The 123,905-nt window shown below is 43.3% G+C and overlaps 3 protein-coding genes across 5 annotated transcripts; all 3 read right to left on the bottom strand.

Annotated features, from left to right (window-relative positions):
• Positions 1 to 7,262: 7,262 nt before the first annotated feature.
• On the bottom strand, positions 7,263 to 40,476 carry LOC130861878 (solute carrier family 5 member 4-like). Its single transcript, XM_057751153.1, has 15 exons — positions 40,342 to 40,476; positions 39,663 to 39,734; positions 35,970 to 36,074; positions 34,354 to 34,413; positions 29,902 to 30,006; positions 28,745 to 28,850; positions 27,488 to 27,568; positions 23,935 to 24,155; positions 21,903 to 22,038; positions 20,320 to 20,427; positions 17,262 to 17,412; positions 16,162 to 16,330; positions 13,671 to 13,886; positions 10,755 to 10,857; positions 7,263 to 8,233 (listed from the first exon to the last, which is right to left on the bottom strand). Exons 1-15 carry the CDS (start codon positions 40,474 to 40,476, stop codon positions 8,019 to 8,021), a joined length of 1,983 nt encoding a protein of 660 aa, XP_057607136.1. The 3' UTR covers positions 7,263 to 8,018.
• A 25,155-nt stretch (positions 40,477 to 65,631) lies between these two features.
• Positions 65,632 to 79,652, bottom strand: LOC130862051 (zinc finger protein 280B-like). 3 transcript variants are annotated; one of them, XM_057751427.1, is made up of 3 exons: positions 79,628 to 79,652; positions 71,250 to 71,314; positions 65,632 to 67,507 (listed from the first exon to the last, which is right to left on the bottom strand). In XM_057751427.1, the coding sequence occupies exon 3, from the start codon at positions 67,438 to 67,440 to the stop codon at positions 65,860 to 65,862; it is 1,581 nt and encodes a 526-aa protein (XP_057607410.1). In that variant the 5' UTR covers positions 67,441 to 67,507; positions 71,250 to 71,314; positions 79,628 to 79,652; the 3' UTR covers positions 65,632 to 65,859. The 3 variants fall into 3 exon arrangements, with proteins under 3 accessions (XP_057607410.1, XP_057607408.1, XP_057607409.1); XM_057751425.1 differs by lacking the exon at positions 79,628 to 79,652 and adding an exon at positions 72,296 to 72,414; XM_057751426.1 differs by lacking the exon at positions 79,628 to 79,652 and adding an exon at positions 72,309 to 72,414.
• A 3,662-nt stretch (positions 79,653 to 83,314) lies between these two features.
• On the bottom strand, positions 83,315 to 121,367 carry LOC130862334 (sodium/glucose cotransporter 1-like). The gene is made up of 14 exons (XM_057751899.1): positions 121,239 to 121,367; positions 117,372 to 117,476; positions 116,854 to 116,913; positions 114,675 to 114,779; positions 113,148 to 113,253; positions 111,776 to 111,856; positions 104,497 to 104,717; positions 102,321 to 102,456; positions 100,042 to 100,149; positions 98,506 to 98,656; positions 93,532 to 93,700; positions 88,887 to 89,102; positions 86,453 to 86,555; positions 83,315 to 83,640 (listed from the first exon to the last, which is right to left on the bottom strand). The coding sequence occupies exons 1-14, from the start codon at positions 121,365 to 121,367 to the stop codon at positions 83,315 to 83,317; spliced, it is 2,016 nt and encodes a 671-aa protein (XP_057607882.1).
• Between the last annotated feature and the right edge of the window lie 2,538 nt (positions 121,368 to 123,905).

The raw sequence follows: 123,905 nt of genomic DNA, 5'->3' as shown, positions 1-123,905 counted from the left end.
AACTAGAGTCTTCTCTAGGGCCCAAGATCTATCAAGTCCCAGGTTATCAGTCACATTAAAGATGCCATTTATGAATTCCATCTTATGGAATAAGCCTTAGATTCAATCATAAAGTGATTGGTTACTTTAATAATATATAAGCCACTATGGCATCAGTGGGAATATCTTGCCAGGTTCGTTGTAGCCTGCAGAGTTCACAGCTGGGTGAGACTGAGGATAGCATTTCTTCCCCAGCTGCATGCATGCCACCTTCCAACTCCACGAACACTAGCCAAGATGGATGAAGTTTCCAGGTGAGTAGCAGTTTGCTCACTTCTTCTCTAACTCAAGGATATGGCATCTTCAGCAATAGAATATTACCATAAAGCTCTCATTCAAACTACCACAGATGCTGAACACTTTTAACTATGTTTCTTAGCCATTTTTATTTTAAACTTTTGAGAACTATTTTGATCTGTAACTCATTCTAAAAATTGGGTTGCTTATTTTCTCGACTCCTTGTTTTTTTTTTTAAATTCTTTATATATTCTGGATATTAGTCCTATATCAGCTGGGCCGCTGTCAAAGCTTCCCTCCCACTCTGCGGGCTTGCTCGCTCTTCTACTGAATGTTTTCTTTTCTACGCGGTTTTTTAGCTAGATGAGGTCCCATCTATCGATTGACCTGCATTCCCAGCTCGAGTCCTATTCAGAGAGTCCTTTCCTACAGCTGTAATTTGTAGTCTAATGCCGTATTTTCTTCTAGCGGTTTTAGCATTTCAGGTTTACAGTGACATATCTGGTACATTTGCAGTTGATCTTTGTGCAGGGTGATGGATACCGGTCTAACTTCACTTCTATGCATGGACATTGCTTTTTCCAGCACCATTAGTCGAAGATGTCTTTTCTCCAAGGAGTGGTTTTGGTGTTGCTGAGAAATGGTTCAGGTGTTTCTAGTTATGCACATTGAAGACTGGCTCTCACACTTTGTTCCACTGGTCTACATGCCTGTCTTTGGGCCAGTACCAGGCTGTTGATATTGCTATATCTCTGTGTAAGAAACCCTAAAACCTAGTGCAGTCCCTCCAGAATTGCTCTTCTTGCTCAGGATTGCTTTGGCTTTCTGTGGGTCTCTTGTGATTCGGTATAAATTTTAGGATGTCTTCTTCTCTATTTCTCTGAAGAATGTAGTGGGTATTTTGTTTGGATTTGCATTGAATCTGCATCTTGGTTTTGCTATGATGGTCATTTTCACAAGTTTAATTCTATCATCTGTGAGTATGATGGGGCGGTCTTTACATCTTGTGGAGCCTTCCTTAATCTCTTCAGCGATTAAAAGTTTTCATTGTAGAGGTTTTTCACCTCCTTGGTTAGGTTTATTCCTAAATATGATTTCTTCGAGGCTTTAATGAAAGTGGATGTTTCCATTATCTCTTTCTTGGCATGTTTCTTATTTGTATCCAGAAATGCTACAGATTTTTGTGAGTTGACTTTATTGAAAGTATTGCCCATTTCTGGGAGTTTTCTAGTGGAATTTTTGGGATGTCTTTTGTAACATCTGCATAGAAATGATTTGACGTCGTTTACTATTTATATAGCCTCCTCCTCCTCCTCTCTAGCTAGTACTTCTAGCACTGTATTTTTAAAAAGGGAGGATTCTGGTTTTCATCAGATTGTTTCAAGTTTTTCTCCATTTAGGATGATGTGCTGTAGCTTTTATTAGTTTTTTTTTTTTTAAAGATTTATTTTTTATTATTTATACAACTTTCTGCCTATACCCACACACCAGAGGAGGGCGCCAGATCTCTTTACAGATGGTTTGGAGCCACCATGTGGTTGCTGGGAATTGAACTCAGGACCTCTGGAAGAACAGACAGTGTTCTTAACCACTGAGCCATCTCTCCAGCCCGCTTTTATTAGGTTTTTAAACTTCTTTGGGGATTTCCACATCATGCACCCCAATTCAGTTCACCTCCCGGCTCCCCTATATCCTGCCGTCCCTGTTGCTCCCCCCATGAAAGAGAACAAAACAAAGCAAGCAAACAAACAAAAGCAAGAACAACAACCAAAAATGACTCTCTAATAAGCCAAAGCAGAACAAAAACTACAGCATGAACACAAAAATCTCTGCTTCTCCTTCTTTTCTAAATCCCCACCACCTCTTCATCTATCCTGGTGGCACTGGAGGCTTCAGTGTGTCATATAGTATACCCCTTTGACCCATCAGTCCTTGCTCTGGCTCAAGGCCACCAGTCACTTCATGTGTTCCAGTAGGAACATTTGGAGTCCTGGCCTCCAGCTGCTCTTCCCTGCTAGGAATCTTTCCTTTCCTTCTGATTTGAGTTACTGAAAGCTGTGTCAAAGTTGTTTACCAGCTCTGCTTCATGAGCACGTGTTGCCTTGGCCTTGAGGATCAGAGGATAAGGTTTTCACCTGTTGGCCCACCTGACTGTTGGGTCTATAAGCCTCCGTGGTGCTATTGAATAAGGGGTTTCTTACTAGTGACTAGAGGTCCATGTCTCTGTCTCTCTGTCTGTGTGTCTTTGTGTGTTTCAGTCTCCAGCCCCTTGCCCGAAGGTCAGAACTGTATGGTAGGGCATAGAGCGCAGACAGGCTCTGTGCGCTGCACTCCAGCAGGACCTAGATGAGATAGATGCTAGAGTGGGTCAACCCAAGGCCCAGTTGTGGGCATGGGTGTTAGCCAGGTAGGTCAGATGGAGCCACTGGGGCCACCTGCCGCAGGTGGGGTGGTGGAATCAGCTGCCCTACATGCATGCCCTCAGGGTAGGTTCATGTCACCTGTGGTGAGGGGTGGGGTCCTCCCTCCTGAGTGCAGGTTCCAGTTCTCTGTAGTGGCTCAAGAAGGGGAAGGCCAGGTTTGTCAGAGCAATGAAGGGCAGGACTGGGATTTTACCTCACATGATTCCTAAGGCCTCCTGAGATGACACTGGGCACAGACACCAACACGGACCCCAGCGGCCACTAGACCATGGACCTAAACATGGCCTTAGGCAACAGCGTAGGCCTGGGTGACAGCCTGGCTCTGGGTGGAAGGAACAGCCACCCAGATGGGAACAGTTTCAGCAGTCATGTGGTCACAGGATGCCACCAAGGCCTCAGGTTGTGGCTCCAACCCTGGGCCTCTGTGTGATCATTAGTGACAATGCAGGACCTGGGCCTCAGGTCAGACCCCAGTTACATTAGGACCATGAACCCCAACATGGTCCTTAGCAGCAATTGGGTCTGGACATCACCATTTCCCCCAGCATGTATAGCTTTTATTATGTTGAGGTTTTATTCCCTCTAGTCCTTGTCTCTCTAGAAGTGGTATCACGAAGTCATGTGGAATTGGGTCAAAAGCCTTTTTGCTAACGGAGATGATAGTGAGTGAGAACACACCATGTTCGTCTTCTGGGTCTGAGTTACCTCGCTCGGGATTTTTTTCCTAGTTCCATCCATTTGCATTCAAATTTCAAGATATCAATTTTTTTTAACCACTAAGTAGTACTCCATTCTGTAAATCCGCCACATTTTCTTTATCCGTTTTTCAGTTGAGGGATATGTAAGTTGTTTCCAGGTTCTGGCTATTACAAATAATGCTGCTATGAACATAGTCGAACAAATGTCCTTGTTAGTATGATTGAACATCCTTTGGGTATATGCCCAAGAGTGGTATTGCTGAGTCCTGAGATAAGTTAATTCCCAATTTTCTGAAAAACTTTAATTTCTTTCTTGATTTTTTTTCCTTGACCCAGGGGTGGCTCAATTAAGCACTGTTCAATTTCCATGACTTTGTAGGCTTTCTGTGAGTAATGTTGTTAAATTCTAACTTTAAACCGTGATGATCAGATAAAATACAGGGGGTTACTCCAATTTTTTGTTATCTATTGAGGTTTGTTTTCTTACCAAATATGTGGCCAGTTTTAGAGAAGGTTCCACGAGGTGCTGAGAAGAAGGTTTATTCTTTTGTGTTTGGGTGTAATGTTCTGTAGATGTCTGTTAATTCCATTTGAGTCAGGGCACCTGTTAGTTCTCTTATTTCTCTGTTAAGTTTCTGTCTGGTTGACCTGTCCACTGGGAAGAGTGGAGTATTGAAGTCTCCTACAATTAACGTGGGGTTTGATGGTTTGATGTGTGATTTAAGATTTAGTAATTTTAGTAATTTTTTTTTTTTGGTTTTTTTTTTTTGGTTTTTCGAGACAGGGTTTCTCTGTGGCTTTGGAGCCTGTCCTGGAACTAGCTCTGTAGACCAGGCTGGTCTCGAAAGTAATTTTCTTTTACATATGTGGGTGCTCTTGTATTTGGGGCAAAGATGTTCAGGATTGAGACTACGTCTTGATGGATTGTTCCTGTGATGAGTATAAAGTGTCCTTCTCCAGCTCTTCTGATTGATTTTAGTTTGAAATCTATTTTGTTAGTTATTAGGATAGCTACACTCACTTGTTTCTTAGATTCAGTTGATTGGAAAATCTTTTCCCATCCTTTTACTCTAAGGTAATATCTGTCTTTGAGGTTGAGGTGTGTTTCTTGTATTCAGCAGAAGGATGGATCCTACTTTTATATCCATTCTCTTTGCCTGTGTCTTCTTATAGGTGAATTGAGACCATTGATAGTCAGAGATATTAATGACCAGTAATTGTTAGCTCCTGTTCTTTTTTGGTGGTAGTGTTTGTGTGTTTTCCTTCTTTGAGGTTTAATGGTGTGAGGTTATCTGTTGCCTGTGTTTTGTGGGTACAGTTAGCTTCCTTGGGTTGGAATTTTTCCTTCTAGTAAATTCTATAGAGCTGGATTTGTGAATAGGTATTGTTTAAATCTGGTTTTATCATGGAATACAATGATTGAAAGTTTTGCGGGATATAGTAATCTGGGCTTGCATCCATGGTCTCTTAGTATCTGCAGCACATCTGTCTGAGACCTACTGGCTTTCATGGTTTCCATTGAGAAATCGAGTGTAATTCTGGTAGGTCTACCTTTATATGCTACTTGAATTTTTTCCTTTGCAATTCTTAATATTCTCTATTTATTCTGTATGTTTTGCATTTTGATTATTATATGGCTAGCACACTTTTCTCTTTTTGGTCCAGTCTATCTGGTGTTCTGTAAGCTTTTCATACCTTCATAGAGTTATCCTTCTTTAGGTTGTAAAAGTTTTCTTCTATGATTTTGTTGAATATATTTTCTGTGCCTTTGAACTGGGGTTCTCCTTCTTCTTTCCCTATTATCCTTAGGTTTTGTCTTTTCAAAGTGTCCCAGATTTCGTGAATGCTTTGTGTTAAGAATTCGTTGGATTTAATCTTTTCTTTGACCAATGAATCTACTTCCTCTATAGTATCTTCAATACCTGAAATTCTTTGTTGGAGTTGAAGAAAGATAGTTATAATTATAAAAGATAGATTAAATATAAAACTTTAGACTCACAAATATAGAATAGATGATAGAGTATTTTCCTTAGTTTGTCAAATGTAAATAGACTAAATATTAAAACTATAATTCTTGCTTGATAACTGTTTGGTTATATGTAATTTTACTATATTAAAGTTAAAATCTTTCTTTTATTTAGACAGAAAAGGGGAGGTGATGTGGGATTTCCCTCTGTATGCTGTTAATACCATTGGTTAATAAAGAATCTGTTTGGGGCCTATTGCAGTGCAGAATAGAACAAGGCAGGAATTCCAAGCAGATAGAGGAGGAAAGAGTAGGCAGAGTCAAGGAGAAGCCATGTAGCTGCTGCAGGAGATAGATGCTGGATGCTGGACAGAACCTTACTGGTAGGCTACAATCATGTGGCAATACACAGATTAATAGAAATGGGTTAATTTAAGATATAAGAGCTAGCCAATAAGAAGCATGAGCTAATAGGCCAAGAAGTGTTGTAATAATACAGGGATTATTTCAGGTTTGGGTGGCCGGAAAACAAATGAGCAGCCTCTGCCAACACAAAGGGGGATACAAGTCTCCTACCTGAGTCCCAGCTTAGTGTGTCAGCTATAGGTCCTGTGCAGAGAAAGGATCTATGAAGTCACAAAAGAATGGACATGGTAGAAGAAAAGGCTGAAAAGGGCCAGAGGAAGAGCTAGTGGAACCCTGAGTCAGCACTCTAGTAATGTGCTTAAGAAAAAAACTTCAGCCGGGCAGTGGTGGTGCACGCCTTTAATCCCAGCACTCGGGAGGCAGAGGCAGGTGGATCTACAAGAGCTAGTTCCGGGACAGGCACCAAATCTACAGAGAAACCCTGTCTCGAAAAACCAAAAAAAAAAGAAAAAAAGAAAAAAAAGAAAAAAAAAACCTTCACAGTTAACTTAGTTTGTCATTGGTCTAAAAAAAAAAATACAGTATGAGTGTGTGTGCAAGCGTTTTTATTTTCGCATCAATTGTAATTGATAGTTTTTCTAGGTATTATAATCTGAGCTGGCATCTGTAGTCACTTAGAGCATGTAGAACACACACACATATGTATATATACACATATATATGCATATACATGTGTAGAAATATATATAATGCATTTAAAAGCAATTCTTTCTTAATGGTTTCACATTGCTAAGAAGATTTCAGCCAGGAGAAAATTACAGGCATAAAAGGATGAAAAATAAATATTCTCTTTCTCTCTCTTGAAGAAAAATATCAAGTCCTAATTTCATATTTCACAGACTTTCTTTACAAGAGCACAATATAAATAATTCAGTCTCTGTGTCTTTGTTAGAATAAAATACTAGAACATAGGTAATTAAGGATGACCATAATGCTCGTATAAAAGTACCAATGTGGAACACTGGAAACAATTATTTATGAACAAGCACTGCCCAGTATCAGATTGCGTGAATATATTTGAGCCACATAATCTCCCTAGGAAAGGGGTGTGTGTGTGATGTGTTTGTGTGTGTGTGTGTGAGAAAGAGAGAGGTTAGAGATTTCTATTAAAGACAAAATCAAGAGATTTAGTTTATTATTATAAAATTCTTTTTTAGTTTATTATTCAAATTCTTTTTCTCAGGGGTGGTATATACACAAAGCAAATGTACAAATGTATAACAAATATTTGTAAGTACAGATATAATGCATAAGGAAGCTCACTCCTCAGAAACAGTTGTTGAGGAGAAATTGTCTTGACTCAAGTGTACAGGAGGAAGCATACTTGTTTATGCAGTCACATGACACTAATTCATTTACATCATACATAATATCCAATGACTACTGTTTTAGTTGCTATTTTATTACTGTGTAGAGACACCTGGTTCAAGGCAACTCTTATACAAGCAGACATTTAACTGGGGGCTTGCTTACAGTTTTAGAGGGTTAGTCCATGATATCATGATAAAAAGCACACAGGCACACAATGAAACAGTAGCTGAGAGTTTTACATCCTGATAAGCAGGCAGCAGGCAGAGACTAAGACATGGGCCTGGCATAAACTTTTGAAACCTCAAAGCCCACCCTCAGTAATGCATTTTCCCCAACAAGGCCACACCTCCTAATCCTTCTAAACCTTCTCAAATAGTTCCACTCCCTGGTGGCTAAGCACCCACATCTATGAGCCTATGAAGGCCATTCTCATTCAACCCACCACAAATATTGACTGTCCAAGATTTTATAAGTTGTAAACTTTTGAAATAGGGAGATATGATCAAAGGGAATAAACTTTTAGATACAAAAAGAATTCTTGTATGTGATCAGCATAAAAATAGTCTAGTATGACTGAAATGTACTAGATGAGCAGTTCTTAAGTATTGTTACCAAATATATATGCATGACCAAATAGAGTGATGGATATGTTAATTAGTCTGATCATGGCAATCTTTTCAAAGCGTGTGCACAATTCAAATCACTGTGTATATCTTAAATATATACAATTTTCATTTCCAGTTATATCTAAATAGAGAGGGGGAGAAGAATTTTTACCCAATTGACACAATGGCTTGCTAAAAACAAGATATTTGTATAGTAACTTAATTACTTAACATTTTCAATTGGTCAACTAACTGTGACAGAGCAACATTTATAAAAGGAAATTTAACAATTATTCTTTGCTTCATTCAGAGTTCAGGCAAAATAGGCATGCACAAAGACGGTCACAGTCAGGAGGACGATGGCATTGACATTCACTACATTTCTCCACAAGGGCTTCTCAGAGGTGTCAGTAAACTTTTTCCTCAGGGCTTCTTCCTCCTCTTTGCTCAGCTTGGGCCCTGTATTCTGCAAACCACAGAATAAGCTACATGCCCTCTTGAGACATCCACGGGGTTGCTCAGGATCATCTAGAACAGGAAAAGCTCCAGTAAATCACCAACTAAGACAGGAAATAGAAATCACTGTTGGTGCTGTACAAATGACTGAGCTATGTCACAACCACTTACTAGTGTCATGGAAATCTATGGAAAAATACGGTTAAATCTGACTATATAAAACAGAAAATCCTGCATGGTGAGAATCTAATAAACAAAGTAAAAAGAAATGACAATTAGAGTTGTAGTGGCCTTGACATGTCACAATATTTTTTTTGATATTTCAGTATTATAACATGTTTATTTAAGAGAGAAATTGTGAACGTTTTTAGTTATTGTACATTGGATTCTTTTTAAAAAATATTTTATATCAAAATAGAATTGCATCGCTTTCCTTTCTCCTTCTCCTCCCTCCAGTCGCAACTAGGCTCCCTAGAGCCCTTCCTGTGCCCTCCTATTCTCAAGTTGATAGCTAATTGGACTTAAGGCCCATTAACAAGAAGGAAACCATGGCTGATACTGTGAACCTTTCAGTGATAGTGGTGTCATTAGAACTTGGAGAAGAATTTACTACCACCACTTCGTTAGAGCAACATAATTCCTTACGATATTCTAAATCTTATCTTTATAGCCACAGATGAGTGTAGCTGCCACCCTTCATCAAAGTTCTTTTTTGTAACAGATGTAGACCACCTCAGAAATCCACAACTCAATACAGAAATCAACAGATCATAAAGACCTCAGCCCCAGTGGGTACATCTACATCACAGCACCTGTGCCTCAGGGAGCATCCCGAAGGAGGCAGGAAGGACCGTGAGAGCCAGAGTACCAGGAGATCTTCTAAACAGTATCTCCTAGAAATGGCTGCACAAACAAGACTAGAAAAATGACCATAACAGTGAACATGTGAACATGGGAGGGGGGACATTCTGAGGACTCCCAACCCCTTGACAAAGGACTACAGACAACTATTGATTGCTAGGAGGAAAATTAGCTTTTCCCGGGATGACCCGCTAAGGAGTTATCTAAGACAAAGTGGTCAGTCCTGAAACCATATTATACACAAACAGCTAAAACAGATTGAGCAGATTTACGAATACACATACATATATCTATATATGTGTAACAGTAATAATATCAATGAGCTTTGTAAAAAAAAAAAAACAGGTAAAAGGACTATCAACAACCTCATGGAGACATACTAAAGACGTGAAGAAGCCATGAAAAGAATGTTGACAGGTGGTCCATAAAATCACTCAGCCATCAGAAGACGACACACAAGCGCTGGCCCTGGTCCCCACAGGCCCGGCAGCGGGTGCCACGACAGTGAACATACATAAAGGAGAGGTGGAAAGGCAGAGTGTGATGGAGAGAGGGGAGGAAAAGAGAGCGGAGTGGTTCGTGCACTGTGGAGAGAGGTGGAGCTGGAGAAGAGATGGCAGTGAGGAACAGGCCCATACGAGGAGCCTGCACTACCACCTGCAGCCATGTTGATGTCCTGGGTCCACGCTGCTGCTGGGTGTCATAGTGATCTGTGTGGTTCATGCTGCCACCAGAGGCCATGTCTGAGTCCATAGTATATATAGCAATATAATGTAAAAGAAAATTTAACTCCCAATTATGGGAATTTGGAGAATACAGCAAAGTTATACAGGCACTCGCCCTTCGATCCAACAGTCAAGCTTCTTCAAATCTTCAAATGGTATAGTGGGTCACACACAAAAAGTTCTGTGCAATGCCTCTTCATAGTAGAATCAGAAAAATTTGAGACATGCTTCTAAACAGAAATCTATGAAAATTATAATAAAAGTGAGGTAAAACAGAAATAAATAAATGGCAATGACACAGATACGAAGCAAACTGATGAGATGCAGTGGAAGTAGGGTGGAGGGCGGTGAAAATCATGAGCTTCGTTACTAAAGGAGGCTGAAATTAGGAAGCTGACAATCAATTCCCGGCCCACATCCAACCTAAGTTCAGACTACATCAAGTGAAGGGGGTCTAAATACTACAAATGGAAGGATAACCATAAAAGGTCATGGAGAACAATAATGAGGAAGAGAAAGAAACCTGAAAGCTAGTTCACTGATAAAAAAGAAAAAATAGACTACATTAGCCTTAGTTAGGACTTATGGAGGAATCTGCCTGCCTGGAATAAAAGATGTATTGTGAGGAATAGTGAGGAATAAGGGTGGAAAGGAGGCTGTGTCAGACACTCAGGCTTGATCAGTCAAGACCAACTTTTGAGCACAATACTTAGAGACAGGGCCGTCTGCAACTAATTATTGGTTAGCAGCTGGCACTCAGCTTCATGAATAGAAGGTAGATGATGGGTAGATGGGCTGGAGATGAAGATATGGGTCTCACATTTAATGATCAGTAGCACTGGATATTGAGGGCACGTTTTAAAATTTTTTACATATTTTACATATATACATTTAAATCTCAGAAGCTGAATTTAGAGAGATTAAAAACAAACATGACCCATAAAAACCCACACGGCCAAACCATACCCAGTGTTCTTACACTAAAACAAGCGTAAGCCTGAGATTACCTTCTTCAAGAGCACTACCAGCTTCTTCGTGACTTTCCTCCTTTGCATCTAAGTCAATACGCTCTTCCGTGTTGTTCCAAAGGCTCCAGCACAGGCGGTACAGCTGACCAGAGGCAACACACACGTTCATTAATGTTGGGAAGAGATTACAATGATTCAATGATACCTTGTTTAATGTACGGTTTAAAACCCTAGCTGCTCCAGGGCATTACAGGTTAAAAAGGAAAGGAGAAAGAGTTATTTCTGTTTTTAATTCTAGTATTTGTCTACAATTCCAAGTAGTTTTCTTAGACTCCCACCTCTGAATTTGGGGTGTCAGGAAAGGCATGGACTTAGCCGCGCAGGACCTCCCCTGCCTCCATTGTCCTCGCCTGTATTTCTAGTGCTACCTCATGGTTCCTTTCATTTGCTCTAATGGTTGCTTTTATTCTTTAAAATATCCTATTGGTCAGGTATAGCGGTTCGTGCCTTTAATTCCAGCAACTGGAAGGCAGAGGCAAGTGGATTCCTGTGAGTTTGCGATCAGCACACTCTGCATATTGAGTTCTAGGATAGCCAGGGCTATTAGAGAAACCCTGTCTCAAAAATACAAAAATAAATACTCTATTTGCTTCCTTTTCTGGGTTCATCCTACTGAGATAGCATCTGTGAGCTGTTCTTGATCTCCACCTCTCCACGTGCCTTTCCGGACCCGCATGCAAATTTCTACCAGCTGCTATTCTAGAAGTAAATCTGTTTTTATTTTGATTGCTATCCTTTCAGATTTTCAAGCTTGATCTGTTTGTTTATTAATACCAGCACTAGGGAAAGAGAGACAGGAAGATTATGTGAATTCAAGACTAGCCTAATCTTCACAGCACGTTCCAAGCTAGTGAGGGCTAAAAAGTGAAACACTCCATCAAATTTAATTTCTTTAAACTTAAAGGAAGTAACACATATAATATCATTTCTGGCCACAGATGCAAGTAACAGGATTAGACATAGTGAAAAAATACTAATTTTGGGTCGTTCTGATGAAATTGTTTTGAATACCAATACATTTTTCAATTTATAATGACAATGTTGTCAAACCTATACAAATTGGTCCATGATTTTCTTCAACCAGTTTGTGAGAATTTAGCTTTCTTGTTTGTTCTGGATATATATATATATACACACACACACTGGATGCTTTTATGTTATCTGTAAGATTCCCATACCATATAATATAAACACTTAAAATATCGTTTCTCATATTAATCCACTAGGTTTTGTTAACCTCCCTTCTTCAGAGCCCTTGAACTCTAGCCCTAACTCGCGCTGGCTCATTCTAGGCTTCCCCCGCTGCCTGGACTGGTGCCTCACTGCTGTTCTACTGGGTGAGTTTGCAGCAGTGCTTGTGCCTATCAGCCTGCTTCAGAAGTTGAAAGTTCACAGGATATTTGAACCAAATGATGATCTGATTCACCCTTGAGATGAGCTCTTTAAAAATTAGTACTAAGTTATAATTATTCCTACTGTCATATGTCTTCATATTTACATATTCCTTGGGCAAATAGTGCTTCCTTTTCCTTGTGTGCTTTTGTTCAATTCCCACTACCAAATGAAAAGTATTTAGTAATGGATTCTGGTAATATGTCATTAATAAAGCTTTTGTTGTTGTTGTCTTTAACTGCCGCATGTTTCAAGTTCCCAAACTAGACATCTTGAACTGGCTACTCCTCAAGCATATATGCAAATGGGTGCTACATTAAAGATTATGAATGATAAACACAAAATACATAGCTGTATTGTTACATGCTAGCAATAAACTGAAACAATGTGACTCAATAATTAACATATGTATTTTTTTTTTTTTTTGGATTTTTCGAGACAGGGTTTCTCCGTAGCTTTTGGTTCCTGTCCTGGCACTAGCTCTTGTAGACCAAGCAGGCCTTGAACTCACAGAGATCCGCCTGCCTCTGCCTCCCGAGTGCTGGGATTAAAGGCGTGCGCCACCACCGCCCGGCTTAGCATATGTATTTTTAAAAGACTGGTGTTCCCTGTTCTAAAGGTAAGTCTATTTTATTTTTAAAATGATATCATAGGGTAGTATAATATTTAATATTCTGATTGTTTTTTTCCAGATTCAACCACTTTAAGAACATTTAAATATAAAGTAGTACTTTCTCATTGTATATTTATTCCCTAACTAATATAAATCTATTTTTATAATTTTTATAATTTTATAATAATTTACCTATTTTTCCTTAGAAAGTTTTGCAAAGAAACTAATTCTTGCAAACAAACATTTGCAAACAAACTCATTTTTGTGCATACATTTCTACTTAAATTACTAAAGGTGGAATAATTAACTCATAGGTACAAAAATGTTTTTAAATGGCAGATACAAGTACCCTCCTAGAAATCGTAAAATTCACATATTCACCAATAACTATAGATTTTAGAAATTAGAGATTTTTCCACTTTCTTACCAGCACAGAACATTTTTTGGTCAATCTGAATGACAGAAATGAATATCACACTTTCCCTGTTTTTGTCCCTGTTGCTGTGTGCATTTTATCTCCGTTCTCATTGGGGATGAGATCTGCTTTGTCCCTATGTTGGCCTGGCTCAGGTGTCTCTTCCGTTCTCAGGTGTTTTGTGGGCTCTTAGGCAGTACCAAGTGCTGTCACCCTGGTATCCTGAAGCAGTGGTGTCGAGTTATCACCCCCACCCCAGCTCCATTAGGAAGATTTTGAATTCCCAGTTCATTCCCTAATCTCATGTCTCCATTCCCTGGTGTTTCGCATGTGCTAGGTGCAAAGCTCTTGTTTATTGGATTCGAGCCCCAGTGTTACAGTGATTCCATTGACTAAGCCTGTAGAGTAGCCAGCAGTGTTAGGAAGGGAAGAAATGTCATTTTTAAATGATCATGGGTTATCTTTCATTACTCACGTGAACATCGGGAATTGGTTTCGTTAGGAAGGAGATTGCCAGGATGACTAGTATGGTAATAAAAAACACAATGATGCCAAAATACATATAGTGCACTCCACAGATAATCTCTGGACATTTACTGGGAGCCAAGCAACTCCCTGTTCCATATGCAAACTCTGCGATCATACGAATAAGGCCTATCACAAATCCAACCATTAGGCCCCAGAATGCACCCTGAAAAAAAAAAGAATAAAATCAATGCTTAGAAAACATGATATCCTTGAAGTAAGCACAGTTACCATTCTACCTGTTCCATCAAGTAAAAGTAAGTGGCAAACCATGAGGAGAGATCTTCAAAGCAAAGGAAGTTGCAGATACATCTTTACTAGTGGGGTGGTTTTGTTCTTGTTTCTCAGGTATCTGAGCACTTTAAAAAATATTTGTTTATGTATGTGTGTGTGCCTGCTTATTTGTATGTGCACCACAAGTATGAAGTACCTGCAGAGGCCAGAAGAGGGTGCTAGATATCCTCAACTGTGGAATTGCAACCAGTGGAGAGTTCCCAAGTATGGGTACTGGAAACCAACCTAGGTCCTGTTCAGGAGCAGCAAGTGTTCTTAACCTCTGAGCCATCTCTCCAGCTTGCCCCTGTGCATTTCTTTCCCTTATATTCTATTCACTATTGACAAGTAATATTTGTATAAACTTAGAGCTACAAATAGCTCATATTATGATTCACATATTACAGAATGATTTCAATTACTTAATTTTCATATCTGCGGCATCACATGTTAATTTTTTTTAACTCCAAATCTCTGCTGTCTACTCTAACCAAAGCTGAGGTCTTCTTCACTTTTGTTTTTCAGTCTATACATTAAAGTACTGAATAAGCAGATCTATGACTTATATAACTTTCAGGGCTGGTAATAAGCCAAAACTTTTCTTTTCTCCCAGAGATCAACAGTGTTGGAAACACTTACTCTAAGAAACTAGTATGGCATGGGGAATAGGAATATGAGCTTTAGATGACAGAAAACCTCATCTGAATTCCAGTACCATACTTATTAAGTAAAATATAGCAGGCAAAACAGATATCAAATTTTCCATAAAATTTTTTAAATATTAAGCAGCATAGTACTAAGTCTGTTTTGCCTTTTGGTCCTGTCCCATCCAACATGGCGGAAGTACGTTTACTGATAGTTCTGTGAGTCATGCTCAGTGACCCAGTACTAGGGACATAGTGGGTCTATGTTGCCATTAAGCAATTTGTAACATGCTGCTCATAGACCCCATTTAACTGCAGAACCTCTTGAAAGAGACAGAGCTGTTTGTGCCATTGGCACCAGCATGAACCAGAAAGATTTTTTTAATGAAGTCATGCAGTTTTTTTGCTACTAACATTGATTCAGGAAGCCTTCTCTTAGAGAAGCCACACCTCTGCTCACTGCCAGCAAACCAGGCCTATCTGAAAAAAATGTGGCTACCAATAAGCTGTGCTTAACTCTATTTTTTTGTATCAAGAATTCCTTCCCAAGCTCTCTCAGTTTTTATGTGGATGTGGTTGCCTCACGTTGGGTGCCATTTGTAGGCAGAGACTGCTCATTCATTTCCTGGTGGCCCAGACCCAAATAATAACACAGAAACTATGTTAATTATAACACTATTTGTCCAATAACTCAGGCATATTTAGCTAGCTCTTACATCTTGAATTAACCCATTTCTATTAATCTGTATATTGTCACAAGGCTGTGGCTTACCAGAAAGGTTCCTAGTCCTTCTCCTTTGGAAGCTACATGGTATCTCCTTGACTCTGCCTACTCTCTCTTATTTCTGCTCAGATTTCCTGCCTGGCTTTACTCTGCTAAGCCATTGGCCAAAACAGCTTTATTCATCGACCTATAAAAGCAACATATATACAGAAAGACATCCCACATCACCTATAAGAAACAATCATTTATAGAATTCATTTAACATATTTGAGTTTCTAGTAGTATGGTAAATTTTTTTAAACATTTTGCTTGTCTTCTATTTCCACACTTTTAGCACTTAAATAAGGTAGGTACAACTTTTGATTTTGTATTACAGATTTTCATGATTTACTTGAAGTCAATACACTAAAACTGTAAAGCCATAACCAGACCCTGGAAGTCTCTCTAAAATGTGTTTTTGCCAGCATTTTGCCATGACTGAACATAATTTATGAGAAATTTAAAGAATTTTTATATGAATGGGCAGTATATGGTTACATACTTTTGTGAGGAATAGAAATTATGGTTTACCACAACTGAAATTGAAATGAGCCTTAAGTGACAGACATAAGTTGGACAGAATGTATTAGTTTTGAGATAGAATGTCACTGTGTCCCCCACTTCTAAATTCAAGATGCCTTCCTGACACAAGCTTCCGACTAAGACTCTAGAACTATAGATGTGCATTACTAGACCTAAATAAAAGAAATCTTCCTATCCCAGAAGTTATTTTTGCCTCATTTGTGAAAAATTTTCCTTACCTGTTCATTGACTCTTTTACACAATATGGCAAGCATGAAGACAGCACCTACTGGAGGCCCAATGTAGCTAGAAAATGATGACATATAGTGAAATAGCTGTCCATTTTGTGATGCCTGTACCAATGGGACCCACAGGATGCTGATGACAATTAGAACAATGGCAAAGAGCCTGTTTGAAAAAGACAGTGATTTAAAGATTAAACAAAAGCATTATGTCTACCTCCATTGTTCCTGAGTTATTCTTCTGCTCTTTCATTGGTTTTCCAAGCAAATTCAAGCTGCTTGACCTTGCATGAACCCACACCATGCCCAATGATTAATAGAAATGGGTTAAATTAAAATGTGAGAATTATCCAATAAGAAACTAGAGCTAATGGGACAAGCAGTGATTTAATTAATACAGTTTTTATGTGGTTATTTTGGGGCTAAGCTAGCTGGGCAGCCAGGATGAACAAGCGGCCCTCCTTGCAACAATATCATAGCCTGCTCATTGATTATTGTATAGAAGATGTAAGATAGAAGATTGATGCAGTCAGAGATCCAAAGTAGCTAGAACTTGATCCTAGATATTGGAACAATTATAAACAGTGATAAATAATATTCTGACTAAAAAAAAGCTCAATTCCAGATGGATTAGTATAAGAATTCTACCAAACTTTCAAAGACTATTATGACAAATACTTCTTAAATTATTAAATAAAATAGAAACAGAAAGAATGCTTCCAAACTCCTTGTATGGGCCGGGATTACTCTAATACCAAAACACAATAAATATCAAAACCCACAAACAAAAATTGCTGATAAGCACAAGTGGAATGCACAGAAACTGCTAAAGGAAACACAGTTAGCTATCAGAATTACAGTGTAAAGTATATTCCATTAAACATGGTTGGAATTTTATGAAGATATGGTGTAAGAACAACAAAGGAATAAGTAAGTATGGCTAAAATTTTTGTGTCTGTAAAGAGAAAGGTTGAATTGAACATTCCCTGATGATTCTTCTCCATTGTAGAGCTACAATACAGAGATGCAGGGTCTGTAGTTCCTGTCTATATCCACCCTCCTCAGAGGAGTCCTAGACTGAGACCAGGTTCCCTCACCGTCCGGCTATCAGGAGCTCTCTCTCAGATGCCTTCTTCCTCATCTTGGTGTAGAGGTCCATGGTGAAGAGGGTGCTGGCGCTGTTGAAGATGGAGGTCAGAGAGCTCATGAGAGAGGCCAACATAACAGACAGCATCAGGCCTCGAAGTCCTAGGGTTAGGAGGGGTGAAGACTGGTTAGACAAGATGTCATGGCTTATGAGTGATTTGCTACATCAAAGAGCCATGGAAAGACAAAACTGTCACTCACAGAGTTATTATGTAATTATAATTATAAGTGATTATACACCATCAGTTAATTTTTAAAGGTTCTTGGAGATTTAATCACTTAAAGCACACAAAAGGTTTAGAAAGTTATTTGCAACACAGTAAAGGTTCAACAATGTATTGGATACAATGATTATTCTTGTAAAGTTAAAATATCATTACATAATATTTATAACAAGGTTTAATCAAATTAACCATACTTGAATATAGAAAAACAATGTAGTAGTAAAATTCTTGACTTTAAATCTGAGAATTTATTTTTTAAAACACAAAGCTATCATGTAGCTAGTTAGTTTCTATGCTGTGGGAAAATGCTCTTGTACCCTGTAAAGATTTGTCACTTGTACTGGTTTAATAAAACACTGATGAGCCAGTTTTCAGGCAGGAAGTTTAGGTGGGATGACCAGACTAGGAGAATTCTAGGAAAAGGAAAAGCTCAGTCTACAGTCCAGATGCAGAGGAGGCAAGATGGGAGTACTGCATTGTGAAAAGTACCAAGCCATCTGGCTAAACATAGGTAAGAATTACAGGCTAAGTTGTAAGAGCTAGTTAATAATAATCCTGAGCTAATCAGCTAAACAGTTTATAATTAATATAAACCTTTGTGTGTTTCTTTGGGACTGAACAATTGCAGGACCAGATGGGGCAGAATCTTCCGCCAGGCAAATGACTCTTTTGTGGATTTATGCTTCAAAGTTGGGTGTCATTTGTAGATGGAGACTGTGCTTTTGTTTCCCAGCCACTCAGATCCACATAACCTCATAGAAACTATATTAATTACAAGACTGCTTGGCCAATGATTCAGGCATATTTCTAGCTAGCTCTTACATCTTAAATTAGCCCATTTCTATTAGTCTATGTATTGTTATATAGCCATGGTGTAACCTCATTTTCTACATGTCTTGTTTCCTCTGTGGCTGAATAGCATATGCTTGACTGTGCCTACTTTTTTATATACCTCTGTTCAAATTTCCTGCTTGGATTTACTCTGCTAAGCCATTGGCCAAAATGGGTTTCTATGCAGTTGGAGATACAAGTCTAGAATACCTATCTGAAGAGAAAGCACTGTGCAAATGAGAGACACATATTCTGCAGGGAGGTCATTGCAGATGATGAAGTTGATGGTGTATGCCTAGTGACACTATCTGGAGAGGAGCAGTTCTTGGGTCATGGGACTGGATGGAGTTGTCATCCTGACGTTTGTGTCTTCCCAGAGAGGGACTCGAGCATGCACCGTGAAATGGGTAGACTTTGTGGGTTGAGTGAGGTTGGTGGTGGGGGTATAAGATGAATGCCTAGAGATGGGGGAGTAAGGGACCTAAGCAGGAGTGGATAAGTCTAGCAACATATATTTGGCCTCCATAACTGGTGCGGGAGAATTGTCTGTATTCTGTCGATCATGTTTTAAATAAATGCTGATTGGCCAGGCAGGAAGTATAGGAGGGAAAACCAGACAGGAAGTAGAGGTGGAGCAAAGAGAACAGGAGTATTCTGGGAAACAGGAAGCTCCCTCTGCCAGTCCAGCCCAGACCACCGAAGAAGCAACATATGACATGCCCCTGCTGTGAAAGGTACCGAGCCATGTGGCTAGCTAGCATAGATAGGAACAATGGGTTAATACAAGCTACAAGAGCTAATAAGAAGCCTGAGCTAATGGGCCAATCAGTTTATAAGTAATGTAGATGCTCTGTGATTTTCTTTGGGGCTTGCTGGCTGTGGGGTACCAGGCAGGACAGAGACCCCAACAAGCTGGCCCTCATGTTACACATACCAGACAGCAGCATGACAGAGTGGGCAAAGAAAGTCAGGCTCTGGGTATGTTCTCCTTAGACAGGTCACAAGATTATTGCTTTTTCCTCTGGTAATCTGAGAATGATCCAGTGTATAAATTATGCACCTGAATGTTTACTTAAAGGTCATGAGCTAAAAACTACTTTGGAAGAGCAGAAATAACATGGTATCCTCTTTCTTTGGAGGAGAAACTCTTAGCTTGCTGAAGGCTTTGAAAACTGAGTGCTATTAAGTGATTTTGCTGACAAACCTTTATGGGCAAAATTGATGGTTTTGAACCATTGTGAGAGCTTCACACTTCAGTCCCTGTCATCCATTAGTAATGGCTCCAGTCCTCCCAGTACAGGGCAGGATGGCATGCACACTACTTTGAGTTTGTAGACTATATTCTCTTTATCCCAAATATGCTTGTGTGTAACAGGGAGAAGAATCAGCACAAAAATGTTAGACAAGATCCCAGACCATCCAGTTGCTCTGCATTATTCTCTGTTATACCCCCCACAGCAAGGATCACTTCTAGAAATTCCACTAATCTGAACCTCATGCAGCCTATTATATATACTGCAAAAATTATAATGAGTGCCAAGGTGTGGGGCAGTTGTGCATACTTTACTGATCCGAAGCTGTGCCTGAACTAGTATGCACTTAGCTATGAAGCATGCAGATTGAGAGGTATTGTTACAAAGACATCAAGGTAAGGCTAACTTCTAGTCTCCTGAGTTTGCACATTGGCAGCATTGCAACCTTTTCTTTGGCTAGCAAATCATTTAATGCTAACCAAGCTGGAAGTCAGTCTCCACCCTAAGCTGTATCCTCTAACAGATGTTAGCTCCTCTCTGAAATCTCCAGGCCCAGCCAATGTGACTGGTAGACTGTGACTGATTCTCAAGAGACATCTGATGACTAGGACTGAATCAATGGAGGTTTACCAAGGATTCTCCCCCAATCCTTCCTCATGACCCATGTTTCCCTCTAAGACATGGTATGGATGTTGACTAACCATCAGGCATCAGTTCCAGCACCAGCATAGGGTAGGCATAATTGGTGCAGCCAACTTCAGTGCCGCACTGTTTCATGCACTCAGAAGGTACAACGCAGGCCACCTTATCTGAGGAGAAACACAGTTCGGTAAGCAGGACTCAACTCAGTACAGTCTGCAAACGGGACAGAGGTAAGAGGCAAGATCATAGATAAGAGAAGCTATAATCACCTAAAAATTGGATATTAAACTTTGAATTTGACACCATGGGTCTCATTACTCCTTGCTCAGCACAGAACTTCCCATAGTGTCTCACACTGGTAGCTTCCCTGGCACTGACCTGTGGGGCAGGGATGTGATCTAGCATTAGGACAGACAAGGGAGATGATCCTAAGCTCAGATAAGAGGCAGAAGACTCAATTTTCTCAGAAGCAGTGAATTCCAAATATAAACAGCACCTCCTCCCCTCAGGAAGCTATTACCCATCAGGCTTATCCAGTTCTAAGCACCTATAGTACTACTCATGAGAATCAACTGGGTGACAATTCAGTAGGTCATAATGGCATTTGCCACTTTGAGGTGTGCACAATACCTTGATGAATTTTTTACTTGGGGCATATTATAATGGTTGTTTAAAAACTGATAAAGAACCACCTAAACCAATAATACTTTAACACATTGACTTTTCAAATATTATTTTTGTTCACTTGTAATTCTTGTTCACCAAGAAACTGTATTCATGTGTGCAGTATATCCATTTCATGTTGTATGAACACAGATGTATGAGTATATGTGTCTATGTGTACTAGACATTAGTACTTAGAAATTAGTTTTTACCAAACAACATGATTCCAAACATTGAAAAGGAATTTAATTTGGTGGTTGCCTCAGAGGGACCAAGGTGTGAGTGTGCTCCTCTGAGACCTTCTTGGCTAAAGACATTGCCACATACAACCACAACAGCTTAGCTAACTCATCCTAGCTCAGTTCCACCTCATCACCCAGTGCACTTCTTCACTATCTTACATTAAATCCACTCATGTGAACAGGATTCACAGTGGGGTAGTTTGAATGAAAATGGTCCCCATAGGCTCACAGAGAGTGGTACTAATGGGAGGTGTGGCCTTTGGAGGAAGTGTGTCACTGGGGTGGGGTTTGGGGTTTTAGAAGCCCAAGCCAGGCCCAGTGTCACTCTCTCTTCCTACTGCCTGCCAATCTGGATATAGCACTTTCAGCTACCCCTCCAGCACCATATCAGCCTGGATGCTGCCATGCTTCCCACTATGACAGCAATGGACTGATAGACCTCTAAATCTGTAAACCAGCCCCCATTAAATGTTTTACTTTATAAGAGTTGCTGTGGTTATGGTGTCTCTTCATAGCAATAAAACCCTAACTAAGACACAGTGCTTCAAATGTCTACAAAGAGACCGGTAGAATGTATGTGATACAGAAGAGGGTCTAAGTTGCCAGTGTTCCTCCTCTGACCCTTCTTTCAGAAGCACCTCCCTCCATCTCTCATTCTAACCCATCAAAGTTGCTCTTATCCTGAAAACCACAGACATCAAGTGTAGGAGAAGAGGATGCATGCATCCACGGCTTGCCTGTGTACAGAATCCGGCTGATCATCCCTGGCATCACCATGAGGAACATGGGCAGCAGCTTCAGGTAGCCACAGAGGATGCAGGCAGCCTTCACATGAGACATGTTCTTGCCACATAAGCAGCGCTGCACAATGACCTGCCAGGGAAACACAACATACTAGTGCAACAATCCAATAATGACTTCAAAGAGGCTGAGAATATATTTTCAAGTTTAATTTTATAATGAGAAATCATATTGTTGGCAGTGGAGAGATGAACAGGGGTTAGAAGAGTTGACATCCTTGTCATCATCCTGATTTTCTTTTTAAAGATTTGTTTTTTAATTATATTTACAGTGTTCTGCCTGCATGTGTGCCTACAAGCCAGAAGAGGGCACTAGATATATACATATATGTGTGTATACATATACATATGTATAAATTGACAAAAGTAACATAATAAATACATTCAGCACAATAGCAGGATACAAAATTAACAATGAAAATCTGTAGCCTTTCTATATATAAATGATAAATATACCAAGAAGGAAATAAATGAAACAATATCATTCAAAATTATTTTTAAAAAATTTTGGAATAAATCTAATGAAGTAAAAAGGCTTTCCAATGAAATTGTTAAGACACTAAAAAAATAAAATTGAAAATTATATCAGATGTTGGAAAAACATCCTGTGCTCATGGATTGATAAGATTAATGTTGTGAAAAATGTCCATCTTATATGTCCAATGAAATTCTTATTCAAATTACAAAATAATTCTTCATGGAAATTAAAAAAAAACTCTTAAACTTAATATGAGAATAGAACAAAAACAAAAACAACCCTGAAAAAGAAAACACTGCTAAAAGGTTTTGTTTTGATTTCAAGCTATTCCAGTGCTATAGTAATGAAAACAGCATGGTATTGACATGAAGACAAGGTCATTGACCAATGGGAGAGAATTGAGAGCCCACTTAGAGACCCACACTCACACACCCATGTGATTTTTTTTTTACAAAGAAGCCAACAATATACATTGGAGGGAAGACAGCGTCTTTAACAAAGTGGATAGTTCCATGCAGAAGAACAAAAGTAGCTTTTTAATCTCCCACCCTGCACGAACCTCACTTCAAATGGACCAGAGATTTCAATATGAAATTTGCTATTCTGAACCCAATAGAGAGGGAAGTAAAGAATATGCTTGAGCTTTTGGCACATAAAAGACTTTCTGAACAGGATCCTGATAGTGCAGGCATAAGACTCATATTTAATTTAAAGGAACCTCATGAAACTGATAAGTTCTGTATAGCAAAGGACATCATAGCTAGAGTAAAGGGACAACTACAAAACTGGAAAAATCTCTACTAGCTATACATCTGACAGAAAACTGGTATCTAGACTATATAAAGAACTTGAACAACTTTAAACAGCATGTGTGTGTGTGTGTGTGTGTGTGTGTGTATATATATATATATATATATATATATATATATATATATATAGAGAGAGAGAGAGAGAGAGAGAGAGAGAGAGAGCATATAAATGTGTATGTGAGAGAGAGGGAGGTGTTGGGACAACAGGAGATGGGGCTGTGTGGTAACTAAAAAAGGAAAGTTGAATTCTCAACCAAAAGAAAAGTCCTGAAAATAAAGTCTCAAGAGAGAGAGAGATAATAAGCATTTGAATCATTTCCAACTTCCAGGAAAGTTAATGGCAAAATTCTGATTTCAGTGTGTCACTATGTATTTGGAGAGTATCTATTTCTTCAGAAATGACAACAGTTCTGATGTGTCACAGAAGATACTAAATACAATGATTTAGGAATAGAAATAAATACTAAGACATCTAAGTGAGAGAGCTAAATGCATTCCTCTCTCAGGGGAGGGGGACATAATGTAGGGAAGAGGGACCAAAACATCTATTTTTTAGAAGACAAGACATATAGAAATGTCTGACACTTTAAATACTCTTTATGTGTACAAAATAGAAGCTAGATGCTTTTACATGAGACAAAAATAAACAAACACAGTTACACACGCAAACATACATGCTCACCTGGTCTGCACACCAGTACCATATAGCTAAAATGCTCATTCCAAATATCAGGCCCGGCCATGGAATGTCTCCAGTGATAGGATCTCGGAAGATGTGGAAGGAGTCTGGCTGAGGAGTGTAGCACTCGGGGCTGATGGTCAGGTTGTCCCCCTCGACTACAGAGGGGATGGCGTTCATGTACTTCTCTGTGAAGCTCTCATAGCCTCCGACTTCATCAAATGCTAAAAAGGCATCAGATAAAATGAGAATTTCAAACAGCTCACGTTCATTGCAGAGAAGTTCTTGGGTTCTGCCTGTTAGCATAGTCATGTCTTCAGTACTTTCCCCAACAATCCATGAACGCCTTTATTGTTTCTTCTTTAGGATTGCCCATGGTAGAATATTGATGTTCACAGCATACTCAAATCAAATAATTTTTTAACACTGTTTCTTTTTACTTAGTGAATTCATTTTACTATAATGAATTCACAAGCAAAAATAAATCTGACAGCTCAATTAAGGTAGCATTAGAAGCATTTGCCCTTCAGTGGGCATGGATCATTGGGGAAAGTATAACAAATTCAGCAGCATCAGTTGAGATTCTTCATCCCATGTTGTATCAGGATTTTTTTTTCTTGGTATCTTACAGGTCCTTTATGTATGTAGTATGGCTTCTACTTTTCTATTTTTATGGAATTCATGTGTGTGTATGTATGGATGGATGAATGTGTGTCTCTGTATCTATATGTGTGTGTGTATGGATGGATGAATGTGTGTCTCTGTATCTATACGTGTGTGTGTGTATGGATGGATGAATGTGTGTCTCTGTATCTATACGTGTGTGTGTATGGATGGATGAATGTGTGTCTCTATATCTATACATGTGTGTGTGTATGTGTGGATGAATGTGTGTCTATGTATCTATACATGTGTGTGTGTATGTGTGGATGAATGTGTGTCTATGTATCTATACATGTGTGTGTGTGTGTGTGGATGTGTGGATGAATGTGTGTCTGTATCTATACGTGTGTGTGTGTGTGTGTGTGGATGTGTGGATGAATGTGTGTCTCTGTATCTATACGTGTGTGTGTGTGTATGGATGGATGAATGTGTGTCTCTGTATCTATACATGTGTGTGTGTGTGTGTGTGTGGATAAATGTGTGTCTCTGTATCTATACGTATTTCTTTTGCTCTTTTTCTTCTGTTTGTTTTTTTCTTTTCTCGTTTGTTTGTTTTTGTATCATTATATTACTATTCCTTAGATTCCTTTTTGTTTTCTAACAGGAGGCAGGAAGAGAACGGATCTGGATAGGAGGGGAAGTGTAGAGTAGCTGAGAGAAGTAGGGGAAAGGGCAACTGTAATCAGAATATAGTATATGAAAAAAGCATCTATTTTCAATAAGAGAAAAAGGAGGATTAACTCCAGGAATCAGGTATAGGTTAGAGACTTCATTAACAATTTTGAGGCAACACAGTGTGTCCTCATTTCATTTCTATTACTCTTATTAACACACACACACACACACACACACACACACAAAGCCAGCAGGGATTTGGCCCACTGCCTGTTATAGTCCATCCTCCTAAGGAAGGCAAAGAGGCAGGGTCCTGAGACGGTTGATTACAGCCCATCCACAGGCACAAGCAGAGAGAATAATGACCCGAGACTCATGCTCAGGAAGTTTTCTTCATTGTTATTCAGTTCAGGGAACAGTCATGAAAATGGTTGCACCCACACTCAGGGTGAGTTTTTACATCTCAATTAACAATAAAACAACCCCATACAGAAATGTCTACAGGCCAACCTGATGTAGACAATCCATTAATTGAGGAGCTCTTCTGGGTGATTCTAAATTTTGGCATATTGGCATTTAAAACACACATACATACAGGTTACAGTATATAGACTGAGCAGGTTATATTTAGGAATATGTATGTATATGAAAAAAGAGGCCATGAATTTGAAAGAGACCCAAAGGGTAATAGGAAGCTTGAGAAGAGGGAAGGGAAAGAAGAAATGCTGTGATCACATTATAGTCTCAAGAAAAATCCAACCATCAAAAAAAAAAAAAAGTCAAAGTTCCACGCATTTTCCTAATACAGGGAACCTATAGTAAAGAACAAATACTTATATGCTAATGGCTTCCCTGGAGAATTGGTCTTGCTATAGGAGAAAGGTTTTCAGAAAGCAAACTGGAGAGTTCAACATGGTGGGTATGATGTTTTTGATACTTGTGAACTTGACAAAATCTAGAATTGCCTATGGGACATCTGTCTAGGCATTGATACAATGATGGGAATTTTTTTCTGGGTATTTCACCAACAGAGAATTAGCATATTGAATCTTTTAAAAGCATAAAAGCTCCCTGATCTTGAGAGGTTCAAGAAGGTGACAATTGTGATCTTGAGGCCAGCCTAGTGAGCTTCAGGCACCTCGATCTATATAGTTAGACCATGCTTAAAAAATAAGCTCAAAAACTTCAACATTGAGAGGACAAATAATCCAGCGTGGTGGTATAAATGGGCAATGGGAGTGACCCGTTTTCAAATGAAGAATAACTGACCATTAAAAATATGACAAAATGGTTAAACATCTTAAGCCATCAGTTAAATCCAAGCCAAACTACATCAGGAATCCCTCCCACCTCTTTTAGAGTGGTTATCATTAAAAAACAAATAATAATAAATGCTGGCAACGTTTTGGGACAAGTTATAATTTTCACTATTGATATGAATGCAAATTAGTCCAGCTACTACAGAAATGAGTGAGGATGCTCTCTCCAAGGTTAAAAACAGAATGAACCACCACCTGATACAGCTATAGCACTTCTGGATAAATGCCCTTAAAAATTAATAAATATGTGTATACCATTTTATCATGGCACTATTCACAATTCTATCTAGTAGCCTAGGTGCCTGTTGCAGAACTCTGTTCCCTGGCATGACATAACTCTGTTCCCTGGCATGACATAACCATTCACATCTCGAAACACCCTATACTAACAAGGTAGATCCCACGAACATTCTCTAGTGGAGGGCAAGGGGGTTCACAGGGTAGCACACTACATGTATAAGGCACCTCTCATCCCTGAGAAAATAAACAGTTTGTGGTTGCTGGGTGAAGGGATGCATTTTCTTCAGTGGTGTAACTACTAGTAATTTGCTCATGTTACTGTAGGTAATTCCTGCCTATGTTCCTATAGGTAACCCAACTAAACTCATTGGTTCATTAAGTTAGACTTGGACGGAAACACTTTAGGAGGTTGTTACTCAGTTCCCTACTGGGTTTAATAGATACTTGTTCACATTTATGCAGGAAAAGTTTATATTACAGTGACTATCAACAGGTGAGTGGGCCTGGCACTACCAGGACTGAAGAGATTTTCTTTGTCTACCCACATTCTCTATCCACTGGAGCTGAAGGAATCACCACCTTACTCTTAACATCCCTAATAAAGGAACTATGTGATATGGAAATATGACCTAGTAAAACTGGGAGGCAATACTACAAAGCAAACAGACAAAAGCATCTCCCACAATTTACCAACACAGGGTAAAATACACTGTACTTACCAAACCCCATGAGAATTAAAGAGCCAACCAGCATGATAAAAGCCTGGATAGTGTCTGTGTAAATCACGGAGGCCAAGCCCCCTGTGGAGACAAAATCATAAACCGAGACATTTTATCCATGCATTCATATTTCTTTATCTTCAACTCTGGGCTCTCCTCTATCTCAAACACGGAAGTGAGTCAACACAGCTCCCATGTGAGCCACAAGCTTGCCTTGACATCAGTTCCTCCTAAGTGCGTATTAATGTACTTGGTTCATTTCCTCTTTCTCTTGTCTTACTGTGATTCAAAGTTCTTTGAGTTAGGGCTGAGTTCCATCTTGGTAAGTTTTTGAATATTACATAAGGGGAAAATGAGATTTTATACCCTGAAAGGTTATCGTAATTATCTATTCAATTATCCCAGTTGAGGTGGGTAGAGCCTGTCTCAAGTGTACTCACTTGAGAAATAATGACTGGCTTGAGCTTTGTAATAATGTTGTATGCAAAAAAAAAATCTTCTTTAAATTCTAGACTCTTTGGAATTTCCATCCAAAGGTGTAGATGAAGAAACAAGGATGATCTGGGAAATCAGAGGTCAGGGCCCATCGCTCATGAATCTGAAACTGTATTCATTGCAAAACAGTCACCTCCGATTATTTTGATTGTTCCCACTTTTTAATCCTTTCAAGTAAGCTAGTACAAAGTATGCCAGCTGGTTTGAAATGTATGAAATGGGTTTAATATAGTATGCATGAGACATTAGACCAACATCTAAGGGTCATGAGGATCATGAAAGTCTGTTTGGATTATTGCCACATACTTTCCACAGTCAGCTGATCCTTGCAGTTCCTCTATTTCTGTTGTGAAAACTGTGGCTCAATTATGTGATACGACTTTTTTTTTTTTTTTTGGAATTTTAGTCTCACATTGTGTTTGCCAATCTTGTGTTGGAACTGCTCCTTCATTTAAGCCTTCTTCTATATATATATCATAAGAATAATTTTAAATAGTGATTTAGGTGCCAAACACACAGCTGAGTGAGATCATAACTTCCCCAATCCATCTTTTCTCGACCAGTCCCCTTGAATCTAATGATGAGCATTCTGATGTGTTAACCAGTTGTGGTTCTGGTCCTAAGCTCTACTCCCATGGCAGCCCCAGAATGGTACCCTTGGTTTGGCTAGGTGCCAGAAGTCTAGTACCAAGGTTACTAATCACAGATTGGGGAAGGAAAAGAGAACACAATATGAATGAGTAACATAAACTGCAGACTCACCAGCAACTGTGTAAACAGCAGTGATAATCAAGAGGATGAAGATCGCCAGGTAAAGGTTCAATCCCAAAGCTATTTGAATGAATATGGCTCCTGAAAATATGCTTGACTGAAATATCAACAGTGCGGATAAGAAAGAAACATTATTTCACAAATTTGCTTTTTGTACTGCAACATTTACCTGTCCTGTTTCTAATAGACTTGTGTTAAACTGTTGAGACACCACTTTCCTAAAACAATATCCCTATAAACCATCAAACAATTTTCTCTCTCTCTTCTCTACACTGATAGTAGGTACTCAAAAGACAAGAAATTAAAGTGGATTGTTGATGTGGGATTCCCCTCTGTATGCTGTGAACACCATTGGTTAATGAAGAAATTGTCTTGGGCCTGCACAAATTAAAAGAAAGAAAAGGCAACACCAGGAACAGAACATGTGTGAACTCTGTGACACCATGAAAGACCAACCCTATGATAGTGGGTAAGCAAGAAGGAGAACCCCAGGTCAAAGACACAGAAGAAAAACTTCCTAAATCTAAAGAAAGAGACACATATCAAGGTCCAAAATTTGTACAGAATGCCAAACAGATGGGAGGAGTAAAAGGAACCCCTCCCCATGTTATATAATTGTCAAAAGACTAAATACACAGAACAAAGGAAGGATACTGAGAGCAGCAAGATAGAAAGATGAAGTCAAATATATAGACAGGCCCATTAAAAAAATAACTGGAAAGCTGTTGTACCCTGCCTAGCTTCTCTGGTGACAGAGTTGGTCTCCAGGCTTATGAAGGACAGAAGATGTGTCCTCTATTGCTGAATAACTATTAACAAGAAGCTTTGTCATATATATATATATATATATATATATATATATATATATATATGAATGAATGATATATATGTCCAATGTTCATATCTTTAATGAGAGCAGATTTATATTCTGAGGGCTCATAGGATTTTATGGTCTACACCTCTATGGATACATGGACACAGCATGTCTGAAACTCTCCTTTATCTCACTGATGCTTTGTAGAAAGACCTCAAGGAGGTCAAGTTAACTCCAGGCTGTTGAGCAAGCACACACTCCGCTTGTGACCTTATCACTCCAATCCTATCAAGCAGTGTCTGACAGCTAATATGACAGGGGGTGCTGAACTCACGGAGATTTGGATGGCCACCAAGATGAAGAGGGAGAGGACCGAGAGGCTGATCTGAAGTCTCTGCCCACCAAACCGCTTCCTGAGGTATTCTGGCATGGTCATCACCTGCAGAGAGAGACGTCAACAGAAAGTCACCTCGAACATATGTCTGCTAAGCACCTAAGGACGGTTAAGAGCTATGTATGGTGTCTTGGGAATAATCAAGTGGGGAAGGGTAGTTGAACCAAGAAGCAATCTGATGTAACTATTTTAATTTTAGACAAAATAGCCTCAAATTGAGACTAATCAGAGGAGATAGGGAAGGACACTCTGCACCAAACATTTATGCACCAAGCACAAGGACACAGAGTTTCATAAAAGAAATACTACTACATCAACAATCATAATTGACCCTAATGCAGTGATAGTGGGTAACATCAATTCCCCACTCTTACAAAGAGGCAATTGTCCAGGTAAAAACTAAACAGATAGCTCAAGCACTAAGCTCAACAATTAGTAAATGCGACCGCATGAAACAGAAAAGCTTCTGTATTGCAAAGCCACTGTCATTCAGACAAAGCCACCGCCTACAGGATGGGAAAGACCTTTACCAACCCCGTATCTGAAAGAGAGTTAGTATCTAAAATAAATAAAGAATTTTTAAAACTGAATATCAAGAAAACAAACAACCCAATTTAAAAATTGTGTACAGATATAAGCAGAGTGTTCTCAAAAGATAAAACACAAATGGCTAAGAAACACTTAAAGAAATGTTCAATGCCCAAAATCATCAAGAAAATGTAAATTAAAACTATAGCTACTATGGAAATCATTGTGGTGGCTCCTCAGGAATCTGGGAATAGATCTATCTCAAAATCCAGCTATTCCACTCTTGGGCAAGTACCCCAAGGATTCTACAGCCTACCACAGAGATCCTTGCCCATGTCCATTCATTCTCTATACATAATAGCTAGAATTCGGAAATAGCCCAAGTGTCCATCAGCTGTTGAATGGATAATAGAAATTCATTACATTTACACAATGGAATATTATTGAGCTGTTAAGAAAAAATAAATTTGCAACCTACTGATTGGGAGAAGATCTTCACCAACCCCACAACAGACAAAGGTCTGATCTCCAAAATATATAAAGAACTCAAGAAACTAGGCTTTAAAATGCTAATTAACCCAATTAAAAAATGGGGTACTGAACTGAACAGAGAATTCTCAACAGAAGAAGTTCAAATGGCCAAAAGACACTTAAGGTCATGCTCAACCTCCTTAGCAATCAGGGAAATGCAAATCAAAACAACTTTTTTTTTTTTTTTTTTTTTTGGTTTTTTGAGACAGGGTTTCTCTGTGGTTTTGGAGTCTGTCCTGGAACTAGCTCTTGTAGACCAGGCTGGTCTCGAACTCACAGAGATCCGCCTGTCTCTGCCTCCCAAGTGCTGGGATTAAAGGCGTGCGCCACCACCGCCCGGCTCAAAACAACTTTGAGATACCATCTTACACCTGTCAGAATGGCTAAAATCAAAAACACCAATGATAGCCTTTGCTGGAGAGGTTGTGGAGAAAGGGGTACACTCATCCGTTGCTGGTGGGAATGCAAACTTGTGCAACCACTTTGGAAAGCAGTGCGACGGTTTCTCAGGAAATTCGGGATCAACCTACCCCAGGATCCAGCAATACCACTCCTGGGAATATACCCAAGAGATGCTCTATCATACTACAAAAGCATCCGTTCAACTATGTTCATAGCAGCATTATTTGTAATAGCCAGAACCTGGAAACAACCTAGATGCCCTTCAATGGAAGAATGGATGAAGAAAGTGTGGAATATGTACGCATTAGAGTACTACCCAGCGGTAAAAAACAATGACATCTTGAATTTTGCGTGCAAATGGACGGAAATAGAAAACACTATCCTGAGTGTGGTAACCAGACCCAAAAAGATGAATATGGTATGTACTCATTCATTCGTGGATTCTAGCCATAAATAAAGGACTTTGAGCCTATAATTCATGATCCTAGAGAAGCTAAATAGTAAGGTGAACCCAAAGAAACATGTAGTTTTCCTCCTGGATATTGAAAGTAGACAAGATTGCCAGGCAAAAATTGAGAGCTTGGGGGTAGGGGTTGGGTGAGGGTAAGGGGAGAGGGGGAGAGAGAAGTGAGAAGGTAAGGATGGGGAGAGCTTGGGGGAATAGGACAGTTGAGATGGAGGAAGAGTGGATATGGGAGCAGGAAAGTATATATCTTAATTAAGGGAGCCATTTTAGGGTTGGCAAAAGACTGGACTCTAGAGGGGTTCCCAGGTGTCCAAGGAGATGTCCCTAGCTTGTTCCTTGAGCAGCTGAGGAGAGGGCGCCTGAACTGGCCCTATCCTATAGCCACACTGATGAATATCTTGCATATCACCATAGAACCTTCATCTGGAGATGGATGGAGATAGAGAGAGAGAGACCCACATTGGAGCACTGGACTGAACTCCCAAGGTCCAAATGAGGAGCAGAAGGAGAGAGAACATGAGCAAGGAAGTCAAGACCACGAGGGATGGGTCCACCCACTGAGACGGTGGGGCCGATCTAATGGGGACTCACCAAGGCCAGCTGGACTGGGACTGATGGAGCATGTGATCAAACAGGACTCTTGAATGTGGCTGACAAGAAGGGCTGACTGAGAAGCCAAGGACAATGGCACTGGGTTTTGATCCTACTGCATGTACTGGCTTTGTGGGAGCCTAGCCTCTTTGGATGCGCACCTTCCTAGACCTGGATGGAGGGGGGAGGACCTTGTACTTCCCACAGGGCAGGGAACCATGACTCCTCTTTGGACTGGAGAGGGAGGGGAAGAGGGGATAGGGAGAAGGGAGAGGGAAATGGGAGGAGGTGAAAATTTGTAATAATAATATAAAATTTTTTTAAAAAAGAATTTGTATTTGGACTTTTGAGCTGCTTCTAAATTGACCTCAGGTTTTGGAACCACTGCCCTAGCCTGAGTGTGTTTTACTGTGAGAAAAGCATGCTCTTTGAGAACCAGGGACGGAATTCTATGACTTGAATAATTTGTCTCTCTAAGGTTTCATGAGGTTCAGATTTGGTGCCCCACGTGACGGTGTTGGGCTTGGGCTGTCTGTACAAGGTAGGGCTCAGTGGGAAGACAGTCGGAGCGGGAGGTCCCCCAGCGGAGACGGATTCTGAATGGTGCTCATCAAGCACTTGCTTGGCTCCTTCTCCAGCAACCATTTCCTTTCCATTTCTTCACCATATTTTGATGCAGCAGCAGCCAAGGTGTTTCAGGTACCATGTGGTTTGATTACCCTGGCTGTGAGCTAAATAAAGTTGTTTTCTCTACAAAGTATTGACTTCTACCCTTTTGATAGATACATGGAATTAACTGAAACATAGATACATGGAATTAACTGAAACATAGATACATGGAATTAACTAAAACATAGGTGCATGGAATTAACTAAAACATAGATAAATGGAATTAATTAAAACATAGATACAGGGAATTAACTAAAACATACTTCAAAGGCACCTATTCCCATTCCCAAGAGGAATCATTGCTTTCCCGTTAACCCATTAACATCCCGCGGTAATCTCAGCTCGACTACTGGACGTTTCACACTTTACACCACCCTCAATTCTCATTTGCCATTAAGCCAATTGTCTCTGTCCCAGGAAGATCTCTCCTTCCAACAAAACTGTGATTTATTTTGCAGTGTCCTTGTTAAATTGCCACCCAGAGGTCACCTAATCAAGTTCATTCTCCTCTCAGATGACTGAATAGAACACAAATCTAATCATGAACTCTGAGGATCTAAAAGCCCATGCTGCTCCCTTCCCAGAGGGTGAGAGGACGCCTGTCTTTCACAATTTAACCCCTCCCCACACACATGCAACCCCACTTCTGTCTACTACCATACTTCCTGAACATGGGTGAGAGGACGCCTGTCTTTCACAATTGAACACACACAGATACGCAAGCCCGCGCGCGCATGCGTGCACTCTACCTCTGTCTCCTACCACATTTCCTGCATATACTCTCTATTTTTTAACTGACTTTCAAATAATGCAAGATCTTTCATGATGTTTAGTGTTTGTATAGCTTTCTCTATCACTCTGGGGTCTGACTTTTCCTGCCTATAAAGGTGATGCCCCTCAGGATAATGCCAGGTCATTTCTGATTCCTTCTGATGAGCCTCCCTTGGTTCTAGACTCAAGTTCCTGCACCAAGGAAAGATGGCCACAGTGGTTATTACACAGGGCCTTACAGATTCCTCACCAGTCTGAGCCACATTCTGCACTGAGCCCTTACAGGAAGGGAATGGGATTTGTGTCACCTGTATATTTTTAGCAGCAGACCAGGAGAAGGTTGGGTATTAAGTTTCACTCCTGAGATGTTAGTGAAGCAAAGCATACTGGATATAACTTCTGGCAGGCTCGTTTGAGGATGTGTAGATACTCACCCCAGCCTTGATGTAGATAGGGACAAACACCCACCCGAGAACTAGCACCATAAGCAGGGCCTGTAAGAAAGCGAGGAGAGAGTATTAAGTTAAAGAGGCATTGCTTGTGAGACCTAGACCATTGGGTAGAAAACCAGAAAAAGACTTTTTTTATATCTTGTTCCACTGAAACCATTAAGGTCTTTGGACAGCTATCTCTTCCTTCCTTACTCTGTGTTCATGACTCAGAGGCCAACACCTTCTGAGACATAGACCTTGACCCAAGACTTGAGGTAAGAGATGACCAGACGACATGGCAGAGTGGGGCATAGTTGGGTCACTAGAAAAGCATAAAGTCTTTATCACAAAGTATTGTCCTTGAATGGCAGGCAGTGAGTATTATATTCTTGAATGGCTGAAGCAATCAGAAGGATAAAGAAAATCTGGAGCTATTTGAGATTCTTGGTGCTAATCTTACTTTCCAAGACAAAATAACAGCAGAGACACAGTAATTAATACATGGTGTTTGCAGGTTCTTGATAGTAAAATTGTTGCTTTAACAACCATGTGAGGCAACTACTTTATGCAGTAATACTTATAGAGGGAGAAACTTCACCTCATCTCGTAGAGATTAGGCAAGCACAGTTGATGTGGGATTCCCCTCTTTGTGCTGTGAATATGTTTTCTTGCCACTGGTTAATAAAGAAACTGCTTTGTATATGGCAGGGCAGAATAGAGCAAGGTGGGAAATCCAAGCAGAGACAGAGGAGGAAAGAAGACAGAGTCAGGCAGACACCATGCAGCCACCCAAGAAGCAAGAGGTAATAAACCACGAGCCTCATGGGAAAATATAAAATAATAGAAATGGATTAATTTAAGGCATAAGAGCTAGTTAGGTATACGCCTGAATCATTGGCCAAACAGTGTTGTAATTAATATAGCTTTGTGTGATTATTCGGGTCTGGGCAGCCGAGAAACTAAAGTGTAGTCTCCATCTACATACAGTGTCACAGGTTAATTGAGGCCAGCTGAGTTATCTGCAGTCCATGAGCCACACCGAAGAGGGCCATCTGAACGTGACTACAGAGACAAAGTCCACAGCACTATCAGAATCACACTCTGGCCAAAGAGCGTATCTGGAGGCTGGGTGTAGACTAGAGGCCCTCATGCTACTAATGTAAAATTAGGACACAAATATAACAAGGGAAGAACAAAGGTATTTATGATGATTTGCAGTCAGTCCTAAGTCCGTTCAGGGATGAGCTGTCTAAACTTTGTCCATAATCGGATTTTCTTCTATACTGGTGTCATCCCCTCACCAGTATGCATACTACAAAACACTGGGGGGAAGATAAGCTCAAGTTCCTGCAGCACGTGCCAAGTTCTGCCCCTCATCTATGTGGCACGTCCTCCCAAAGCCACCCCTCAGTATGCTGTGCAGATTCTCTCCCGATGTTTTCTACACTCCCGAGTTCATTTGGAAGTTCCTCATGAGGCAGAACCATTGCTTTTGTATTTTATATAGTAGATTCCTAAATACAGGGTCCAGGAAGGGGAAAGAAAATTAGGAGTGCATTTGATCGATGGGGAAGTGAAAGTGGATGTTAGCTCATAGAAGAGCCTTCGACTCTCCTTACGTTCCATTCCACCGCTGCAATAGCAATCCCTGAAGCTGCTCCCGTTCCAGCCAGGCCCACAAAATGGTTGCTGCCAATGTTGCTGGCAAAGAGAGAGGCACCCATCTGCAATGCAAGAGAACAGAGTGTGGCTGAAGCTAAAAGAGCCAAAGTAGAGCTATTGATACAGACAGAGGATGCTGTGTTTCAATCACTTCTTAGAACAGGATTCCCAAACCAAATGCAGTTCATGATCTAAAAGTGTGTGTGTGTGTGTGTGTGTGTGTGTGTGTGTGTGTGTGTGTGATTTGGGGGGAGTCTTTCTGTTCTACTGAACAGAAGACATAATATATGAGGCAGAAGGAAACCAGATGTTTACATAGGATACATCACTGAATTTCAATGGAAAATACCCTCCAATGATTTCCTTTAAACATTGCCTTGCAGGGACTAGAGAGATGATTCCATGGATAAAGCACATTTGGTGAAAGGTTAAGGACCCTACTTAAGATCCCAGAACCCAGCAAATCCAGGAAGTTGTGGCTGCCACCTTAGTCTCAGAACTCAGGGGTAGAAATTGAGACTTTCTGGGTCAAGCTGGGTTTAGTTAGAACCGGTTCAGGGAGATATCTTGTCTAAACCAACAAAGCAGAGAGTGGTCCAGAAAGAACCCAATGTCAACTGCAGGCCCCTACATGAGGATACACCCGTATAAATGCAGAACTTCATACACACATGTACCCACACATATGCAGTCACGCTTCCACACACATCCCGAACACCGCACACATACACAGGGTAAAACTATCACCTTGTGTGTTGGGTCTGGTGGCATATACATGAAAACCAAGTGGGTGGGAGGCTGAAGTAAGAGGATCGCAAGTTCAAAGCTAGCCTCCACTGTACAGAAGACCCTCCTTCACAAAATAAAAATAAAACAAAAAGCAGGTGACTCTGCCAGGTACAGCAGTGCATGCCTCTGGGTCAGTACTTGACTGGGGGGGGGGCAGGAGCACTGAGTCTGAGACCAGCTTAGAAATTAGTTTCAGAGACCCTATCTCAAATCAAAAAAAAAAAAAGAAGAAGAATAAGCAAAACATCTCTTTTAAAAAAGAAGAGCCAGGCAGTGGTGGTGCATGCCTTTAATTCTTGCACTCAGGAGGCAGAGAAAGATGGATCTCTGAGCTCAAGTCCAGCCTGGTCTACAGAGTGAGTTCCAGGACAGCCAGGGTTTTACTAGAGAGACACTGTCTCAAAAAAAGAAAAAAGATGCCGGGCGGTGGTGGCGCACACCTTTAATCCCAGCACTCGGGAGGCAGAGGCAGGTGGATCTCTGTGAGTTCAAGACCAGCCTGGTCTATAAGAGCTAGTTCCAGGACAGGCTCCAAAACTACAGAGAAACCCTGTCTCGAAAAAAAAAAACCAAAAAAAAAAAAAGAGGATGAGAAAGAAGAAATTCTACCACCCAATCTCTAAGGCACTTTTTCTACTTGAGAAGTCCTAAAGACTTCATTGGTCCATTGACTGCTAATTGTCATAGGGTCTGAATTTCTTTTCACACAAGTTTAAATAATTTACTTCATTTTGTTTTAGTTTTGTTAGATTGTGTCTATCTAGAATTTATCTTTTCTTCTAGATGTCCCTGATGTGGGATTTCCCTCTGTATGCTGTGGTTACCATTAATGAATAAAGAAACTGTTTTGGACCTATAACACAGCAGAATTTAGCTAGGCCAAGAAAACTAAGCTGAATGCTGGGAAAAAGGAGGGTGGAGTCAGAGAGAAGCCATGGAGCCACCAGAGACAGATGCTGAGAACTTTACCTGGTAAGACACAGCCATGTGGCAATATACAGGTTAATAGAAATGGGTTAAATTAATATGTAAGAATTAGCCAATAAGAAGCTAGAGCTAATGGACCAAGCAGTGATTTAATTAATACAGTTTCTGTGTGATTATTTCAGGGCTAAGCAGCCAGGGCTAACTAGCGGTCTCCTCCTACATTTCCCAGCATGTGGGAGTCTTATGAATCCCTTGAATTGTCTAAGTGTTTGTGATAAGACTGGCTTTGACTCTTTATCTGTGATCTGTTTTGGTGAAAGCCTCATGGGCTGCTGTTTGGGTAAAATGTTCTGTAGACAGCTATTAGGTTCACTGAATTATTGTATTGTTTGACTGTAGAGTTTCCAAGTTTTCCCCTATGGCCTGCCTCTTGGTGAGGAGGCATTCTTGCATGGCGCAGAACAAGCCTAAGCCCTCATCAACACAACAGATTGAGGAATGTGATTTAAGGATTTTGAATGGCTAAATTGTTTTAAACCCTCAAGAGTGATGGTATTGGGGGGAAAGGGAAAGTAAAGGTTTCTTTGCCATAAACGGATCTGTTGGAAGACAACCAAGCTCCCTTGCTTAACACAGCACCTTCCATGCTGTGGTGCCAGGATTGGGTTGTTGGAGATTACACTGCCCGTGAACCCTAACATGTTTACAGTTTTGCCTCCCAGATGAGCTTATTGAGTGCTGCCTCAGAGGTACTTTGATGTTTCTGCCAATATACTTCTAAATAAGCCTCTTTGACCCACTGCCAGCCCTCGTAAGAGTTTTAGGACTTAAATCAGTCTTAAGGACCTCATACTCCAGAATGAGGGAATCCCCACCCAGCCTCCCAGCCTGGGACGCTCTTGTCAGTTGCCTTCCTTTCTGTGGCGTTGCCTGCAGGTCTTAAGCTGCAAATGCTAAGAGCGGTCTTGTGAGAGGCCATGGATGAACACCAAACTTTATTCTGCAAAATTGGTGTTTGAGACCTTGAAGTGCTGTGTCTATTCCCACTCTTTCAGCCGTCTCCACATCCCTCTTTCTATTCAGCTGCCTGGATGAAATGGAGATACGCTGCCGCTTTGGGGCTAGCTAATGCTGACAGGTTTGGGGAAGGCAGTGTCTAACAGCCTGTCAAAAATGAAAGTCTGTTTTGTACTTGCAGCAAGCCAGGTCTTTCTCAATCCCCGTCTCCTCTCATCCTATGTAAACAAGTAAACAGATTTTGATAGAGTCCCAGTCCTGGGGACCTGCTACATACAGAATCCAGCTCTAACACTTTCTAAGGTCAGAGAGGAAGATACAGCCTCTTGCAATGGAAATCTAGCCAAAATAGTTACACATTAAAAAGCAGGAAGGTCAAAGCCACAGAGAAACCCTGTCTTGAAAAACCAAAAAAAAAAAGAAAAAAAAGAAAAAAAAAAAAAGCAGGAAGGTAAGAGTCAAAAGGGATGGCCATGAACACCATCACAGGGGCACAGCATACTATCAGAGACTGTATACAACATAAGGGCTCACCAGAAAAATGTGGCAGGTCAGGAATGATAGGGGACTTATCTGGACATGGAAAGAGAAGCAGAGTGAACGAATTCAGACACAGGACTGAATTAGCACAGGACTGGGAACAAAGGAAGAGGGTGTAGAGCTAGTAAGAAGCCAAGGCAGAAGGTTCTTGGTAATACTCCTGAAGGAAAAACACGGGGAGAGCTCAACGGGGCCTCCTAGAGGCAAGGCTGAGCCTCTCAGGTGATGGCACTCCAGTTTCTCTATTATAGGCCACAACCATGATGTCAAGGATTTCAGAAAGATGCCACCAGCACATCTTTAACTATTAATATTCCCAATGGGAACACAGAGAGTGAATGAATGAATTTATCTCCAGAAACCTCCGGCCCACTTACCGGCCACCAAGCCACATCTCGGCCAGCCAGGAAGAAGCCTCCAACAGTGCCTCTGTTGCTTTTCACCATGGCCTGAGTAGGAGGGAAGAAAAGAGAGGATAAACAGCAGCAGGTACAGCGCAGAGCTCCATTTACACTGGCCAGGGTGCTAGCAGGAGTGAACTGTCAGCATTGTTGCACGGACCATGTCTCAATGGAATTCACGGGCCAGGAGGATTTTAAGAAAGCATTCTCTCTGCAGAGCAGCCACTGACTGTCAGTTGTGAACACAGCCTGAGGGGCTGTGCTGTGTTGGGTGAATATCTGCATCATAGACTTCAGTACTGAAAACAAATGAAGAGAACACTAATGGTTCCAATGGTCTCCTCACCAAGTCAGAAATTCAGACAATAAGAGGAAATAAAGAAGGTGAGATAGTATGTTTTCCCCCTTTCTCCAGGTAGTGGAGATAAATCAGAGTAAGTCTGCTGTTCTCAGTCCTCCCTCTATTCAAATAATCGTGTTGCCTTAAAAATGAGCCCACCCAGCACTACCACATGCCAGAAAATGATTCAGATCCAACAACGACGTCCGTAACAATCTATTGTCGCCTCCGTTTATCACGACACACGTCTTCCATTCCAGGACACTGTGCCCCGAGCCCGGTGCCCACCCAGAAGCCTGCATGGTTCCCACATACCCACAGCCCAACAGCTAGCACGACTATGAAGTAGATGACAATGACGGAGATGTCAGCTGCATTCTGAATGCGCTGAGACATCGCAGGAGGCTCCTGGGTCTGAGTCGCAGCAGCAGGACTTAATGTACTAGCCATGGCTTCAGGTGGTTCTGTCCCCTTCCCAGGGAAGACGTTTATGTTTATGTAGGCGCTGGATTAATGATCAATCCTCAGACAAACGGAGCAAGATATCAGAGCTGATCTTGAACACATGGACCTTAAACCTCTCCTGTGTGCCCCTGTTTGGGGACCTTGGCCCTTCAGCAGTCAATGTCCTTGGTAGTGTGTAAGAGTAAGTGATAAAAGTGAGAAATGGGTTACACATCAGAAGTGATGAGCCGAGTGTTCATCGATGAAAAAGACAGCACATTCAAGACTGGACAGGTTCAGCTGCAGACAAGGGAAAGAGCAAGGCAGGGAGCCAAACAGGGAAGATGTAAGGAAAGACAGAGCAGGACAGAAGGACTGAGAAAAGTTTCCTTTTAAAACACAAAAATTCTCTATGGTGAAAAACGTCATCTCTTGAAAATAAGATTAATTTCCCAGGCGGTGGTGGCGTACATCTTTAATCCCAGCACTCGGAGGCAGAGGCAGGCGGATCTCTGTGAATTCAAGGCCAGCCTGGTTTACAAGAGCTAGTTCCAGGACAAGCTCCAAAACTACAGAGAAACCTTGTCTCAAACAAAACAAAACAAAACAAAATAAATAAGGTTAATTCTTTATTTCAAGGTTTCCAAAGCCTTTATTTCTCTGGGGCTTATAATTTGAATGAAGTTGATGTCACAGTTCAAGACTGTGGTGTTGTGGGATTCTGATCAAAGAGATGGGACTCCAGGGCTTCTTTAGGAAAGAGCTTTTATTTATGCTACCACACTGGGCAGAGTCCCGGATCAAAAGAACCAAATGACAAGTACAGTATAATAAGGCTTTTAAAGTGTGATTTTGCTACTTCATCTCCCACACCTGATAACTTATAATTTTATTGGCTATTTTAAAATCTCAAGGTATGATTCTGTAGATGGCCGGGATGTGGAGGAAGAGGGGGCTACTTGAGCCATGTAGCAAGGTCTCCTATATGCATTTTGGCAGATACTAGGCCACATGGTAGCTGTGTTTTTCTTCTTTCAAGGTTTCTGGAAAGGAAAATGACCTTCATAGGCTCATAGGGAGCAGCAACTTTAGGAGGTGTGGCCTTATTGGAGTAGGTATGGCTTTCTTAGAGGAAGTGTGTCACTAGGGGGTGGGCTTTGAGGTCTCAGAAGCTCAAGCCCAGGCTCAGTGTTCACAATCACACTGCAGATCAAGATACAGAACCCTCAGCTCCTTCTTTGGCACCATGTCTGCCTCCATGCCACCATGCTTCCCACCATATGATAACGGACTAAACTTCTGAAGCTGCAAGCCTGCACCCAATTAAATGTTTTCCTATGTAAGAGTTGCTGTGGTCATAATGTCTCCTCATAGCAATAAAACTAAAGCTAAGACAGAAGTTGGTACCAGGGGCTGGGGTTTTGTTGTGATAGGCCTCACCATGCTTCTCTTTGGAGGAATGTGGAGGATGGGACTTTGGATTAGAAAAACAGTTGAATACTTTAAGTGGGGCTAAATGGACCGTACTAGTAGGAACATGGAAGACAGATGCACTGTGGGTGTTTTGAACTGTGGGGACCTGTCTCAAATGGTTTCAGAGGAGAGTTGTTGGGAGTTGTGAAGCCCCAGATCCTGAATTTCTTGTAAACAACTTGTAATGCTTGCAGCTGCTCTGAGCACGAGACCCTCAGGAGTTCCTGATGGCAGGGGAGTGGTTTCTGGTGCGTTTGACTGGGACGTGGATATCAGTTAAGGATCCCTATGTAAGCTGCCCCTGAACACAATAAAGGGGGCATTCTTGTTTCAAGGATGACCCGTGTCTCTGTCTGAGTGTCTTTGTGTGTTCCAATCTCCAGCCCCTTGCCCGGTTCACGATCTGTATGGCAGCGCATAGAGCCCAGATGGGCACGGTGTGCTACAAAGAATGTTAGCATGTCGCTTAGAGATATTTCTTGTGATATTTTGGCCAAGAATGTGACTGTTTTCTGCCCTTTTCAGAAAAGTCTGCCTTAGGCTAAATTGAAGATTGTTAGATTAGCTGGGTTGGCAGAGGAAATCTCAAAACAGCCTAGTGTAGACTCTGCCGTTTGGTTATTAGCGTTCACTCTTATTCAGATCTATAAAGAAATGGAGCAAGCTGAGCAAGGAAAAAGAGAAAATGTACAATTGAGGGAAAAAGAGGAACCAGGCAGTGGAATAGAATTAAATCCTGTGCTCAAGGGGATAAACAGATTAAAGAAAAGCCTGGTGTTAAATGGAGTAGAAGGAGTAGCGTCCTCAGGACAACACTCCACCCAGCCAAGTTTCCAGCTTGTGAAAAAAAATTAAAGAACACTTTAGGTCCAGAAGTGGTGGTACAGGTCTTTAATCCCAGCACTCAGTAGATAGAGGCAAAAAGATTTCTGAGTTCCAAGCCAGACTGAGCAAGTTCCAGGACAGCCAAGTTTAGGCAGTAAAAGAAACCATCAGAACCAGAAAGTTGAAGATATAATTGAACAAGGAGGCCATTTTCAAGCCCCAGGAAGCAGCAGAACTTGGCAGCTTCGGTCACATGGTTCTGGCTTTAGAGTCAGGATAGAAGAAAGGAGTTATGGAATCTCCCTTCTCAACTAAGTAAGGAAAGCCGCTAAGGCCAGGATGTGTCAGGGATGTCCCTGCATGAAGGCCTAGAGAGGCCATTGTGTGAAACTGTGAAGCTGAAGCTTGGATTGGCTTGGAAACTCTAAGATGCTGGAAATGCCAGAGCCGTGAGATATCTCCCAAGGAAAATTGCCAACAGGAAGTGGAACCAGCCCAAGAGAAGGAAGTGCATTGCTGTTAACAAAAATGAAAAAAGAAATATGAAAAGTTCTTTGACGTCTGACATGGAGATACAGAGTTTGAAGTTTCCCCAGCTGGTTTTCTGTCTTGCTTTGGTCCAGTATTTTCTCACTATCCTCCCTTTCCTCCCTTTTGGAATGGAATAAAATATTTGTAAACCAAATCTGAGAACATATCAAAAGATCATTTACCATGATCAAGTAGACTCTAGCCCAGAAATACAGGAATAGTTCAACAATAAACAAACAGATAAATAAAAAATAAGTTTGGTTTTTTTTTTTTTTTTTTTTTTTTTTTTTTTTTTTTTTTTGGTTTTTCGAGACAGGGTTTCTCTGTGGTTTTGGAGCCTGTCCTGGAACTAGCTCTTGTAGACCAGGCTGGTCTCGAACTCACAGAGATCCGCCTGCCTCTGCCTCCCGAGTGCTGGGATTAAAGGCGTGCACCACCACCGCCCAGCAAAAAAAAAAATAAGTTTTTTAAAAACAAGCCGGGCGGTGGTGGCGCACGCCTTTAATCCCAGCACCTGGGAGGCAGAGGCAGGCGGATCTCTGTGAGTTCGAGACCAGCCTGGTCTACAAGAGCTAGTTCCAGGACAGGCTCCAAAACCACAGAGAAACCCTGTCTCGAAAAAAAAACCAAAAAAAAAAAAAAATAAATAAATAAAAATAAAAACAAACAAACTACACTTTATTAAGATGGAAAACCTAAAAGAAATGGAAAAATTTCTAGTTTCAGCCAAACCACCAAAACTAAACCAAGAAGTCAGCAGCCTAAACAGACCCTAACAAATGAGGAGACTGAAATAGTAAGAAAAGACCTTCCGGAAAACAACAAACAAAACCCACGGATTCACAGCACAGTTCTACCAGATTACAATTCCAGATGTACTATAGAGGGAAAAAAATACTTATTTACATTTTCAGAAAGATATAATTAAATGCCATGGGTATTTAGGGTAAAAACATGTCCCTCTACCATCTTTGAAAATTAAAATATATATTACAGAGACATAGTAATAAAAACAATAAGATACTGGCACAAAGACAGACATGTAGGCCAATGGAACAAAACTGAAGAGTCAAAAATGAACACCTGTAACTTCATCCATCTAATATTTGACAAAGATGCCAGAAACATAAGATGGAGAAAATAAAAATATCTTCAACAGATAGTGCTGTGAAAACAGGAAGCCCATGTGTAGAAGTGAAATTAGGCCCATATCTATCACCTTGCACACCATATGGATCAAAGACCTAAATGTGAAACACTGGAACTGTAAGAAGAAAACATAGACCATACCCTACGTGATATAGGTACAGAAAGGGCTTTCTGACTAGGACTCCATTTGCCCATTAAGGCCAACAGTTGACAAGTGAGGCCTCAGAAAATCAAAAAGCTTCTGCCCAGATAAAGAAACAACTAACTGGGTGAAGAGGAAGCCCACAGAATGGGACAGAATCTTTGCCAGGTATATATCTGACAGAGGACTAATATACAGGATATATAAAGAACTTAAAAAAAACCACAAGGAATCAAAAAAAAAAAAGCAATCCATTTTTCATTCTAGATCCTTTCAGAAAACGGATGTAGAACCTGAACAGAGTTCTCAAAAGAAGAAAAATATGGGCACGAAACATCTCAAAGAATGTCCATTGCCCCTAGTAGTTAAGGAAATGCAATTCAAAACAACTTTAAGGTTTCATCTTTCCTCAATTAAAATGGCAAAAATCAACAAGGCAAGCCGCAACAGATGCTGGAGGGAACCCTCATTCACTGTTGATGGGATTGAAAACTGGTGCAGCCACTATGGGTATCTGTGTGGAGAACCCTCAAAACGCTAAAAATGAATCTGCCGTGTGATTCAGATAGGCCATTCCTTAGCACAGGCCAAAGGACTCAACATCCTCCTCCACAGGTGCTTGCTCAGACGTGTTCATTGCTGCTCTATTCATAATGGCTGGGAACTGGAAACACCCTCGATGCCCTTCAACCAGCGGATGGGAAGCAAACACGTGGTACACGTGCACTGTGTAATGCTATCCAGCTGTAAAGAAAAATAAAATCAGGAACCTTGCAGGCACATGGATGGAACCAGAAAAGACCATATTGAGGGAGGTAACGCAGGTTCCCCAAAACAGACACCACATATTCTCTCACCGTGACTTGAGGCACTGTATTAAAGGGTCGAAAGGGTCGCAGCATTAGGGAGATTGAGAACCACTGCTCTAAGGGAATTCTCATTTAATCATCGGCAATTTCTCAGCAGAAACCAAAACGACCAGAAAATTACATGAAGACACATTCCAGGTCCCAAACTGGTGGGGAGGTGGGGGTGGAGGGTGAGGGTGAGGGGTGGGGGGTGAGGGGTGGGAGTGGGGGGTGGGGGAGTACTCTACAGTAAAGGTCTTCTTTATGAGTGAGAAATGCTTTCCAAATAAACAAAAACTGAAGAACTTAACCACTGACAGCCTAGACTTCAGAGAAATGCCTAAAAAGACAAAGAAATGTGGCATTTAGAAGTAAAAGGATAATAAATACCATCATAAAAACACAAAAGTATAAAACATGCCTGAATTTTTATTTTGAGAGAGATGGGAGGAAGAACATGAAGTTAGTGGGTAAGGAGGTGGGAAGGGTCAGGGAGAAGTTGGGAGAGGAGGAAGACATGATCAAAATATATTGTATTTTAAAAAGGTAAAATGGCATAAATCTTTAAAGACCCAATAGTTGAGTAGGTTCACCAAACAGAGAGAGAAAGGGAACCAAGGAGAAGTTACCAACAGGGAGTCAACAAACCGTGAGAAGGAGCAATAGAGGGAAGAGGGATGGAACGGTACTAGAAACAAAATAAAATAAATTTGCAGAAAATAAAGAACACTGGGACTGGAATATGCCCATACCTATCAGTAACGATCCTGAAAGATTTCCGAAGCCAGCTGGTTGATGGGACACTGTCTCCATGTGTTAGCATGCGTGAGAAGCGGTCAGTTACTGAAGTGTAGGCTCTATTCCGAACAGGCAAAGAGAGGGGATCTTCAGAAATCATGAGAAAGGTGAAAAGGGGGCTGAAAAACAGAGAAAATGGAAAGAGCAAGCAGGCAATAAAAAATGAAAAAGCAGTTCATGGCTTCAGTTCTTGCCCTGCTGAAATCCTCAGAGTAAGCTCCCCAGTCACCCTGGCGAAGAAAGAGTGACCGTCCCAGCGTCAGTAAAAGCTCACGGTCCCCGCCAAGTCTTTCAGTTACACATTTGGTGTAACAGAGCAGCGCTGGAGATGAAATCAACTTCTTTACTCTCCATATTTCAAAAAGGCTGGTTTGCTATCACTACTCTGGGATCGTCACAAATTCAAGGAGCCTAGGGGCACAGTCTTTATTTATAGGTGACCACACACAGTAACTGTGGAGGTGGAGACGAGTGGAGACTTAGAAGCACGGGTGGCGGGAGGTGCAGGCTGCAGAGAGCTTGGCTTATGCCTGTCCTGACGTCTGAAATGAGCGATCAGCTGTAATCCCCTGGAGCCTGGTAGCCTCTGCTCCACCACCGTTAGACCGCTCAGGCTGAGGGGCTTCAATGACTCAGGGTCTGTCACCGGTGTAATTGAGAACTGACACAGCCCTTACCTCCTCGGCCTCCTTCCGTCCGCGGGGTTTCTGCTAGGTGGGATCTGAAAGCCTCAGGCTGGTTCTTCATGGAGATCGATAGTCTCTTTTCCTCACTCCTCGGCACCCTCAGAGCATACACCCTGTGGCTTGGACGTCAGTCACCCCGTGGTATTCAAAGTGATGGAAGAGCCGGGCGGTGGTGGCGCACGCCTTTAATCCCAGCACTCGGGAGGCAGAGGCAGGCGGATCTCTGTGAGTTCGAGACCAGCCTGGTCTACAAGAGCTAGTTCCAGGACAGGCTCCAAAACCACAGAGAAACCCTGTCTCGAAAAACCAAAAAAAAAAAAAAAAAAAAAAAAAAAAAAAAAAAAAAAAAAAAAAAAAAAAAGTGATGGAAGAGCATCAGGGCTCACGGGCTGCAATGCCAGAAGCAGCCAGCAGAGGCTGCTGCTACATAAACAATAAGTTGGTGGGTGGGGGAGGGGATGAACCTTGACCGGTCTAGGCTCAGAACTGGTCTCTGGTAGAAGAGACAAGAAACTTTTACGACAATCAACTGTTCTCTACATGTCTATTTCGTGACACTGAGTTTAACCAGGGTTGTCTGATTTGATCATGGATTTGGAGCTATCCCCTGGGGCCCAGTGGGCTCAGAATACTACCCAACAGGGCAGCTTGAGAGTTCTTCGACCCAGAACCTATCAATGGCCAACAGTTCCGCAGTCATGGGTAAGGCTCTACAAGCTCCCCTACTTCCGTGAATGTTGACAAGTCCTATCACGTTGTAAGCCTAGTACAGGAAACTGCTTGTTGTAGTTCATGACCGTGGCAATTCTAAGAATCTAGAGAGAGCAAAATCTTTTTAAACTTATCTGAGGCCGGGCGGTGGTGGCGCACGCCTTTAATCCCAGCACCTGGGAGGCAGAGGCAGGCGGATCTCTCTGAGTTCGAGACCAGCCTGGTCTACAAGAGCTAGTTCCAGGACAGGCTCCAAAACCATAGAGAAACCCTGTCTCGAAAAACCAAAAAAAAAAAAAAAAAAACTTATCTAGGAATTTTGTATATGAGACCTATTTTCGTCCAGCCCTCCTTTTCTCCATCCCAACTCACCCAGCATCTGCGCCCCCCTCCTGGATTCATAACCTCTTCTTCAATTAAAGTATAAAAACGCAGTTGGAATCTATATTCTATAGTAACAACACATCAGTAATATGTTTTCCTCTAGGACCTAGGACCTCTCCAGCCATGAGTTCATGGCTAGGTTTATAGTACTAGGCATGAGTTCCTGATACATGAATGGGCATTAGGCCCAAATAAACAATTATGGATTATACCCAAGATGAAAGTTCCATTAATGTATTGTTGAAGGAAGGATATTGCATTGATCCATCCATGGTTCTTGGGCTTTTATGTGTGTGTACGTGCATGTGTGCCCATGTGCACACACGCACATTGTTATTTTGCCTGCATGTATGCCTGAGTATGCCCCACTCTCCAGGACCTTACCAGTGGGCTAGAACAGAGGGGCCCCTCCACAACTCCCTAGCTTTTCTGGCCAGCCAGCTGGGAATTCTACAGGGGAAGGTTAGTGTGCTACACTATATTTTTAGGCGGTTAGTAAAGGTTTATTTTCAGTAAAATTATGAATAGGGCACAGATTGTTTAAATCAGTGTCTGCCTTTTTCCTCCCAGCAGGCAATCTAGCGGAAGCTTTTGATCAGATAGCATGTACACCAGATGCTGCAGTTTACACAGGCCTAGGTCTGGAGCTAGATTTATCGCTCTGAGCGAAGAAGAGACCCACACCTCTAAATTATCAGTTCCGGGCTGTGCTGTTATCAGCTGTTCGATCGTGGGTGTTGTGGGTCTTTCTCTGGGTTGCAGGTAATTATCTCTTCTGCTGTCTTGAGAGTCCAGAACTAAAATCACCAGTAAACTGAGGTGAAAGTGAGCATAAGGAGTTAAGAATCTTTTAAGGGAGGTAAAACCAGAGCAGCAGCTTGGCAGGAAGTAATTCTGTGTCCTTGGAGATCTGTGAGTATCTTAGGTGGAATGCTCTACGCCTGGACCCTAAGCACTGGCCAAATGTGTGCTGGGTAAAGATAATTGCAGGAAGGCCGATCTCTGCGTTTACCTCGGAGCGAGGAACAAAGGCCTGGCAGTGGGAAACTGTTCTGAACTAGGGAATTAATTTCAGTTATACAGGGCGCCAGCCTCGACAAAAATACCTTTCTCCAGAGTGGAGGGGTGGGAATTTAGAAGTATAGTAAAGAATATAAAGACGCGAATGAAAATAATAAAACACAGAAACATATAGGGTAGTATCGGGAGAGAATTCCAGTGAGTACTGAAAATTTGCCCACGTTTAATTTCCAACTGCTTAATACACCCCTGACCCCAAAAGGTAGGAGTAAACCAAAAGGCTGCATTAACAGACAAACTGTAAGTCACAGCCGTACATTCATCGCTCACGCCCTAGACTCCTGCCTTAGACCAAACACTCTATAGGCAAACCACTCCTTGGGTGGAATCCCAAGCTATTTCCATAAAGGGAACTGGAACTTAGTTGGAGCCTTAGACTTTTGTTTGAGGTGGGAACAAACGAATTCCCTATTCCAGGAACACAAGGTCTGGCAACTAGTCACACCTGTTGACAATAACCTTGAGAAAGCAGAATTCTCTGATTAACTTCTAAGGTAGGAGCACAATAACCTTGAAGGAACTAGAAATAAGTCCCAACTCTCTGACCTTGGCCTTTTTGGGCCTCCACAATAGATTTACATAGATTCACAGAATTCATTTTTATCCAAAAGTTTATGCCCTTTGATCAACATCTCTTTCAAAAGTTTATAATTTATGAAAGCTTGGACTTCATTGGATATTAAGTGAAGCCCCAATGAATTTATATCACATGTCTATAAAACAAATTTGCCTTCTTCTAAGCACATGTTCCAGGACAATTTCTCCTTATCAGTTGTTTCTGTGGGATAAACTTCCTTACATAGCCATATTTACAAATATTTGTAATACATTTGTACATTTGCCTTGTGTATATTCTACCCCCTGAAAAGGGAATATAAATGTGATAACAATGAATGAATTAAAAAGCTTGACATTTTCTTTAATGGTAATCTGTACCCTCATATTCATATATTCATTCTCTCCTCTCTCTGTCCTCTTGAAAGACTTGGATAAATCCAGACCCCTCTAGCAGAAAAAATAGAGCAAAAAATCTAAGCAGGAGAGAAGAATCAAAAATCTAGATTGATAGGTTCAGTGACTCTGTTTCAAAAACTAGCTGAAGATAAAGTTAGATTATAATCTTGAGAAACAGGGAGTTACCCCCTTGTGATTATCACTGGTATTTTCAGAATTTTTCAATGATCACTGGTATTTTTGGAATTTTCCAATGATGCCCTCTTTACCCCCTTTGGATGGTTTCTTCCCTTAAATACTCCTTCTCCCAGCTACTCGGGGTTGAACTCTCTACCCCTGTGTGGGAAATGAGTTTTGGCCCCAGTGCACTTGTTCCTGTCCTGTCAATAAACCTCGTGTGATTGCAGCAAGGACAGTCCCTCCTGAGTTCCTGAGGGGTCGTGTTATCCCAAGACTTGAGTGAGAGTCTCTCTGCTCTGGAGGTCTTTCACCCTCAATCCCAGAGAGGTTATGTGGCTCATTTATATTCACACAATCTATTAGTGGGCAGGGTTTGGACATCAATCCACACTTTTCCAGTTCCACATAGTTGCCTTCAGACAAAAACCTCATGGCTCATCCTTAGTGTGGATTTCAATATTTAACTCTAACAGAAGCAAATGGATTGGGGTACTATATTATAATATGTTTAGAAAGAGAGAGAGAGAGAGAGAGAGAGAGAGAGAGAGAGAGAGAGAGAGAAAAGACAGTCTGTCATGAGCCACCTTTTGGGGGTAACTTTTGCTGTGATCCTAGCCATGTTGGGTTGGTATGTGTCAGGGTAGAGGCATGAGGATTAGAAATGTTAGGTAGGAGGAACAGAGACACAGGACAGTACCAGGAGGGCAACTGGTGCTGAATTTTCTGAGTTCTGAGTTTCTGCATTTACTTTTCATACACTTTTATACCCCAGTACCAAAAGAGGGTACTATTCCCTCTGGCAATAGACTGCTTTAACATGACACAAAGGACAACCAGAACAGCTGTTTGCTTTAATACTTTGAGACATCAAGCCATTAATTCCAGAGTAAAGCATATGTTGTTTGGAGCAGTGAACACACCCTAGACCAAGTATCCTGCAGGCAGCCACTCCCTAAGTCAGTCCTCCTATTTCAATAAAAGGAGAGGAAGTATGCTTGAATTCTCTGACCTTTGGTCAGGGTGGAATGGATCCTTATCTATGGGCCATCTTAATGTCCAAAACACCAAGTAGCCACACCCTACTTGTTTTGTAGCCATGCCTGTTTTCAACAGCATTAAAAGAGCAAAGATAAGTTCAAACTCTCTGACCTTCAGACAAAGTGGAATTGTAATGGATTAAGTAAAAATGCTGTGGATCCCCGAGATCCACATGGCTGCAGCAGCAGAAATGCTGCAGGTCCCCAAGCAAACAGCAGCAGTGGGCAGTGGGTTCCTGAAAGCAGCCAGTCCCAGGCAGGGAAGGCACGGTCTCCTGAGCGGCTGCAGCAGGCCACATGTCCCAGGCAGGGAGCCATGTGGTAGATGAGAGACCTCGATGGGGCAGCCAGTCCCACTTGGAGAGACAAACAGATGGGCATGCCATGAGACCATGCTGCCGCAGGTCTCAGAAGGCAGCTGGTCCCAGGCAGGGAGGCACACAGTAAGCGAGAGACAGATAGGCACACCATGTAGAGTGAGGTTGGATATTTATTTAGTGGGTTATGGAAGGGAAGGGGAGAAAGGAGAAGAGCAGAGAGGCAGAGAGGGAGAGAAAGAGAAACAAAGGGGGGAAGGGGAGAAGTGGGGAGAGACAGAAGCTGCCTCTTTGAAAGGGAGATGGAAACGAGAGAAGGGACTCAGGCTGGAAGCTGAAGATCAGCTTGCCTCAGCTGACAGGGGAGGGAATGGGCATGGCTTGTCTCTCAAAGGGACAGGACAGATCATTACAGGAATAGGCTTGCATTTTGGGGTCTCCACACAGTCTGTACCATTATCATGTACTGTACTAGGACTAAATGACTTTTTCTTTTTGTTTTCGTTTTTGTTTTGAGACAGGGTTTCTCTGTAGCTTTGGAGCCTGTCCTGGAACTAGCTCTTGTAAACCAGGCTGGCCTTGAACTCACAGAGATCCACCTGCCTCTGCCTCCCAAGTGCTGGGATTAAAGGCATGTGCCACCACCGCCTGGCTAAATGACTTTTTCAAAAGACCATAGATGCTTGAAACACACATAGGAGGCACTCTCCCTTCCACCCCTACTGCCAACACTATACCTACCAGCCTATCTCCAAACCCTAGCTCCTATACTGGACTTGTCTATTAAGTCCAACTTCCCCTCTCTCATGAGGGATGTCCAAGAAAATATAAATATGTAGCTGAGCAAAACCAAAAAGGCAATCCAAGATTTGAAATCTGAATTCAGTAAAAAAAAATTACAGAGAACTCAAGTAGAAATGAAGGTCCAATTAAAACTCAATAACCTAACTAGAAAACTCAAGGGAAACTTTAGAAATATAAAATGTCAAGTAGAAAGAAGAATATCAGAACATGAAGATAAAGTAAAGGAATTAGACAACATAAACAATGACTATGAAAAAAAAAGATTAAGCACCGGAAAGAAACATGCAGGAACTGTGGGACACCATGAGAAGATCAATTCTTCAAATTATAAACACAGATGAAAGTGAAGAGTCCCAGGTCAATGGCATAATGGCATAGATTAGACCTTCAACAAGATTGTGCTGGTTGGTTTTATTATTGTTGTTTTGTCAACTTGACACAAGTTAAGAGTTATCTGGGAAGAGGAACCTCACATGAGAAAGTCCTTCCATCAGATTGACTGTAAACGAGTCCAAAGTATATTTTCTTGATTAATGATAGATAATGGCAGGTCCAACATATGGCAGGGAGTGGTGTCACTCCTGGACAGGTAGTCCTGCATTGTATTAGGAAGTAGGATTACCAAACCATGAGGAATATTCCCGTACCCATCATTCCTCTGTAGTCTGACCTCCTTCGGTGATAGAGTGTGACCTGAGAGTTGTAAGATAAAATAAACCCTTTCCTACCCAAGTTGCTTTTAGTCTGGATTTTTTTTATCACCACAATAGAAATGCTAATTAAGACAAAGTTCATAGAAGAAAATTTTCCCCAAACTAATGAAAAATATACTCATATAGATAGAAGAATCACACAGAATAGCAAATACCGAAGAGCAGAAGAGAAACTCCACATCATATCAAAGTTAAAACACTAAATATACAGAACAAAGGTGGTACTGAAAACTGCAACAACAACAAAATACAACTCATAGATAATGGAAACCCACTATATATAAATAACAACTGAAACTTTGAAAGCCAGAACAACTTTGGGCAATGCACTACAAGTTCTATAAGACCATGGGTGCCAACCTAGACTACCATGGCTAGCAAAACTATCTGCCATAGTTAAAAGAGGAAGAAAATTTTTTCCATGATGCAAATATGCTAAAAGAATTCATATCAAGCAGACTGACCTTAAACAGGGCACAGAAATCAATGCTCTAGAGTAGAGAGAAATGAACTCAGCCAAGAGACTGTAGGAAGAAAATAAATGAAGAAAGAAAATTAATGAAACAGTATACAAGGAAGAACACAATGAGCAAAAGGCAAACAACAACAAAATGACTGCAATCAACACTCACCTTTTAATAACACTAAATATTAATGCCCTCTATTTTCCAAACAAAAGACAAAGGCTAGTGATGTGGGAGTGATTTCTTTCTAATCTGTTGCTTTCGTTGGTTAATTAATAAAGAAACTGCCTTGGCCCATTTGATAGGCCAACCCTTAGGTAGGCGGAGTAAACAGAACAGAATGCTGGGAGAAAGAAGCCGAGTCTGTCAGTCGCCATGATTCTCCCACCTGACACAGACGCAGGTTAAGATCTTCCCTGGTAAGCCACCAGCTCTAATATTCGTGGTGCTACACAGAATATTAGAAACGGGTTAGATCAATATGTAAGAGCTAGCCAATAAGAGGTTAAAACTAATGGGCCAAGCAGTGTTTAAAAGAATACAGTTTCCATGTAATTATTTCGGGACATAAGCTAGCCAGGCGGCCAGGAGCTGGGGCGGCAGGGAAGCGGCCCACAGCTCCTCACTACAGGGTAGCTGAATGGATTAAGAAACAAAATTCATGTTATGCTATTATAGGGGGTTGCTTGTTTGTTTCCTGGTCGCCCAGCAGCTCAGACCCGAAAAAAATCACACAGAAACCATGTTATTTGTAATACTGTTTGACCAATAGCTTAAGCATATATCTAGCTCACTCTTACATCTTAATTTAACCCTTTTCTATTCATCTGTATATTGCCACAAGGCTGTGGCTTACCAGGTAAAGTTCCAGCGTCTGTATCTGGTGGGGCTACATGGCTTCTCTCTGACTCCGCCTTCTTTCCCCCAGCATTCAGTTTGGTTTTCCCTGCCTACCTATATTCTGCCCTGCACAGGCCTAAGACAGTTTCTTTATTAACCAATGGTATTCACAGCATACAGAGGAGCAATCCCACATCACCTCCCCTTTTCTGTTAAAATAAAAAGGAAGGTTTTAACTTTAACATAGTAAAATTACATATAACAAAACATGTATCAAGCAATAATTACAGTTACAATATTTATATCTACTTATATTTATATCTATTCTTCAACTCTACCAAAGACTCCAGAAGGACATAATATTACATAAGTAAACAGGAAATACATTATAAGTAACTTCCAAAACTCTAGAATTGACAGAGACATCTCGCTGCCTGGACAGTCACCCAAAGTTCTTCTGTAACATTGAAGTATCCATCTTCAGCCTATAGGCCCATAGTATCCAGCAGACTTTTCCATAAAGCAGGAAATTTTAAAGACAATTCTACCTATATTGGCAGTTTTGTCAGTCACTTTCTTCTATGTTCTGCAGAATGTCTAGCAGACTCTTTTGTGTAGCAAGAACCCTGAAAGACCATATCACCTTTAGACAAGTTCAGCAGTCATTTCTCTGTGAGGCCTGAAAGTCCAGTTCATACAGCATAGCATCAAGCAGTCCAGGCAAGAACAGTTTCTTACCCAAATGGCTAACCAACATCATAAGGAGCCTCTTCAGTGCCCATCATCCTCTTAAAGATATTAGTGCTGCCAGGAGCAGATGTGTCTCACTGTCATGAAAAGTCCTAAGTTGTTAAACATTTTAAATGCCATATTCCAAAGGCCTTTGGAAGGTTTGAAGAATATTTATCTAACTGAAATACATCTCTATATAGCTAGAAAACCTAACTAACATGACTACAAGCTTGACTACTATAGATGATTATCTATTAACCTATATTTCTTAATTATACATTACATTACATTTCTTTTTTTTTTTCTTTCTTTTTTTTTTTTTTTTTTTTTTTTTTGATTTTCGAGACAGGGTTTCTCCATAGCTTTTTGGTTCCTGTCTTGGAACTAGCTCTTGTAGACCAGGCTGGCCTCGAACTCACAGAGATCCGCCTGCCTCTGCCTCCCGAGTGCTGGGATTAAAGGCATGCGCCACCACTGCCCGGCTATACAGTACATTTCTAAATGAGTGGCACAAACATAATACTTTAATCAAGAGCAAAAATATACATATAACAAAATTGGTCTTAAATTTTTCAATAAACCAAGATCCACATCAATGCAAAGCATCCATCTCTATAGCATATCCTCCTTTAAATGCAAACAAACATTTATAAAAAATATTTGGGAATATGGGCACAGTTCTCTCCAAACTGGTTCCTGCTTTTTGTTGAGTGAAGTATTTTTCGGGTGTTCATGGTGTCCTTTCAGGGGGTCTTGGTCTACAAAACATATTTGTCTGGAATTAATCCACAGGTTCTCATCCTCTGTGGAAACAAAAGGAGAACCTCTTTTATAAAGCAACAAATCCTTAGACACAAATTTTGAAGTCAAGATACCTTTAGAGTATGGTTTAGTTTAGCAGTCTCTACAGTGAAATATCTCTCTGTATTTAGTGCATTCACAGTCAAAAAATTCAAAGAAAACACAATAACATACATAATCCAGACTCTGTGCATATTCCATCTTTACATGGCTTATTTTTCTTACTCTATTACTTTTTCTACAAGTTTAACATTTATTTTGTCATCTTTACTCCCTTAATCTGTGACTGTCTGTACTCTGTCTCTTAAAGATTTTATTTAACACTCTATACTCTTTTTCTTCTCTTTCCTAAGCCTACGTACATTTTTAAATACACTGTGTCTCATTTAGAGGTCTTTTATGTCTGAATCTGTCCTTATTGTGTATCTGTAATCCTTTTCTGACCAGGATGACTTCTTAAAATGCTAAGCACTTCTTAAAAACCTAAGCAGCAGCATTGCTAGGGCAAATATGGCCCTGCTTGCTTGCTCCGCCCAGTCCAACATGATGGAAGTCCATTCACTGCCTCTGAGACTGCCAGGTGGAGCCGTCCTCACCACCTCAACTCTGATAACCAGTTGGTCCATGCTGCTATCAAATAACTTGCAACATGCTGCCCAAAAACCCCATTTAAATGTTCAACCTCCTAAAAGAGCCAGAGTTTGTGCTGGCAGCACAGCTCAGGAAGCTGCCATTTCAAAACTGCATGGCTTTTTTTTCTGCTACCGCTGAATCAGGAAAACCTCTCTTAAAGGAGCTGCAGCATGCTGCCAGCAAGCAAAGCCCCTTTGAGGAAAATAATGTGGCTAAAGTTTGTCTTTTAGGGTCTAGAAATCCTTTTTAAGCTCTCTCAGATTTTACTTGGATTTAGCTAGCACACATTAGAGCATCAATTTGTTGTAGGAGGATGCTTGTTTGTTTCCTGGCCACCCAGCAGCTCAGACCCGAAAAAAAAATCACACAGAAACCATATTATTTGTAATACTGTTTGGCCAATAGCTTAATCATATATCTAGCTCACTCTTTTTTTTTAAGATTTATTTCTTTATTATGTATACAGTATTCTTCCTGCAGGCCTCATTACAGATGGTTGTGAGCCACCATGCGGTTGCTGGAAATTGAACTCAGGACCTTTGGAAGAGCAGGCAATGCTCTTAACTGCTGAGCCATCTCTCCAGCCCTAGTTCACTCTTACATCTTAATTTAACCCATTTCTATTCATCTGTATATTGCCACAAGGCTGTGGCTTACCAGGTAAAGTTCCAGTGTCTGTTTCTGGGTAGGGCTAAATGGTTTCTCTCTGACTCCGCCTTCTTTCCCCCAGCATTCAGTTTAGTTTTCCCCGCCTACCTATGTTCTGCCCTGTGCAGGCCTAAGACAGTTTCTTTATTAACCAATGGTATTCACAGCATACAGAGGGTAATCCCACATTATTGTGCCTTTAATCTCAACACTCAGAAGGCAGAGAAACAGGCAGATCTCTGAGTTCGTGGCCATCCTGGTCTACAGAGTAAGTTCCAGAACAGCCAGGACTACACAGAGAAACCACTGCCTCAGGAGAAAAAAAGAACTTAAAAAAAGAAAAAAGAAAAAGAAGCAAAATCCATCTTTCTGTTTTCTTTTTTTTTTTTTTTTTTTTTTTTTTTTTTTTTTTTTTTTTTTGGTTTTTTTCGAGACAGGGTTTCTCTGTGGTTTTGGAGCCTGTCCTGGAACTATTTATTGTAGACCAGGCTGGTCTCGAACTCACAGAGATCTGCCTGCCTTTGCCTCCCGAGTGCTGGGATTAAAGGCATGCACCACCACCACCCATCTTTCTGTTTTCTACAAAAAAAAAAAAAAAAAAAAAAATCTTTTCTGTTTATGTTTCCTGTTTTCTTTTCTTTCTTTCTTTTTTTTTTTTTAAACTAGGCTTTAAAGATAGGTAATAGGCGTCACAGGTAGCCATTTGTCCCTTCTTCCAGTGATAAGGGAAACCAGTCCTTTTGGTAGAGGGGGCCAGATTTACAAGTTCCTTAGGAATGCTGGCTTTTATCTAACCTCCCTAAATCCTATAGTCCTGGTGGAGCCCATTTCTAGATATTTGGACTCCTTATTAGAATGTGAGAAAATGGTGTTTCCTTTGGACTGGACAATAAATATTGTGTTTTTGCAGCTATTATAGGTAAAACTTGCTTTATTAATAATTTCTATTTCAGATAATTTGCTGTTGGTGTGTAGTACCCTCTCCCCGCATAGGTCTGCATTTAATGTGTCCCAGAAATTTTTTTGGATCTTGCGTTTTCATTGTCATTTAGTTCCAGGAAGTTCAAATTTTCTTTTTTGATTTCTTTGACCCATTTACCATCCAATAACAAATTGTTCAATTACCATGATTTTGTGTACTTGCTAGATATTGATTTTAAGTTTTATTGCATTGCACTCAGAACATGTAGTTATTTGCTATGATTTGTTTTGTGTGCTAGGATATGATCTGTGTCACAGTAGGCTACTGCAGGGAATCGTGGAGTAGGCCTGGTCTAGTTGCCTTGAGATGCATGACTCAGAGGTTTCTCAGGTTAGAATCCATGGTTCCTGACTCACTGTGTGTTTCTCAGTTCCCAAGAAACAAATGTTCTCCCTCAGGCATTGGAATGTTCATGTGGCTTTGTGTTTCTTTAGAAGCCAAGGAAGCTTGGAAGCTTGACACGACAATTGTTTTTAGACATTAATCTTCTGTAACCCATACATCTTGCAAATGTCACTGTGTTGATCCTGGCAATTGCCACTCTGTTCCTGCATTCTGTTTCGGGTGGATAGGGGTATAAAAAGACTGATTGCTCTCAATAAAATTGACACATCCTCAGTCTTGTTGTGGCCCTCCAACCTGAGCCTGGTTTAATTCCTCAAGGATCTATCAGGCAACCTTGGCTTGGTATAGGCTTCATACTCCAAGAACTGCAGAGTAAAATGTATATTCTTTGGTATTTGGGTGGAATATTCTGTGGATATCTGTTTGGTAGGATCTGACACATTTGATGTATGAGAACATTCATTTCTAACGTTTCTTTGTTTCTGTCCAGATGTTTTGTCCATTGGAGAAAGCAGAGTATTGAAATCACGTATTGTTAATGGGTTGCTGTTATTTTGTGTCTTAAGTACAGTAGCACACTTCTGGTGAAACTGAGTGCACCATGCCTTAGTACATACATAGTTAGGGTTTATGTCATCTTGGTTAATTACTCTCTTGATTAGAGTGAATTTACTTGTCTATCTCTTTTGATTAGTTTTAGTTAGAAGTCTTTTGTCAGATGTTAGCATAGCAAGATCTGCTTACCTTCTTTTTTGGAATACTTTTTTTTTATGTTTTTACTCATGGTGTGTTATTCTTTTTGAAAGATCTGGTGGGTGGGGGGGAGATGGTCCCATGAGGGGCTGCGGTGGGTCACCCCAGGTCTCGGGGGGGTAGTAGCAGGTCACCTGAGGCCTCGGTGGGTCCCAGAGGTCTTGGCATGTCAGTGGGTGGGAGACCATGGTGGGTGAGAAAGAGAGTTTGGGTATAAAGTTTATTTAGTGGATTATGGAAGGGAAAGGAAAATGGGGGAAAGGGAGAAGGGGGAAGAAGAGAAAAGAGGAAAAGGAAGAGAGAGAGAGAGAGGGAGGGAGGGAGGGAGGGAGGGAGGGAGGAAGGGAGAGAGAGAGAGAGGGAGAGAGAGAGAATAGGCTAAAGGAGGCGGGAGATCTGCTTGTATCGGCAGAAGGGGGAGTGAGTGGGGCGGGGCTTATCTCTTAAAGGGATAGGGTACTCAGGTCATCAGGCCAGCAGATCATAACAACCAAGTTTAAAGCCAAGTTTTTAAGAAAAAGAAAACAGAAAATAGAAACAGAAAAGATACAATTCTTGTAGAAAACAAAAAGATGGATTTTGCTTCTTTTTCTTTTCTTTTTTTTTTCTTTTTTTTTTTTTTTCTTTTTCGAGACAGGGTTTCTCTGTGGCTTTGGAGCCTGTCCTGGAATTACCTCTTGTAGACCAGGCTGGTCTCGAACTCACAGAGATCCGCCTGCCTCTGCCTCCCAAGTGCTGGGATTAAAGGTGTGCACCACCACCGCCCGGCCTCTTTTTTCTTTTTTTTTAATTCTTTTTTTCTCCTGAGGCTGTGGTTTCTCTGTGTAGTCCGGGCTGTTCTGGAACTCACTTTGTAGACCAGATGCATCTGGCTGGTTTCTATCTATCTACAATGAAGCCTCCCCTCCCCCTCAACCGCACAACAGAGCAGTCATGCTGTCAGTTTCATAGACAAAACAGCCCACAACAAAAATTACAAAGCACTGATAAAAGAAATTAAGAAAACGCACATACACACATACACTGGAGGGGAAAAAAATACTGAACTTTTGGTTCTACCCAAAGCAATCTCTATCAAAATACCAATGACATCCTTCTAAGAACGGAGTGGGGGAAGTGGGGATAATCCTAAAATCAGGAGGTGTCGGTGCATAACTTTAATTCCAGCATTCCAGAAGCAGAGCCAGGCAACCTCTGAGTTCAATGTCTGCCAGGGATACACAGAGAAACCCTGTTTCAAAAACAAAACAAAACAAAATACTAAAATGAGTATGATACTTACAAAACAAAAAACAGCCAAGAGTCAGCCCTATCTTGAATAAAATGAACAAAAGCTAAGGACATTGTCCTAATTCCAATCCGTACTACAAAGCTTGCAGTAATCAAAATGGCAGACATATAGACCAATAGAGAACCTAAAATTAAACTGACCCACAGGGCAGAGGATTTCAGCCTTCCCACACTGGCATTCAAAGCTCTGGTAAATCACCTTGGACCATAGTGTTTATGTGTGTGGAAAATTTGTCTGCTCTGGTTTGGTTTCAGAGTTTCATAGACCCCAGTTTTTGCACTGCATTCATTAAGGTTGAAGGACGTCTACAATTAATTTAGTTTTATCATAGGAAAAAAGTTTATATAGTCCATATAATACTCTGGAAGTGATATTTCTTTTTTTTTTTTTTTTTTTTTTTTGGATTTTTCGAGACAGGGTTTCTCTGTAGCTTTTGGTTCCTGTCCTGGAACTAGCACTTGTAGACCAGGCTGGCCTCGAACTCACAGAGATCCACCTGCCTCTGCCTCCCAAGTGCTGGGATTAAAGGCATGCGCCACCACCGCCCGACTGGAAGTGATATTTCTATAGACATTCCAATATAACCACACAGTCACAACACGGCCTTAGAAACAAAGAATAACTCAACCTTGATAAGATTATAAATTACAGTCCTGTGTAGGAGAGTAGCTCAGTGAAGCACTTACCATTGTATTAACACACAGTGCCTCGTATTAAAAATGAAGCACTTAGCCTCTAAAAGCTCAAATCTTTTGAGTTAACATGTGGTTTTAACAGTGTTAAAAGTGAAAGAACCCAGCCAGAAGCCTAACAGGCTGCTTGGTCTTCTCTCGGAGATCAGGCCTCCATTTCAGTTTCCTGAGCCTTCTGAAAGAGCCACGAACAAAGGACAATCCCCAACACTCCCACAAGGAAGAAGAGGCCTGGCACATGCAGTACCAGATGAGGTCTGAGCCACAGTCAGCAACTCAAGGACAAGGCCTGGGACTTGTCCAAGCCTGCTCAGAAATGGAAAACCATAGATCTGACCAGCCCGACCAGCCCTGGCCAATTAGAGCGCAATATATGATTGCCACCTGCGTGAGCCAATTCCAAACAAAATGACCTCACTGCCTTAGGACCTCCCTTCTAGGCTTAAAAGACAGGCTCCTCTCAGGTCAGCCCCAGCGAGCTCGAATAAAGGCTCTCGCTGATTGCAAACGCAGACGGGTAGTGGTCTTTTGTGGGACTTCTCCAGGATCCTAACATTAAGAATTAAAAACTTTTAAAAGTTGTGCATCAAAATACTTGGGATTCTGGCAAAGCTATAAATGGAGATAAGCAAAATCTTACATTCTCGTCAGAACAGGGTCCGGGAATGGAGTCGCGTGAGAATTGAGTGCTTGTGAGAACAGACCAGACAGGAAGAGGCCTGTGGCCTGTTCAAAACCGAATTGTTCTTCAGATCCTCCATGCTCCTCCCGGCAGTAGCAGCTTGAGCTTCTCGTGTTTGCTCCCTGCTGCTACTCAACTGAATGGTTAACCCATCCTTCCTATGCCTCTACGGAAAAACATGCTTATGCCACAGCCACAGACAGCCTGTCCTTGTGACTGTACACTCTACTCGTCATGTTCTTAATCCTCAGAGGATCGATTGTCTGGGGCCCTGAATAAAGTTGGCTACCGCTTGAGACTTGAATCCACTTCGTTTATCGGCTCCATCCTAGTTCTAGAGGGTGACAAATCCTGACTTCACTGAAACAGAGACTAAAGCTTTGGAGACGGACAGAAAAAGCATGATCCCCAAAGTAAGCAACTAAATACGACAAAAAGCAAACTACCTGGGGACTATGCAATAAAATCCAATCATGATCTTTAAAGATTCTAAAATAGAAACTGAACTTCTTTAAGCAATGTACTCATGAACCCTAGACATCAAGTCTCATTAAAACCAAGAACAACAAGTCAGTAAGATGGCTCAGTAGGTAAAAGCCTACTGGTCTGAGTCCAATTCTGGACCCCAGAGTAGAAGGAGAACAGATCCCAAAAAGTTGTCCTCTGAACTCATACGTGTGTAATGACATACACGCTCATAGCCCTACACACAAATCATAAGCACAACAATAATAAAAATCCTTAAATTCAGTAAGCCTATTAACTCTACTGAACATGTCATTTCGAAGTTCTAACCATTGAGATAATAAAATAAACCCAGCTGAGGAAGATACAAAAGTTAAGCGAAAATACACAGTGTTCAAAGCTAAAAAGAAAGACAATAAAGCAAAAGGTTTTCACAAAAATGCTTTATTTCTCTAGTTGCTATTTCTTATAAATAACTTTGGCAACATTAACAAAATAATAACTTTTATTTGAAAAAGAAGCAACAGACTTCACAGAGTAACAAAATAGTAATCTTGACAGCTATTTAAGACGTGTGTAAACAAAACAAAGTGACATTGCTTTAAAAGTGGATGAGCTCTCCGTGTAGAACGGAAAGCCCCAACACTCGGCTCACTATGCTTCTTTCTCTGTGTTATAGGCACGGAAATGGACTTACGCCAGCTCACTTCGAAGACAGAACCAAAGCTCTTGCTAATGGTTTATTCCTGAAGTTCTGTGACTAGGAAACTTAGCTAGATTGCAGAGGGAAGAGAGGTGCAGCGAGAGGGAAGTTGCCTTCAACGAGCCTCGACGAGCTCAATAAACCACACGTGAGGTAGCAAGCCATGCAGGCCTCGGGGAGAGCACTGAGGAAGCCTGTGCAATCTTTGCATCGGGAAGAAATGGGAATCTGAGGAACAAGGCCAATACAATAGGTCAGAATAGTGCAGCAGCAGGGAGACTGGGAAGGGGCAGCAGATGGGAGCCAGGCCGGAGCCCTGGGGCCTCCTTTAGCAGTAAACAACAATCCACACTCCTTAGGAGCGCGCTGAAATGAAACAGCAAACGACAGCCAAGGTGCCGGCGACACTAAGCACTCGCCAAAGACAGGTCTGAGGTGGTTCTTCTTTTCTACCGCAGACAGCACACAAGTCTGCAGATTCATTCAAGCACAGTAGGACAAACAACCCTTTCCACATCTAAAGGAAAGGGACAGGGAAAAGTTAGTGTGCCTGGGCCCAGAAAAACTTATTCAAAGGGCCTATCAAAATAGTCAAGATCAGACCACAATCAATCCACGGGTCAAGCATGAGCAAATATGACACCAAAAGATACGAGCAACCACTCATCTCCCTCAGTCTTAACAGGGATGCCGGGCCTGGTGATGGCCTCTTCTCAGGTTTCCATGAAATCTAAGGAAACTTCACTAGACTGAGGAGGGAAAAGGAACTAGGGGCATCTAAGGTACCCATCCCCACTGCCCCTTTCTTCTTTTTGGCTCTAAGGGGCAGGGTCTTGCTGTGTAGTTAGTTTGTCCAGGAACTTGCTGAACAGCCCAGGCTGACCCTTCTGCCCCAGGCTCCCAAGAACAGGTGCCGCCAGTGTGTGCTACCACACCCAGCAAGGTACTTCTAAAGAAAAAGGGGAGCCTCGGGAGGGTTTTCCAGACCCACGTGCATAACCAACGTGCACCCAGACTCCTTGGCTGACGAAAAGCAGCAGCTGGGCACCTGGGCTAGACATGGAGGAACAGCAGGCAGCTCCGGACCAGGCTTGAGGAGGCAACCCTGATAACGTCTACAGAAACGGCTGACACTACTGAAGCTGCAGGGGACCAGTCCTCGGAGGGTGCCCTACTTGTTCCTCCTCATGACCAGCTGAGTGTATGATACATTAGATGGGAGAAAGCAAGTCTTCCTTTAGGACATATCTTGCACACCCAAGTGCTTCAAGTAAGACCCAAGCAATATTAGCGTGATCAACTGGGAAATTATACATACAACAAGGGGATGCACGTCATCATAATCACTCAAATATGAGGCAAGACACAAACTGGGACTAGGGATCTAGTTGAGTGGCAGAGCCCTTGCCTGGGTACACATAAGGCCCTGGGTTTAATCCCTAGCACCAAGTGGGGGTAAAAAAGCACCACATCACCACACTCACGCTTCACATGGTCAATAACCATAAACTACACATACACTGAACGTAGTGAAAAGGCTCCACCGACGGCGTGAATCCCGGTCGCCCTGGGTTATTTCTTTGTGCTACGTCCAGTATCACTGGGCAAGTCCCTACTACAGTTGAGAACTAAACTTTACTTCAGGCCAGGTCACAAACTGGACAGATGCCATTTTTCTGAACCTTTTAAATTAAAACTAAGGTTCAATACACTTCAAACAACAAAGGCCAAGGCTTCTTTCCCCGGGAAAAAGACAATGCACTTTACTGCTCTGGTCAGCTCATTCTTCAAACGCAGCTAACCAGACAGGAGAAGAGAGGGCATGAATCTCACTACCCTCAAGTATCAAGCGACAGGAAGTCCATGGACACTGGTTCCCATTCTTGCTATTTCAGGTGGCACTAAGGATACACAGCTGTGTTTTTAATGTTCGTAGGGGCCTTTTACAAAACGTGGGCATTTCACAATAGCCTGGCCTCCTTGGATCTTCTCTTCGGTAAAGACATTCAGGCAGTACTCTATCTTTGGCTCCAAGACTGGAATGAACATATGCCCATCCACTTACCCATGCTAAACCTCTCCCTCCTGCAGCAAGCATTAACTACCTATATATAGATCTTCAAGGAGAGGTGGGGCCGTGTGAGCCCCACAAACTCCAAACTTTTAGGTAGAAGAGCTCTCAAGATTAGGAGTTACATAAAAATACTAACGAATAGGTTTAGCTTCTGTTTCCCATTCACGAGGATACAGGCATAAGCACCTTCCTTGTGTTGAGCCACACAATCTTAAAGCAGATGTATTTTAAATACCACTCACTGGCCGGGCGGTGGTGGCGCACGCCTTTAATCCCAGCACTCGGGAGGCAGAGGCAGGCGGATCTCTGTGAGTTCGAGACCAGCCTGGTCTACAAGAGCTAGTTCCAGGACAGGCTCCAAAACCACAGAGAAACCCTGTCTCGAAAAACCAAAAAAAAAAAAAAACCACTCACTGTTCATTCAGTAAATACTGTAGGTCAGAGAATGGGGTGATAGAGAACTTGCTTATTATTTGGGAGGCCCTGGATCCAGTCCCAGCACTAAAACAGAACAAAATAAACCCTCACAAAATAAAAACAAACCAACAAAAACCCTGCATTATCACAATTTTTTAAGAAAAAAAGTTCACTTATGAATAACAAATGTATAGCTTGGACTCTCATCTCTAGGAAGGGTTTGGGTTGACTTAGATCAGTGGGGCCTTTTTGAAGGTCTACCTTGAGATCTGGGGGAAGATGGTTCCCAGTCAGTTGTGCTCACAGTGATTGATGCTACTTTCCCAGACTTCCCAGATTCTGACTGCACAGGCTCCGTGGACACCTTAATGACAACCTTGGTATCAGGAGGCAGCCCTTCTAGCTGCTGAGGCTTCTTAAACGTTTGGTGACACCACGTCTTATGCTCCATTTTCTCCTTGAAGGTTAAAAACTGCAGCCGACACTTGGAACACTGGTGACCGCTTCTTTCCCAGTGGCCCCTGTAGTGACTCATGTATGGCGTGGCAGTTTTGAAGATCTTAAGACAAAACGGACACAGTAGGTTCTTAGTGTTGACATGGCACTTCCTAAAATGTGTCTCCACGTCGGCAAAGGCGGACGACCTGTAGTTACAGATCTGGCACACATAGGGCATCTCCCCGGGCTTATGATTGTCCTTCATGTGCTGTAACAGAACGTGGTCTGTCTCAAACGACAGGTCACAGATTCTGCAGACCGTAGTGGGGTCGGGGGCGGTGTGCACACGGTCAACGTGACACTCCAGCTGGAAGGGGGAGGGGAACTGGCGGTGGCAGTGCTGGCAGGTGGTGTGAGTCTCCCAGCCGTCGTTCCCTTGCCTCTCGAGTTCCAAGTGATGTTTGGCATGATTCATAAACTTGACGTTTTTTAGCGCTTTCAAGCACTCGGGGCATTTGAAGGTCGTGTGAGTCTTCTGCTCTGGCTGCCCATCTCCTCTATGCTGTCCATAATAAAAGTCACTAAGTAACAAGGTCAAACTTCCCTTCCTGGGATCCAAGGTCTCTAGACCGACTAGACTTGAAAAGCCCACTCCTGCCGGTCCTTTCTCCTGGTGAGGGTGTACGTTAGAGGGACTGATGCGGAGGACTGGAAGGGGGGCTCCGTTCACAACGTGGTTAAGAGATCTGGGAACATCTCTGGAGCATGGACTCGGCTGGGGACTCAGGGTATGGAAAGTACCCGAAGGAGACAATGCTGATGAATGGTCTTCTTCAATTTCAATAATTTCAGGCCTCTGCGGATTTATGACATTGACTGCAGAAGAATGGCACTTCGATACATAAGGACTCTCATTTAAATCTCCTGCTGAAGGTGCTGCCCTTACTGGACGAGGCTTCGAGCTGGAGGTTATAACCAAAGGGGAGCCCTCTGAGGAGCTTTCAGGCACGATCTGTGGTGAATTACTTCTACAGTCAGGTTCAGACAAAGGGTCAATAATAATAGGACTATCTGTTGACCTTGACTCAGTGGGAGACTCCGGCAAGACGATCACTGCATCCGAGCTGGGGGCTGCAGGACCTGCGCGCTGCTGTCTTGGAGGAGCAGCTGTTGTTAGGCAGTTTCGTTTTCTTTTCAACCGTGAACCTGGGGTGACCCTGTTCAAAATGTTCGAATTAGCAGGTTTTGAACTTGAACTCGCTCCAACGAAGATCAATTCGGGGTCGTCACGCCCATGCTCAACCCCTACAAAGATCAGCTCATCCTCGTCGTGGGCTTGACTGGGCTCCTCGCTGCACAGCACGTATGGCTGCTCCATTTCTAACGTTTCGGTTCCTGACAGGCGTGGGCACAAGTGTCAGTGCCTCCTCTATCCACACTGCCACCTGAGAACAAACACATCACACATCAGGAAGCACAGAAGGGCTTATCTTCATGAGAGGTAGTTATAAACGCTAAGGATGCTCATTCGGTGCCATTACCATTCTGCCCTCCCCAGCCAGTCACACTAGAGGACTTTCTAGGACTTCACGCAATCCTACTGTACCCTTAAGGCCCCTGCAACACATTCATTAACAGTGAACTGGAGCTACGCCAGTCCCTCCAGTCAATCATGAACACTGAGTATCTCAAGGACTAACCGGCTCACTCCTACCGGCCTTGAAATGAACCACGCTCAGACAAGAGCAAAAGCAGAACACACTCCTATGCCACGAAAAGGCTCTGGAGACTCAACTCAGGCTGTCACACTTGGCACCAGTGTGCACTGCACCTGCTGAGCCATCTCACCAGGCCCAGCATAACCTTGTCTATAAAAATTAAACTAGCGTCTAATATATATCTCACATGACACTTTTGAGTATTAGTATCTAACTTGTAACATATCATTTGTTCCTATAAACACCTTGGAAGCTCTGTTAAGCATAATAATGAAAACATCTGCCCTTTTCCTCATTACTCTACATGTTTTATTTTCCCAATGCTGGTAACACACATGCAAAGCACTAGAAAACAGTGACTGTATGAAATTCAGTCTGGTGTGTGGTACACAGCATGGTTCACAACTAAAATTTAGGATCAAGGAAATACACACACACACAAACACACACGTTTCCTGCCATAACAATATGGACTGAACCTCTGAACTGTAAGCCATCCCCAATTAAATGTTTCCTTTATAAGAGTTGCCATGGTTATATTGTCTCTTTACAGCCATAGAAATCCTGACTAAGAAAACAAACAAAAATCTAAACCAGAATGACCACATTCTTTCAGGTAGAACAAATATCAGAAGGTAAATTAAGAAGTAATATGTCTATCAGGCTTCTGTAGCCCCCCAAAATTTATTTTATTGAGGGTTTTCACAAAGCCATTTTACACGATTCCTGAATTTTAGTTTAGATGATTTGAGTCTATTACAGAAGAGGTCCTAATGACTCCACCAGAAAAATCTTCAGAACTAATAATCACTTTTAGCTAAGGGGCAGGATAAAAGATTAAGATTTAAAAAAAAAAATCAATATGCTTCCTATAATATCAATGACAAACACACTAAGAAAGAAACCAAGAAAACAACTGCACTCAAAATCACCTCCAAATGAACCAAGAACCTTGGAATAAACCTAATCAAGATGTGCATGAACTCTAGAGACCTCAACAATGGACATTTTAAAACACTGAAGAAAGAAACTGAGGAAGACATTAGAAAATAGATGGACCACTCATGATCAGGGATCAGAAAAGTCAGTGTCATGAAAATGCCCATCCTACCAAAAGCCATCTACAGATTCAATGCAATCCCCATCAAAATCCCCTGAAATTCTTCAAAGACACAAAAAAAAATCTTTAGTATCCTAAGACCCAGAGAGACAAAGTAACCCTGAGCAAAAACAACATCCCTTCAGCCACTTAGTATTTGACAAAAATGCCAAATATAAACTGAAGAGAAGAAATCAACTTTAACAAACAGTGCTTGGGAAATTGGAAGTCCATATGCAAAGAATGAAATTAGATCCATATCTAAACCCTGTACACAAACTAACTCCAGTGGACTTCAAATGGACAAAGCTCTAAATGTCAAACACTGAAAGTACTAGAAAAGAAAACCAGGCAGTCTCCTACAGGACCTAGTGTAGGAAAGGGCGCTTTGAACAGGACTTCATCTGTCCAGAATAAGGTCGGGAACTGACAAGTGGGAAAACTAAAAGGCTTTTGCACAATCAAGCGAAGAGGAAGCCCACACAATGGGGAAGAACCTTTGCCAGCTCTACATCTGACGGAGGATTCCCTTAGAAAATATATAGAACTCAAAAAGCATGAAGTTAAAAAAAATGAACCATTCAAAAAATGAGCTTGGAGCCGGGCGGTGGTGGCGCACGCCTTTAATCCCAGCACTCGGGAGGCAGAGGCAGGCAGATCTCTGTGAGTTTGAGACCAGCCTGGTCTACAAGAGCTAGTTCCAGGACAGGCTCCAAAACCACAGAGAAACCCTGTCTCGAAAAACCAAAACAAAAAAACAAAAACAAAAAAACAAAAAATGAGCTTGAGCTTGGGACCTGAACGGAGACGTCTCAACCAAATAAAAACAAAAGTTCACTGTCTCTAGCTATTAAGAAAATGCAAACAGAGGCTGGAGAGATGGCTCAGAGGTTGAGAGCACTGACTGCTCTTCCAGAGGTCCTGAGTTCAATTCCCAGCAATCACATGGTGGCTCACAGCCATCTGTAATGAGATCTGGTGCCCTCTTCTGGCCTGCAGGGACACATGGAAGGAACGTTGTTTACATAATAAATAAATAAATCTAAAAAAAAAAAGAAAATGCAAACAAAAACAAGGGTTGAACTTCATTTTATTGCAGTCAGATTAGTGAGGATCAACAAGCAGCCAACAACTTTTGGAGAGCATGCAGGGAAAGGGAAACCCTCATTCAGGGTTGGTGGGACTGGATACTAACTGAGCCACTATGGAGATCAGTGTGAAGAACTCTCCAAATGCTAAGAAGATAGCTTTGGTTCCAGACAGACTGCTCTTGGGCACATGCCCAAAGGACAGTCTACTTCACAGACACTTGCTCAGTCACGTCCTTCAGCTGATAAGTGGATAATGAAAATATCACAGATAGATAAACCCCAGAGAAAATAAAAAAAAAACAAAAAACCCCAAAACCAAAAAAAAAAAAAGAAAAGAAAAAGAAATATTGCAGAAAAAAAGGTTAAAAGTGAGCACTTCACTTCCTGCTATTATTTCTTTTTTGTTTTGTTTTGTTTTTCGAGACACGGTTTCTCTGTGGCTTTGGAGCCTGTCCTGAAACTAGCTCTTGTAGACCAGGCTGGTCTCCAACTCAGAGAGATCCGCCTGCCTCTGCCTCCCGAGTGCTGGGATTAAAGGCGTGCGCCACCATCGTCTGGCTGCTATTATTTCTTGATGTATCAAACTGACCCTAAGGTAATATTGGTGCCTTAGAATTTCTGGAGTTGGAAGAATAAAAAATCCAGAAGTCAGGCTTGTGCATACCTATAACCAGAGTCCTCAGGAGGGGAAGGCTAAATAAAATCAGAAGTTCAAGGCAATTCTCAGCTACATCTCTTCCTCAGTGGAGACTAATCCAACTTAACATTTTAGTCATTGGCTGAATCTTGAGTTACCTGTATCAATTCACTTTTGCCTCCCACTATGATAAAAAGAAGTCAGCTTCCTGGAACATCCATGGTGTTTACTTTCTTGTTCAGGGAAGCAACTGAGAAAGTTCCAGAATTACTTACATCAATCCTTGCCCTGAATTTATCATACCCATTCAGATTCCTTCCGGAAATTCTAAAGGACGGTTTATTTTGTTTGTTTTGCTTGTTTTTTGTTCTCTCTCTCTCTCTCTCTCTCTCTCTCTCTCTCTCTCTGTTTTTTGTTTTTGAAACAGAGTCTCACTGTGTAGTGCTAGCTGTCCTGGAACTCACTCTGTAGACCAGGCTGGCCTTGAACTCGTAGAGATCTGCTTGCCTGTCTCCCAAGTGCTGGGACTAAAGGCGAGTGCTGGGACTAAAGGTGTGCCCCACCATCACCGGGGGTAATGTTTTACTTTATCAAAGGAGCGAACAAGAGACAGAAAACGACGTAAAAAAGGCCTTCTCTTACCCCAGATACACAGTGTAACTTTTAGTAACTTCAGCGGGTCCAAGAGGCGAAAGTCAGTCACATGCCTGAAAAAACAAACATGACAGAAAAAACAAAACAAAACTCGCTAAGATCCAGTTACATTTTATATGTTACAAAGATTTTACTCTCCTTTGCTACCTACCAGGTACTTATTTACCGTTTCGTTTTGTTTGCTGTGGTACAAAAGAAGTCTGATCCTACTTACCAAGGACTTTGTGTGAGGCCAGCACAAGCGCTTTGTGGAGTACTGGGAATCAAGTCCGGGGCTTTTGTCCACCCTATGCAAGCACCGGACCAGCTAAGCTACCCACCCCCACTCCTGTCATTTGGATGGTTAGTACAAGCTGCTTACAGGCTACCGTCCAATATGCCACACCTCCGTAAACAAAACAGTTCACTTGCGCCCTGCTCAAATCAAAATTAGCTATCTAGGAGGACCTATTAGGAGCCCCGAGAGCCGCCCTGGAGTTCAAGGAAGCACGTAGTCAAGGGAATACGCAAACAAGATGGTGCTGTATGGGAAAGAGACAAATAAATGGATTTTAAAATGCTTTAAAAGCCTCAAAGGGCCTGTGGATCTCCAAACTGGGAGTGGGGCTCAGTTTATAAAACTAGCTTACAGTTTGTTTACTGACTTAGCTACCTAGTTTTTTGAAGCGGTCTCACTATGTGGTCCTTCCACCGCCTCCCTTAGAGTGGCCGGGATTTCAGGGAGGCGCCACCGCGCCCTGTAACAGGTTTCCTGCCTTCAGGATTTAACCTCAGCGATGGGGAAGGCATTTATGGGGAGCAGGCCCAGTCCTAGGATGGGGAGAGGGGAGAGATCGTAGGAGAGGGGACGCGGGGAGTCACGCGGGTTCCAGGGCCTGCCTGGCGGGATTCCCGGGGGGCCGGCCTACCCGCGCGCGCTTCCTTCCCCGGGGCACGCAGAAGGCCCTCCACCCAGCGTCCCAGCCCGGGATCTCGTGGCCCGCCCCTCCCGGTCGCCTCGGCGGAGGTCAGGAGGACCACACCCCTGCCATTACCTCCGCCGATTACCTGAGCCTCCCGGATCGCCTTGGCCCGCAAGGCGTTGCTCGGGAAGCCCCGCAGCACGACCTGCCGAGTCCGCCGCACAAGCGGCAGAGCCCAGGCCGCCACACACTGGCCCACGGCGACCTGTGATTGGCTGCCAAGGGTGGACGCGAGGTCAAGTCGCTGGGCTCCAGGCGTGGCGCCGATCTGATTGGTCGCAAGGCCCCTGGGGAGCGTTATCCCACTCTGGCACCCCTAGTGGCTGCAGCGGGCGTAGGGGCCAAACTGAGACGGACAAGGCAGTGATGAGACACTCTTGGCCCTGCGAGATTTGAAAGTCAAACCCAGCTCTTTCATTCCAGCACTTAGGGGGCTGAGGCAGGAGGATTGCGAATTAGACGTGGCTACATAGTGAGATCCTGCCTCAAAAAAGAGAGAGGTGGGGGTGAATAGATACGAAACAAAGAAAAAAAAATAACTGCGCTAGCCAGGGCCCGGGGCCAGAGACGCCTCCCAGTCCATTAGGAAATAGTTTGCCACCTGTAATACAGCTTTAATAATCCTCAACTGTGTATCTTTTGCAGAAACACATTCGCTGGCTCTCGCTCTTAATTGATGACCAAGCTACCGAGCTTGAAACCCATCCCCTTAAAGCTGCCTCTGGGGCTAATCCAGCTAAGCCTGCCACTGTTTTAATCCAACTGGAAGCAAACTCAGAACAGATGTCCCCTTTTCAAAACTGGGGAGAAAAAAATCAAAAGACGAATATCTTTTGGTAGCATGCAAAATTTATATGAAAATTCAAATTTCAGTATTCATAAGAAACACAACACGGTCATTTTTTTCCTGTTGCCTGTGCTTGTTTTCTTACTACAACAGAAAAATTTATTAGTTACCAGATTTTCTCTCTCTCTCTCTCTCTCTCTCTCTCTCTCTCTCTCTCTCTCTCTCTCTCTCTCTCTTTTTGATTTTTCGAGACAGGGTTTCTCTGTGGTTTTGAGCCTGTCCTGGAACTAGCTCTTGTAGACCAGCTGGCCTTGAACTCACAGAGATCCGCCTGCCTCTGCCTCCCAAGTGCTGGGATTAAAGGCGTGCGCCACCACCGCCCGGCTCTTTCTTTTTTCATATTATTTTTATTGATTATTTGGAAATTTCACATCACGAACCCCCGAATACAGTCACTTCCCAGTCCTCCCAGGTCTGACCCCCCCATACACATACCCTTGTGACGCCCCCACCAAAAAAAAGAAGAAAAAAATAAGACCAATTTGTGTTGCCCACATACTATGGGAGCATAGCCAAACTCCCAGGGATCAGCCTTATAAGGGAAAGGGAGTCCTTCTCCTTCTGCACCCTCCCCTCAAGCCATCAACCATGGAGGGCGATACTTCAGCACCCTTATCACAGTTTTTAAGAGTTCTCTTTAATAGCTTTTGTAGTAGGGAGGCTGTTTGTTCCTTCCATTCCAGCTGTTCAGTCCCAAAATAATCACACAGAAACTGTATTATTTAAAACACTACTTGGCCAATTACATAAGTAGCTAGTTCTTACATCTAGAATTAACCCATCTCCATTATTTTATATTTTACCACAAGGCTCGTGGTCTACCACAATGCTCTGACGGTGTCTGTCCCCTGGAGGCTCACTCTGCCCTTCTTCCTCCCAGCATTCAGCTTAGTTTTCCCTGCCTAGCTAAATTCTGCCCTGCTATAGGTCCAAAGCAGTTTCTTTATTCATTAATGGTAATCACAGCACACAGAGGGACTCCCACATCGAGCTTTGGCTAAGCTGTTACTCTGTGGGGGAGAGGTTGGCACAGAAGCTGTGTTTGTCCCTCTTTCTCAACTGTGAGTCTGCAGTCATGGATACCATGGCAAAAGTAGCTTCCTTGCCCTATAGAGTCACCTGGAGCATGGATCATGGACTTACACATGGTTTCTGGCCACAGCACAGACAACGGGCATCCACATGGATGAACAAACTTATGGGCTTTTATTTTTTACTTATTTATTTTTTTTCGGAACCAGGTTTCTCTGTAGCTTTGGAGTCTGTCCTGGAACTAGCTCTTGTAGACCAGGCTGGCCTGGAACTCACAGAGATCCGTCTGCCCCTGCCTCCTGAGTGCTGGGATTAAAGGTGTGCACCACCACCACGCCAGGCTTAAAAAACTTTTTACTATCTGGCCCTTTAAAAGTTCAGGCCAGTGAGATGGCTCCCTAGGTAACAAAGCACTTGCTGCTTAGACCTCACAACCTGAACTCTGTCCCTAGATTTTACAGAGGAAGTAGAAAATCAGCTCTCAGAAGTAATCCTCTGTCAGGTATTGTGCTACATGCCTTTAACTCTATGCCTCGGGAGGCTACAGCAGACATCTGGGTTCAAGGGCAGCCTGGTCTACAGAGAGTTCCAGGTCAGCCAAGGCTACACAGTGACATACCATCTCAAAAAAATTTTTTTTTGTTTTAATAAGAGAGAAAAAATAGTGGCGTTCATGAACACACACACACTCACACACACTCATAGTCACATGCATATACATGCACATATCAAATGTCTACCACCATAAGGAGAATATTTTTTCCAAAAGGCAAAGTTTGCCCATTCTCAGTTTATTGGCAGCTCTTGATGTGCCAATGTGTATATGGTATGATTGTATTATGTGTTTGTATGTGTGCGCACATACGCATATATGTGAAGACCAGAGGTCAATGTCTTTCTAAGTCATTCTATACCGTTTTTGTCTATTTTTTCTTTTTTTGTTTGTCTTTCGAGACAGATCTCGATGTAGCTCTGACTGTCCTGGAACTCACTCTGTAGACCAGGCTGGCCTCAAACTCACAGAGATCCTCCTGCCTCTGCCTCCCCACTGATGGAATTAAAGGTGTGCACAACTATGCTCTGTTAAAGAGAATCCAAACGCTATGTAATTTTATATAAGATACTTAAGTTTGGATTCTGATGTACTCAAGGGACACCTGCAACCAACTCCCTGTGGTTCCAGCAAAGAGAACTGCATGTGACTTTTGTAAAATATATTTGTGAAACCTCTACTGTAGCAGGTTTTAGACTGTGCTTTAGAATTATCTGGTGTACTTTAGAATTACCCTGGATTTTAGAGACACCAGTAGCCAGTTCACTCCATCTTTCCAGATTCTAAATGACCACATATATAAAGGATTAGTGGTTTAGGTGACAGTCCCACTTCCTCTGACAGGAGAAAATCTTTCTCTTTTCCATTTCCAGGCTCTTTTCACAGCGCATGGCCCAGGGTATACCATCTTCCAGGGGCACTACACAGTGGGACAATTTGAAAGAGTACTGAGACCAGGAGTGTACCTTGAATAGCTGAACAATGACCGTTATTATTTTTGGCATCCATCTTAGAGGAATCCAAAAGGATGAGCAGCATTCCTGTAAGAAAACTCTGTGTGCCGGGCGGTGGTGGCGCACGCCTTTAATCCCAGCACTCGGGAGGCAGAGGCAGGCAGATCTCTGTGAGTTCGAGACCAGCCTGGTCTACAAGAGCTAGTTCCAGAACAGGCTCCAAAACCACAGAGAAACCCTGTCTCGGAAAAACCAAAAAAAAAAAAAAAAAAAAAAAAAAAAAGAAAAAAAAAAGAAAAAGAAAAAGAAAAGAAAAACAAAACAAAACAAAAAAAAAAAGAAAACTCTGTGCTCATGGACCCTCGCGATTCTCGGCATTTTCACTCAGAACAAATAGAATCACGCAAGAAGTGGAGGCTGAACTTTGTCTCATTAGTCAGCCTCAGCTCTGCCCCCAGGAGATGTTAGAAATGCCTGGAGGTTTGATTATCTCGTCGCTTTTCCGTCCTGGCCACTAGTGGGTAGAGACAAGAGATTCTGTAGAACACCCTAAGGGGCACAGGATAGTTCCTTCCCACAAGAAATCACCCTGCTGAAATTGTCAATAGTGCCTCGGTTGGGACAGGGTAGGCAAAATGGTCCTACACTTCATCTACACAGTGACCATGGTAGACTACTTCTGTGTAGAAGTTAGCATATCTGATCAAAACGTTTAGACAATTATATGATGAACTTTGACGGGATCCAGGTGGTGCAGATGTGTATTGACTGCCATCTACTTCCTGGTCCTGACTCGGCATCACGTTATCATAAACGGGAGAAAAGTCTGAATATATTGCATTGTGACTTATGATTTATGTTTCCTAACCAAGAAAATGATTCAGCTCTATTAATTTAGAGAGAGAAGTCCAAACAAGGGGTGGTCCATCTTCTAGAAGTTGAAGATCAAGGCTCCTAAGATTAATTAAAATTACAACTGAGTGAGTGTTGGCCAGAGCTAAGAGTGGTGTTGGGCAGGGGAGGTCTGGGCATTTGGAATGAAATTTAGTGGGTTATGCAACTCAAGATGAATTATTTTGTTGGGGATAATCCAAAGACTTTTGCCAAAATGGACTTGAGCAATTACAAGTGAAATCTTAAACCTGGGAGCTGAAGCAGGAGCATTCCTTGAGTTTAGTTAGGAGTGTGAGGCTAGCCTGGGCAGAATAGCAAAGTTGTCTTCAACCGGCCCTGAAGGAACCAGTCTGTAATCCCATCTAATCGGGAGGGTAAGGTTAGAGGATTAAAAATTCAGGCCTGCTGGGGCTAAGAATTAAATGACAGCCTGGGCAATTTGGTCAAGATCGATGCACAATTTTAAACAGACAAACAAAAAAGAATTTTTTAAGAGCTGGGGATACAGCTCTGATGTCGGATGTCCTTCTGTATATGTATTGCTTTTATTGGTTGATGAATAAAGCTGTTTTGACCAATGGTTTAGCAGAGTAAAGCCAGCTGGGAAATCCAAACAGAGATAGAGAGAGAGAGAGTAGACAGAGTCAAGGAGATGCCACGTAGCTACTGAAAGAGTAACATGCTGCACCGGTAAGCCACAGCCTTGTGACAATACACAGATTAATAGAAATGGGTTAATTTAATAGTTAGAGCTAGAAGCCTAAGACATTGACCAAACAATTGTAACTGATAATAAGGCTTAGAGTAGTTTTTCATAAGTGGCTTTGGGAACAGGCAGGTGGAGAAAAACCAGTTCGGGGGACCAGCTGAATGGGGAGTCCTTCCAGCTACACAGCTCTCAGAGGTAGAATACTTGCCCAACATGCGTGAGGTTGCCCTAGGTTCTAATCACCAGAGCTAACCCGAACAGCAACAAAACAACCTGCCTCAGGAAAGTGTGGGGAGGAAGGGGTAAGTTCAAGAAGACATCTGGTAGAATAACCAGGCAATTCAGTCTTCTCTGTCTCTCTCTGTCTCTGTCTCTCTCTGAGGGTAAAAGATATTTCTTGCCAAAGAACTGAAACTCAGAAAGTAAATTAACCTGAGATAATCAAAAGCACAAATGTGGGCTGAGGAGCGGTCAGGTGATAGTGTTAAATCTGTTCATCTTAAAGCAGGCAGTGGGCTGAGGAGCGGTCAGGTGATAGTGTTAAATCTGTTCATCTTAAAGCAGGCAGTGGGCTGAGGAGCGGTCAGGTGATAGTGTTAAATCTGTTCATCTTAAAGCAGGCAGTGGGCTGAGGAGCGGTCAGGTGATAGTGTTAAATCTGTTCATCTTAAAGCAGGCAGTTTTGATAGGCTCAGAGCTAGTAGACAGAGGTTACTGTCCTATCTAGACCTCTGCTGCTGTTCAGTCCCAAAAAGACACACAGAGGCTTATATTAATTATAATGTTTGGCCTGTTAGCTCTTACAACTTAAATTAATTCATAATTCTTATCTTATGTTTAGCCACATGGCTTGGTACCTTTTCTCAGTGAGGTGTTCTCATCTTGTTCCTTTTGCATCTGGCTGGTGACTAACTCTCTGCCTTTCCTCTTCCCAGAATTCTAGTCTGTTTGCCCCACCTATACTTCCTGCCTGGCCACTGGCCAATCTGCATTTAATTAAACCAATATGAGTGACAAATCTTTACAGTACACAAGAGCATTCTCCCACAGCACCAGAAACCAGGTATTTTGAAATTAAACTGATGGAGGAAGCATTAGAGCAAAGTGAGCAAGTTTCTTTTATAGGTCTCAGGAGTTATTTGAGGCATCCATTGCCTTTGGGCTGGTAGAAGATGGGGGCTTGTTTGCACATTCCAAAAGTGTTATTAATACCATAAGGATGACTGTTAGGCCACACCCAGGGTTGAACAATGAACATACATACATACATACATACATATGTGTGTGTATGTATAAAGAATGTATTAAATCTGATTATGTTGAAATAGTAATAACAGCTGTCATATCTGAGAGGCTAAAAACCAGGTAGTTGCTCCATCCAACTGGTTACAAAGCAGTCCCAATACTGAAAACTGTTTTTACTGGAATCTCAAGCTCACCCGTGCTTGATCCAGGAATCCCCACCCCTCTCTCTCCAAACCCCTCCATCTCAGAGAATCTCCAACAAAAAGAAAAGCCGTCAAAAGCCCAGTTCCATATTCTTGGTGACTGCTGCAGTGGCAGGGGCTCCTCCCAGGAAGTTGCCGGGCCCAACCCCCACTTAAAGCATTATAATTGGGCACAAATCCAGCTTGTGGCAGACACACTATCAGCTCCATGCCTACAGGATATTTAAGCTCCCTCCTTTAGTTCAGCCATGTGATTTTCTCCTGCCCCTTCTCCCGCCTGAATGTCTGGGGTCTGGAGAACTCACTGGAAGTTGCTTTGGTCAAAATAAACCTGTCCTTTTACTTTTTCAATTTGGCTTGATATGGCTTACTCCGTCAGTGGTAAGGTACAGAAAACCTATTAAAAACCTGGAAGGCTTTTGAGAGTCGCAGGCCCTTAGTCAATGATGAAAACCTGAAATTGCTGGAATTGCTGCAATTGCTGGGTGGCGGTGGTTTTTTTGTTTGTTTTGTTTTGTTTTCAAAACAGGGTTTCTCTGTAACTTTGGAGCCTGTCCTGGAACTAGCTCTTGAACTCACAGAACTCACAGGCTGGCCTTGAACTCACAGAAATCCACTTGCCTCTGCCCCCGAGTGAATTGTTGGGTTTTATATTACCAAAAGAACCATCAGCAGCAACACCAGGGTAAATCAACTCTGGAAAGAGGGAAAGCCAAGTAGGCAAATGGTGACCAATCTTCCGTCCCACTGCGACAGGGCAAGACAGTCCAAATGTTCCTCCATCAAGTGCATTTGATAAGGCCATTTCAGGTTTAAATAGAATTGGATCTCCTTGATGGAGAATCCCATTGAAAAATTAATCAGCTCAATTCTAGTATCCTGGTTTTGCTAGGGTTTTATTGCTGTGAAGAGACACCATGATCACAGAAACTCTTACAAAGGAAAACATTTACTTGGGGCTGACTTACTGTTCAGAGGTTTAGTCCATCATCATCACGGTGGGAATCATAGCGGCACACAAGCAGATATGGTGCTGGAGAGGTAGCTGACAGTTCTACATCTGGATCCCCAGGCAGCAGGAAGGGACAGTGGTACCCCTTCAGGCTTGAGCTTCTGAGACCTCAAAGCCCACCCTCTAGTGACACACTTCCTCCAACAAAGCCACACCTCCTCTAACAAGGCCACACCTCTTACTAGGGCCACCCCTACTGATCTGTGAGGGCCATTTTCATTCAAAGCCCCACAGATTCCAAAGTCAAAATTCCCTAGGTTCTGTTAAACTGCCTGCTGTGTATGCAGAACCCCCTCCAGCTAACTGCTTATCTCAGCTTCTGTCAAATTGCTTGTCACAAAGCCTGACCCCTGTAGCTGCTAAGTAATAGGCCAGAAAATGCTTTCTGCTTCAAAATTCCTGTGCTCTGAACATTCGGGGCTTCACTTAGGTCCCAAATATTTGAGCCTAGTCCTAGGCAGCTGGAATAGAGACTTCCAGCTGGCTATAGACAATGTCTGAGCAGTCATCTCTGCTGGGTTCCCCATAACAATGTGTTGGTATATCTGACCCGAGTAGACTAGGAATGGGTCTGGGAAAATGCGTATTGATGTCAGTGTCACTAAACCATTTAGTAAGTTTCTTGTTGCAAGGGGTGACAGTGGCAAAGGAAGAATTAAATAACTCAATTGCTAATGAAAGACCCGGATAAATCTGGACCCCTCCAGCAGAAAGAATAGAGCCAAAAATCTAGCAGGGAGAGAAGAACCAAAAATCTAGGTTAGCCGGTTCAGTGACTCTGTTCCAGGAACTAGCTGACCATAAAGGAAAGTTAGATTATAATCTTGAGTATAATCTTGAGAAACGGGGAGTTACCCCCTTGTGTTATCACTGGTATTTTCAGAATTTTCCAATGATCACTGGTATTTTTGAAATTTTCCAATGACGCCCTCCCTACCCCCTCTGGGTTGTGGTTTCTTCCCCTAAATACCTCCTCCCCCAGCTACTCTACCACTTAGTGGGAAATGAGTTTTGGCCCCAGCACGCTGGTTCCTGTCAATAAACCTCATGTGATTGCAGCAAGGACGGTCTGTCATGAGTTCCTGGGGGGTCATGTTATCCTGAGACTTGAATGAGAGTCTCCCCACTCCAGGGGTCTTTCACTAAGAGAGAATCTCAGCAAAAATCTCAGGAATGTGGGGAGTTGGGGGAACTTAGCTTCTTTTAATTATCTTGAACAGCCAGTAGAAGATCCCCTAAACCCTCAGGGTTGTTGTAAATCCACATCAAGATGAGCTCTCTCTCTCTCTCTCTCTCTCTCTCTCTCTCTCTCTCTCTCTCTCTCTCTGTGTGTGTGTGTGTGTGTGTGTGTGTGTGTCTTTCTCCCTTTTTTTGCTCTAAGACCAAAGGAATTTTATGGCTAGCTTGTATAACAAAGACGTTTTTCCTTAAGCACAGTCAGACGAAGAAAAAAAAAAAAACTTGCTCAAGAAAAACTAAAAATCAAAGATAAAGAAGCAAGGTGAGAGGAAGAGAAGGGTTGGAAGATATTTTAGGCTTTACTTTTAGTTGATAAACTCTAAAGTTAATTTTTTAGTTTAGCCTCTAACTTAACTCATATATAACTTCTGAAGAGCTTTTTGTTATGTATTCCAACTTTATCAGTTTGTGCTTGTTTTCACAGATAGTTTACATTTTAATTAAAGCAAGACGTCTGTGAAAGAAAAAAAATACTTCATTGCCTAGGGGTTTATTAAGCACTCCGGATGAATAAATTTGGATATGGTTATGTCTAGATCTCCCTGTTTTTTTGCCAAACGGGTTAATGATATCACACTCAAAGCCCCTAGACTACCTAGGGCAGATTATCTCTAAACATTGCCTCCTTTTGGAAACTTTCCCATATGTATACATTTGTTTCCCCTGAAAAGTTACCTGTTTGTGCTAACTAGGGAATGTGTATTTCGGATCAAATCAACTTTCTCAGCTTTCACCCTAAAACAACTGCACCCATTGGATCTCTGCTTATCCCATATGCTTATGCAAATACAGCAGGTCTCCAGAAGCTGGATGACCAGATCCCTTATCTGTGTCTTCCCAGGGTGGCCTATACAGTTCCTTATGAGTTAGGATCGGGGTGTTTTCGCTGGGTTTCTCTATGAGGAGGTTCAGTGTCATGGGGTATTTCCATGACACCTCGACAAGTGCCTCTTTTCATTCTCATTTTTGTTTTCCAAGACAGGGTTTCTCTGCATAGCCCTGGCTGTCTGAGAACTTGCTTTGTAGGCCAGGCTGGCCTCAAACTTACAGAGATCTGTCTGCCTCTGCTTCCCAAGTTCTAGGATTAACAGTGTGAGCCACAACACCGCTTACAATACAACAAAAAAACAAGAAAAATCAAAACAGAAATGCCTTCAAGTTACCAAAAATAATAAAATACTGATATCAGGCTGAACAGCCAGAATCTAAATTGCCTAAAGATCTGAAAGCAAACAAGCAAGCAAAATCAAATGTCTAGACCAAAATGCTTTCCATGCAAATGAAACAGGTAATGTTAATCACACTGGGTGAGAAAAAGACCGAAAAGGTCTCCGCCAACTCAATAATCAGAATCAGACCAAATCAAACTAAATTAGAAAAAGCCCAGGTTTAATGGATACCAGTGTTCCCAGGTGTCCCTCCAGCGCCCCAGGGAGGACACAGAGAATGAAGACCAGAAAACCTCATGTTAGTTCTCTGGGGTACAATGTAAATACCCCGTGAAAGTGGTCTTGAACATTCTCTGGAGAGGGATCATCTTTTGGTGGGCTGTCTTGGAGGTAGAGTCTGGACTGAGGCAACTCCCAGGGGAGGGAGCTTGGGATGGAACTTCCACCCAAACATTCTAGACTCTTTGGAGGTTTAGGAAATTCCTGTAGTGACATATAGCCCAGGAGTGTTTGGATGAGCTAAAACTGTTGGCTAAAAATAATCTCACCCATCGGCCCCTCTTCTACTGTCAGACTTGGGGCATGACTAGAGAGAGCTCCTAGGGAAGGGGCGTGCCCTCTCTCTGTCCTTTGGAATCAGTGAAGCAGAAGCTGACTGAAGGTAAATGGTATGAGACCAGGTCTCTTAGAACAGCCCTTGACCCACTGAAGGAGGCAGCTGTTGCTCCCTGGCCTGAGTGGTCATCAGCACTTACCCAAAACCCCTGTGGGCAAAAGCCCGCAGCAAGGGTGGGGCTGGACTTGCGCCATTGCTGCCATTTCAGCAGGGCTGTGCCTTCAGGATAAGCAGAGAGCAAAGCAATAAGGAGTGGGGACAGAAAAGAGGTGCCGACATTTTGATTGTGTGTGTGTGTGTGTGTGTGTGTGTGTGTGAAAAGTCAAAACCATCAGAGATAAACATCAAACATTAAATTTAAAGGAAATCCAGCGCTTATGCAGTGCAGTCGTTTAGAGAACATAACTCGCCACCGAGAGGAGCAGATGTTTCCAGCGGCATAGTTTGCATGCCTCTGTCTCTTGTCCACACCTGCCCCGCAGCTGTTCGTGCTTGATGGCCACACCGAGAGCTTGTTTCCACTGGTGTGGTCCTTGGCCCCAGACTATCTGGTCTCTAAAGGAGACATTTTATCCCTTCATGATGATGCCGTCTGGGAAAGGCAGCAGCTCCGAAGTCATCAAGCATAGTAAACGTGAACAAACATCAGAAGGGCAAACAACAGGATTCCGCTGGCATCCACGACTCTCTTCCAGAAGGGGCTCTCTGGTATGTCACTCCAGTCTTTCATCTTCTCTTGGTGTTCCTCGCTCTTTCTAGCTGCCATTCTCCTGGCCAGAATCTCCAAGCTGGTGGACGTGTCACTGGACCCCATCTGCTCCCAGGTTGCCTTTCTCTTCTCCTCGGTGATATTCTCAGGGCCTATCTTGGTTTTTGCCTGTGCGTCAAGACCACAGAACAAGTCCCAGAACTTCCAGAAGCAGGTATTGGTCTCCCCAAACATGCCTAGAAGAAAGGGAGAAGGTCAAGGGGACAAGCAGGCTCTAATTCAGAAGGTAGGACTTGATGGGGAGGCCCACCTCAGCAGAATGAAGTTCTTTGGACATCTTATATGAAAGCCCATTGTCACCCTCTCCAAGGACAGTTCTCAGAGAAAACAGCTAAAATAGAGGGTGAAAAGGGGCTTAGGAGGCCTTGAGGAGGCAGAAAGCTCAGAGTTGTCCCCAGATGGTCTTGATTAGGGAGCCTGAGTGTTACAGAAATGTAACTCACTATGTTACATATTTCAGTATGCTGTTACAATGTCATTCTCCATTACTGCCGGTCTAGGGCAGGTGGTAGCTGCGCCTCTGGGTACACCCTCCTGTGATGTCATTATGTTTTGGAGGACACAGGAAACCCTGTGATTCCTGGAAGCAGACATCATTCTCTTCGATGACATCTGGGGGCGTGTCTTCTCCAGGAAGCTCTAGTCCTCGGCTTGGCCAGCAGAGCATCTGCAGCTACCCGGGCCCTGGAGGAGCATCCTATGGCTGTCCGGAAGGGGAGCCTAGTAACTTCAGTAGGCTGCCATTCCTTTCTCTAGGACTCCCAACTGGAGCTGCACATTACCCCAGCGTCTGTCTGCACTGATGGTACAGGCTGGCCCCTCGGAGCCTGTGCTGGCCACGATCAGTACCATGTTAAGCTCTATCCCACTATTCTGAACCCAGGCACTGCCTAGAATGTGACCTTCCAGTTACGTCTGGGGGATAGGACAGCTCCATTTCAGTCACAGCTGGATCCCAGCTGCTGTGCTGTGACATCCGAGGTCTCATCACTGAACAGCCTCTGAGTCTCCCATGTCGCCTGCCTCCTGTCTCTGCAGCTGGGGCTGGGGAAGCTCAGGGACAGTGGAATTGTCAGTTAGAGACAGAGTGGTCTCCATTATGAGGTGAAAGACACCTGTAGCCACGGAGGACCAGTCAGTGACATGGTTATCTCATACTGTGGCTGAGAGTCCTGATCACCAGCCGTGCGTGGCTTCTGCTCTTAAATGCTCATGTCATTGCTTCATCACGCAGTGCCCAGGAGAGCACGGGCTGCAGGGAGAGAGGCACTGGAGACGTGTGGAAAAGTCAACTAGAAATTCAACCTCAGCCCAAGGCACCTAACAGTGAGGCTGTATGATGAGCCCCCGACTGTCTCGGGCTGAGAGCGAGAGCACACATCTTGAGGCAGTGTACATCCTGGCTCTCTCACTGACTGGTTCCCTGACTGCTAAGCGCCCTGTCTCGCCCACTCTAAAATGGGACTTATTCCAGCTTACTTCTGTTGCTATGATAAAATACTGACCAAAGAAACTTGGGGGAGGAAAGGGTTTACTTCCGATCGAGGGGAGTCAGGGTGGTGGTTCAAGGCAGGAGCATCAATCAGGAGCCATAGAGGGATGCTGCTTACTTGTTTGCTCCCAGCCTCACATTCAGCCATGGTACCCAACCCAGGACCACCGGCCCAGGGGTGATGCTGCCCGACAGTGACCTTGGTCTTCCCATGTCAATCAATAATCCAAAAACTGCCCCCAGAGACACGCACACAGGCCAGTCTGATCTAGGAAATTCCTGAGTTGAGGTTCTCTCTTTCTGGGTGGCTCTGGGTTGTAGCAAGTAGATAGCTGGAGCTGACCGTTGAGAAGCACACTGGCCCCAGATAAGTGTATTTTGATGGACTCTGGCACCAAGGCCAGTTCCAGCCCCTTAGGAAAAGAAAAGCCACCAGCAGCAGGAATGGGGAGGATCTTGAAACATGGGGCGTTGTGCCCAGCACAACTGACTACCATCCCATAGAAGTCTGCAGGCCAGCCTCTCAGGACTCTGAACCTCCCCAGTAGGAATGAGCAGGGGACTGGGAGCTCTACCCCCTCCCAGCCTGACCTACTCTCTCTGCTTTCTTAACTCCCACAACCTCATAGCCTGGAGATACTCTCTGCCCCAGATTCAAGTCTAACCTCCACATCTTCATCCCGATCTATGGCAGCGGCTTTGAGACGCTCAAACCATCAGACTCACTCCTGGATCCTGTGGACCTATAGGCTCTTTTTCTGATGCTATTTGGTGAAAATCTCACTCAGGCTCGCTCTCTCTCTCTCTCTCTCTCTCTCTCTCTCTCTCTCTCTCTCTCTCTCTCCCTCCCTCCCTATCTCTGCTTCCTTGGACTGAAACTTAGTTCTGTCACCCAGATCTACATCCAGGAGGGAAAGTGCTCCCTCCCTCACTCCCTCCCTCCCTCCTTGCCACTTCTCAGGAGCCTCTGGTTTGGAATCCTGTACTATTGTCCTTCTTTTTCACATTCTGCTTCCCCTTGAGCACCGTGTGCCCATTTGCTCTGTCTGTGGAGCAGAACCCGAGGGCTGGTTCCTGAGACTTCACCTTCACTCATCACCCCTTGGTGTGAAATGTTTCTAGAAGGCCAGACATTCTTGGGTTCCTTCCCCCTTGCCTGTGCCTCCTCATCACCTGGCTTTCCCCTTACTTTGGCCTAATTTCTTTCTTCTTTTCCCTCCTCTCTAGGATCTACCTGGCCTCATAAACTCCCTGGACGAACAAGCCCAGGAAGCATTTTAGGGGGAAGAAAGCGAGCGCTTCTGTCTGAAAGAATGTTTCTAAGGCTAAGAATGGGGTAGGGGGTATTGGCGCAACTGATCTAGCTTCAGGGTCCACCCAGGACAGCTTCCCACAACTGTTGGTGATCTTGGTGGGTTAGAAGGTTCTGGGGGCAGCTGGCCCGGCTTCAGAATCCACCCAGGATGGCTTCTCACAGGGTGGATGGTCTTCCCTACCTTGCTGGAATGTGGAACTGGGAAAGATCTTCCATCTCATCTCTTTTCCTAAAGTCACCCTCCTCTGTTGGCTGTTGCGTAAACTCCAGCAGAGACCATGGAGCTGAGTGTGGAGAGAGCAGGACGGGAGGGTGTCACTATGGGACCTTGGCCTGCAATCGTGTATCACCACAATCTACAGGCAGGAGCCATGTCCCAGGAGGCTGAAGAGGGAGATGCTGGCTAGACATTAACAGAAGGTGGAAGTTAGGTCAGAGGGGACATGACGGGAGTAGGGAAGCCTGGGTTTATGCTTTGGTTCAGGTCGTATGTGATCGTATGATCTTAGCGCTGTGGCACAACCTGTCAGTGCTCTTCAGCCTAGTCCAAAGTTGGAGACAATGAGTTCAGGGCTCTCCCTATTGGGAGGAGGGCCAGGAACATGCATTTCTCACAACTGGAGGATAGAAGAAGCAGCCCACCACTTTTTTTTTTTCGAGACAGGGTTTCTCTGTGTAGCTTTAGCTGTCCTGGAACTTGCTCTGTAGACCAGGCTGGCCTTGAACTTACAGAGATCCACCTGCCTTTGCCTCCCAAGTGTTGGGATTAAAGGTATGTGCATTGATGTCTGCTTGTTTTATGTGCATTGATGTTTGCCAGCATGTATGTACGTGTGAGGGTGTCGGATCCCCTGGAACTGGAGTTATAGACAGCTGCCATGTAGGTGGTGGGAACTGAACCTGGGTCCTCTGGAAGAGGAGACAAGTGCTTTTAACCACTGAGCCATCTCTCCAACCCCTACCCACCGCTTCTGGTCCACCTCTTCCAGCAGTGTGGAAGAGTGCTGACATCTCGCTGAACAGGGCGTCATGAAAGATCAGAGCTGCTGTCATCTCAGAAGCCCTCCTTTGGACACTCTCCCTTAGAGGGCAGTAACACAAGCTAGGATAGCTGGATCCCCCTGCCTGGCCCCAAGAAAGAGCTTACCTGCTCAAGTTCAATATAGTATCTTCACACGCCCAAGGAGTGCTCCCTTTCCTTTCCTAACCTTTTCTTTGAAGAATATTTTTGGTGGGCTGGAGGCATCGCTCATTGTTAAGACCACCTGGTTAGCAAGCACAAAGCCCTGGGTGTCATCCCCAGCACCACGTATTTGGCACGGTGACCTGATGACACTCTATGTGCACATTTTACCTCCCCGGCAACACTGCAGCCTCTCATAAAGGAGGCTCTGGGTGTGGGGAGGGGCTTATGATCAATCCTGTGCCGTATCTTTGGGCTCCTGAGCTCATCTGAGTTGAAGGCAGAGTGCCATCTCTCCAGGTTATGTGATCAGAGGTTCTCTGTTGGGAGGGTTCAGGCCAAGGCAGGGCTCTTCACCACCGACCCTCTCAGGTCCCTCCCCACTAGAGAGTTCAACAGAGTTCACCAAGCCTGTGGGGCAGATAGGAGAGACGCTCAGAACATACTAAGCTGACGACTGAGGAATGGACATGAGGACAGAAAAGAATGCCAACAAGATGAAGGAGGAAGAACCTGGGGATAGCAAATGGTCACCCGAGGCACCTTGCTGGTTCACTGATGATGCAGGGATGCGAGCATCCTGGCTTTCCACATGGGCTGTCCCTCTACCGAGTGGGCTGCGTGTGGAAGAAGAGAGAATGTGTATAATGGAGAAGTGGGAGAGACTGGGGACACCTGAGGCTTCCAGGCTTCCAGAGAGGCTCAGCTTGGGTTTTTTGTTTTGTTTTGGGGCTTGGGTTTGTTTAGTTTTGTTTTTAAATAGGTTTTTGCTAAGTAACCTGCCTTGGAATTTGCTACCCACCCAGCTGCCCTAACTTGCAATACCTCCACCTCCATCATCTCTAACTTGACTTTTGATAATAGCGTTCACCCTTTTGTTCTGACTAAGTAAAGCTGCAAGCAAGACATCACTATCCCCATCTGTGCTGTTCCCTCCTGATTGTCAGGTAGGTGCCTGGGACCCCCACTCCGGCCAATTCCTTGTTGTGCTAGGGTGTCAAACAAAGTGGATGACAAAGTGGAGCCCGTTCCAGCTTTGGAACCTAATAAGGACACTTAATAGTTTCATTATCTTAGACGAGTTATTTAACTTCTCTGATCCTAAGCTTTCTAATGAATAGATAAAACAGATGGCTGGCGCTTGCCTACTGGGGAACTAGGAAAGGGCTTGAAGCCTAACTCTCAAACTAAGAGGTGTATAATGATGAATTGGTGCTTATTTTTCTGTTGGTGGTGCAGGGGACATCAAGCAAGCACTTGACCCCAGCCTCTCAGGTTTTAAGGCAGGATCCTTTTTGTGGTATTTTGCCTATTTCTGATCTACTCCACCCACCGTCCTCCCGTTTCCATGAATCCAGGCATTCCTCCCTCATTTGTGATTTACCATTCATCCCTGGAACTCTTCCCAGAGCATCCTAAGAGCGACACTTACATGCACATCCGAAATTGGTTTGGTGGCTAAGGAGACGGCCAGTGTGGTAAGGAGAGTCACCAGGAAGAGGAAGAAGCCGAAATAGAGGTAATGGAGGCCACAGATGAGCGTGGGGCACGCACGGCCTCCCTCACAGGTTGAGGGTCCATAGAAAAACTCAGCCAGCAGTCGAAAGGCTCCAATGGTGGTTCCCAAAACCAGCCCCCAGAAGGCACCCTGCCAAAGAATCCAGATAAGAGTTACAGGGGCAGAGGGAGATAAGACAAAGTGGCCTCTTCCTCCCCTTGCTGATGAGCTGCATTCTAGGGTTGCTTTGGTTGAAAAGAGGGCATTGATACCACACAGCAGAGGGTCTTAGCAAGGGCGGGGATGCCAGACCCTGGCACTGTCTCTTAGTCAAACAGGGAACTTAGGGAACTTTGGAAACACTTTTAACTGAGACCACAAGTAGACATCTCAAACTGTGTCCAAAAAAAGAGCTTCATCTTCCCTGTTTCCCTAAGTGACAGCCCAGTTCCAAGATGCTCGGCTCGAGTCTCGCTCAAGTCAAACCCCAGAGCTACCTCGAGCTCTTCCCTTTCCATGTTGTTCTGCCATTATCCCACAGCCAATCCTGTTGGCCTCTGCTTCCAAAATCTGTCTAGAAACCAGTCCCTTACCATGACCCTCACCCCCATCTTCCCTTTTTTGGGGCACGGGGGCGGGGGCATCTTGTTCCTAACTGTCCACAGGCTCTGCAGGTTCTTCTACTAGAGAACGCCAAGCCTCTACCGGGACCCTCCAGTGACATCTCAGCCCCTGCCATCAGGATCAAGCCTCACCTCTGCATCGTGGCTGACCTCACCTAGCACCCATTTGGTCACTCAGCTCCTTCCTTCTCAGCTCCTTCTGCATCCGCAAGCTGCCTACTTTGCTTCTGACTTGAATTCTGGCACTTGCCCTTCTTTCTGCTGAGAATTCTCCCCACACGTTGGTATTTCTGGCCTTGACTTCGGGCCACGTCCTTACCAGGGGTTTCCTGCTGAGCTGTGTCCTTCCTTGTTTGTCTCACACTGTCCCCCTTACAACCTCCTTGACATTTTTATATTCTTTTAAAAATATTTCAGATTATTTACTTATGTATTTTATGCATATATCCATGCATGCCAGAAGAGGGCGCCAGATCCCATTTTAGATGGCTGTGAGCCACCATGTGATTGCAATTAAATTCAGGACCTCCAGAAAAGCACCCAGAGATTTTAACTGCTAAGCCACCTCTCCAGCCATCATTTTTTAAATATTTATTACCTTTAATGATGTTTATGTGCCTGTCTTACTCATGATTACTGTTGCTTAGCTTTTTTTTTTTTTTGGTTTTTCGAGACAGGGTTTCTCTGTAGCTTTGTTGCCTGTCCCGGAACTAGCTCTTGTAGACCAGGCTGGCCTCGAACTCCCAGAGATCCGCCTGCCTCTGCCTCCCGAGTGCTGGGATTAAAGGCGTGCGCCACCACCGCCCGGCACGGTTACTGTTGATATGATGAAACACCATGACCAAAAGCAAGTTGAGGAGAGGGTTTGTTTGGCTCACACTTCCACACTGTGGTCCATCACTGAAGACAGTCAAGACAGGAACTCACGCAAGGCAGGAACCTGGAGGCAGGAGCTGATGCAGAGACCATGGAGGAGTGCTTCCCCTGGCTTGCTCAGCCTGCTTTCTTAGAGAACCCAGGACCACCAGCCTTGGGATGGCCCCACCCACAATGGGCTGGGCCTTCTCCCATCAATCACTAATTAAGAAAATGCCCTACAAGCTTGCATATATCCTGATCTTAGGGAGGCATTTTCTTAATTGAGGCTCCTTCCTCCCTGATGACTGCTCCTGTCCAGTTGACATAAAACTAGCGAATGTGCAGTGTAAAGTAAAACCTTTCTGCCCGGCTTTAGGGGAAGTGTATGGTAAGGCCTCTGCAACTGGCTTTGAGAGAAATGTTTCAGCAAAGTCTTTGCTAGGTTTGGGTTGATCAGTAGAGGTTGGGAGATTGTTTTGAGACTGTTTAGACCTTGAAGAGATGTTGTTTCTCTGGAGTCTGCCCTTGGCTCTTGTGAGAGCTAGAGTTTGCAGCTGTACTAACCTTGACCCAAAGACATTCCTGGCAAACAAGGAATTCTTACTTTTGCTTAGGGTCGTAATCAAAAGGAGCTGAGATTTGTGCGGGCTGTCCACTCTCAAGGGCAGCAAGAACAAGATGACTTCATTAGTTGGAGCGTTCCCCACCCCTGTTCATTTTCTATGTGTTTTTTTCTCTTTCTTTTTTTTTTTTTTTTTTTTTTTTTTTTTTTTTTTGGTTTTTCGAGACAGGGTTTCTCTGTGGCTTTGGCGCCTGTCCTGGAACTAGCTCTGTAGACCAGGCTGGTCTCGAACTCACAGAGATTCACCTGCCTCTGCCTCCCAAGTGCTGGGATTAAAGGCTCTATGTGTTTGAATAAAGTAACAGAGTGAGTTAGCTGGGTGTTGAACCCCTCTGCTCCTTCAGAAAGTGACCGTTGAGCATCTTGGTGAGCTTCTCTCTCTACTGTGGCACCTACGACAGACATGGAACCATGCAAATGCTCTTAACAAGTGAAGCTATCTCTCTCACCTCAACCCACCCTACCCTACCTCACATTCTTTTAAATAGTCTGTGTTACTACCACAAAGATTTATCTGCTCATTTGGTGTCCTCCCCCCCCTCCCCCCCGTTAGACTGACTACTTTATAAGCGGACTAGATATGGGCTGGAGAGTTGTATCTAGAGACTCTCTCAAGCTGGGGTGGTGTAAGACAGGATCTGAGTGTAGGGAAGCATCATAGAGAAAAGACTCAGCCTCAGGCCAGGCAGCCCACAGCAGTCACTTCCTGAAGGAGACATGCAGAAAGCAGGCGACTACACCATCCAAGCTGGGTAGGAGAGGGGGCCTGGAAAAGTGCATGAGGTTAAAAGAGGTATTGGAAAGTATATACGATACACCTGCATCCTTGAGCCAGGGACAGCAGGAGCGCTCCAGGGGTGTCCCCAGACCCTTGTCATCAGAAAGAGGCAGACTTCCGTAACTGCTCACCCTTCCTGCCCATCCCTTTCCAAGGAGAGCAAAATGAAGCAACTCTGGGGACCAAGATACTCCTCTGACACTGTTGCTACTAAGTTAAGTCTTTGTGACCTGGGTAGACTGACGGGGGGGGGGGGGGGGTGTCTAAGGGACCGGACTCCTAGGACGAGCCTTGGAGAAAGCCCCAGCCAGATGGAGCTGCCGAAATACATTCCTGGCAAAGCAAGCAGTCCACGAAGGAAGGGTCAGGGGGCAGAAGATATTTCATCAGTCACCAGTTGGGAGCAGCCTGGACCTGTGGGCTGTGCAGGGAAGGAAGGGGTCACAAACGGCCCTGGGTGTGTGCGTGGGAACTTGTACAAGGCCGTGCTACTCATTTCTGTCCAGGGTCACAAGAAAGGTTAAGACATGATTCAAAACATTCAAAAGACAATAAAAGACATGAGAACTCAGGCTAATTAGGCCTTCAAAGTGTCAGGACCAAAGGAAATTCCAGTTCCCCAAGCCCCGAAAGGCAGTCTAAATATCCAGAAATGATTTCTGGCAGTTAGATAAAAGACAGCGTTCCTCAGTGTTAAGTCTCAAACCCAAGACAATGGCTGAGGTGCCTAATTAACAGATCAAATCAGACTGAACTGCCAGGCTCTCCCAGCATCCCTCAGTTCCTACCCCTTACAGGGTATGACTAGCATACCCCGCCCCCTACCTGAACTCTCCAGCTCAGGGGGCTGGGCTGCCCTTCCCTATACAATCCAGCCGTTTGGTTACCCTCTTCTTTAGTTCTCCTGGCTGCTGCACCGAGTTCCCCCCTCTCCCTTCTTCCTTCCCTTTCCCCCTCCCCTCACGTGGCCCAGCTCAATCTGGCCATGCCCACTCTGGACCCTTCCAGTTGCCTCTTTCTGTTTACTCTCTCCCTTTATGTACAATAAACTTCCTCCTCCACCACACCCAGGAGCAGTCATGGCCTTCCCTTTTTTTTTTTAATTATTAATTAATTTATTTATTTATTAAAGATTTCTGCCTCCTCCCCACCACCTGGCCTTCCCTTTTTATTTCTCTTTTTCATTCAGACAGGAGCTTGTGAAACCAATTCCCCTCTACCAGAAGGGAGGACATATGGCTACCTGAGGTGCCTATCAGCATATCGAAGCTCATGCTGGCCTCCAGACTCCCTCAGTGTCACAAGGATCTGTCACACATCTCAGAGTCCATGTTAGCATCTTAGCCCTTCTCACCTCCTCCCCCACCCTAAACTCCCTCCAGCTCCTGTGGGCTTCCTTCCCTAGCTACTCATTCTCTTTATAACCCTGCTATTCTCGAAGCTCTCTCTCTCTTCTCTCTCTCTCTCTCTCTCTCTCTCTCTCTCTCTCTCTCTCTCTCTCTCTCTCATAGGCCTGCGATGTTCAATCTACTTCTTTCTGTCTCTGTTTCGGACTCTTCTAGATGCCTCTGCTCTCATATCTATAAAAAAAAAAACTTCCCTTTAACCAAATGATGTCCTCAGGTGAACTCTTGATACTTAAGAGACCTCCCTAAGGCAGCTCTTATCTTAGAAGACTGCCCCTCACACCATTCCCACCTGCTCGTTGACTCTCTTGCAAAATACAGCGAGCAGAAAGACAGCAGCCACACTCGGTGTCAGGCAGCTCTTGAGAACCTGCATGTACTCAAACAGTACCTCACTGGAGACCATTTCTATAGTGGGGATCCAGACAATGGTGACGGAGAGCAAGATTATAACAAAAAACCTGTGAATTAAACCAACACCCAGTGATGAGTTGAAGATATTTTTTATCTTGCAAATCCTAACTAGTAGCTTTTCCTTAGTTGCTTATATAATTATTACTACTATTGTTGCAATTAAGGTCTATTTTAAAGAAAGTTGTAGTGTGAATTCTAATTGGTCTTAATAATAAAAACCCAGAGTCAGATATAGGGATAAATGTTGAAAGATCAGAGAACAGAGTAGCCAATCACTACCTCTTACCTCTACCAAATCTTCAGAGCAAATAGGTGATCCTGTCTCTAGGAATCTTCAGACTGAGTGCACTGAGCTCCTGTCTCACCTTATATTCCTCTCTCTGCCCAGCCATATCATATCCCTTCCTCTCTCCACCTTCCTAGTACTGGGATTAAAGGCATGGGACTCCCAAGTACTTGGATTAAAGGTGTGAACCATCACTACCTGGTTCTCTTTCTCTCTTTTTACACTGGATCAATCTCAAGTAACCCAGGGTGTCCTTGACTTCACAAAGATTCTTCTGTCTCTGCCTCCTGAGTGCTGGGATTAAGGGTGTGTGCCACCACTGCCTGTCCTCTATGGCTGACTAGTAGCTTAGCTCCACACTTTGAACTTTGGTCAAGCTTTATTTGTTAGATCACAAAGAAAATACCACCCCAGAAAGTTTCATGGCTGGCTGAGAATTTCTATTCTCCAGTGTTTTAAATCAGATGTCTCAGTTTATTATTTGTTGGATTAAACTGTCTGTAGAGAGACTGGACTATTGGGGTCACCCACACCATTTAGTTGGGACTAACCTGCTTCTTTACCTCTAGGGGTGTTTGTTTATAAAGTTGATCTCAGCAGGATTCATCTCTTGATCGTTATGAAATGACTTTCTTCATCCTCTTGGATTAATTTCGGTGTCAAGTCTATTTTTTTTGAATAGTAATACTTGCTTAATTCCTGGTTCCAATTGCTTCCAATGCCTTTTTCGAGTCTTTCATATAGCATAGTATGTATTTCGGCGGTACAATACATTTTTGAGGCAATAAAGAGATGGGTCTTGTTGAGATTATTTTAAAAAAAAGATTTATTTATTTATTATCTGCATAGTGTTCTGTCTGTCTGTAAGCTTGCAGGCCAGAAGAGGGCACCAGATCTCATTACAGATGGCTGTGAGCCACCATGTGGTTGCTGGAAATTGAACTCAGGACCTTTGGAAGAACAATCAGTGCTGTTAACCTCTGAACCATCTCTCCAGCCTCCTTGTTGAGATTTTTAACTCAATCTGCAGAGGGCACTAGATCCATGTATTCACAGGTATGCACTAGGAAAACCAGAAATATCAAACACACAGGGTTGTCTCTTCGAAGGAAGAGGTGTATAGCCACATCTGGATTCCCCAGACTCTTGTTTATCTCAGCCATTCTCCCGAGACCTTTATCTTGAGCACTGTTTCTCAGTCAATAGAATGCCTCTCTATGGGAGATATCACATCTACTTTACAAATGAGAACAGAGGTTGGTCAATAGTCTGGTGACCTTTGCACTGTCTATATAACCAAGACCTCACCAGATCCTCCCCCAAGACCCTTAAGATGTCATAGGCAGTCGATCTATAGAACACATTGTACTGACTGGTTTTGTTTGTCAACTTGACAAAAACTAGAGTCACCAGAGGGGAAGGAGCCTCAGTTGAGGAAATGCCTCCATGAGATCCAGCTGTAGGGCATTTTCTGAATTAATGATCAGTGGGGAAGGGCACAGCTGATGGTGATGCCATCCCTGGGATGGTGGTCCTGTATTTTTAGTGTTTTAACTGCAGTATAACGTGGGGAGGATTGACTTCCATATCTCACTCAGCTATTTGTGTTTTCTGAAATTCATTTTAGAATTCGTGCCCTCTTTGAGTTCTTTGAACATAATTATAATCATTCTTTTGAATTCTTAGTTTGGAATTTCATCTGCTCCGTGCTCACCAGATGCCTAGTGATTCTTCGGATCAAATTGCCTTGCTTTTTCATGTTTCTTATGTTTTTATGTTCAGCCTGTGCATTTGGAGCTGAGCCACAAAGTTCAGTCAAGGGTATTCTTTCCACAGAAGTGTTCACGAGGGACTAGATCATGGCACAGTTGCAGTCTCTCTTTCCTCTTGAAAACCACCACTGGGGGCACCAGACTAAATTCTCAGTATTCCACTGACAGTAGAATCCTGCTTGCTGGTTCCAGTCTCACATCTCTTAGCATTCCTTCCTAAGCTCTCAGAAATGCCTGTCACCCCCAGTCAGGTCATAGGCTGGTCAGTCACAACTGAGCAGGTGTGCTACTTGGAACCCGAGTCTGCATTCCCCTCCAGACTCTGGTTTGGATCAGCTCTTCGCCTCTCTGAAGAGAATACTTCAGGTTCCCATCCAACACGTCTTCCCCCACATTCTAAAGGAATCCAGCAGGCCAAGTTGCAACATTTAATGTTGTGAAACTTGTTCTTGGTTTCCTGAGGGTCTGGCTCACTAAAGGTCTAGGGCTGCCAATTCACCAAGCCAATAGGGGTCTTTTTAAAATATCGTCTCATTGTTGCTCCAGGTAAGTGCTGGAGGCTTTTAATTACCAAGTCATTTGTCTTATATTGAAAAGGAAATCACCTCAAGGAACATGCAATTGGTTTAAATAAATAAATGCAATCATAAAATCTTAACCATTTAACTCAAGTGTTTAGTCTCCCTACAGTTCATAAAATATCTTTTATAAATCTGGTCTTCTATGTGCCACCCCACCAATTTTTCAACTTAACCACCTGTTGTCTTCTTCCCATCTTTTCTGGTTTAATTTGAACTTCTCAAATATTGTATTGGTCTCTATTTTCCTTCTATTAACTTGCTAAACCTTCTTTTGTTTTTTGGGTTTTCTGATTTTGTTTTTTGAGATAGGGTTTCTCTGTGTAGCTTATGGAGCCTGTCCTGGAACTTGCTCTGTAGGCCAGGCTGTCCTTGAACTCACAGAGATCCACCTGCCTCGGCCTCCCAAGTGCTGGGATTAAAAGTGTGTGCCACCACTACCCAGCTTTCTTTTCTTTTTTCTTTTCTTTTCTTCTTTTTTTGTCTACACATTCTTGAACTACTCTCTTATTGCTTAGTTTAGGACTAAATGCATTATTGATATACTCTGGCCCAAATTTTACTTTTATCTGTCTCTAATATCTCTAGCTAGAACCTTAGAACACTTGAGCTTCGCATAGCCTCCTCTCATTTTCTCATATTTTATCTAGCAACATAAAACTGAAATCTTGGGCTGGAAAGAGGGTTCCACGAGTAAAGAACACGCCACACGAGTGTGGAGGCTGGAGTCTAGATTCCCAGAACCCACATAAAAAACTACATGGGCTTAGCAACACACCTGTAATCCCAGTGTGGAGGAGGAGGAAATGGTAAATTCCTGGATCAAACTGACTAGCCAGACTAGCCAAAGGGGTGAGCTCTGCATTTCCTGCTAGTTCATGCTTCAGTATGCATGGTAAGAGAGACTGAGGACTAACCGCATCAGCCTCACATACATGTGAGCAAACACGTACGGACACTATTCATACACACACGTGCAAAAACACCTGATTTTTGACAAAGCCAAAAATACACAATGTAGGAAAGACAACGTCTTCAAGAAATGATTCTCGTCAAACTAGATGCTAGATACAAAGAGATCCATATTTATCGCCCTGCCCAAAGTTCAACTCCAAAAGCATCGAGGACCTTAAATGTGAGACCAGACACCTGAATCTGATAGAAACAGACTTTAACTCACCAAGATCCTCAGCTGGACCATATGGAGAGAGCGGGAGGTTTTGCAGCACTCAGTCTTAAATGGGATACCTTCATCAAGCCCTGCCCTCAGGCTCAGCGATGTGTGTGGAAGTTGAGGCAGAGAGAGTGTAAGAGCCAGAGAGGATGGCCTCCAAGGAAACAGTGTCCTCCAGACACAACAGCACAGATGAACATACAAGTTCACAGAGACCGTAGCAATACACACAGGGTCTACATGGTTCAATCCAGATGGGGTTCCAGCGCGAAGAGGCCAAGGTGGACACTGGTTTCCACACCTAACCGAGACGCTATCGGCATCTGACGCTTGCTTACAAAGGAACAGCAGTTTTCTCCAATGGAGTCTCACCGGGTCTATTCACTATATTTAGAGTCAGCCAGGCCCAGCAGCAGACGGTCAACACAAAAGGGACTCAGCTGTGCTTTTTAGACTTCTTGTCTCATTTTGCTTTGTTTGGGCATTTTTTTTGTCTTATTTTTCTTTTGCCTGTATATGTTTGTTTCCTTTATGTGTCTTTTTGATTTGTTTGTTTGGTTTTTTTTTGTATGTTTGTGTTTCTTGGTTTTTTGGTTTTGGTTTGATTGGGTTGGGTTTCTTTGAAGAGAGAAAAAAAGGGTGGTAGGGAGACGAGGAGGATCTGGGAGGAGTTGGAGGAGGAGAGTGTGATCAGAATATATTGAATGAAAAACTTTTCTCAATTAAAAAGAAAGAAAAGTGAAAGTTGCCTTGAATAGGTTTCATGATGATTAAGTGAGATCATGGGTCAGCTTATATAAATATCCCTTGACAGAATATTTAGGAGAGGTACATTGGACTTTCATTTTATTATTATTATGAGTATTACTTTCCCTTTTTACACGTGAAAACAGTATTCTTTGTGATAATCAAATTACATTATCACTGCAAAGCTGCATAAAAATAACCCCCCAGCCAAAAAAGGATGATTCTATGTCAAGCATTCAGCCTGTTTTTCAGGCAGTCTTTGGCATCACTGACTAATGGGTTGGGCACACTGTACCTTCCAGCTATCATGAGCTCCTTCTCAGTGGCCAGGGGCCGGATCCACGTGTAAATGTTCAGGGTGAAGAGGGCACTGGAGCTGTTGAAGACGGAGCTCAGGGAGGACATGATGGAGGCACACAATGTGGACAGCATAAAGCCTTTTAGGCCTAGAAGACAGAAAAAAACACTTCCTGGACTGCCAGCTCTCTGACCACATCAGAGAAGGCCTTGACCTCCTGAAGGAATGTTTTCAAACACCTACAAAGCGTGCAGATTTTACCCGGTGTGGGATTCCATCTACAACATCATGCGACATCTATCCCTGGTTTGTAATGAGACTGTCATTTCCTGCTGAGTGCTTACAGAATAGCGGGAGCCTCTCTCTCTCAGAGTGCTGGTCTGTGTCAGCCTGTATCATCCTTACTACAGCCCTGTCTGATGGATGCCATTGCTTGTGCCCCAGCTTGGAGAAGTCCTTGCTGTACAAGAAATTGGACTCTTCATCAGTGAAGTGGGCATACAGTACTTACCATGAGGTTGGTAAGGTACAGACAACATAAGCAGATGAGTTCACGCACGGCCCAAAGAGAGGAGGCATTCGCCCAACACTGTAGAAACGTAACAACTTGGTACCACTGCCTGGGTGGCTGCCTGGTGAGCGGAATGGCTCCCTTTGAAAATAAATGTCTTTGTGCTATCAGGAGATAGCACAGTATCTAAAGATATTGGAAGATAACCAGGACCTCACCTGGAAGCCCCCCACAGCAGTACCCCAACTGACTTCAGTAGGCCCCTCAGGGCTGGAAGAACAGACTGGGATCTAGAATTTTCCCTCCTTCAATCACTGCTCCCAGCATAAGTCCCAGTTGCTCTAGCCCAGGGCATTTCCCAAGACTCAGAGTCATACAGCTCCCCTCCTAGACTGTAGCATACTCAGTATTTGCCTCAGTCTGTATGGAAGCTTATGGAAATGCTGCTCTCCAGAGCCAAGGCTGATGTGCTGTTTTCTTTAATATATATATATATATACACATATATATATATAGTATTATATATGTATACATATATATATTTAATTGGTCATTTTACTGGAATCTGGAAAAGAAGGCAAGGTAAATGCAAAGGCTCACTGCCCATCTAATAGCAAACATTACCCGTCTGCTAGGTAACTTCCTGGCTTTTAAACTAACCCCACTGTGTGATAAGCAATTTGAGGACAGCGCTGTTCTTGCTGGTTTTGGTGCCTACAAAGGCACCTTACCCTGTATGGAACTGACTTTCTGAATAACGAGCAGGTGGCATAAATAACACAATCAGTGTGTGCAGGTCATGCCTCCATGGCAATGCACACGTCCAGCGTGGGAGGGGAAGAGAGGGCAAGGCCTATGCTCCTACCTGAGAGAGCAAAGCTTGCTCCGGTGCCAAGCACTCCCAACACACGGAGGGCCTCTGCATGCAGAATGACAGGCGGGCTGCGAAGAAGCCAGTCTCACTCCTACCTGTCACTCCAATGGGAGCTGTGCGGCTCTTGGTGGAAAGGACCACTTCTTACCAGAAGGCATCACGCCTATCACCAGCACTGGATAAGCCAGGGCACTACAGCTGCTCCGTCTGCCACAGTACTTCTGACACTCTGAAGGGACGGCGCAGGCCACTTGATCTGAAGCGAGAGGGAATGGTCACACATCAGCATCGTGGTTCTAGAGCGCTCAAACTTGTGCCTGGCGGAAGGAAAGCAGATTAAGAGCTACGTGTGTCAAGGCAAATGTTGGGTTCCTAGTCTATTGGAGATTTATCCAATTCATCATCTTTCTGCATTGTAACAAAGAGCTGGGACTCAGGAGCCTAGAAGTCAAATGACTTGATTCTCCTATCAACCCAAGGGCAAGTCATGGGACCTCTGCAAGGCAGCTAAAGAATCCAATAAAGTGTTAAATCTTTGGACTGCCAGGTGGTGATGGCGCGCGCCTTTAATCCCAGCACTTGGGAGGCAGAGGCAGGCGGAGTTCAAGGTCAGCCTGGTCTACAAGAGCTAGTTCCAGGACAGGCTCCAAAAGTCACAGAGAAACCCTGTCTCAAAAATAAATAAATAAATAAATAAATAAAAAGAAAGAAAGAAAAAGAAAAGGAAAAAAGAAATGTGTATTAAAGCTTGGGAAAACAGGCACAGAAAGAGAAGCCTTTCTTGGGGCAGACTGAAGGGTAGGGTAGAGGGGGAGGTGGCCACTGCTCATACTACGTAGCACTAACAATTGTTCTCCATTCCTCTGGCCTTGTCCAAAGTACTTAGCAGTATACAGTCATAAAGGCCACCCACTCTACCTGGGCTGCTAGTTTTTTGTGAACTTAATACAAGCTAGAGTCATCTGCAAAGAGAGAGCCTCAATTAAGAAAATGTCCCCATCAGATTGGCCCAGAGGTCATTTAAGACATTATCTTTACTGTTCTTTTTTAAATTGAGCTCTACGTTTTTTCTCTGCTCCCCTTCCTGCCTCTCCCCTCCCCCTTCTACCCTCCCCAACATTTTATTAATTAATGACTGATGGGGGAAGACTTAGTCCACTCTGGGTGGTGCCATCCCTGGGCATGGGGGCAGGGGGTTCTAGGTTGTATAAGAAAGCAGGCTGAGAAAGCCATGAGGAGCAAGTCAGTAAGCAGCAGCCCTCCACGGCCTCTGCTTCAGATCCTGCCTCTACATTCCTGTCCCGAGTCCCTGCCCTGATGTCCTTCAGTGATGGACAGTTTTCTGAAAGCATAAACCCTTCCCTCCTTCAAGTTGCTTAGTCATGGTGGTTAATCGCAGCAATAGAAACTTAACCAGGACACTATTCTTGTGGCTATACCTACCAGACTCAAAACTGTTCCCTTACCTAATGAATAAGCAGACGCTTTGCCTAAGAGACAGGTCAAGCTAGTCAAACTCAGTTCATACAGGAGTGAAATACATTATGGAATTCTGATCCCTCATTGGGGAAGTGGGAGATTTGTTAATGCTTTCAGTAGAAAGAATGAGGGCCTTTTTCCAAGTCTTTCCACATCTGCCTCTTCCGAATTGTCTCAGGAGTTCAGCGAGCGCTGTGGACGTGCAGTCTAGGGCTGTGAGAAACCACATCAAAGAGATAGTGGTACAGCCCCTGATCCACACAGCATAAGGTCAGTGAAGTGACAGCAAATCCTCCGAGCTCCTGAAGACTGGGTCCCAAAGCTGTGGCAGGACCTCTGGCGGGGAGGAATGCAGTGATATTCTGTTCACGGTTTCACAGATAAAGCTTGCCTGAAGATCAGAGTACAGAGCTAAGCCACTAGAGCCAGGAAGTGGGAGTGCACTCCTTTAATCCCAGCATTTGGGAGGCAAAGATAGGAGGGATATGGCTGGACAAAGAGAGGAATGCAAGGCAGGAGGAGACAGAAACTCATTGCAGGCTGACGTTTAGGTGGAGACAGATGAAGTCTGGAGATGTAGTCTGAGGACAGGATCGCCCCTTTGGTCTGAGCATGGGTAGAGGTAAAAGAACTCTCTAGTGGCTGACCTCTCTGCTTCTCTGAACTTCAGCACTAACCCCTATATCTGACTCTGAGTTTTTATTATTAAGACCAACCAAAATTCGTACTACAGAGGAGCATGACTGTCTTAGGGGGAATGCTTTGATCTGTTCTCCTCTTTCTTGTAGCCTTGGGGTTTCTGTATTGTTGTACATCTCAGGAGTTTCTCCTCAAATACATTCTAAAGAGACACTTGAGGCAATTCCAGTAACTAGTGTGCTATGGGGACCCAATACTTCAGATAATCCTCCAGATCTCTCGTAGAGCATGTCGGGATCAAGAATTTACCTGGGAACAAGATGCGGCTGACCATCCCTGGCATCACCATGAAGAACATGGGCAGCAGCTTCAGGTACCCACCCAAGAGGCAGCCACCTTGCATGTCAAGCCTGCTCTTTCCTGCCAGGAACCTCTGGACAGAAACCTGCCAGGGGAAGACAAGTGGGTGGAGTCAGGACTGTATGAGGGCCAGGCTGCCTCAGCACAGGTAAGACACTGTTTAAAGTGACGGCAGGATGTGTTCTCTGGTGGGTTTGCTGAGATGGCCACTCTGCATCCATACATCTTTGGGCCATCCATGGCTAGAGAGACACAGGAAAGTGAGCACATATTGTGCCGTGCACAGTTAATAGATCGGATGGAATTATCATGCACGGTTTTGGCCTCGCTGCTAGCATTACATACCTGCCATGGCGATGGAGGATCACAGGCTATCCCTGGCACAGACAAGACTTCCTCAATTATTGTTTTATATATATATAAAATTTCTACCACACAGAAGGAATAGACCCTTGTAACTGATCAGAAGGAAAGTAAGACTGTGGAAACAACCAAGCGTTTGTGAAGGATGAGCTTGCTTCATTTATCAAAATTAAAATACACTTTTACATTCTTTTAAGATGTAGACTTTCTGGTTGAGTGTAATGGTACATGCTCTTAATCTCAGAACTCAGTAGGCAGAGGAAAATGAATCTCTGAGTTTGAGGGCAAGCTGGTCTATGTAGAGAGTCCTGGACCAGCCAAGGTCACAGAGTAAAACACTGATTCAAGAAAACCTAAAATCCTAGACTCTCCTGTTGTTTTGGAACCCATTTCATGTTCTGGAACCACAAGAGGCATCATGACGTCAGGCCAAAGGGTGGAGAATCACTTAGAAGGGCAAGAAAGAGAGCCGGGTAGAGCAATCGAAGCATCCAAATAATGTAATAATGTTATGCTTTTAAAGAATATTCAGGGCTCATGAGATGGCTCAGAGGTTGAAAACACTGGTTGCTCTTCCAGAGGTCCTGAGTTCAATTCCCAGCAATCACGTGGTGGCTTACAATCATCTGTAGTGAGACTGGATGCCTCTTCTGGTATGCAGTTGTACACACAGATAGAGCATTCGTATATATAAAATAAATAAATCATTTTTAAAATTTTTTAAAAATCCAGGTGGGAGTGGCATAAGACTTTAATCCCAGCACTTGGGAAGCAGAGGCAGGTGGATCTCTGTGGGTTTGAGGCCAGCCTGATCTACAAAACAAGGTTCAGGGCAGGCTCCAAAACTACACAGAAAAACCCTGTCTTAAAAATCCAAAAAGAGAGAAAGAGAACGAAAAAGGTAGGAAGAAAGAAAGAAAGAAAGAAAAGAAAGGAAAGAAAGGAAAGAAGGAAGGAAGGAAGAAAAGAAAAGAAAAAGAAAAAATTTAAAAAGTAAAGAAAAGGCCATGAACGAAGAAGGGGTAAAGGACATAGGAGGAGTGGGAAGGGTAGAATGGGAGGGATGGAAATGATATAAAATACAGCACCCATATATAAAATTCTCAAAAAAATTAAAGGTATAAAAGATAACAGTAATCTATGAAAAAGAAGTTCCCCTAACCTTTAAAATACATGGAAATTTTATATAAATCCAGAGGGAGTGGTACTACTAGAAGGAACGGCCTTGCTGGAATGGATGTAGCCTTGGAGGTAGTGTACCACTGTGGAGGTGGGCTGTGAGGTCTTCTCTGCTGAAGATGCTACCCAGTGTCACCGACCACGTCCTGTTGCCTGTAACATGTAGGACTCAGCTACCTCTCCAGCATCATGTCTGCCTGCACATTCCCATAATGATAATGGATTGGACTTCTAACTGTAAGCCGCCTCAATTAAATATTTTCCTCAATAAGAGTTGCTGTGATCATGCTGTCTCTTCATAGCAATAGGAACCCTAACTAAGAAAGAAGTTGGGACCAGCGACTGGTCACGATTTGGGCAGTCTTCAAATCACAAAAGCTAGAGAATAGTGCAGGGCTAAAGTATTATAAACATTTAAACAAGGATAATTTTTACTATTTATATCAACAGGGGAAAAAAGTTAGTTCTTACGTTACTGAGGCAACAAACACAAATTAGGAGGCAAACCACGAGCAAGCCACAGTGGCCTGGGTCTACAGGGACATTAAAGGACAGTCACTTCATTGATCTTACATTTAATTACCTGATCAGCACACCCATAGAACAAAGAGACCGCAGTGGCACCTAAGATGAGTCCAGGCCAGGGGATGTCTCCAGAGCCAAAACTTCGGAAGATGTGGAAAGCGTCCCGACGAGGCATATAGCACTGTGGCTTGGCTGTCCAGTTTCCCTGCTGTGTCTTACTTGGGATGGCGTGGAGGTACTTTTTCACCAGCCCCTGATATCCTCCCACTTCACGAAAGGCTTAAAAAAAAAAAAAAAAAAAAACTGATATTTATCAGTTCCTTGAAGAGTACAGTGAACAACACAACTAAAGAACCAAGACTAGAAATAAGGCTCAGTGTGACCTACTGGCTCTCACTATAAAATGCCTCAGAGTGACACACAGGCAGTGTGGGAGCCCAGTCCCACCTTGACTAAAGGTCAGAGACTCTAAGACTATTCTTGCTCCTTCAAGGTTATTGACAGGAGATTTGACTTAAGATGTGGCTACTAACAAAGATATCTTGACCTAGGGTGTGGTTACTTAGTGTTTGGGTATTAAGATGGCCCAGAGAAGTGGATCCTTTGCACCTTAACTAAAAGTCAGAGAGTTTGAGCCTATTCTTGCTCCTCCAAGGTTATTGACAGGAGATTTGACTTTAGATGTGGCTACTAACGGGATATGTTGACCTAGGGTGTGGTTACTTGGTGTTGGGGTATTAAGATTGTAATCTCTGTTTGTTCCTTGTATCATGATTTTTTTTTTTAAAGTCTTTTGCTTTCTTCTCCTCTTGTGGATTGGGGTATTTAAAGATCATAATAAATAAGCACAGGCAAATTCAATATTTACTAGGTTGCCATCCAGGTACTATACTATATCTCTGTATTTCTTTCATATCTATGTTTAATCTGCCTAACATTTCAATCCACACGCCCCTACTCTGGAATGTATGGACCCATCAAGGCTGGACTATGACAGATGCTGCCCCATCATGGGACTATGACAAATCAGTACTTCATGTGTACAAGAAAAGACAAGCTCTTCTAGGGAAAAGAAATGTGGTGGACACTGAGTTGTGTGTCTAAAACACTACCTCCTTTTATCTGATTTCAGAACTCCTTTTCCAAGGTGTGTGTGCTTTAGGTAGAATGAGTCAAATTATCCCCTTTTCTAGTCTTCTGGGGACCCTGGCTCACTTGCATCCCATACCTTCTGATCAACAACCAGTAAGTGAGGAAGAATACACATGAGCTCTCTGCTGGACTACACAGAATATGCTCTACAATTCTGCTGAAGGTGTTGGAAGTACTATTCCATTCCACTGGGCTCCACTTAGTGCAATGCCTCGGACGTCTTTGGTCTACCTGGTCCATTCATAGCCCTTGATCCAGTCATCCCTGAAGGTCATATGCTCCTGAAATTTTCATACATAGAATCTAAAAGTACTTATTTCACACCAGTTTTAACTAAAATTCTATCATAAATTATCTAAAAAATTTTGATTTTAAAATATTCTTTCTCCTTAGATGCCAACAAAATGTTACACATTCTAGTTAAACTTCCCTTCATAATATATGATATTCCCTCCAATGTCATAGATATATAAAATTTTAACATTAGAGTTGTATTTTATATCTAATAAAACTTCTACTGTGGTTTAACTATGTTTTATTTTCTCTTGACATATAAAACATACTCCCTAGAAATAGACTGTTTTTATATGAATTAAGATCTATGCATAAGTGTAGAGCTAAATAAAAATCAATAAGAAAGATCTATTCATAAATAAGTTTAGCCAATGAAAAAGTATAAAATTAATAAAAACATATCCTACTATGGCATTTATAAAAAGTAAACTCATACCCAATAATAAAAGATAAAATACAAAATTATAACAAGAGAATATCTTTATGAATGTTGGATGATTTTAAAACGTTAAGATATGAGAAGAAATAGAAAGTGATAAATTTGAACTCAAAATTAAAATTTACAGTACAAATTACACTAAAATTCCTTAGAACAAGGGTTAGAGGGATGGCTCAGTGGGTAAGAGTGCTTCTTATGAGCCAGGCAGTGGTGGCGCAGAGCTTTAATCCCAGCACTGGGGAGGCAGAGGTAGGCAGGTTACTGTGAGTTTGAGGCCAGCCTGGTCTACAAGAGCTAGTTCCTAGACAGGTTTCAAAGCTACAGAGAAACCTTATCTTAAAAAACCAAAACTTATTGTGCATGCATGGGGACATGATGCAAATTCCCAGCATTCATGCAGTACTGGCATGAATTCCCTCCTATTGAGTGGGCCATAAGTCCAACCCAGTGTCTGTTGGTTACCCCAAGATATAAGTGCCACTATTGCCCTTGTTGGGGTATCTTGCCATTCTTGTCATTGTTGTGGTCCATACGCATTATAACTGGGTCAAGAGAATGACACATGGTGAACAACACCTTGAGGAACTGTGAGAGAGGCTCTGGTGTGGGAGAGCCTTCTGTCTATGTGTTGATTTTTTTGGTTAATGAATAAAGAAAACTGGTTTGGCCTATAGCATGGGAGGAAGAAGGCATAGTTAGGAGAAGTGATGGAGCCACTGGAGACAGACGCTGGGAACTTTAGCCGGTAAGCCACTGTCACGGGGCGATACACAGATTAATAAAAACGAGTTAATTAAGATGTAAGAGTTAGCCAACAAAAAGTTAGAGCTAATGGGCCAAGCAATGTTTTAATTAATACAGTTTCTATGTGATTATTTCAGGTCTAAGCTAACCAGGTGGCTGGGAATCAACAAACGCCTCCCTCCCCCAACAAGGCTCCAGGGGAAAAGGCAGAAGGTCTTTTACCTCAGGTATATTTTTGTTCCCTGGATTGTTCTTGGACATGATTCCATGCCTCCTGTGACAAACATCTACGTTCAAGTTATAAGACATGTTTATTTATTCTTTTTTTTTGGGGGGGGTTGGTTTTTCAAGACAGGGTTTCTCTGTAGCTTTGGTGCCTGTCCCAGAACTAGCTCTTGTAGACCAGGCTGGACTTGAACTCCCAGAGATCCGCCTGCCTCTGCCTCCTGAGTGCTGGGATTAAAGGCATGCGCCACCACCGCCCGGCTATTTATTCTTGTTGGGTGTCAGAGTGTAGCTATAGAACCCAATCTGGTCAAGTCGGGAATGGTAGTGCATGCCTTTAATCCCAGCACTTGGGAGGCAGAGGCAGGCAGATCTCTGTGAATTCAAGGTCAGCCTGGTCTACAAAGTGAGTTCCAGGACATAGGACAGTCAGCCAGAATTGTTACACAGAGAAACCATGTCTCAAAAAAAAAAAAAAAAAAAAAAAAAAAATCCAACCTGATCAATGTGCCCTGAATCTGCATATGGTCTTCTGCCTTGCTTTTGCTTTCCCAGATATAATCTATAGCATGTGCCAGGCATTGTTTCTAAATTGGTCTTCCCTGAGAAAGTCCTGGAAAGGACTGCTTTGTTAATATTTAGTATGTGCTTACTGACATTAATTTACATATTTTCTCAATTCTAACAATCTTCCTTGGATCACTGCTTTCTTTGTTCCATTTGTGTATAAAAGTGCATTGAAACTGAAGTAATGTTGTCTACAGCATTAGACCATAGTCTGCCCCATTCTTTCAGGCCCTCAAATCGGCCAGCAGACAGGATCTGCACAGGTCAGCTGGAAAGTCCACAGGTAGGATTATTGATTACTTCTCTCCGTTGGTAGCTTGTACAGCTCCTTCCAGTATGCAGGGTGCCTAGTCCCAATTGACACATGTCAGGGTCCCTGTAGATGCCATGCAGAAAAGCAAACCCAGACAAATAGGTAAGACTGAAAACCCAGTGTAGATCTGGACCAGACTTTGGGGAGTCTAATAACAGGTGGTTTATTCCCAATGTATTTAAGCTCAGAATAATTTGGGGGAAAAGTTTCCTGGTGTAATAAAACCTCCAGTGCACAAGAAAGTAGAATTACATTGAAACTCAACTCAGAGTACACGTCATTTTCTCCAGGAGACAGGTTCTAGAGATAGGCTGCCTATACTAGCTTAAGGGTCTAAGGGTCTGGCCTGGTCTCACCTCACAAATAGTGTAGCGGTCATTCGGACTGTTTACCACAGAACTCTGAGGGAGCTTAGTGGAGCCTCTGCCTATAAGGGTCATTTACATTATTAGCCACCCCCAATCCTGACAGTAGGAGCTTGATATGGCCTGGCTCAATCACCAGGCTGTTTACTGCTCCCAGTTCTCAGATTTCCAGATGGAAGAACAGGTTTTTCATGTTTCCCAAAGGAAAGACAAACCTGTGAGCTTAACATTTGTGGTTTCTCTGGCGATCTGAGGGTGCAAGGACTGTGGGTGCAAGAACATTGTCTGTGTTGTGCCCAGATTACGACTCCCCCAGAGAGAACACCAAAAACCAGATAAGTCCAGACTGCAACAAGCAAGGCTTATTGTTATTGTAAGCGTAATTTAACTAGCTAGCGCGGACTCGTCACCAGCCCTTGTACTAGTCGTAGCAAGGTCGGGAGGACTCAGAGTCCCTCGGTGGGGTTAGCTTTTTAAAGGTAAAAACTACAAGCCCTTCAGGGCCATCGGGGGTTGACATGGGTGCAAGGCCTTTGTCTTTCCTGTCCTGTTTGTGTCGGCTTGTTCTTTGTCTTCAGAGCAAGGTCACCCTGGCCTGAGTCAGGACACTTCATCAGTCTCCACTAGGTGGCTGGGCGTCCTTGAGCTTTGGAATTTCCGGGGGGGGGGGGGGGGGGGGGGACGACACTGTCTTTTCTGGGAACATGAAGCTAGTCTGGGGTTTTTGATTTTAAAACACTCTGCTAGGAAATTCCTTCTTGTTCCTTTGAGAATAAGAGATGAGGGTCTTACAGTCTGTACTACCAATAGACACACCTATGAGTGACCCCCTAAACATAAGGCTCAAGGAACATCTCAGGAAAAGATTGAAAGAGCCCAAAGTCCCAAACATCTTCTGTGAGATAATGTCTTCTGCACATAGAAAGGAAGTTAGCTGCACCCACCCACGACATTCAGCAGTATGGCCGCCTAAACAAAACCTGCATAATGACAACACCAGTTGGCACACCTACGAGGATGTAGAAATGAGACAAATTTACTTCCTAACCCTGCTCCAGCCAGTGCTTGATGTTTTCAGCCAGGTGGTGGTGGAGCACGCCTTTAATCCCAGCACTTGAGAGGCAGAGGCAGGCGGTGGATCTCTGTGAGTTCGAGGGCAGCCTGATCTACAGAGTGAGTTCCAGAACAGACTCCAAAGCTACAGAGAAACCCTGTCTCAAAAAATAAATAAATAAATAAGAATTTTATAGTTTTGTTCATCTAATAAACTAAAAGAATCTCATTTCTCAGTTGTGTTTGACTTTTCAATTTCAAAGGTCAAAGTCCCACCTCTGGATGAAGGGCTACAGGCAATTAGTGGATGCTGAGAGAGAGGGAATCAGTCTACTCCAAGCATGAGTCCGCTGGTAGGCTATCCAATCCCATTAGTCAGCCTTAAACACATGTGCACATGACAACACTCATGTGTTTATGCATTTACAGGTGCACACATGTAAGGATAATGAAGAGTAAGATGCATGAACTTGAAAAAACATGGCAGGGGACACAGTGGGAGGCAGAGGGAGAGAAAGGAGGAGGGAATGATTGAAAGACCCTACAGACCCCCTCCTCAGAACCCACAGCTAGCAGGCTCCCCGGGAGAACGTCCTGTTTGCTTGAAAGATTCTCAGGATCAGCAGCTAGCCTGCTCTCGTGAGAGGAAAACAGGATATCTATAAGATAGGACATCTACAAAGCAAGATGGCTGCAAAGTAGGATATCTATAAGATAAGAGCAGGATGTCTGCTGCCAGACATCCATGCTGGGAGAGGAAAACCATTCATGCCCCCCGCCTCATTCCGATAACCAAGCTTCTGCTTCTGTAAATTGCTTTTTGCTGCCCTCTTTCCTATAAAAAGTCCTCCTCCCAGTCTGCAGGCGCGCAAGTCCTCCGAAAGACTTTGCCGCCCGCAGGTACCTGTGTCTACCTAATAAACCTCTTGCAGTTTGCATCCGACTCGTGGTCTCAGCCTGGTCTGTGGGTCCGGGGTCTCCACCTGAGGGAAGGTCCCTACCGGGGGTCTTTCAATGATGAAATACGGTATCATACATGAAATTCTCCAAAACAAAATAATAAACAGAAGTTGTAGAAGCCTGAGTGGGTGGACAAGCAACCGGACTAAAGTGGGTTAGGCCCAGTCGTTTGGGTGCCATTATCTATCTAGACCCATAAAAGTAAGAGTCAACTGGAGCTTTTTGGTAGCTGCATTTTTTTCAGATAGGCTGTTTTCTGGCTGCGAGCAGAGTCCAGACATTCCTACTCATAATTAGTTTTGCAGCAGACACTTACTTCTCCAGGCTACACCTTCTGTAAAGGCTGGTTTGGGTGACGGGGTGTGTCTGGTTTGTTGGTGACGCAGTCATTGAGATTTATGCTACAATCTGGATGGCTGTGCAGTGCTGATTGAGGGTGTAGACTCTCCCTGCTTGGAACAGGCCTTCTGCTGACCTTTGTCAGACAGATCTGAGTGGGCAAACTAAAGGGACTTCCAACTGGAGAGCAAAGACAACACAGGAGCTGGGGAGGAGCACGCTGGACCCCAGCATCGGAGTCTTTCACCAGCATTTTATCACGAGCTCCTCTGGCGGGCAGTGAATGGTTGGTTGGTTGGTTGGTTGGTTGGTTGGTTGGCTGGAAGCGTCACCTCAGCTCCCTAACACCCTTTATACAAAAAGTCCGGATTGTTTGCCTGGGGGCTTCACCCCAGCCTCCTGGAATAAGCTCCCTTCTCTGGAAGTTGCCTCAGTTCAAACTCCACCTCTGAGAAAGCCTGCCAAATGGTAACCCCTCTCCAGGGAGGGTCAAAGAAGCCCACCAAATGGTAACCCCTCCCCAGAGAAGGTGGAGACCACCCCCACAGGCTATTTAAACTGTCTCCCAGGGAATGAACACGTGGTCTCCAGATTTCGTGTGGTCTCCCCTTTTCTCTTTCTTCCCCTCTCCATGTTTTCCTGGGGCCACCCGGGAGCGCTCCATTAAACATGGGCATCTTTTAATTGGGTTTAATTCTGTCTGATTGGGATTATCTGCGTTGATGGAGAGGTTTGGCGTCTTTAGAAAACAGTTAACAGTGAGGTTGCCTTTAGAACTTACAGTATGACCTTCAACCGTGCTCTTGGCTTCTGTAAGATAAAGCAGCTGATGTCCCCCATGTAACCCTAGGTTCAAAGATGCCACTTCTGTGGCCCACTTACTTACCATAAATCGTTAACAAGACTGAGCCCAGAAGCATAATACCAGCTTGTAAGGTCTCAACATAAGCCACAGTTGCCAGGCCACCTGAAGAGGAAGAAGAAAGTAAAGGAAAGCAACATGGATTTCTTATATGAGGTTGCTTACAGCAACCTCTCTGTATGTCCTCCCCCGCCCAGTCATCAGCCCTGTATGCCCCCCAGTCACCAGCTCTGTATGCCCTCCCCCCTCCCCCCAGTCACCAGCTCTGGATGCCCTCCCCCTCCCCCCAGTCACCAGCTCTGTGTGCCCTCCCCCTCCCCCCAGTCACCAGCTCTGTGTGCCCTCCCCCTCCCCCCAGTCACCAGCTCTGTGTGCCCTGCCTGCTCTGGTCCTTCCAGATTTCTCATGAGTTTACACCTGCTTCGTCTAACATAAAGTGTTCTCTCTTTACAGTCCTTCATGGGCTTTTATAGGTTGAGCCAATGAAACATCAGCTAATAACAATGAAGTAAATTCTAAAGTTGAAAGCGTGATACTGTTTAAGAAAACACATTGTTCTGTATCTATAAGTAGGCTTTTAGGATGCCATAAAAGTGCAGTTATGGACTGCTAACATGTTAATACATGCTCACTTATGTCAGGTGTGTTTGTTCCTTCTTTATATGTTCACGTGCAGGAGACACATCAAAGCAGTGGAGTGTTTTGACTTTCTCTGTCCTGATTTTTCTTTGCTCTCCATGCTTTTCAGGACAGATTAATATCTGACCGTTTTCCTAGTCAAACATGAACACCTTTCACCCCAGAAACTCAGTTGGAAGCCACCATGAGTGTCGCCCGTGTTCTCTAACAGCTAGATAGCACCTTCCCTACGACCTCGCCCAGTTTTAACAACAAAACTGTCTCCAAGCATTGCCTAATATCGCCAGGAAGAAGAACCCAGGATTCCTCATCTCCATCAGCAACTTCCTGACTACTTTCCGTCCCTCTGGTTATCTTCACTTGACCTCTGGCCACACTGAGTACCAGGAAATGAGTGGCGAGAGCTCCTACCCTAGGCAGAGGCTGAATACATGAGAATTGGCTTTCTAAAAGATCCCACCTGGCTTGGCCAGGAGCCTCCTCAAGGGCCCTCCCTCACTTTTCCCTCACGCATTTTGTGTGTTCCCATTCTGTTACCTGGCAACCCACAGTGTCATGCTCTATTTCACCATACACATGATTGCTGCTGATTTATCGATCATGAAGAGATTATCCCAACCCAATATGATCCCTAGTGGTACCTCTGCCTCCATCATACTTCCTGAGATCTAAAGACTTTGGGAGACTTCAGTATCTCCTCAGACTCTATTGAGTGTTTGCGTCAGTATAAGCCCACGTGTAGTTACAGCTACCTCACCTGTGATGGTATAAATGCCAGTAATGGTCAGCAAAACTAGCATTGTCTGGTAAATATCTGTGTCCCAAACCATTTTCAAGAACATGGCACCAAAGCTGATCTCCATCTGAAATGGGCACAAGGTTAGCAAATGAACCTTCATTTCCAGCAGAATCAACCACCACCCCAGAAAGAAATGGGTCTTGGAAGCTGCACGAAGAAAAGGCCGCTGGGCAGCATCCCACTGCCAGTGGACACTGGGAGAGATTGGACCAAATTCCGTGCCCTCTGGGTTCAAAATTAGTACCTCCAAAGGCATGGGTTAACCCAAGCCGCCCACTTAACACGGTCTAGCCTACTCTGCTCTGGAGCCTCAGCATGGGGTCTATGCTCAAAGACGTTGTTTTATGTGGTTCTGCAACTAGGAAAAGACCACGGGCCTTTTTTCCTGGAAGCATTTGTTCTTTGCATCGTCTTTCCAGTTACTGGAGACTTTTAGTTCTGTGTACTTTTAGATCACTACCAAATTCATTTGAACCCATATCTTTAACAAGCTGTGGGATTGGCAAACTTCTTGTACTAGACCACATGATAAATATTATAGGGTTTTAAAAATTTATTTATTTATTATGTATATAGTGTTCTGCCTGCATGTATATCTGCCTATGGCCAGAAGAGGGCACCAGATCTCATTACAGATGGTTGTGAGTCACCATGTGGTTGCTGGGAATTTGAACTCAAAACCTTTGGAAGAGCAGGCAGTGCTCTTAACCGCTGAGCTATCGCTCCAGCTCAATATTATAGGTTTTGAGGACTGTATACCACACTGCCTCTAGTTTTTACAACCCATTAAATTAGGTATGAAAATCAGTCTCAGTTCAGGGCCATACAAAGCAGTTGCTCACTGGCCTGGCCTACTGACTACATTTGTGGACCCCTGGCTGAGCTGACACTGACTTTGAAGCACCTGCACATCATTTACCTGGCTGACCTTTGTCTTTATTATTCTGCCCTCCCAAGTCAGGGATAAAATGAGCAGAGATTTATCCAACCATTTATTCCCACAAATGATTACTGGGGTCCCACCATGCTGCAAGCACTCTGTGGTCTTCAGAAGACATAAGGACTGGCAAAGCCCAGTTTTCGTCCTCACTGAGCTTATGTTGAATAAAGACACGATGTGTGTGTTTTTTATACTTTGTGGTAAATGCCAGCCATTTGGTTAGTGAAAACCAATTATGCAGTACCATATGTGTAGAACACATCCTAGGCTGGGGGCGGGGGTTTGCAGTAAACACACCAGAAATGACCCAGGGTCTCAGGACATTTGAATGCAAGTGGAGAAGGCACAGAATAAGCAAGTACAACAATAGGTTGCTTTCTCATGGTGGCACTCATTACAAAACAAATAACAAAGAGACAACTGAGCACATCCTTGGAATGCATCGCCACTGGTTGGCTGAGATGACACTCCCTCTCTGTCGTTCCTTGGAGGAAGCACTCCAAGGACATGTCTGGTTGGCCTCTACTCCGTGTGCAGGAACTCACCGAGATCCTGCTGAAGATGTAGACAACCAAGGAAAAGAAAGAGGAGAACAACTGGATCCGAAGGCTGCCAAACCTCTTCCTCAAATATTCCGGCAACGTCACCACCTGCACAAGCAACAGAGCAGGTCACTGTCAGATAGTGAGTGTCAGAGAGATCACCGGATGCCCCTTCCTCATGGTGTTTATGTCACAGAGATGCTGCCAGAGGATGGAAATAGCCCAGGGATACAAGATGCGGGGTCACTTGGGCACGAGTCAAGGTGGGGAGAGTAAGGAAGGAGAGACAGGACAGCTTTATCCCAACGGCTGAGATTCCAGGCAGGAGATAGAAGCCAACGACGCAGTCGGTTCTCTGTATGGACAGTCCAGTCAGATGACAGTGTTCCGAAGGGTCCTCTTTTTCTACAGCATCCTGGACAGTATGCACCATGAGCACAGGGACCAAGCCCTCAGTGTTCACAATGCCCTTTGACCCCAACAGCCCCTGGCTTGGGAAGTGAACCATTAAGAAGATATTGCCTCGCTTTGTCCTGGCTAATGTATACGCTCTGGTCTACCTACCTACCTATGTCCATTGTGAGCTCTGACTCAGACTCCCCCTGCTTCACAAAGACACTCCTTCCTTCACGGGGGCTTCCAGTGAGCACCCACAGGCTTCACTCTCTTAGCCTTTCCTTGGCTCTAAGTCTCTGCCATATGTCAAGGATTCTCCCAGCAAGGTTCTAAACTTCCCAGGCTGTTTTTAAGTTGATTGTTTGGGCTTCCCTAGCAAGTGAGGACAGTTTAGGACAGTGGTTCTCAACCTTCCTAATGCTGTGACCCCTTAATCCAGCTCCTCCTGTCATGATACTCCCCAACCATAAAATTATTTTCTTTGCTACTTCTTAACAGTAGCTTTGCTACTGCTATGAATCATAACATAAATCTGAGTTTTGATGGTCTTCTGTGATCCCTGCGAAAGGTCTGTTCACCAGGCATTCACCCTGGGATCACGGTCCACAGTTTGGAAAACACTGGCTTAGGTGCCTTAGACAACAGGTTAACTATTGTCTCTCAATTTTAGAGTCTACATGTTCAAGGTTTCAGCAGGTCTGCCTCTTTCCCAGAGCTGTGAGGGAAGCATTTGTCCAGATCGTGCTCGTAGACTTGTCAAAGACACTCTGTCTGCAGCTGCATTTATCTAGAATTCTATAGGATTCTATAGAATGTGTCTATAGGATATGTCTATAGGATGGGTCTACAGAATGTGTCTATAGGATGGGTCTGTATGTCTACAAGATAGGTCTATAGGATATGTCTACAGAATAGGTCTATAAAATATATCTATAGGATATGTCTATAGGATGTGTCTATAGGATGTGTCTATGTGGTGGGTCTATAGGATAAGTCTATAGGATATATCTATAGGACAGGTCTATAGGATAACTCTACAAGATATGTCTATAGGATGGGTTTATACGATATGTATTTAGGATGGATCTATAGGATATGTCACAGCATGCGCTTCTACTTGCCTCATAGCTATCCTGGTGTATGCTGGTGTACGCTGCAGATTTTTTTTAATTTTCTGCTTTATGATATTTTGACATCTTTAAAAGAAATCTTTCTAGGGGCTGGAGAGATGGCTCAGTGGTTGAGAGGAGCACTTGTTGCTCTTACAGAGGACTTGGGTTCAGCTCCCAACACCAGCATGGTAGCTCACAGCCATCTGGAACTCAAGTTCCAGGGGATCCAATGCCTTCTTTTGGCCTCTTTGAGCACCAAGCATATATGTGTTATACATACATACACACACTTTAGAATAAGTATTTCAAGCTTCTCACAGAGCCCTATTTGGCTCTTGTGTGAAATTTCATCCCATGAACAAGCCAACCAGGAAGAAACAGCATTTTAGGGTACTAAATCTTCTAGTCACTAACATGTATGTTCTATTCTTTTCTTTACACCTTATTTTAAATAATGTTTTGAAATATTTTATGTAAATTCCTGAGGAAGCAGATAGTTACTTGTGTCTACCCTAGAAAAAATGGTGTATTTTCAGTATCTGCAGATTTGGGGAATCAGTGTCAGGATCAAAAGGCTGACAGTATAATCTGTCCTTCAGGATGCTTTTACTACACATGAAACATTTATTTTTAAAAAATCACAAACTATAGAATAACTGATGATGGGCACTTACCTCAGCCTTGTTATAGATGGGAACAAATATCCAACCAAGAATATAGTACATACATATAGTCTGAAACCAAGAAAAAGCAGAAGAGTTAAGGCAGGGGCCCATGGGAGTCAAGCTCTTCAAAGAGATGCAGGTTCAATTAATGTCTGAGATGTTAGTGGACACATATACGCATGTGCACACACACACACGCACACACACATTTAAGCGCTAGTGAATTAATGCCTGCAGAAGTCAGTAGACACACACACACATTTAAACGTTAGTGCGATCTTCCCTCCCACCCAACAGCGCTTTGTTCGCTGTCTTCCCTATGGTCCACAGCATATATGCATTCTGTCTCCTGACGTACTAAGGAGAAAAACAGCGGAGTCTTTTTGTAAAACCGAAGACCTGACTCCTTTCGTCTGTACTTTCCACGCATCCCTAACAGGCACTCGAGGTTAAACGCAAGCTTTCGTGTTTATGAGTCTTCTCTGGACAGCAGTCAAGTGGTCAGTAGCTCAGAAGATATTACTCACATTCCACTCAAGGGCTCCAGCTGCAATTCCGGAAGTTGCACCTACCCCAGCCAGGCCCATATAGTGGCCACTGCCGATATTTGCAGAAAAAGTGGAAATGCCCATCTGAAAATCAGGAGATGAGACTGTCAGAGCCCTTGTCACACATAACAAGAACTCATGTTTATGGACTGAGAGAGGGGCTCAGCCATAGAACACTCACCTAGCGTCTTAGTTGGGGTTTCTATTACTGCGACCAAACACCATGACCAAAAGCAAGTTGGGGAAGAAAGGGTTTATCTGGCTTACACTTCCACATCATAGTTTATCACTGAAGGAAGTCAGGACAGGAACTAAAAAAGGGCAGGAACTTGGGAGCAGGAGCTGATGCAGAGGCCATGGAGGAGAGCTGCTTACTGGCTTGCTCCTCATGGCTTGCTCAGCCTGCTTTCTTATAGAACCCAGGGTCATCAACACAGGCATGGCCCTACCCAGAGTGAGTTGGGTCCTCCCTCAGCTTAAAGCCTGATTTTATGGAGGCATATTCTCTCTCTCTCTCTCTCTCTCTCTCTCTCTCTCTCTCTCTCTCTCTCTCTCTCTCTCTCTCTTTGAGACAGGGTTCTCTGTAGCTTTGAAGCCTGTCCCAGAACTAGCTCTTGTAGACCAGGCTGGCCTCAAACTCACAGAGATCTGCCTGCCTCTGCCTCCCGAGTGCTGGGATTTTAAAGGCTTGAGCCACCACCACCCGGCTGGAGGCATTTTCTCAACTGAGGCTCCCTCCTCTCTGATGACTCCAGCTTGTGAAGTTTCGGAGGGAAGTTTGAGAGTCCCTCAGGGATTCTATGAGGCCAGCTGTGTGATATTTTAAACCAAGACTCTGTGGTATCTGTTCCACTAGGGCAGAAGAGTCAGCTGGGATTAACATTAGACCAGTTAGCACCACTGAGGTCACACTATTGCGTTGCTGGGATGCTCAATGCTGGTGAACTGAAACTGAAGAGCCAGCTGTTAAAGGAGATCAGCACCATGGTGAGTCTGTGGACATCCTGGGACACATGAGACCTTGTCTCAAAACAAATAAGTAATGTTCAGAAAATGCAAGTCCACTGACTTTGGTATCTGTTGTTCCCTCTTCTCAGAACGTCTCACACTCCCTCTCCCTGGAAAAGACATATTCCACCTCAAATCCCACTTGTATGACTCTGCCTATGAAAGATCTTTTCTGTGTTGCTAAACCCAACAACCCCACGTTTAGATTTTGCCTATGTTTAGCCTGGGCACTTCTCAATAAACTTATTTACTATAATGCACTGTAGCTAATTTAAATGCAAATTGCACTGGTGGTGGCTCAACGGATAAGCGTGCTTGCTGCAAAAGCATGAGGTCCCGAGTTCAAACCTCGACAACTGATGTGTCTGTTGTGCATCTCTACCCCCAACCCCCAACACTGTGGGGAGCTGAGTCAGGAGAATTGCTGGGAGCTCATGAGCCGCCAGCCTAGCTCCAGGTTCAGTGAGAGACCCTGTGTCAAGAGTAAGGCAAAGAGAGAGTAATGAAGCAGGACACTCGAGGTCCTTCTCTGGCCTACGTACATGCACAGACACTTAGACACCTGCACACACATATGCACATACAATTAGAATTTCTAAGGGGCAGCCGACTTCCATTCTGCACCTTGATGTGACAGAGGTGAAAATACTTAGCCATTAAATAAATCACCTACTAAATGAAATTGGTTTATCACACCAATTGTTACCCCAGCACTCAGGAGACTAAAGCAGAAATACTGGGAGTTCAAGGTTAGCCTGGGCTACAAGAAGAAGAAGGGGGGGAGGAAGGAGAAGAAGAAGGAGAAGAAGAGGAAGAAGAGAAAGAAGAGAAAGAAGAGGAAGAAGAAGGTGGTCCTGATCTAGCAACTTCAAACTATTTTGGATTTAAGACATATAAGTAAAAATAATAAAAAAGCAAACACAGCCAGGCGGTGGTGGCACACGCCTTTAATCCCAGCACTCAGGAGGCAGAGGCAGGCAGATCTCTGAATTTGAGGCCAGCTTGATCTAAGGAGTGAGTTTCAGGACAGAAAGGGCTACACAGAGAAACCCTGTCCTGAAACAAACAAACAAATCAAAAAACAAAAGCCAGGCCAACACAGAAAGCCCCCAAACAGACAGCCACATACAAGCTTACTCACCAACCACCATGCTAGATTCTGGCCAGCCAGGAAGAAGTCCTTTATTGTTCCACGTCTGTGTGACAGAAGAGCCTGAAACAGAAACACTCCGGTGGAGTACCATTCACAGAGAAGAGCTCGATAGAATATGTTGGTCTTACTATCCCGCAGCTGGTGTGTGGGACGCTCCAAATACATTAGTAGGGAAAGAGAACAAACTGCAGACTAATGTGCAATTTGATCCCGTCTTAAAAGAGGAACATACAGAGTACACATTCTGCGTCTGTATGTTTGCCCAAGCGCTGAGAAAATGGAGAAAAGATACCAGGTCTGGTTACCTCAGAAAGATGAGTCGGACGAGGGAAGAAAACTAAGTTATTCAAGTCGCTCTATACATTTTGCTTGTTACACTAAAGGTTAAAGCATTTGGCAATCAACAGCAGTATAGGATTGTTTTTAATTTAAAACAAACAAAAGTCTGGTGTTGTGGCACATGCCTTTAATCCTAACACTCAGGAGCAGAGGCAGGTGGATCTCTGTGAGTTTGAGGCCAACTTGGTCTACATAGTGAATTTCAGGCCAGCCAGAACTACACAGTGAGATCCTGTCTAGGACAAAAAACTATAAAGAAGGAAGGGGATCAAAACATGCCGGACATCCGTCCATGTTTTAAATCTCCCAGAGCTCCAGGAGCAACAGGTTTACTGGTTCTCAAATCTTGGCCAGACATGGCCCCCAGGTAAGGTCAAGAGTGATTTGGGGGTGCAGAGAGGGTTCCTAATCATAGCACTGGAGAAAGGACCCCATAATTGAAGCTCAAAGACTAAGAATCCCTGCCTCTGGAAACAGACTGTTCATGGCTGAAGCCAATGAAGATGGATACTGTTTGAGTGCTATGATGTGCGTTCAGGAGTCCCCTTCCTGTTTGGAATAGACCCTGTGCTCCCACCCCTTGGCATTGGTAGGGAAGTAGTTCCAGGAGCCTCTGTGAATACGAAACTCCAAGGATGCTCAAGTCCATCACATGCCAGACAGCTCTAGGTTTACATCTGAGCGCCACTATCTTCTGCTTCTTACTCAACCTTTAGGAATCTCAGTTCAAGTCACCATAGATCTGGCCTTCGCATGCATGGAGAATTCGTTCCTAGACTCTTTCAGCTCAAATTTCTTTTATAAATGTCATATAATATTTGGGTGTAACTTCCAGTACATCCTTTTGTGTGCTTTACATTGCCTCTAGGTTATAAGTTATGCGTTGCAATACTTAATTACCATAAATAATCTTAGCTATCCAGTACAAATGAAAGCCAATCTTAAATACTTTCAGCGTGATTGGCTAGATCTGCAGATAGGGACCTCCTGGAGAGTTCAGAGCTACAGCAGCATGTTGGTGTTAGCTGCTGTCATCATGGTGAGTCTCACTTCACGATGAGACTTCACGACTTTCAAAATACCATTAAGGTTTCGGGTTCTAGGAGGCAGGAGCAGGACATCTGAGTTACTTAACTATTATTTTAGGGTGGGGGATGGGTAATACGAACAGAAAGGGATAATGGTCCAGAACGGTTTTGTTGCCTAAGTAGCTGGTGCTTGGTGTCAGGGTGAGGAAGGGTTAGACAAAGGGTGGGCAAGGCTATCCCCTCTGAAGTGCCAGGAGGCTAGGTGGAGGCCAGGTCTCTGCGGGGAAGTGCTACACCAGCCCAGAGGTCCCGCCATACCCACAGCCCGAAGAACAGAACCAATAAGAGGTACGAAGTCACCACCAGGGTGTCCGAGGTGCTGTGGATACTTAAGCCCACGATGCCCTGATTCCTGATGACGCTATGATTGTTCTCCAGGGGGTCCATGGCAGCTTTTCTGAGCAAGGTAAACACTTGCAGCCAGAACACTGCAACGGTTCTGGATCCAGCTCCACCTCTAGTTCGCAAGGCATCCTGGGAAGAGCCACGGTACTGTCTTCTTGGTTCCCAGTAGGCTCTGCGGCTTGGTTCTTCCCCAGCACCGGGACTTCTTCCCTTTCCTTTATTCTCGGTCACACGCGGGCACGCACGCACGCACGGAAGAAGAGAGAGAAGAGAGAAGGGGGGGCCTTTTTGGGTGCCAAGTCAGTCCCAGTTCGTCTCTCCATCAGCCACTAGCGGTCATCCTCAGCTAAATTCGAGCGCAGGCGGGACGAACACAGGACAACTGAAGCAGAGTTATTAATGGTGTTTTTAGAAGCTGTATTGGATTCTGGGGCAGAGAAATCACTCTGATGGAAACCAAAATCGACAGATGCTTAAATACCCTATGCAAAATGGGCTAATATTTGCATATCCTAGGCACATCTTCCCCTATGTTTTAATTCATCTCTCTATGACTCATAACAGTAACATCCCTCCTATCTTAATAAACCATGTTTATATTTTGATGATAGTGGATTTTTTCATTAATTTTAATTAAAATGTTGTATCAAAATGGTATTTACCTTAATTTTGGAGGTTTTTTTTTTTTTTTTTTTTTTTTTTTTTTTGGCTCTTCCTTATACTGTGTGCCAAGACAATTCTTAAGCTTACTTTTGCCATCACAGCTCTGGGTGGAGGTGTTGATTACAGAATCTCTTCCATTTTGTGCAAATAAACTTTTTAAAATGATTCATTTCCTCTGTATGGGTATTTTGCCTACATTCACGTCTTGTGTACCATAGGCATGCACAGTGTCCTCAGAAGACAGGAGATGGTGTCAGATCCACTAGAACTGGAATTACAGATGATTGTGAACCACCCCATGAGTTCTGGGAATTGAACCTAGGTCCTCTGAAGACCAGCCAACACTCTTAACCACTGAGCTATCTCTCCAGCCTTTGTAGATCAACTCTAAATTCTTTTTTAAAGAAAAAAGTCCTTTCTTCTTTATGTGTGCAGGTAGGTATTGGGATGGAACCCAGGACCTGGTGCACATTAAACACGGACTCTTCCACAAACTCTATCTCAAACGAAAATGGCCAACTTTATTTTTCACTAGAATCTTGAAAAATGAATTGAAGATCACATAAAAAGGTCATCTACTATGACCAAGTTGGTTTCATGCCAGGGATTTGGAGACGGCTCAATATATGTAACAGAACAAATGTAATCTATTGTATAAATAGGCTCAAGGACAGAAAACACATGATACCTCAGCAATGAAAAAAATGCCTTTGACAAAGCCCAACATCACATTGTGATCAAAGTTGTGGATAATTTGGGGGTATGTGGGATATATCTCAATATCGTAAGGATAATATATGACAAGCCCATAGGCAAAAATCATGTTAAGTGGAGGGGGAAAATTAAAGCATTTCCACTAAAATCAGGAACAAGTCCAGAGTGTCCGTTCCCTGTTCAATGTAGTGCTTGAAGTCCTAGCTAGAACTAAAGAGACAAAGAAAGAGAAAAGGGAATACAAATCAGAAATAGAGTCGAAGTATCCTATCTGCAGATGATGTGATTCTAAGTGCACATAGGATCCCACTGGAAATCCCACGTTCAGCAAAGTACAAAATTAATACAAAAATCAGTACTTTTCAAAATATCAATAGTAAACATCCCAAGAGAGAAATCATCACAATAAGATCAAAATCTTTTGAAATAATCTAGCCAAGAAAATGAAAAAAGACTGTACAATGAAATGTTAAGCGCCTTTAATCCCAGCACTCAGGAGATAGAGGCAAGCTGATCTCTTTGAGTTTGAGGCCAGCCTGTGCTACACAGCAAGTTCCAGGATAGCCAGGGCTACACAGAGAAGCCCTATCTCACTCCCCACCAAATGTTAAAGTATTGAAGAAAGGAACTGAAGAAGATCAGAAGGTGACAGTGCCTCACTTGCTCGTGGATTGGTAGGATTAATATTGTGAAAATGACTATCTTACCCAAAGCAATCTCTAGGTCTAATTGTTGAGGTTGATCCATTTGCAGATATCCTGCGGTTTAACTGTCTAATAGTCCCTGGGTTAGAGTGCCTGGATTTGTGACCCAGTGTCTGAGAGAGTAATTGATGTCCTACAGTTTAGTTATCTAGTAGTCACCAGGTAGAGTCCCTGGATTTGTGGCCCAGTGTCTGAGAGAACAATTGTCTGTGTGGTCAGCAGAAGGCTGTGATCTTGGACTCAGTGGTCCATTTAAATGAGCTGGGTGTTCAGTCCACAGTACCCTGCTTCCTTTGTGGTCCCTAAAGTAGTTTTATCTAAACCACTGGTGTGGCTCACTATGACTCACACTGCCCACTGCCTTGTCATCTTCTGTGAGGTTGTGAAAATCCTACAAAAAGTGCAACCGTGTGGCCTTGGGTGGACAGTCTGCATTCATCTGTGTGAGGCTGACCCTGAAATCAGAACCTTTCCGCTCTCTGATGTCACGAGGGGAGTG

The sequence above is a fragment of the Chionomys nivalis genome, chromosome 19 (genome assembly GCF_950005125.1).
Source record: "Chionomys nivalis chromosome 19, mChiNiv1.1, whole genome shotgun sequence".
Lineage (NCBI taxonomy): Eukaryota > Metazoa > Chordata > Mammalia > Rodentia > Cricetidae > Chionomys > Chionomys nivalis.
Note: the sequence above shows the minus strand (reverse complement) of the source record. Positions and strands in the feature narration are given on the sequence as shown.

Excerpts from the sequence above, each read along its gene's own strand:
- LOC130862334 (XM_057751899.1), bottom strand. The coding sequence starts at position 121,367 with ATGGACCCCCTGGAGAACAATCATAGCGTCATCAGGAATCAGGGCATC. Across the intron at positions 104,718-111,775 it reads AGTCTTGTTAACGATTTATG|CCTTTCGTGAAGTGGGAGGA; the intron begins GTAAGTAAGTGG and ends TTTTTTTTTAAG. Across the intron at positions 102,457-104,496 it reads TCTATGGGTGTGCTGATCAG|GTTTCTGTCCAGAGGTTCCT; the intron begins GTAATTAAATGT and ends TTCCCCTGGCAG.
- LOC130861878 (XM_057751153.1), bottom strand. The coding sequence starts at position 40,476 with ATGGCTAGTACATTAAGTCCTGCTGCTGCGACTCAGACCCAGGAGCCT. Across the intron at positions 27,569-28,744 it reads TGCTGTTTACACAGTTGCTG|GGGGCTTGGCCTCCGTGATT; the intron begins GTGAGTCTGCAG and ends TTGTCTCCACAG. Across the intron at positions 16,331-17,261 it reads GAGCTCCTGATAGCCGGACG|GCTCTTTGCCATTGTTCTAA; the intron begins GTGAGGGAACCT and ends TTTTTCAAACAG.
- LOC130862051 (XM_057751427.1), bottom strand. The coding sequence starts at position 67,440 with ATGGAGCAGCCATACGTGCTGTGCAGCGAGGAGCCCAGTCAAGCCCAC.